At 38.8% G+C, this 144,179-nt stretch overlaps 2 protein-coding genes across 8 annotated transcripts; both read left to right on the top strand.

The window, feature by feature from the left end:
* The first annotated feature begins 14,498 nt into the window (after positions 1-14,498).
* On the top strand, positions 14,499-20,187 carry ccn2b (cellular communication network factor 2b). Of its 2 annotated transcripts, none has more exons than XM_079590494.1 (5): positions 14,499-14,820; positions 15,697-15,913; positions 16,098-16,361; positions 16,646-16,857; positions 18,562-20,187. In XM_079590494.1, the coding sequence occupies exons 1-5, from the start codon at positions 14,764-14,766 to the stop codon at positions 18,865-18,867; spliced, it is 1,056 nt and encodes a 351-aa protein (XP_079446620.1). In that variant the 5' UTR covers positions 14,499-14,763; the 3' UTR covers positions 18,868-20,187. The 2 variants fall into 2 exon arrangements, with proteins under 2 accessions (XP_079446620.1, XP_079446621.1); XM_079590495.1 differs by having other exon boundaries at positions 14,673-14,820; positions 16,098-16,349.
* Positions 20,188-36,612: 16,425 nt separating this feature from the next.
* epb41a (erythrocyte membrane protein band 4.1a) lies at positions 36,613-94,188 on the top strand. Of its 6 annotated transcripts, XM_079590497.1 has the most exons (21): positions 36,613-36,854; positions 52,589-52,989; positions 53,913-54,662; positions 55,626-55,730; positions 56,306-56,348; positions 56,445-56,520; positions 57,623-57,841; positions 58,124-58,211; positions 59,013-59,165; positions 60,007-60,104; positions 60,219-60,394; positions 63,662-63,900; positions 64,638-64,712; positions 64,983-65,021; positions 68,574-68,636; positions 73,207-73,377; positions 83,711-83,839; positions 87,077-87,175; positions 87,586-87,666; positions 87,996-88,112; positions 91,543-94,188. In XM_079590497.1, exons 2-20 carry the CDS (start codon positions 52,597-52,599, stop codon positions 88,092-88,094), a joined length of 3,096 nt encoding a protein of 1,031 aa, XP_079446623.1. In that variant the 5' UTR covers positions 36,613-36,854; positions 52,589-52,596; the 3' UTR covers positions 88,095-88,112; positions 91,543-94,188. The 6 variants fall into 6 exon arrangements, with proteins under 6 accessions (XP_079446623.1, XP_079446624.1, XP_079446625.1 ...); XM_079590498.1 differs by lacking the exons at positions 64,983-65,021; positions 68,574-68,636 and adding an exon at positions 68,766-68,813; XM_079590499.1 differs by lacking the exon at positions 68,574-68,636.
* The last annotated feature ends 49,991 nt before the right edge of the window (positions 94,189-144,179 follow it).

Genomic DNA, 144,179 nt, shown 5'->3' with positions numbered 1-144,179 from the left:
CCAATTATATCTACATGTACAGTATCTACTGATGTCTGGCAAACAGTTCCAGCACGCCCCATAATGATGTACTGTATTGGATTGAATAGATGGATTGAATCTCATTGCGAGTGAGATGTTCTGCTCTAGCATAATTTAGAGATGTAAAGGATCTAAAGGTAAGCCTTGAGGATAAAGGTAACCCTTGAGGAACCCCAATAAAAACCTTTTTATCTTTAAACTGCCATTTTGTCTAATAGTGCTAAAAAGGCAAATGCATATTTCAAACAAAGTTTTCAACTGTTTATTGTATTTCACAGCTCAGGAAGTCTTCACACTTTACATTATGCTAATACCCACTATAACACCCTTTTTCTACAGTGGTGATGCATTATAAATTGTAGTCAACAAAATCAAGCTTGCTTTCATTAACTTCCATAGAGAATGCTTAGGGCCTCTAAAACACATGCATGCTTTTCTATAAGGTAACTGTAAACTATCCCATTCCTACACAGAATTATAGATCCTCCATGTTTGTTTCTTTCATGATAGCAGTGCTGCAAAGGTTACCTGCTGAGGCTACCAAGAGGAACCAAGATGCCAGGTCGGATAAGGGCAAACACCTCATGTAATGGAGACCGCAGAGAGAGGTCAGAACCCATCCTCATATCTTTCTCTCTCCACACCAAAGGGGGCCAAAACGCTTCCGTTAGACCACTGGATGGATGCATGTGATTTGGGTTGACAAAGTTAACATGTCTCTGGTGGAGGGTGTTACATCCTCCTGACAGTGAAAATGTAGTGGAATGTTTCTTTTCAAGCTGTGTAGTGTGATTACCGGAAGATTCTCCTCATAGTTAATCGGAGTGGCATGGAGTTCACAGCTACAGCAGCTCTGCTGAATCACTGAGAACCAGGAAAAGACCACAGGGCTGCATCCCAGTTTGTATACTTATCCTCTGCACAAAGTAAACACTTTAAATAACAAATATTTCATTATAGTCAATGTTTTCCCATTGAATGTTTTCACTGGGAAGGGCTGAATAAAACATGAAAAGGATTAAAATTTATATTTTCCCTGTCTGCTGCCTTTAAATCATTAGTCACACAATATTTAAAGCTCGGGTACAATTTTGTTTCCTGGTGAACTGTAAAAGATCAACACACACTTGGAAAAAAACTTGGAAAACCTATTGAAGTCAGCCAATCAGATTCAGACTTTCACCTTTTTGAAATTGTTTTATAAGTGTTTTTATAAACTTCTGTGATCAGAACCGAAAGCTAAAGATGAGAGCAAGCATGTTGCACTCTTCCTTGTGGTCCTGTACCAGCCAAGAAACTACAATTGAGATTAATGGAAATGCTAACAGATAGCTTTGTCCATCTATTAGAACTCCTTGGGATTTACTACATGTCGTAAAATAGTGTATTGATACCATAAATCCCCTTTTTGCATACACTTTAGAACCTCCAAGTGTCTGTAAGTGAAGTGTAATGCAACATACAGTACAACTGCACTTGTATCACATATGTAGTGCTGCAGAAACCAAAAGCAGACATTTTATGTACCCATTAAATTGTGTCATTATTCTAGGATTTGGTGTACCAAAGGCTGGCAGTAAAGTTGTCCATATTGTGAAAGCACGCCACTCTGTATTCCGTAACAGTCGAGACAAGCAGATGGCAAAAGCTATTAAACCTGCGTACAACAGGTTTGACCACTACACTTTTTGGTGTTATGTTTTTCAGGCAGAAGCTGTTTGTGTTTGTTCATTAATGAGCATGCAAACAAAAAACAAGTGTAAGATCAGATGCTGATGTTGGGTGTTCAGGAGAGAATCTCACTATTTGTAATGTCCTAAGAATCAATTACATAATTCCATACATCTTCTAGATGTAAACACACTAATTTTATAATGCCTAGCCTGCTAAGATCACTAGGGAGAACAGAATATGTTTGTAATATTTGAGATGGTACAAGCTTATCCTAATTATGGAATTATGCATGTTATCAAATTTGTTGCTTGGAGCATTTAATTATCCCTTAACATCCGGGTAACTTGAAATGTTGTGTCCCATCCTGCTCTGAAACCGGTAGAAAACTATCACAGAGCAGCCACCAGTCACAGACACGACAGAGACTGAGAGTACAGTTAGCAACCTGTCCTGCAGCAACAGAGTCATGGCAACTCCACACTCACACAGCTTGAGGATATTTATGGCACTCCTTAGTTACGGTTCTGTTTTGAACTTATCATGACCATACCGGAGTATCCCGTTGTCAAAGCACAATCCCCATCCCACCACTCCGTAGGAGAGGAAAGAGACTACGGCGCGCTGCCTGCTGTTACATTCCTGCACCTCAAGTCCCCCAGCCCTGAGAAATAAAATTCCCATGAAAACAAGTGACCTTGTAGCACATAACAGCATGATAAGGCCTCTGTTTGCTGCAGATATCCGCACATTTTAGTGGGCCAAACGTTCACTATTATACAAGTGTGATATTCAAACATTGGTAAAAAGCTTTAACACACTGTAAAGCTGAAAGACATGTTCTGAGGTTTCGGTGTGATAAATATGTTTAACTAGCATTACATTGGAATAATTCTAAGTGTAAAAAGTGCATTCAGTAGTTTTGGTGCTAATTTAAAAAGTTTTACACATTAACCCTTTGATGCACAAGCTATGCAAACCCCTTCTAATGCACAACATGGGTCTACAAAGACCCGTATTCATTTCCTATGTTATTTCATGCATGGGTTAGCATTTTTTTTTTCATCTTTTGACATCACTTTATTTCAGCATTTAATATTCCATAATTTATGAATATTGAAAATATCTTGTTTTCAATTATCACAAATTCATATTTTAATATTTCCTAGGTTTTGTGTTAATACATCAAGTTTACACACATGGGTAAAACAAAAGAATAAGAAAACTTTTTGTAAAAATAACCAATTTCGCAGTTATTTAGATCAACACATTTACTGTAACACTTGAAATATGTTTATTGGCCACTTTGTCACACATAATACACAACACATATAACCGATTTCATAACACTGAAAAATAACTGTAGTGTAGTGCAACTGTAGTGAATTGTGGTGAATGTGACTGAATGAAAAAAAAACTGACAAAATAAAATCACACGGGTACAGTGCCATCTTAATTTGTCATCTCAGTGCTTACATGTCTCACAAATGACAACTACACGTTTGTGCTCCTTGCACATGGGCCTGGTTCACTCTTCGATTGGCCCTCCTGCTGATGTCCAGAGGGATGAAGCCAATCAGTATATATTATATGGGGATGATTAGGAGGCCATGATGATGGACAGAGGCCAATGGGCAAATTTGGCCAGGATGCTGGGATTAAACCCCTACTCTTTTTCCAAACGACATCCTGGGATTTTTTGGAGGTGCCCTCCAAGTGCCTCTTCATATGGGGGATGACAAGCTCCTCGACCATGCAGCTCCTTGATGAATAGCCGTCGTGCATTGGTCACATCAGCCATGTAATCAGGGTGTTGTGCAGTGAAGTTGGTGTAGGCATTGGGGGTGGCAACATCCAGCACATTGTAGTACTGGTTTCTGGTTTCTTTAACACTGTTATCATCCACTTTTTTTCATCATGCATGGCGCTCAGGAGGACAACAGCCTTTCCCTTCTTTGACACATAGCTTACCATGGTCATGTTACCATTGAATCCAAAATCTGAGCTATGCTTCTCCCTCAATTTGGATGGGTTCATCATGACAGGCGGTATGTCTGGCTTGTTCTGGGGAAGAGTCCACTGATAGACGTAAAGGGTGACCGTAAGCATTGATTTATGACAACAAATAAAAATAACGAAATATGGAGATACAAGGTTTCCGCCCGACAGCGACAATATATACTTGTACGTTATACTTATACGTTCTATTTCAACTTTTATTTTGAAATTAATAGAATATGTCAACAGCAAGCTAGCTAATAGTATTGGACATGTTTCTCTTTCTCACTAGTAATGGATTTCAAGGTCAAGGTAACCTTAGCCTAAACGTTCAAATTATATACAGTTGTCTTTCACAAAATATCAAATATTTACTGTGACAAAAAAAAATAAAAAATAAGACTTACATGCATGAAATATACAAAAGCAGCCGTGTTGAGTTGTGAAATGTGTGGCAGGTGAATAGTTTTCTGCAGTAAAAATGTTCCTACTATTTACAAATATCAAAGGTTCCTATATGGGTAATTTTTGACCCATGTGTGTAAAATTAATGTAGAAATACAAAAACTGTGTTTTTTATAAAGTAAGAAAGGAAAAATAAACATAATAATTTGTGGAAATCAAAAACAAGATATTTAATGAATACCTGGATTAATAAATTATAAAATACATTTATTTCAAAGACTCAGCATAGAAACACTCAGCCATGATTGAAATAACATAGGGAATTTAGACCCATGTTGTGCATTAGAAGGGTAGTGACACAAAAACGATGGATAATTTACGAAATATGGATTTGTAATGATCTAAAACAAGTTAATTGAGGAATACCTGGAATACTGAATGATGAAATTAATTGCTTGCAAAGACATTAGGGATGTCAATTTCCACATATTCCCATGATCGATCGTCATTTAAATTAACGATCAATTAATCGATGAATCGTTAGCCTTAATATTGCAATATATCCATGCTGCTGCAGTGGCATGGCCAACAGCAAGACAGGGTCTGCAAATCAAAACACTATGTTCCTCACCAAATGAATGAGAATGGTTATAATCTAAATAAAGGGCTAGTAGGATTGTAAAATGTTTCGATGTGATTGATCATTTAATTAAATTAATTATTTAATAATCAAATATAATGACTACTACTAATACAACGTGTCACCAACGCCGCCTCAGATGCCTGTGGACGTGCTCTCCCTGGAACAACACACTGAAGACGGCCCAATGCATTCACAACGATTTAATACAATAGTGTTCTCATGTTGTGTAATATGTCAGTCCCAAATTATTCATTGTTATTATTAGTTGTGCATTTCTGTTTGAGCTACGCGCGCTGAATGAATAGAATACCATTAAGCTGGAGCACTTAGTTTGCTAGCGCGCATATTTAACTCAAAGAAACACATCCTATATGAGATTAATCAGATATATTAAAAATAAACATAGTATTAAAAATAATTTCTGCACAAAATGATGCGAATGCACAAGTGAACTTGAAATAAGTTACGTGCCATTAATTCAAAATGACTCATGTTGTGGACGCGCTCTTCTTAGAGCAACTCAAATAATGCACAATGTTTTATTACAATATCGTTCTCTTTATAATGTTATGTAATATGACAGTCCTCCCAATAGCGTGCCTCAGCGTGACCGGTGTCTGAAGCACGTGTCAAAACACAACACCACATTGGCCTGGCGACTGCCTATAAAAGGTCGCCTGTAGTACACATTACCCTCTTCTTTGTCTTCAGGGATCGTTTGTTTTGTGATGTGTTGAAGGTGACTGTGGAATGTGGTGAAACATTTCAGGAAGTGTGTGCATACGTGTCAGTGCTCATGGAGGAAACCATATTCTGCCCGCATCCATCCATTTCAGCATGCAAATTATGTGAATGTGGAAGGGAAGCAGGTGCATGGATATGTGTCGATGCCCCCTGTGGAAGAGATGCTAGCGAGCTATCTGTTACATCTTGGTTGAATGGCAGAGCATACGCGGCAGCGGGTAAGGTTGGGGCTGCCCTGCACATGATGGCTGTGTTGCAGGCTTATCAGGCTGACCTGCTGAAGGACCTGGACCAGGTTCAAGATTTACCCCCTGAGGCAGGCAGTGGCTGAACTGCGCCACACTACAGCCTTGTCTCTCCGGGCCTGCAATCATACTGCTGCTGCGACTGGCAGATCGTTAGCGGCGATGGTGGCCATGGAGTGGCATGTCTGGGTGAACTTGTCCGACCTCGGGAAGAAAGAGAAAAAAATTATCCTCGATGTGCCGGTTTTTGCATTTGGAACGACTGTTGAGATAGTGGCTGGGAAGTTCAAGGAGGTGAAGGCAAGGTCTGCAGCCTCTAAGGGGCCTGACCCATCTGGGTCTGGGACCGTAGACAGGGTCAGAGGGTAACACCTGTTTCTCCCCAACCACTCTAACTGAAGTGGGGTGGGTATAATAGATTTTGGCACACACACTTACATCAGGCCCTGGGGCTGGACCGATGATGTTGTGGCTGTCTCATTTTTTTAATTAGTTCTTTCTAATAGGTTCAGCTCATGTGAGTGATCTATTTTCAACCCTCCTTGTCACACTGCTTGTGTTCTTAGCACAAGAGTATAGCTAGGCCTCCTCTCATTTAGAGATTCATCATGCTGAGGCGTCTGCTCTATTGAGCTGAGTCTAGATGGTATCACCAGATGTGTGTGGCTCTCTTTGAACTCCCTTGTTGGAAGCAAGATTTTTGAAAGGGGGGCGTTCAGGTGTTTGGGGTGTTCACGAGTTTAAGCGGAAGCATAAAAGGAGGAACGACGTCAGTTGAGATTGAGAGAGGAACAAGCCTGATTTTATGTTGTGTTTTGTTTCTGTTTTGTGTGGCCAGCAGTCGTCCACGAGGGGCTGCTGGCTTATTCTTTCATTTAGTATTTGTTTTGTTTTATGATGAAAGTCTTTAAATGTTCGCCGGTTCCCGCTTCCTTCTTCCCATAACAATGGACCTCGTTACATAGAGCTCCGACTAGCTAAACCCTAGCTAAACCCTGTTTAACTCTGACCATAATACTGCTCATCTGATCTCTACATACTAGACAGCCCTGAAGAGTTGTAAACCCTCAGTTAAATCTATTGATGCATGGTAAGAAGACTACTGAAAGTGTTAAGTACTGAAACACTGAAAGGTTGTTTTTTATGCACGGACTGGGATATTTTCTCTAGGGAGCCAAGCCTGGACAAATGCCACAGAAATGACCACAGATTACATACAATTCTGTGTTGACACTGTGATCCCAAAACAGAAAATAAAAGTCTACCCCAACAACAAACCTTAATATCATAAAGTAGGTGAAGGACTGTGTGGCAAGCAGGACGGGGCTAAGAGCCGTGAGAGAACTATGCGAGGCCTCGTCCGTGAGGGGCTAGGGCTATTACTTAGTTTTGTGTTTGTTTATTTTATAATTAAATTGTGAACGTTCGCCAGTTCCCGCCTCCTTCCCATAACAACATACCTTGTTACAGACTCTATTAACATTGGCATGTAAGACCAAAGATAACTTACAACTTAAAACTGTACAAAAGGAATTGAACCAGAGGCTTAAAAAGCAAGGGAACATCATAGGGAGTTGAGAGAGGAAAGGCTCCAAACTATGAACTCTAAAAAAACGATGGGACTCAATGAAAATAGCCACCGACATTAATACAAAAATGAAACAAATACAAAATGAACGTATAAGCCAGCAGCCCTTCGCGGACGACTGCTAGCCACATAAAACAGAAACCAAAACACAACATAAAATCAGGCCTGTTCCTCTCTCGGTCTCCACTGTCGTCGCTCCACCTTTATGTTTCCGCTCCTCCGTGAGAGATACGAGACCGGTGCGTCGCGCAGGTGTCGCTCATCAGTAATCACGCCACCGGCCTCATGCCGTCCTCCCACGGCCCTCAACCTCGCCCTGCTCGCCACATACCCCCATCGCCCCTCGCAGGCCGGAGGTACTCCCGAAACTGTGCTCCACTCCAACCGATCACGGTGGCCGCGGCACGTGGGGGTATGGACAGACGAGGCGAGAGAAAGGAGACGGAAGCATGGAGCAACAGAGAGGGGGAAAAAATGTCTTGGTCCGGTTCCCACAACGCGCTGTCATCTGGTCCTCCACCAGCTGGGCGATCTTCTCCGCGGTGCCTGGCAGTGGTGCTGGATAGCCCTCGGGTAACGGCTTGACACTCTTCTGCCACCTGGTGGACGGCGACGGCTCCTCCGGGTTCGGGCAGTCGGCAGGAGTCCCCTGTTCCCTGCTCCTCTCCATGAATGCGGACGACAGCAGGCTCTGGCCTCGGGCAAACGGTGGTGACTCCTCCGCTCCCTCATGGATGGAAGCCGCCCCTCCAGCACCCAGGCGGCTGGCAGCGAGCTCGACCGCCCCCCTGGCAACTTACTCCAGCGCACCGCCTCGAGCATCGATGGTGACGGAATCTGCCCACCATGTTCGATGGCACCGCGGATTCAGCGGTGAGGGCTCTTTGACAGCGTGTTTCTCCTTCTTCCCGGGTTCCGGCACCAGTGTAACAAGGTTCGTTGTTATGGGAAGGAGGAGGCGGGAACCGGCGAACATTCAACACTTTTACAGTAATACAAAAATAAAACAAATACAAAATGAACGTATAAGCCAGCAGCCCCTCACGGACGACTGCTGGTCACACAAAACAGAAACCAAAACACAACATAAAATCAGGCCTGTTCCTCTCTCGATCTCCACTGTCGTCACTCCTCCTTTATGCTTCTGCTCCTTTGTGAGAGATACGAGACCAGTGCGTCGCGCAGCTGTGGCTCATCAGTAATCACGACACCGGCCTCGTGCCGTCCTCCCACGGCTCTCGGCTATTTTTGTCTTCATTTATATGTAGTTAACAAGTTAACTGAAGTTCGGGAGCAAGGCCACGCCTCAACTAATCAGCTCGTTCCCCGTCTGTATATATACACCGAACCCACCTTCACCACACCGTTCGTCTCAGTTTCTCGACATGGATCCCGAGCTGCAGATCAACCCTTCTGACTCCGACGACGACTTATTCGGAATCGCTCCTCCGTCACAGAGGAGGTCTTCACAACAAACCCCAGGTAGCCAAAATCCACACCGGCTGCGTTCTGCCATAGAAATCCCTCAGCACCGCGGGCATTCACAACATAGTTCATCATCGAAGATTTCTCCAACCCCGACTCGATCCCAGGATCACTCTCCTCTGCAAACGAGAACTACCATCAACGATCGCCACAGGCACGGAAGCCGGCGCGATCGCTCTCCTCGTCAACAGCGTCATCATTCATCAAACCGCAGTCATTCTCAGCGCAATTACGCCACGTCTCCCAGACTAGAGACTAACATTAGGAATTGGACCGTAGCTCGCCTTCAGCGAGCTCTTAAGGATAAAGGCATCCACTTCAGCCGATCTGACCTCCTCCTCAAATCCTCATGGACATTCATCCCTTCATCCCATCATCCATTCCTCTACCCTTCCTTCTGGCATTAACAGCCCCACTGCTCCTGTTATTTCTGATTCTTCCCTACAAATTAACCCAAATCAAGTCCATCATGCAGCAAACCCAGGACTTCTACCTCTCAGCGGACCTTTTCAACCCCCTACTATTCCTTCCTTTTACCCAGCTAATCTATCACTTTTCCCCTCCCTTCCCTTCCCCACCCCTACCCCTCCCTTTCCCAACACCCTCACATCATGCCAATAAATACTAGCCCATATACCTTGGCCACAGCTGCACCGCCTCCTCGTCCAGCTTCATCAATTCACCGGCCCTCCCCGGTCTCTTCAGCCTCACGTCTTCAGATCCTATCAGGTAACTACACCGATCTAGCCCAGCTCCTCCAGCCATCCCTCATAAATTCCAGCCAGCCCAGAGAGCTGCAAACCAGTCTAGGCCTAATGCAGTTCAGCCATCCACTAAACTCTCATTCAAAAGACCTTACTCCCACCGAATTCACTTTAGCTTTCTCGATCTACAGAGATATAATTTGCTCTGTCTATCCCGATCGAAGAACAGAGCTAGACGATTACCTTTCAATCGTTTTAGACATGGCAGTGCGTTTTGGAGGAACAGGCTTCTACAACTATCACGTTCTTTTCGCCAACCAAGTAACAGGTCGGTTACAGCAGTTCAATCAGGGAACATACTGGGGCACTTGATGCAGAACTTTACTGTCGGATCTTCGCAGCACGCACCTCAATGTCCTGCCAACTATGCGGGGCACCCTCACATCCAGCCTCAGCATGCACCATCACACCATCTCAACCCTCCTCCTCACGCAAAACATCCGTTTTCAATAGATTATCCTCAGCAGCCCCACCTCCTCCTCTAATTCCCAAACCCCTCAACATACAACCCACAGCCAATGTTCCACTTCCCAAAGGCATCGACAAAAGAGGACGGCCGATCCTCTACCAAGGAGGCAGAATGGTATGCAACAACTTCAACGATCTCGGCTGCTCTCTTTCCAATTGCAGATTCCTACACACCTGCTCCTTCTGCGGAGGCGCTCACTCAAGAGCCTCTTGCCCCCACAACCCAACTGCTCTACCCGACTGACTATTAAAGTATCTCGGAACACCAGTCAAGGTAAAAGCATTAGCCACTGCCTTACTAGACCACCCCGACAGAGAGTTTGTAGATTGCCTTATCAGTGGATTAACAAAAGGCTTCCTCCCAGGCATAGAGATAATCCCGGACACGTCTCATCTCTCCCATAACCTCCAGTCCGCTCTCTCCGAACCAGACGTAGTTGACACATTAATAGCTAAAGAAATCCAAGAAGGATTCATGATAGGCCCATTTAAAGAACCTCCATTTTCTCCCTTTCGCATCAGCCCCATCGGAATCGCCACCAGGAAATATTCCGGGAAAAAGAGATTAATCATCGACCTGTCCTCCCCCCATGGCACACACATTCCCAGTATCAATAGCATCATTCCAGCCCCAGACTTCTCCATGAAATACGCTTCCATCGACCAAGCCATCACTCTCATCCGCAAGGCAGGCCATGGAGCATGGCTCTCCAAAGCAGACATCACCAGCGCTTTCAAAGTCATGCCCATTCACCCATAATTCTGGCGTTTCTTTGGAATATTCTGGAAAGGAGCTTATTATTTTTCAGTACGCCTCACTTCCGGCTGCAGAAGCAGCCCCAAGATCTTTGACTCCCTCTCGGAGGCCTTATGTTGGATTCTCATCAATAACCACAGGCTTCCCTACGTCCTCCACCTCCTCGATGACTTCCTCATCATCACACCTACATCCGCACCTCCACACTCAGGACTTTCTACCCTCGTTAAAATGTTTTCCGAACTAGGCGTACCCCTTTCAAAAGAGAAGACCTCAGGGCCATGCACCTCCATCGAGTTCTTAGGCATCACCCTAGACTCCATCTCCTTCCAAGCATCTCTACCTCCTGAGAAAATACAACGCATTTCATTGCTCCTATCGAACTATCTTCTAGCAGACAGGTGCACTAAGCAACAGCTGCTAGCCCTTCTTGGCCATCTTAACTACGCCATCAGAATAATTCCCCAGGGAAAATCTTTCCTTTCCAACCTACTGTCAAAAGCAGCAACAATCCCCTCTCTACACGACAAAGTCACATTGTACGAAGCCTGCAAAATGGAAATGCGGCTCTGGCAGCAATTTCTGTCTTCATGGAACGGCATATCCTTCTTTTATAACGACTATGTCACACAGCCAGAAGACATTCAGCTGTATACAGATGCAGCGCCTTCCACCGGATTCGGCGGCTACTACAGCGGCCGCTGGTTCGCTTCTGAATGGCCACCAGAATTCAGCTGTCTAATTCAGCAGCCAGACCTTCCCTCATCTGCACTTTACGAATGTACCCCGTCATCATAGCAGCCATCCTTTGGGGGCATGAATGGTCCAGACATTCCATACTCATCCACTCAGATAACTCGGCAGTAGTCGAAATCATAAACAAAGGCAGATCTCGTTCCCCGGCTATCATGCAATTAGTCCGCAGACTGACACTAATATCGGCTCAACACCAGTTTATCATCCGAGCTGCACACATCCCAGGATACCACAATAGCATAGCTGACTCATTGTCTCGTTTTTCTTTTCAGAAGTTCAGAATCTTGGCTCCAGAGTCAGACATCCATCCCATGCCAGTCCCACCGTTTTCAGCCACCATCTTCAATTAAATCCACAGCTGGAAGCCCTTTCATACGCTTCACAAGAAGCTATCCTCAACGGCCTCGCTCCGAGTACCCTCTCTGCTTACTCGACTGGTTGGAATTGTTTCAAGGCTTACCACTCCTTCTACCAACTCTCATTTCCTCTAATGAATGTTTGGTCCATCTGCAACTTCGTCACTCATGCCCATTCCTACCTAAATATCAGGGCATCCTCCATTCAGACTTACCTATCCGGAATCAACTTTATCTACAAACTCGCCACTGGTGACCAATGCCACTCCATTTCTCACTCCCACGTATCCATGCTCATCAGAGGTCTACGAAAACAAGAACCAGTCCTCCCCATTAAACGCTTGCCCTTAACTTCCGACCTCCTTAGCCAGTGCATCCACACATTACGTTCCGGCTACTTGAACCCTTCAATCGACAAAATACTAGAATGCATGTTCTTTCTCGCATTCTTCGGCTTCCTGAGATGCTCGGAATTTGCCCCGTCGACTTCAGCCTTCAATTCAGCCATTCATCCCAGCCTCTCAGACATTACCGCTCATACGCCAGATTCTCTGATATATACCCTAAAGAGAAGTAAAACCGACCAATTTGGTGAGTCATCTCCAATCTACATTTTTCGCCTCAACTCCTTCCTCAGTCCTTATGAGCCACTTTCTGAATACATTCTTTCCAGATACGCCAACCATTCATCTCCTCAAGAACCACTCTTCCTCGCAGAAAACAATAAAATGGCCACTAGATTCTGGTTTAGCAAACACTTCCGGAATATTCTCAGCACCTCCGGCATATCTCCCGAACACTACGCCATACATTCATTCCGGATCGGAGCAGCCACCACGGCCGCCAGTACGGGCATCTCTGACAAGACAATCAGAGTCCTAGGTCGCTGGTCATCCGAAGTATACCGCTTGTATATCCGTAATAATCTTAACGATCTCCGTCTATCCCAAGGCCGCATCGGCTCATCCAAACCTTTGGGGGTCTTTAAGTAACTCTGCTTACTACTACCGAGATGAAGCCCCCACTCTGAGTCTCCCTGGACAAGACTCCCTGATCAGCCAGACGGAGAACCATAACATTCTTTCCCCATCCCTTTCGACCCTTCTTCATTCCATAAAGCTAAATCTGTGTGGTTGTGGCGTGGTCCTTGCTAGTGAAATGTAGTTAACAAGTTAACTGAAGTTCGGGAGCAAGGCCACGCCTCAACTAATCAGCTCGTTCCCCGTCTGTATATATACACCGAACCCACCTTCACCACACCGTTCATCTCAGTTTCTCGACCCCACCCACCCCTCCCCTTCCAACTCATCCCATCCCATCCATCCCACTTACCCTCGACCCCAATCTCCCCCCCCCCCTCTCAATCTATAACATCCCCCATTTTTACTTCCACAGGCTGCATCCGGGGGTCTTTAAGTAACTCTGCTTACTACTACCGAGACGAAGCCCCCACTCTGAGTCTTTCCTGGACAAGACTCCCTGATCAGCCAGACGGAGAACCATAACATTCTTTCCCCATCCCTTTCGACCCTTCTTCATTCCATAAAGCTAAATCTGTGTGGTTGTGGCGTGGTCCTTGCTAGTGAAACATATTTTATATGTTATACATGGTCAATGCATATATTGCATTATATTGAAAAATATAAGCACTAGTTTTCCATATATGAAAATATATTGTGTAATATATCGCATTAACTGTTGCAGTATATTCCCATATATTTTTGTTCCGTAAGGGTAATGCTAGCTAAATAACTGCTGAATGCACCTTTAAACTTTACATTTAGAAATTCTGTCGTCATTTACTTAAAATACATCAGTGTTTGTTGTGCATGCAATAACAGTCAATGGTAGTCGTAGTACTGTTTGATTTGAACCCCAATAACATTCTAACACTACTTTCATTTTATAGAATTATATAATTTTTTTTCAAAATATCTTCTTTTGTGTTTCACAGAAGAAATAAATTAAGGTTTGGAATAACACGGAGAAACAAGAATAACATCAGAATATCACCAGATTTTGGAGTTGACACTTTTTCTTTAGAAATGTGAAAGTCTAGTTTGAACCACTTGCTGTTGCTGAACACATTGTGTCTATCTTCTCTGACTGACATGCTTCAGGAAATAGCTGCAATGCGGGAAAAATAAACAATTTCATTCTACCATGTTTCTTTCTCTGCACCTGACGGATTTCATGAGCTTGTTTTGTATTTCCACTAAACACACTGTCTCTGTGTAATTTTGTCCCAACAAACATTAAATTGAGGGCCGTGTCATATCCTGCCCTGCAGGCCTGCCTAACATGACATCATGTGGTGGGAAATATATATATATATATATATATATTTTTTACTGTTTAATGCAATACCGTTTGATGCCAGTCCAAACATGAAGCATGCACGCATCGTTCCACACATCACTTGTATGAGATCTAATCATTGTTGCATTACAACAGTATCTGATAAACATTATAATCTATCATCTGCCAAAACATCTTTAACCATCCTGTAGATTGGCCTGCATTAATTTTCCGATAAACAGCAGTCAAACTATGTGCAGAAACCAGACTTTTTCCCATGTGCACGCTCTGGAATCTTTGGTATGATTAATTGAAAGGCTGGTCGACAGCATCTCTTGCGTTTTCAAACATTATGGAAAACCATCTGGAATTGAAATATTTTCACCCCTCTGGGTCGCGTGGCATGGCTTGACTCCGGTGGGCTACACCCCATTCTGGTAGTATTTAAAGAGGGGCTCTCTGCTCTCCACTTCACAACAGTCCTGCAGTCTAACCGTGATCACAGACACCAGAGAACCAAAACAAACCCGTGGAGTGTGCTTCTGTTGGGAACTCTTTGAGGAAATGGCTGGAACAGTATTCACCAGATCATGCATCGTTCTCTGCTTGCTTATACATATGGTGAGTGAACACATCAATAATATATTCAAAGTAAAATTACCTGTATTGCTATAATCTTTATGCAAAATGTATATGAATTAGCTGATTTGATTATGTAAGTTAATTATGTATTATTTTACTATAATTTCAAATGACATAATGAGACACATAGGAATTAAATAATCAGTGTAGAAGTGTATGTTTGTGCTACTATCTGCAGAGTGAGGCGGTTAGTTGGGGATGTGTTTAACATCTTAACTATAGTTTTGGGTAATTGGTCTAATTAGGTTTCATCTAATGCATTATAATAAAGTTTCCCATGATAACATGTGAGGGGATTATGTAAGTCACTAACTGATTTGTTTTCACATGTGATGCTCAGAACAGTCTCAATGCAAACTGAATAATTTGAAGGAAAATATTCTGCATACTTTTAATGTAGAATATTTATACATACAAGCTGTATTTAATAAATATGCCTAATTTATTATTATTATTTACTATTTTATATTCAGTATTGCAGTCACTTTTTAAACCTGTCATATTTTTCTACACCTTTTATTATTTTAAACGTGCTTCACATGATGAAGTTATACTAGTGTAATTCCAAAACATCACTTCCCAAGTGACAAATCTACAATCTGTAATGCATTTTATCCCCCCATGTGGCCATCAAGAGTATTGCATATGGACTGTCTGATCTATTAATTTGTCCCAGGCAGACACATTTTAGAGTAAACTACATAGAGAAAACAAACCTCTTGCTCTGTGCAAGCTCTGGAATCTATGGTATGATAAAACTGTTATCACCACAGATTTATGAAATAAAGCTTCAATAAGGGATTGCTAAATCTGATGCAAGTTGAAACCCTAACATTGTGTCATTGTTCTATGCAGGCGATGTGTCAGGAATGCTCTCAGCCCTGTGACTGCCCAGCTGAGAGCCCTTTATGTCCTGTAGGCACCAGTCTAGTGCTGGACGGCTGCAGCTGCTGTAAAGTCTGTGCCCGACAGGCAGGAGAGCCCTGCTCTTTCCTGGAGCCATGCGACCATCATAAAGACCTGTATTGTGACTACGGTGTGCTCAGTGACACTGAGACAGGCATCTGTATGGGTGAGTATATGGGTGCAATGCTGTGTTTTGGAATGTAATTTAGGGATTACACATTTGTTATATAAAGAGGAGAGAGTTGAAATGAAAATCAATCTTTCTGCATGTATTGCACTACACTTTTTGTCCACAAGTGGGAGTCTGTCATTGTTATGAAGTTGTCTTATGTCTGTTGTATGTGTTGCAGCTCAAGAGGGTCAGACGTGCGACCTGGGCGGTGTGATTTACCGCAGCGGTGAGACGTTTCAGCCTAGCTGCAAACATCAATGTGTCTGCATGAATGGGGAGATTGGCTGCGTACCAACCTGTGCAAACAACATACGGCTGCCCTCTCCAGACTGTCCCTACCCACGACGTGTCCAAATCCCCGGCAAGTGCTGCGAGGAGTGGGTGTGCGACCAGATCCCACAAGAAGACACCTTCCAGTCAGCAATGGCTGGTAGGTCGATCGGCAAGTCAAATTTTCTTTCATTCTGCTTCACCATGTTGAAACAGCTGCTTCTTTATCAAATCTCCCAATCTCCCAAAAGCCCTTTCATTGGGCAGGGAGGAGAAGGGGACCACCTATGAATAAACAATAATGAAATATGGTCCTGGCGGGCCCTGTGAATTTCCACATTTCGGGGCTTTTTCCATAGCAACTTATTTTACTAGCCGCTCTGCATGACAATAATATGCTTTCCATTTTCATATAAGTTGGCACATGGATTTAACATACACTTTCTCTTCTTTCAGCATATAGAGAAATAACTGATCAGGGTGTCCAGTCTGAGAGCGCAAGGGACAACTGCATCGTTCAGACCACTGAATGGAGTGAATGCTCTGCAACTTGTGGCATGGGTGTGTCCTCTCGTGTAACCAATGACAATGAGCAATGCCAGCTGGAACGGCAGACCCGCATGTGCATGATCCGCCCCTGCCATGCAGAGCTGGAAAAGGACATAAAGGTAAGAAGGGTTGAGAGCACAATGTAAAGCTGAAAGTATACTTCCCTTGTCCATGTTCCACTCCGGACTGTTGACCCTCATGACCCTCATGAGACTCCGGACCCTCATGTTGTTCCAAACCCATAAGACCTTCGTTAATTTCCGGAACACAAATGAAGATATTTTTGATGAAATTCGAGAGCTTTCTGACCTCACATAGACTGCAACATAACCACCACTTTCAAGGCCCAGAAAGGTAGTAAAGACATCGTTGCAATAGTCCATGTGGCTACAGTGGTTTAACCTTAATTTTCTGAAGTGATGAGAATACTTTTTGTACACAAAAAAACTAAAAAAATTCTGTCGCTTCATAACATTAAGGTTGAACCACTGTAGTCACATGGACTATTTTCAGTATTGTGTGCAACGCAACTACTTTTTTGGGGTAAAAAGTAGTTTAACGCGCTACTACTGAAAATTTGGTAACGAAACGTAGGTCCTTTTTCAATTCGCCACAACGTTACTTTTTCCAGGGACAGATTTGACAGCAACACTGCCTTCTCTGCTGCGCACTGGCGCAATAGTCACAAGATCCACACGGTACGTGACCGAGGCTGGTAGCAGAGCAATCATGGCAAGCGAGAAGCATGCTAACTTTTGAGGGATGGAGGTATTTACTACCATTCAGATGCGAAAGAGAGCTCAGTTCAGTACTCACGCGATGCATAGCTGTCTATGTATATGGCTGCGCGCTTCGGGCATATACGCACAGAAAACCATACTACCGCGTCGTCACTCTTATTCAGATCTATCCATATGTCTGCTCTTCTCTTTCTCTCAGAGGTTTACATTTTTGATGCAGTTTTTCATACAGTTTTATGAGACATGCATCAAGCGCATGCCAACTTTAGTCACACCGGGTAGAGTAGCACGTCACGACTCATCTACCACGAACGCAGGCGGACATCAGTTCTGACTGGATCTCTTCCCAAATCGTCCCTAACTAAAATGTAAATAGATTTTCGTCATAGTTTTTGGTTTTTATTTAGTTATCGTCTCATTTTTTGTCTGTGAAACTTACAGGGGGTTACTAATTAAAGTAACGGATTTTTTTTTTTTAAGAAGTAACGAGTAACGAGCAAACACAACTTTTTAGTAACTTCCCCAACATCTTCCCCCGACTATTTTAAAGATGTCTTTACCTTTCTGGGGTAAGAAAGCTCTTGAATTTCATCAAACATATCTTCATTTGTATTCTGAATATGAACGAAGGTCTTACAGGTTTGGAACGACATGAGAGTGAGTAATTAATGACATAATTTTCCTTTTTGGGAGAACTAACCCTTTAAAGCTGAAACTATGAAGTCCTTGACATGATATGCAGGGGAAATTATATGCATACCGGTATTAAGAATTCACTGCCATGACTTATTCACTTGTTCACTTAGTCAAATCATGGCCATGACACACTAATATATTGTGAAAACAAATGAATACAAGTTGGCAGCAATTTACTTGCAATGTAATGTATGCAATGTAGGGAAAAATTCTTAATTCGTGGCCGTGATTTCGACATCACAACACGTCATGGGAGGGGCTCCATACGAAAAATACTTTATTTTGAATGTGATTGCATTCTCAAAAGTATTGCAAATCATGGTTCCTGAAGAAAATCTAAGCAATTTTGTTAATCAAAATAAACTAATTTCCTCTTTCCCATTACAGAGAGGGAAGAAGTGTGTGCGGACCCCAAAGAGCCAGCGCGGGATGCGTTTTGAGTTGTCTGGATGCCATAGTATCAGGCTGTATAAGCCAAAGTTTTGCGGGGTGTGTACAGACGGCCGCTGCTGCACACCTCATGCCACCGTCACAGCCGAGGTGGAGTTCCGCTGTCCTGAGGGCGACACTTTCAGGAAGAGGATGATGTTTATTAAGACCTGCTCCTGTCATCACGATTGCCCCCGTGAGAACGATATCTTCCTTGCCTCAAACTCACGGAGAATGATTGGGGACTATGATAATGACATGTGAGGAGCTGTCCAGTGTAACACACACACACACACACACACACATAATCAAGCACATGTGCACATGAGGCAGCTCCGTGTTTTACTGAACCCTGAATACTCACGCCCTGTGAGCATAGAAAACTAGAATGTTTGACATGAAGTGGGCATTGTTAATGGCCCCGCAAAACTTCTCTTCTCTTGTTTGTAATTTTTGATGCTCTGAAGTCATCTGGCTGTTTGACTGGTCATGCTACAGCAGACCTGAAGCACTGAGAACTTTGTTTTAATAGGATAGTTCACTCAAAAATGATAATTATGTCATCATTTACTCACCCTCATGTTGTTTCAAGCCTATGAGCTGGTTTCTTTTTCTTTTTGGGAACACAATAGGGGAGTTTTTTTTGTTGAAGAATCTTGATCCAGCTCTTTTCCATATGATAAAAAAATCATTGTGATCATCACATCTGTAAAACTCAGAAAAGGACCACAAAGAAATATAGGACATACAATTTTTAAAAAATATATATTCAACATATTCTTAAGTCATAACGTAGTTCCGCATTATGAATAGACAAATTTAAATCAGTAACAATTTGATCACTATAAACTGTTATTGTGTAGAGAAGGGGTGAATGAAGATTCTTTAAAAATTATTTTTGTTCACTGGGGGAAAATTACATAATTTGGGTTTGGAATACTGTGAGGTTTAATTTTTTAATGATTTGTATTATTATAATAATTTTGACTAATGATTATTTTTGGGTAAACGATTCCTTTAAGACATTGTGTACTAATGGAGTAGTTAATTTCAAAAACGTTTTCCTCAATACAGGAATAGATTGAAATGACAATAATGTAATCATACAATTGATATGTATTTTTTCTTTAATTTGTAAAATGTCATTGGGTCATCATTATTTACGATTATTTTTACCTTACAACAAGGAATGATATTTAACAACTGATGTAATAACTTTTAATGTTTGTATCTAATTGAACACAATCTGTCAAGTATGAATATCTAAAATGAGTCCCAAAGTATTCTGGGAAGAAAACATTCCAACAAAAGAGGCTCAGATAATGAGATACTGCCTATGTTGTTTACTGTTTATTTAATAGCAAATGAATGGAAAAGAATTGAACAATGACGAATACACCTTGTGTAAATAATGTAAGACCGTGTACAGATTGTACTAATTTATGTAACTGTCGTTTAACTCTTAAATGTAGTTTTGTACGTGTACTGTATTACTCTGTGTTCATTGTAATCACATGACAATGATACTAGCGAGTTATTTTCTGATGCACTTTTATTTTCCAATAAAGAAATTATATTTTTATATATACTCTGTGGATTATTGAAGTCACTTAATCCTATAACAAAAGGCAACTGCACATTTAATGTGATTAGGTAATTAATACAGTTATAGTATAGAGGTCTAAAGAGGTAAAAGTGGTTCACATGGCCCTGTCATCCAAGCTCACAATACCATCACTTTGTCCGTATTTACATGACTGCAGATGACCCAATTCCAATTTTTCCTCCTGTGTGGCACAGATCACATGACAAATCAGATTTGGGCATCAAGACCTGCAGTGTAAATGTTGGCGTAGTCTGACTCTTTCCTCATGTTCTTTGTTGTTATAAATTAACCTTAACATAATGTTAAAATAATGGTAAAGTTACCTGAATTGTTGGAAATAATATGTAGGCTAATATAAATATTCCTACAACTGATTTAAATTATTTTTTCTGATGTTTTTCACTAATATAAATCAGCAGTTAACACTAGATGAATAAGAATTATTGGGAATTATAAGCATTTCAATCAGACAATTGTAGGAATGGTTTTAGCAAGTGTGTGCAGGAAAAGAGAGATGGTGCTTGATTTATATTTCTGGCAGAGGCTCATGATGCTGCAGTTCGTTGTGTTATTGGGGTTGGCTCAAAGGCAGGCAGTTCATTCAGCTAATCTATAGATTGACTGTCTCTCTGCTACTGAGACAGTGGCTACCACAAACATTTGTTGTGTCACGGGTATGGTGCGGATGAAGACAGGCAGACGGGTACAATACTCCAAAACAAACTTTTACTAGAATAAACTTACAAAAAGCTGGTACAGGCTGAAGGGCAACACTCAAACACAGCAACACAAACATTGACCGACAACTGAAAGGTGAAAGACAGGAACTTAAATACACAGATGATAACGAGTGACGACAGGTGATGATGATGATTAACAATGACTAATTAACTAAACACAGGTGACAGAACTGAACTAATGATGATGAAGAAAACAGAAAGTCCATGATAAACGTGACATAACGCCCCCCTTCAACAAGGCGCGACCTCGCGCCGTAGAACAACAAAGGGGTGGGGGGGTGGGCGCCCTGGAGGCTGATGAAGGGGTGGCCGATCTGGAGCAGGAAGCCTCCAGGGCGGAGCAGGCCTTTCTGGCGGCCAGGGCGGAGCAGGACGTGCTGGTGGCCAGGGCGGAGCAGGACGTGCAGGCGGCCAGGGCGGAGCAGGACGTGCAGGCGGCCAGGGCGGAGCAGGCCTTTCTGGCGGCCAGGGCGGAGCAGGACGTGCTGGTGGCCAGGGCGGAGCAGGACGTGCAGGCGGCCAGGGTGGAGCAGGACGTGCAGGCGGCCAGGGCGGAGCAGGACGTGCAGGCGGCGTGGACCCTTCGGGCGGCCATGGCGGTGTGGACCCTTCGGGCGGCCATGGCGGTGTGGACCCGTCGGGCGGCCATGGCGGTGTGGACCCTTCGGGCGGCCATGGCGGTGTGGACCCTTCGGGCGGCCATGGGAACCATGTCGGAAGGGCCTCCACGATCCCCTCAGAGGACTTATTGCCCCCCCCCAAAATTTTCTTGGGGAGGTCAGCACTGGACAGGACCAGCGGCAAAGATGGGTCTGGACTGGACGGGACCAGCGGCGAAGAAGGCTCTGAGCTGACCGGGGCCAGCGGCGAAGGCGGTCCTGGGCTGGATGGGACCAGCGGCGAAGGTGGCTGTGGGCTGGATGGGACCAGCGGCGAAGGTGGCTCTGGGCTGGACGGGACCAGCGGCGAAGGCTCTGGGCTGGATGGGACCAGCGGCGAAGGTGGCTCTGGGCTGGACGGGACCAGCGGCGAAGGTGGCTCTGGGCTGGACGGGACCAGCGGCGAAGGTGGCTCTGGGCTGGACGGGACCAGCGGCGAAGGTGGCTCTGGGCTGGACGGGACCAGCGGCGAAGGTGGCTCTGGGCTGGACGGGACCAGCGGCGAAGGTGGCTCTGGGCTGGACGGGACCAGCGGCGAAGGTGGCTCTGGGCTGGACGGGACCAGCGGCGAAGGTGGCTCTGGGCTGGACGGGACCAGCGGCGAAGGTGGCTCTGGGCTGGACGGGACCAGCGGCGAAGGTTTCTCTGGGCTGGACGGGACCAGCGGTGCAGGAAGCTCTGGGCTGGACGGGACCAGCGGTGCAGGAAGCTCTGGGCTGGACGGGACCAGCGGTGCAGGAAGCTCTGGGCTGGACGGGACCAGCGGTGCAGGAAGCTCTGGGCTGGACGGGACCAGCGGTGCAGGAAGCTCTGGGCTGGACGGGACCAGCGGTGCAGGAAGCTCTGGGCTGGACGGGACCAGCGGTGCAGGAAGCTCTGGGCTGGACGGGACCAGCGGTGCAGGAAGCTCTGGGCTGGACGGGACCAGCGGTGCAGGAAGCTCTGGAGTTGGAGTGGGGCTGGTGGCATCATCGACGGTGAAGGATGATCCGTTATTCCATAATACCCACTCCACATAGGCAGCAAAGTTCTCCCGAGGCCCATCTCCGGGCAGGCGTGCTTTGGCCTCAGCGTTGAGGCCTGCCCGGAAGAACATACAGAGGCTGATATCATCATAATGTACCAAAGGTACCAAGTCCAAATACCTCTGTGTGTGGGCCTCGAGAGACTGATCCTCCTGGGAAAGGAGAAGGATCTGGACGGCTGGAAGATCCATACTGTCTGGGTCGGTCAATCTGTCACGGGTATGGTGCGGATGAAGACAGGCAGACGGGTACAATACTCCAAAACAAACTTTTACTAGAATAAACTTACAAAAAGCTGGTACAGGCTGAAGGGCAACACTCAAACACAGCAACACAAACATTGACCGACAACTGAAAGGTGAAAGACAGGAACTTAAATACACAGATGATAACGAGTGACGACAGGTGATGATGATGATTAACAATGACTAATTAACTAAACACAGGTGACAGAACTGAACTAATGATGATGAAGAAAACAGAAAGTCCATGATAAACGTGACATGTTGCTTTATCTGTCCTTTAAGAAAATAATAATGAAAAAAAAAATGGAGGTTATTATGAGACACTTACAATGTGAGTAAATGGGGCCATGTTTGGCCAAAACATAACAGTCACTACAGTAGTTATGCTCCAAATGGCGTACTGTAGCCTACACTATCCACTATGCACTATGTAGTCAACCAGTGTATGAGGAGTGAAGTGTCCATCATTCCACATTTCTTTTTTCCAGTTAATTAAATGCATCATTCTGGGTATCTGAAGTTTGCACTTTTTTCTTTTTTTTTCAGTGTGAACATCTATTTGTATTACAAAATGGCATCTGTAGTGCATCAATGACACACCTGTTTCAATAGACTTCTATTAAACTGGCTCATGATTAGGCTTCTTTTACAATGTTGTTTTGAATTTTTGAAGCTTGACAATTTTGGTTGTGCAGATTTTCAGTGGATGGACGAAATGACGAGAATATAACAAATTGCCTAAGCTATAGCATATCTTCATTTGCGAACAGAAGTTTTTGGAACAACATGCATGAGAGTGAATACATTTTGACAGAATTGTTACCTTTAACTGGTATGAACAATGTCACAATCCAAACAATTCTGAATGAATGAATAAAGGCTTCACTTTCATTATACTTTCATTCTTTCTTGTGATATTGTTGGAAATTTCACATACGTTAATTTCACAAAAATCCCTCCTAGTATAGCCTATCCAAAGGTTAAATGTCTTGATCAAGGGCTCAGTAAATGTATTAACCCTGCTGGGATTTGAATCTACAACCATTTTACCTGTCAGATGTTTAACCACTACATAACCCACACCGCAGGAAACGAGTCGTGATTTGAACATTAAGGGGGCATCACGAAAAGAGCTGTGTGACGCTCGCCTACGAAAGAGCACAGCGTCGACAAAAATATTATACTGGAAAACCACCGCACAGGGAGAAAGGACAGCGCCTTTTCTTTGCCTCAGGTAAACACTTACTGTCTCTGGGTTAGCCATTTGAGCCGGCTGGTCAGAATAATGAAGATAAATATCACTGACTAGTAGGCTATTGAGGACAGCATGTGCGACTGGCTATTTCTGAGGTGTAAAGTGTGAGAGGCTGATTGACAGACAATGTTGCTATAGTTACAGCGGTGACCGTTAGAGTGGTTCGCGCTGTCAGCTGGATCAGCGCGTGCATTAAATTTATCAAAATAAAACACTTCCAGCTGGATTTATTACGGAAACAGATAGAAATGATAATTCTGCTTCTTGTTAGCAAGGTTACTGTTACTACATTATGCTGCTGGGAGACCTGCAATTTCGAAGTCGTGCTAAATTGCTGTTGTCATTTTGTTTTATTTCGTAGCCTACCATGCACTTTCGGTTATCTCTGGCATGTGACTCTATTTCTATCCGTGTCAGTAGGCCTATTTGTAAATTATGTAATATGCATTATTATGGTGTTATTTATCGTACTGCAATGAAATGAGCAATATATCGGCCCTCTCCCCAAAATGTCGTGTGGATTTAAACGTGCTCAATGGAGGAGAAGAAGAAGAAGAAGAAAAAAAGTTGTTGTTCATTAGATTGATTTTGTTTTACAGCTGCTTTGGGCATTTGTACATGGATCTTCTGTTTATGACGAAAATCATTGGGTGAGGCAACCAAGAGTGTTTATGACATTAAAAGGTCACTGGACTTCCTGATTTTGTTTCCATAATGTGAATTATGATGCTATGCTATCATAAGATGTGGCTGGCAAAAGGTATTTGAAACAAAACCCCAAATCGCAATGGCACTAACTGGCTCACCAAGCCCTGCCCCTGACAATTGGGTTAAATTCAAGCTTTTACAGAACACACATCATGGATTGACTATACAATTATATAGTTAATGTTAGGCTAGGCTACATCACACAATATAGGGAACATACGGAGAACTGGAGAAGGTTGGACAAAATGTATGACAGTTTTTGCTTTGTGTTACAGCAGCTCAGTTCCAATCAAAAAGATACATTCACAGAGAAACACATAACAAATGTACAAAATGCTTGTGTTTGTTCAGGTTTTTCAAAATGTTTAATCAAAACGTGCAACAATTACATTTAGGGCTACAATTGACCGTTCGCAAAGACCTGCCCCCCTTAGTTACTGTCGCTATGTCCGACAAGCTATATGTATCTCAGTGAAAAATACATCGCGGAGCAGAGAGCACACTGACAACGCGCCGACAGACAGGACAGACCAGGTTACTTTTAGGTTACTTTTGATATTAAAGAAAGTCTCACCTTTCAAATTTGGTAATTTTTTAAAAGAAATTTAAACAATGCCGTTTTGTGGCTCTTTAATGTGTCTGACAGATAGCTCAGTTAAAGCTGCTCGTGAACCGATCATCTCTTCCCTCTAGTTAATTCATAGCATCAAATAAACATGAATGAACATAATAAGGAATGTTGTTTTAACCACGGAAAGGCAGGCTACACTCCGTTTTTCAAGTTCAAATCCTCCCATGTTAATCTACTAACTCTCCTGACTGCTTTGTCGGACAAAATGGCGGATGGCGAAGTATGATTGGTCAGATTACCTGTCAATCAAGCTCCCTGCGAAGGGTCAATTGCTTATCACTGGGGCAGTACCCTTTAAGGGACAACTTTGTTCCTCATGTACGATGTACCCTCAAAGTAATACTATGAACTTTTATGGGGAAGGCACAAAGATGCCCCTTTAAGGGTACTGCCCCAGTGACAAGCTATTGTGCTGCTAAAGGTACGTAGAAGGTAATATGATGGTAAGAGAGTGCAGGTAATATGTAATGTATTGAAGTGCAGGTGCATTGGGGTCTGGGCATCTACTAACCAGGGTTGTGGACTCGAGTCGCATGACTTGGACTTGACTTGGAATCGAGTCCCAAATATGATGACTTGCGACTCGAGTTGACATAATCAAAGATGACTTACGACTCGATAAATTAGTATACATTTAATTTACTACAGTAATTAACACTGAGACACTAATTTGTGCAAAAAGCACTAATGACTTGTTTAAGACTTGAAGCTTATAATCGTGGACTTGCAAATTGACTTGGACTTGCCTGTCTTGACTCGGGACTTGTCTGTCTTGACTCGAGACTTGAATGCAAAGACTCAAGACTTACTTGTGACTTTCAAAACAATGACTTGGTCCCACCTCTGCTAACCAGGAGGTTTATTATTTTCAAAGTAGAAATTGTATTGGGGTAAAACTGTTATTAAAGAGAGATGCTCAGGTGGGCATTGTTTCATAAATTGTGATATTTTAATGGGATTTTGGTGCTACAACAGATTTGAGAGTAAGCTTGAAAAAACAATGCATGCCTTATAGTGTTTTTAATGGTTGAATCAAGCATCACACGCACAGCATTGTTATTTATTTGTTATTTAGTCCAAAAATAGCTATGTTGTCTGCATATTTGAAGATGTTACTGAAATGTAATGGGATGTGAAGTGGTTTGTCTAGAGAAAAAAACAACTGAGATGAATATTAAGTTCTTAAGGCTGAATGCTGATTGTCATATTTCTATTTTTCAAGGTTTGTCATTGTAATCATATGGTTATTGTTCTGTCCTTTCATGTCTGATATTATACCCAGTCTTTCATTTTTTAGCAGTGGCGACTGGTGCTAAAAAAAGTTTTTTTGGGGGGAGGTGGGAGTTGGACTGAATGTAATTGTTAAATAACCATTTAACGTGTGAAATAATAATGTATCACTACTCCTTAGTTAAAAAATGGTACTACCACGAATCAGTGAATTTGAGTTTAATGTGGGTATATTTCCAGTAATAAATGAATCATTAAAAAATCTGTAATCATTTAAAAAAAATAATCAGCCATTTATATTAAAGTCCGCATGAACCGGAAGTTGCAAACGACTTTTCTCCAGTGTTGTGACGTATTTCCAAGTGAAACGGAATATTGAACAGAGGGTTTTACTTTAGCACTCCCCCTCTCCATCTCTCATAGCAGACTAACGGTTTGAGGGAGTGGTTAAGTGTTTTCAACCCAAGCCGTCAAACTGACGTCATCAGAAAAGGCTATATTAAACTTATTTTTTAGCATTTTGAAATAGCCTTCTTCTCTTGCTTGCTTCCCTATTGACTGGCCGCCACTGTTTAGCACATAATGCTATATGGGTTCATCTTGAAATTTTATGACAGTTTTCTGGTTCTTTGGTTCTAACACGTTTTTGGACAATTTAGCCATGCATAAACACATATGGATTGCATTGGACCAAGAGGCATTTATTTTACTAAATAAAATTATGAAAATTAAGTATGTAATCTATAAGGTACGAGAGGCTGTGCTGTATCGTGAATAAGTCACGGCTGAAGGGTGTTGTTAGGCACGATGTGAAGCGAATTTTTCCGCTGGGAAAAATAGTCCCATCCTGACTGTGAACAGCAACAGAAGTTACATTATAGGCGACAAAGATTGTCTTTATGAGTGAGTCCCCGGCATTAGTGACGGCCGCGGTGAAAAGTACAGTACTCTTAGGCCCAATCCCAATTCTACCCCTTACCCCTTCCCCCTTAATTTTCCCCTACCCCTCTGTTTTGCGCGTGCACGTGATTGGGATTGGGCCTTACTGGAATAGCATGCCCTTATGTGAGCTAATGCTTGAGGGTGAGTTTTCAATGGGGAAATTGCTAGTCACGGTAAAAAGATGCAACCCATTTTTATGTCGATTGCCCTCCAGTATTTCTAGTGGTGACATTGCTAAAACAATGTTAACACATCCCCTGTGAGGTTGGGTGATTTTATGGAAAGTGCGGTACAAGCATGGCCTATACGTTACCACGCTCCCTAAAGTTTTTAAGGGTTATTGCAACAAGAGATGGATTTATTTGCATTTTGTTATTTGCAACCTCTTCAGCTTTTAAGCTGCTAGTTGACGTGCGCCTTAAGCATAATTCCTTGCACTAAAATAACCAATCTATGGGTGTGCTTGGCAGCTAAGAACTTAGGTGGACTAAGTCGCGAGTAGTGCTCCACTCTGAATGGGTTCTAGTATACTCTCTTTTCACAGTAGAGCTTGGAAGTTGAGAGTTGAGATGGACTAAGTCGCAGAAAGCGGCCCACTCCCTCATTTGTCGCACTCAACAATTCATTACATTGGGGAGTAAAGTAGGGCTATGAAAATTGTTGACGCTTTTGTCTAACTTACTAGAAAAGAATATACTAATATAGGCCTATGCCTATTATATTAATTACAATCTGTTGAACGTAAGAGTGATTTTTTAGGACCTAAGTACTTATTTATATATAATTTCATATTTACTTCTATTGTCTTTAAATTATGGTAAATTAATTTATTCAATTCATTACATTTATATAGCGCCTTTCTGGACACTCAAAGCGCTTTACATAGAAGGGGGGAATCTCCTCAACCACCACCAATGTGCAGCATCCACCTGGATGATGCGACGGCAGCCATATTGCGCCAGAACGCCCACCACACACCAGCTTATTGGTGGAGAGGAGACAGTGATGAAGCTAATTAGTATATATAGGAGGATGATTAGAAGGCCATGATGGACAGAGGCCACTGGGCAATTTTGGCCAGGATGCCGGGGTTACACCCCTACTCTTTCGAAAGACATCCTGGGATTTTTAGTGACCACAGAGAGTCAGGACCTCGGTTTAACGTCTCATCCGAAGGACGGCGCTCTTTGTCAGTATAGTGTCCCCGTCACTACACTGGGGTGTTAGGACCCGCACAGACCACAGGGTGAGCGCCCCCTGCTGGCCACACTAACACCTCTTCCAGCAGCAACCTGGTTTTCTCAGGAGGTCTCCCATCCAAGTACTAACCAGGCTCAGCCCCGCTTAGCTTCAGTGGGAAACCAGTCTTGGGTTACAGGGTGATATGGCTGCTGAAATTGACAAGCATTTATGGTTAACTAAAATATACTTAAATTTTTATTGAAACTTGTACTGTACGAAACGTGTCTTTAAATAATATTATTTGTAATCACATTAGTGATGGTGAATTTGCAATTTAGTACATTTAAAATATTAACTTTATGTAATCTCAAATAACACACTCCAGTTAAAATTATAATCAAGTAGGCTACTTATATGTGCTAGTCAACACATCAAAAATGTATACTTTAAATCATGACTAAATATTATTTATATTATATTATTATTTATAAACATAATGGTTTAAAATAAACTTTAATACAATTTCACTTTGATATGATTAAAAACTGCACTTTTTAAAAGTGTGAATTGAAACAGTCAAAGTGGACAATTTTTAAGTTCACTTAAGTGCCTTTTATTTAATTCATACTTTGTAATTTGCAAGTACAGTTTTAAGATTTGAAGTACACTAGGCGAACATCCAAAGACTTTAATCATAAAATAAAACAAATACAAAATTAAAGTATAAGCCAGCAGCCCCTCACGGACGACTGCTGGCCACAGAAAACAGAAACAAAACACAACATAAAATCAGGCCTGTTCCTCTCTCAATCTCACTGTCGTCGCTTTTCCTTTTATGCTTCCGCTCCTCCGTGAGAGATACGAGACCGGTGCGTCGCGCATGTGTCGCTTATCAGTAATCACAATCACGCCACCGGCCTCGCGCCGTTCTCTCACGTCCCTCGACCTCGTCCTGCTCGCCACAGTGGGGTAAGCAAATTTATCCGTGCTGCTTTTAGTGGGCAGGAATTATTGGAACGTTGGAGTGGAAAAAGATGCACTGATGAATGATACACCACAAAAATCTTCAGCTTTTAGTTTTATTGTACATACAAAAAATTAAATAAAAAGGGGTAAATAGTGTCAAATGAATCTAAATGAATTCAAATTAAAAATTTTAGATAAACTTTCTAATTTTAATAAACTTAGAAACTAATAAACTTTACAGAAATAGGCCTAAATATAAAGTTAGCTTAAAAAGCATTTAGGCTACCTGCAAAAAAAAAAAAAAAAAACCTCAATAGAGTTTGAAATTCAGATTATGCTGTGGTATCACAACTGATATTGAGATTTGTGAAACCATGATATTGTTACTGTGAAGTAAAATTCATTCGTTCTAGATAGCAGAAAAGGGTTCCCACAGTTTTACATTCAGTACAATTTTTTTAATAGTGTTCACCACAAGTAATATACATTGTAACCAGAAATAAGTATATAAATGGCTGCCATTTTGCATATGTTTATTTGTAATTGCTAGAAAGAAAGAAAGAAAGAAAGAAAGAAAGAAAGAAAGAAAGAAAGAAAGAAAGAAAGAAAGAAAGAAAGAAAGAAAGAAAGAAAGAAAGAAAGAAAGAAGAAAGAAAGAAAGAAAGAAAGAAAAAAAGAAAGAAAGAAAGAGATGAGGCTAGGATTGAAAAGTCAGGCCTAGTTTCTTCATTCACTGTGACCTATACCTGCAGTGGATGGCCAATTTCACATTTTGTGTATTTTCTAAATACAAAATACTGTATTTGTATTTCAATACATTTTTTTCACACAGTATTTTGTGTTTTTATTTAAATATTTTTTTCCTCACAGTATTTTGTATTTTAAATAAATGTCCATGTATTTATGCCCATCTCTATCTGTGAGCAATATTGCAAACTATTGCACTTTGTCACCTGTACCAGAAAGTTAGTATTAACTCTCCCCTGTCTGTAAAAACAAAACAAACAAACAAAAAAAAAAAAAACATTGAAAACACAATGCCCAATAGACTTCCATTGTTTAAGGGTTCTGTCAACACATTTTGTTTTTCACAGTAAGGATTACTGTACCTTTTTTATTCTGATGAAAAGTAGTCTTTGGAACAGAGTTTAAGTTGAGTTATTTTTCTCTATAACTCTCTTATTATGTCATTCATATCATGCTCTTTTGGATCAAATCATGGTCTTCATTATCTTCTGGAAATATAATTTAGGGGAACAAGATAGGCCGTAGAGATGAGCAGCTAGCATCATGATAATGAAACATGAGCTTAATGTGAGTTTGGTTTCATTCTTGGAAACATTAAATATTGAACCTTATCATGAGTGATAAGATGAAGAAAAGGTATTTATAGAGAGCTAGCTCATATTTTCACTCTCTCTTCTCTCTTCTGTCTTCTATTTTTTCAGTCTTGAGTTGGAGAGAATGGACATTGGACATTGTTGGAAATTTAGGAAATTTTATAATAAACATAAATTTTTCAAGTTATGGCAAGTTCTACAAAAATCTTTGCAAGCGAAGTTGGTGTTGTATTTTCTTTTACATTCAGTAATTTTGTTCATTGTTCTTTATTTTTTTTAATGAAGGCATGTCAATTTCTACTGATTGTACTTAAACAAAAGTTTACTAAATACACTTTTATATCTGACTGTATATGTATTGCTGATACGTTTTCTTTTTGTCTCTCTTTTTTGTCTTTCGCATCCTGGATTGGATTATCCTTCACTGGCGGATGATTTTGCTGGAAATGACTCGGTGTGATTTGTGGTGAGTTTGTCATCCTTTATTTATATTGAGATTGGCAAAGCTCAGCAGAACAAAGACTGGTGATTCATTGTTTCAGGTCGCATCATGGTTCCCTCAATAAACTCCACATTTGCTCTCAAAGTAAATAAATTGCTTTTAAAGCAGGGCTATGCAGCTTTGGGAATTTCTTCGCTGTATTCTCGCTTTTTGCTCGCAGGTTTCTCTATAGAGCTCCCCCTACAGCTTCGGAATAGATATTTGACAACACTGTCGAAAAACTCGTTGGCGACTTTCAGATACCAGCGGCTAGATCAACGACAGATGGGACATTCTTTACAACGTCTTCTTCATTTGGGTTCGAACAGCGTGAGACAGCGCAATAATGACATAATTTTAGCAGATTTCTTTTTGCCGTAAAGCAATTAGTTACATCGCGAGACCTGATATCAGGCGATACTTCCTGACGCGGCAGCCGGCGGCCCGCCGGCCCAAAGTTGCAAGGGTGTTTTTTTTCGCTCATAGGCGATAGGGGGGTGCGAGACGACCACTATTCAACCCGAAAAAAGTAATATAACCATTCCAATGACTCCGGAGCTGTTCAGTTAAGGTAAAAAACCTGCATAGTTCACCTTTAAAACAAGGATTCAGAATGTACCGATATCAATCTCTCGCCTGAGACAGACAGATGACACTGTACTGACAATTAGATCAGTCTTATCTGTGCTGGCAGAGATGAGGCCTGAAACACAAAACCTCAGGCTGAAAAGGTTATCACGTCACTAAAAGCTTTTTACACTCTTCAGACACTGACAGATGATGGTAACCGGGAACAACTGATAGATAAAAAGAGTGCAATGAGATATTTTACTAGACACTGCTCAAGAAAAGGGCTTTGTACTTTCAGAAATTCTTATTCATTTCATTATTATTTCTTTTTTTAATTAAAATAAGGCATTAAAGATTAAACTACATTCCTATTTTGAATTTATGTTTTGCTTCATTGTGACACCTCACAGCAGGACTGAGGGTTTTATGATTGAGTCATCTATGCAAGTAATTACATACAAGAGATTCAACGTGTCAACTTTCAACTACCTTTGCAATGATCTTTTAGCATTTACTGTATATATATATATATATATATATATATATATATATATACAGTAAATGCTAAAAGATTATATATATATATATATATATATATATATATATATTATTCTTTAGAGCATTAGTGATATGATAAATCAGTGTATCAAGTACACACTAAGCTTTATTTTGAATGTGAATGTGTACTGCAGGTCATTAGGAAGCTATGCGCTATATGAATTTTTGAGTCATTTTATTTTATATGGTCATTTTATATTGACAGTGTATAATATATGCAGAATTTCTGTTTTGGAAAAACGGGAAATATTGCAACTATAGGGTGAAAATAGTTTTAATCCATAGCAATACATTTTTCTCTACATTTTCTAAGGTATGCATCTTTTATATCATGCAGGATAAATATATTTTATTTGCTTCATCTTGTAAAAAAAAAGATATTCAAAAAATGACATTAAAGTATTAGCTCCCATGTAGTTTTACATAATGGCAGCAGATGGCAGCAGAGAGTCTGATGGGGAAATGGAGGAACAGGTGGTCACTTGCTTGAGCTCTGGATTAACAACATGCAAACAGAAAGAAAAAAAAAACATCATCCCTGGAAGAAACAGTGGAACTCAAAAACACCCAGAGGAAGAGAACATGTTTTTATCACATCAGCCTTTGTGTGTGTGTGTGTGTGTGTGTGTGTGTGTGTGTGTGTGTGGTACGCAAATTTGAACAACATTTCCAAAAAACAACAACAAAAAAACACAAATTTATATATAGGCTAATTCATCCATAACAATATATGATGTGATAAAATATGTGATAAAATATATATTTTTTATTCAAAAATATTTATATATTTAATAATTATTTAATTTTAGATTTAATTTTTGTATGATGCCCAACTGTTAAACTTTATATTTTATTATTGTCTTACAACTATGACTTATCTTACCTCTGAGCAATGAAGTCATCGAGTCTAGAACTCTTGGAAAATATATTAGCCATTTTAACAACAACTGAGCTGACAATAGATACAAGTCAACATGCATTGTGTCACAGATTTACGGTCCCCATGTGGTAAAAATCAAGCTTTTAATGTTGTTTATATGTCTATGTGGTGTCTTTAATATGCTTTAAGACAAAACATGTGCAAATTCATCAGTCAACACCATTGCGGAATATTTTTCTCTTTAAAACAGCAATGAACCAAATACAGTCTCAAAAACGCGGTTTGAAATCGCTGGTGTTTCTGACTTCACAAACTACTTTGTAACCAATCACGTGCGAGTGATTGTCAACTAGTGGATCTCTGAGCTGGCGTGAGTGCGTGGAGCCGGGGCTAATTTGCATATTCACAGAACTGCGTATGCTAAACGAAGAGTTTAGAGTTACATTCGAGCTATTTTAAGGCATGAATATTTTTTCAAGGAAAAAAACACTTAAATATGTCATTTTGGTGATCAAAGATAAGTTTTAAGGGATAAAACTATTGACTGCAGGATGACTTTAAGAGAACATAATGCTTATAATATTATTATTAATAAATACACGTCCACATTTATTATTGTTATTTTTTAAATGAACAGTTATGATGCACATTACACAATTTACAATGCAAATAGGTCCAATCTTTGACATATGAAAACACAGGGACATTGTACATTAAATTGCCATCAATGCTTTTGTTGTGCGTACTCATTATATTTTTATTTTATTTCAACTTTCTGTATTTTCATGTTATTTATGATAGTTATTACAAAAGTGTTATCTTCATTATGTGTATAGGTAATGCTATGACTAAAGACCCTATATCTCTAATGGATTATTTGAAACACACCCAGTGTGTTCACAATTTTTGGCTGCACTAACGACCCCCAAAATCTCTTGGCCATATTGGTGTGAGCATGTCTGACATGACACCATTCGGTCTCCTATGGCCTGTCAGGTTAGAGATATTTGACTAATGCTGTGGTGGTTGACAGAGCAGTAATTAGGGGTTTCGTGCCCAGCTGGTGCCCACTATCACAGCTGTTAATGGAGAAGATCTGGGGGTGGGGAGGAGATGCAGAAGGTTCTAGAGGGACGGGGTGGGGTGGGGTGTGTGTGTGTGTGTGTCTCCTCTCTGTCGCGACCATCTCTGGGGACTTTGGCTGTCTGGTTGGTGCTGTCACTTTGTTTTAGCAGATGTATTGCAAAGCACCTGCCCTTTATATTATCCATGGGAACTTGAAGGGCCAATGCTCCTGATGTGGGAGTGGGAAACCACATTAGATAGTGACAGACAGAAATCCATAATTATCCATGAAACCAGCCACTGATAAAAGATCAAGTTTTGTTTTAAGAGCCAAAAAAAGGTTCAATGATGTCCTGCTACTGAATAGGTCCCTCTTAGATAAAAAAACAAAAACAATAATACATTAGTGACATTTTTTATTTTTATTTTATTTAATTTTATTATTATTCTTGGCTGAATGCTTACACAACAAATAGGCCTAAATGTGAACAAACAAATGTACATGCACTTTTTGTTTGTGCAGGGCGGCACCATCATGCATTATTTACTAGTAGTGATGGATGATGGCTTGTTTTGAGGGCAGAGGGAACACACCCAACCCTCCAGTCATGACTATTGTGTGGTTAGACAAAATGCTGAGATTTACAATCCTACGAAGACATTATATGTCCATTAATAGCAGGAAAAACCTTATATATCTGAATGTATCTGATCTACACCAGATATATATATTTTATTTTCTGAGATTTGTGGCACTAATTCATTTAATTTCTTTTGCTTATTAAAATAAATAAAAATAAAATATTATAAACACGCACACACACACACACACGCACACACACGCACACACACACACACACACACACACACACACACACACACACACACACACACACACACACACACACACACATACACACACGCACTTTGGCCACTATGTACTTACATTAAATTACTAGGTGTGCATGGTTACACTTACAGTTTACAGTGTCTTGTTGCATGTTACATATACAGTAGTCAACATTTGAAGTGGATCAAAACCTTTCATCAAAGTTATACATGAATTTTGAACAATACCCATAGTCTTAGGGCAACTTTGATGTACTTTTTTGATCCACTTCAAATATTGACTACTTTTACTTTAGTAATTAGTTTAAATTGTGTATATTTACATGCAACTAACGCTAAACCACACCCTCAGCCCAACCCTAACAAGTAAGTAGGCTACATGTAGTTCATTAATATTACTCAGTACTTAAATGTATACTTGCACTGTAACACACCTTAAAATAAAGTGTAACCGTGCACAGTCACACTTATGTTCATGTTGTAGGCCTATTGCAAGGCATTAATATTGCCAAATGCACCAAGAGACAATACTTCAGACTTTGAACTGAAAATGTCTGTTATTGTAATAACAGCTGGCACTGACTTCTCAGGTTCTGTCAAGAAGTAGTTTAAAAATAAAATAAGTTCAATGTAAAAACATGTAGCCTGTACACAATAACTGCATTGTAGGCTATCGAATGATCGAATTGTATCAAATTTAACTGAAATGTTAGTAGGCTACAAGTTAAAGACACATAAAAGTGAGACCAAATATTTACATTTTCAGTGGAAGAACAAGTTACTTTTACTATCACAAAACAGCAGAACCTATTATGTAAGTGTCTCAGAGATTAAAATCATCCAGATGAGTCAAAAAAAAAAAAAATCACCTGAAATTTGCAACGCATTTGATATGGGAGAGAAACAGTTATAACCTAAAAGCTGATCAAATGTTGTTCCTTTTTTAGTCAGTCATGCCTAATTTGGAAACAAAGTAGCAGCTGAAATTAAACAGTTACAAAACGAATCCAGTTGATCCCGTTTCTAAGTCTCCTTGGTTACGATGCTGCTCCTGCAGCCTTAGCGCCAGGGACCGAAGCTCAGTGATCTCACATCTGATTGGCTCATGTCTACCTCTGCTCGTCTCCCATTGGTCGCTTTTACAAATACGCTTGGCTCATTGCATAGATGGACCCCCCCTTTTACTAGAATCTATACAGCGTTTTAAAAAAAGGTTGGATAATTTTGTACATGGTTTTGCTTGTGTGATATCTGTGGAAAAGAGGTTTCAGGATATTTTGTAGTGGATTACTTCTACCCGTTGATGAATTAAGGGAAAGGTAAGAGGAGAATCTTGCTGCTGGATAATGTATTGTGTGATGCTCGCGAGGACGGGAATCTGTTGACATTTTTTTTTTCACATTCGGCGCCATTTTCAGACATTCCATTCACGCGCACCTGCTCACGCACTATGATTATCAATATCAAAGCATTTTGATCGACAGCTGTCAAAAAACTACAGACGTTTTAAAGTTATAGTCGATTGATGAGCGCTCTGATTTATTGTATTGTTTCGGTGCACTGTTGGTGGGCTGTCCGTATCTCACATATGTTGGAGAGTTTAAGACACGCATGGCAAAATGTTTTCATTTTTATGCGCTTTGAATTAGTATACAACAATGTACGTCAGGAAAAGGGTTCATTTCTGTGTATTTTATGTCCGTTCGGTCGTGTCGTGTCGTGGGAAATTGTCCCGTGAGGCTGTATCAGAATAAAGCGCATGCAGGTATATTTACTGTAAACAATATTATACTACTATGTCAGTGTTTATGGTTGTGCATAACGCGGTTAGACAATTAGATAATCTATCCTCAAATTAAAAGGCGCTCAAGTTTCTTTCTTTCTTTCTTTCTTTCTTTCTTTCTTTCTTTCTTTCTTTCTTTCTTTCTTTCTTTCTTTCTTTCTAAATTTTTTTTGTTGATTGAGTCAATATTATTGATATAATATGACAGAATAAACCTGGCTGCATTACAAACATTTTTTTTTTCACAGTTTCACTTTACACAGTGCATCATCAGCTGTGTAAAAGCGGCACAGCTGATATTATGATATTTAGAGGCCCTGCTGTGTGACACTGGATCTGTCATAATAACGGTCTTGAAGTCAACAAATCATATGCTGTGACTTCTGGATACTTTGCATTGCATTTCATTCAAACCCAGAGGCCCTGTTATTTTAATAGCTACCTTCACTTTATTGTTTCTGAGGCTTTAGCCTCAGCTTGTGCCCATTCAGAAATGTTATGCAATCAAACCCCATTTATAAATTGGATGTGCTGTAAGCCTTCCCATGTATTTGTATGAAGAAGAAAAAAAAGACAGAGATGTGTAATAAAAAGCGCCTTTTCCTTTTGATTGAACAATGTTCTCTCTGATGTGATTTTCTGAACGCGCGTGTTCTTTGCATGGTCTTTGTTATTGTTCTGCCATGCAGCAAAGGCACTCAGGAATATCTGTTTATAAGTGGATGTGAAGTAGGCACAGTTAGCCTATGGTTCCTTTTAAGGTCTTTCCTGACGTGTGTTCTTGATGGCCCAACAACTTCTGCATATAATGCATTTCAGTCCAGATGGTTGTTTAGCACACCAGGGTTCATCAGGGTGTGTGTGTTTTGCGCTGCTGGTTATGCTGAATTAGACATTCTTAGCAGAATTACATTATAAGTTATTATGTGTTCATTAGCCCATGCACACCTGTAGTGTTAATAGTTGAAGTGTTATTGTTTAGGGCCCTGGGTGTTATGCTTAATAAAAGTATAGCCGATTGTTCTGCTATGCTTTCCGTTTCTCATTGATCTGGGCTGTAGATGCAACCAATGGTCTCTACGATCGAAAGCTCACAATGTTTTTGTGAAACACAGCCCTATAAGTTGCAAACAACATTTTATTCCCCTAAATCCAGTTTCTTCGAACATTTTGAGTCATTTTCTTCTCTTCTGTTATGTTTAAAAAATATATTTCAGGTTCTTTTTTTTCCTGTCTTTCTGCTCTCCGTTGTGTCTTTCTGCTTGTAGGCTATGTCTGTTTTATTCTCACTGCCTCAAGTGACCGCCCTCATCCATTTTGTGTCCATGGAGATCAGGTGCACTGTGGCGGCCTGTGCGACCATGTGGTCATTGATTGGTTTGATTGTTCTGAGTACATCCTCCTGAGCCCCAGTGTGTTACGCCTCCCGTAAAGCCACTTACTTACCCTTCGGTGGTCCCAAGAGGAACCTCTCAATCTTGTTAATTTGGTCACATTTGGTCTGTCTATCTAGCCTGGCTCCGCCCTCCTACGTACTTCCGCTTAATTAAAATTTTCCTTCAGTACGTCATTTGGGTTTGCGGTATATTCGCGGGTTTTCTCCGGCCAATTTTTACCGGTTAAATCAGCAAACAGAGGGAGTGGCTGAGAACGTTGAGGTTGTGCGCTAGTTTGAGTTGTAGTTCAGTAATGGCGGTGGAGAAAGATGCAAGTGAAGCCATTCGGTCCGTTATGGCAACACTGCCCGAATATCCAGAAGTTGAGAGGAAGGAAAACCATGCTGTTTTCGTACCTTTAAATGGAAATGCGGTGCTGCTCCCCACCCCATTTTCCAGAAGAGTGCGGAGCGGAGTCTGTACAGCTCCTGCCTCCGATACTCTGCCAAAAATTAAGACATCTGTTTGGTTTTGATTATCATATCGTGGTCACGCTCACGTGACATTGCAGTTCTTCATCATCATGAAAGTTAATTATCTGTGTGCGTTTTAAAGCCATAACAGTTTAAACTTCTGACAGTTCACATCCAAAGCACACACACAGAAAGCTGTCTGTCAGATGGCGCGTCCTGAGTATTAAACTGATTTCTCGTCGGCGCCGAGTCCGCCGGCTAACCTCGTGGGCAAGTGCGTCGACACTCGACATGTAGCGCCGTTGTGCTTCAGGGCTCGTGGACCTTTCCCGATCCCGTCCCCCCTCACTTCCCGTTTAATTACCGTCCTATCCTAATAAAAGGCAAAAATAAATCATAAAAAAAAAAAAAAAAAAAAAAAAAAAACTGATTTCTCTTACACATCTTATTGCACTTAAACAGTCAAATACACACAAGGTTATGTCAAAAACACACAAAGTTCTTGTCTGTGAACTTACACAGCAGGGAAATAAAATCTCATCTGTATATTAGATCTGTGTATTAAAGTGAAAGCAGCGTAATATACAGTACCTACTGCTGTTATATGAACCAAACAACAAAAGAAAAACTGAAAATCACTCACTTTCCTGATTAAATTACTAGTAGCTTTAATAAGAATACATTTCTTACTTGAATGCTACTGTTAAATGATCTGGCGAGGAGATAAACTTGGCGGACTGTACAACTCACTAAGGGGAGGAGTTAAGCTAATAGGGCAGATTGTCACCAGTTGTGGGCGGGGCTTAGAGTAGGGGGAAATCTGGAACCGCTTGTTCGGAGAGACTGTTTATGATTTATGGGGATTATAAAAAAGGACTGGGTGGATTTTTACCATTTAGAGGCTGGTTGTTTACACACACTGTGGACACACATGTGTTCAAACACCTTAAAAGTGAATTTTGCATAATAGGTCCCCTGTAAGAAAATGTGAGTGGTGCTGCTTACCGGTAGGCTACTTATACAAAACTCAAAATGCTAGGTTGTTGGTTGTGAGGGTGTTGCTAGGTTGTTTTTAAAATGCCCTGCATGGTTCCTCCTGGTTACATAGGTTATGTACATAGGTTGCTGGTTATTATAAGTACATGCGCAATTATAATCAGTCTGCAGCGGGTTTTGTGTAGTAATGTAGAGCTACAGTCTTCATGTCAAAGTATTCACCTTATTCAGCTTAAGAACAGGCCATTGTAACTTGATTGTATCTCAGTCTCACCTGCTTCCATTTATTTTAAGTTTATTTTAGTTGTCTGTTATGCTGCTTTTACTGCATTTTGTTATTATTCCTATTCTCTGCCTATGGCGGCAAATTAATCGGAAGTGTCCACACAATCACAATCCTTTTTAAAATATATTTATTAAACATTTAAATATTTATAAAATATAAATATATTTGTATTTTCCAAAATATATTAATATTTAGCATTTACCTAAAATGTATTTTATGGTTGGAAATGCATTTGAATTGAAATATTTGAATATTTTAAATATATCCTCCTTATGCAGCACTGTTTACTACATGCATTATTAGCATATTTTAAATGTATTTTGGCCTGAAATAAATGACTGTAAGGGTCTACAGCCCTTTAAAGTATTTACAGCTCTTTCTTTCAGATCAATCACGCAGACACATTAGCCTATCTAGGTTTGTAAGTTTGACTTTATTTTATTTGTGCTGAAGCATTTATATGACATTTTAAAAAGACAAATTATTTAGTTTGTTCGACTGAAACCTAAAGTGTATGTAAATGTATTTAGGAAGTCAGCCTCCTAATAGCTTACTTACAGTCTCAGCATATTTAGCCTAAACGTAAAAAACAACCTTAAGCTTTAATTGGGCAAAAGATGATAGCCTATAGCCTACTGTCTCCATGTTTCTAATTTCTATAGCAATGTAAATCGGGTTTGCTCAGGCTAGAGTTTTCTGGGTCATTCACAGCTGGCTTCTGTCCTTGAGCCCAGGGTGAACAAAAACCGGGTATCTAAAGATGGAGACCAACACGACAGTGAGAGCAAGAATAACTGACAGTGAGATCCAGATGCTTGCTCCCCCTACATTAGGAGAGAGAGAGAGAGAGAGAGAGAGAGAGAGAGAGAGAGAGAGAGAGAGAGAGAGAGAGAGAGAGAGAGAGAGAGAGAGAGACAGAGAGACAGAGAGACAGAGAGAGAGATATTCTCTCTAATCCTGCACAGGACCCCGATTAATTTTAAAGCTGCTTTCCAGTCTTAAGCTCACTTTCTGCATCCAGTTACAAAAGCGCACCACACTTAGGCTTTCTACTACACTGTTTACTCTGTCTTTCAATTGTTTATTGGTCACTGTAGCCCCAAAGTGCCTCTGTTAGTGTGCCACCAGTGGTAGGTATATGAATAAAGAAAAGGCAATTATGAGATGATGCCTCCTGAGGAATACATTTTTGTTGCGTAATCTGATCTAGAGCCAAAATTGTTTGCATGGGCATTTTAAAAGAATAGTTCCTCTAAAATTTTAAATTATGCTCAGTTCACCCTCATGTCATTGCCAACCTCAAAGAAAGAAATGTCTAAACTTGTATTCTTTTTTCTTCATTGGTAAACAAAATCAGATGTTTTGGAGAATGTTCACATTGTTTTTTTCCACATAATGAAAGTGGATGGGGGCTGGAGTTGTCAAGCTACAAAAAAAGCAAAACTTTTTCACAATAATAATAATAATCTTAAGTCATACAATAGCTTTGCATTATTACACATATCATACAGTATAGCCTACCGTTACTGTGATATAGGCCTATGGTAAAAATACTCGTCTGTATTTTTGATTTTGGTCTTTAAACTCACCTCTGAACTGAAAGCGGCAGTTTTGTGCCACTGCAGGTGTGAATTGTGTGTATAAATGTAATGTCACACAGAGCTGTACATCTGCCTCTTGTGAGGTTCGCACTTCCCATTTTTATGCCCACTCAGCAGCTCCTGACCCTGCCAGCCAATCAAAAAAGCAGAATTCCAGTGCTGAAGCTGTTATTGCTGGGGATTTAACCTGAGATTTCCAGCACTCATCATATTCTCTCAGTCTCACACTCCCTTTCACAACAAGGACGATAATTATAATGAGAGTCAAAAATGATAGATTTTTTATTTCAATGAAATGAATGTACTATATTTTAGTTTAATAGTGTTTCTCATTTAATATTTTGTATTTTAGTATTAAAGTATTTAATAGTATTTTATGGTACTAAATTATATTTATGCTGTATTTATAATCCATTTATAAAAATTTAGAGCCTAGGGCCTATAGCCTATCTGAAAATACATTTTCCAACTTAAACTGTCGTATTTCATCACAGGAAAAATATATGTAGGCCTATATATTTTTTAGAATTCCTCAAATATGTGAAACCCCTTGTTCTGCTATTTTAACCTGTAATAAATATGTCATAAACACACGTTTAGGTTCAGCTTAAAAGCTGTGTCATAGGCTAGCATACATTTAGGAACACACACAGTTATCTAATGACAGTTGAGTGTTGCACAAAGTGCTGTGGTTTTATTAGACAGTCCCCCGGTTGCATTTTACTACTATTTGAGCAAATGCAGACAGAGTGACAAATCATTCATGAACGGCCATCACTAATACTCGCTGCCTCTTCATGTGATTTCGCTTTTCTGCATTGGTCGTCGAGCAATTTCTTCTACGCACAGATTAAAAGGTTATGGCACAATAAATTACTCGTTTTATTACTACCGCCACAGGAAAAACTGCACATTGCACCCAGTTTCAAAAAATAGTTTGGTTCGATACGATTCCAAATTTAGGGGGGCAGAGGGGGGGGGGGGGGGGCAAGCTTGTTGACATGTGGGCAACTACTTATTATTGACACACAGCATCAGTCAGCTGGCTTGAGTATGTTCACAAACTGAATATACATTTCTATAAAAATGTTAAAATGTTTGTTTTTGAAAGACAGATCTGTGTTTGCTGAAATGTTTCCAAATTAGATCTCCAAATAAAAGTGAGTAAAGTCTAGAAGTTTAATGTTGTTCTTTTTTAATTAATTACAGTGATGCTACACTATTGCATATCCACACATACTGTAGTTGGTGATTATTGAAACTTGTTATTGCTTTGTCAATCATCAGTGATAGGCGATACAGACTGATTATTCTGCCAATATTTGGCAGTTTTGAGATTATTGACATTGATCGAAAACTGTAACTGTGCTTAGTTGATTACTGTAACTCTAATGTGATAGTTATTGAAAATATATCAACTATCATCAAAAGGTTGAATAATATTGAGGTATATTTTATTTTAGCTAGAGCCCAACCCTTTCCTCTTCCAGAAAAGAGCAGCCCTAGCGTGAAGATAAAGATGTACAGATAAACAGTCATGATGTGTCAAATGAAATCTGATATTTGGTGCTTTTGAGAGTGATGATGATGAGGATTGCTTTGAGTCAATAAGTGTGTGTATTCCTCTAGGCTAGAGGTTGTCGGTCAGGTCAGAGGCGAAGGGTCTCGCATATGTCCACTTTTCACAGTCTCTGAGAGGCCAAAACACCCCACACACCATCTGTCACCGCTGCACCATCTGATGTGTGTGTGTGTGTGTGTGTGTGTGTGTGTGTGTGTGTGTGTGTGTGTGTGTGTGTGAAAGATAAGGATGATGGCCGCAGATGTGGTGTGGATGTTAGTGTTTCCTTCTGCATTTTGGTGTAGAAACTTTTTGTTTTTCAGTTAGAAATTGCTAGTAAATTTAAGAAATAATTACAAAGAAACAGCAAATAGCACATTGAATTAAACATGACATCTGTATTTATAGAAAGACTCAAATATAATACTCTAAAAATCTTTATTTAACAACTTTAATAACTTTCTTTTACAGTGTGGGATCTGAGTGCAGTGATCTGTAATACACTGCAAGTGTTGCAGTGAGATATAATTGAATGTGTGTGTGTGTGTGTGTGTGTTTCTGCACTTGATGTATAAGAGGATGATGGTGTGTGTGTGTGTGTGTGTGTGTGTGTGTGTGTCTGTGTGTTTAGGTGAAGTGTAAAGGGATGATGTTGTGCGTGGGCAGGCCTGTGTTGATTTTAAGGATGATGTTATGATGTGTGTGGATAATTTAGAGAGCTGTAATTAGATAAAGTTGTGTGTGTCCAATAGCAATAATAGGATAGAAGTGTGTTTTGGTTCACATGCTGCTCAGTGCTCACATGTGTATTTTTAAGAGTTATAAGTTATGTTATTTGCATGAGAGAGCTGTGTTGTGGTGATGGATGGCAGATGCAGCAGGAAGATGGATAAGTGTGTGTGTGTGTGTGTGTGTGTGCATTATGGGGAAAAAATGCCCTAATTTTTTGGTCCCCATGAGGAAAACAGCTTATAAGTAATACAGAATGATGCTTTTTGAAAATTGAAAAGTCTTCTGTGAGGGGGAAGTCTTCTGGTTAAGGGATATAATATACAATTTGTACAGTATAAATAAACATCATTATGGAAAGTCCCCATAAAACGTGAAAACCCAACGTGTGTGTATGTGTGTGTGTGTGTGTGTGTGTGTGTGTGTGTGTGTGTGTGCGTGTGAGAGAGGGGGGGGAGGGGGAGAGAATGTTAAAGAATGGATTAGTGTCAGTGCAGTGGTGTTAGTGGCCAAAGGAACCAAACAAAAGAGCTACGGAGAGAGAGAGAGAGAGAGAGAGAGAGAGAGAGAGAGAGAGAGAGAGAGAGTTTGTATAATGGACTATTATTAACATTAATTATTTGATAAAACATTTATTTAAATATGTTAAATATTTATATTATTATATATTTTATTATAATAAAAAACTGTGGAGTGGAGTATAGTTAGTATATTTAATACTTTTAGGCTATTTACGTATTAAATTTGAATTAAAATACGAAAATATTTATTTGTAAAAATAATTTTTTACTAGTAACATGTAGCCTATTTATTTATTTTGGTCATTCATTCTTCATTAATATATTTTATTTATTATTACATACCACATTATGTCTACCGATACCTTATTTGAACTTTGGCTTTTCTTTTCCTGATTGTTGATTTATTTTATTTTTTTCATTCACTCCTGATAAACTCAGCGTTGGTGTTGTCGTCTGATGTTCAGTGAGGGTTCAGGACTTCAGCGTGTCTAATGCGTCTCTGTCTCAGTTCAGTGTGTTTGTTTCTGTCATTGTTGTCTCAGTAAATCTATGCCGTCACGCCCACGGCCCCTCCTTCCTCCACCCCGCACATTAATAGCGGCCGTACAAAAGCATTGTAACACAAATGCATGAAGACAGGCTTCATATTGGCGGTGAACAGGATATTAGGGGTGTGACAGGGCCTGTAGAAAGGATGACGTTGATTTGGGGGAGATATTGGACGGCCTGCGGGAAAACGAGCAGTGTGTGTTTGTTTGCTGTTATGTCACTGGAAGCTTCCAGACATCCACACACCCTGCTCACCTGTTCCTTCAGGCCATGAAAATGAGATGGCTTCTGTAGAATTATACCTCTTTCCACGGACACAGCGCGGAATACAAGACAGTATAGGTCGTAAAATGGGCTCTGCACCTGCTGGTCTCAAATCAGGAACTGACGCAAAATAAAACTAGATCACTACCATCATTATTAACTAAGTTATTTACACTGCAAGCACCCGATGTGGAGCGTTGCAACACACATTCAACTGACAGACACCCTATTGCTATTAGCCCTATTATACCCCTATTATACCCACCATATTATAATTAGTTACACACAGGCTGCAACCGAATTCTCATACTTCCCTATAGTAGGCAAAAATACATAAAACAGTAGAATAGTGCCCGTATGACCTACCACTTCCGGTGAGATTCTGAAATGCATATCCAATGGACACTTTCGAGGAATTGGTCACATAACTTTGGTAGGTCACATAACAATGTTGACATGATGAATGTTGTAGGCCTATAGAGAATACATTCACACATTCAACATAGCATAGAACATAGCCTACTTTTTAACAGTCATACTTATTTAAAAGAAGTAGGCCTACCTAGAATGTGTGTGATTTCGTTTTTTGTTTTGTTTATTGATTTACATAACACTTTATACAACACAGATTGTTTCAAAGCAGCATCACATTAATAAACAAGAAAATAACAGTGTTAATGTTGTAAAATGCATAAATTAAGTTTATTTTTTGCTGTAAAGCAGCTCTACAGAAAACATTTCATAATTCAGCTAAATTTAGTTCAGGGTTTAAATTCAGTTCAGTAACTGTCAATGTTGCAAAGTTCATCAATCATGAAATATGTTCAATTCAGCTGTAAGCAGCTCTACAGAAGACAATAGTGTCAGTATTCAGCTCAAGTCAGTTCAATGTTGATTTAATTCAGTTCAATAAGTGTCGGTGTTTTAAAGTGTCATTATCCAGCTCAATTCAGTTCAAATTTTGTTCTCACCCGATAGTGTCAGTGCAGTTAAATTGATACTACTGAATATTAACTGGTCAAAAATATGTTTTCAAAACTCGTAAACACATAATCAGGTTTGTTTGTGGGCAGGTTGCTGTACTCTGTGTGTCATCATTTGGCCCCCAGGTCAGTGGAAACGTGGGTCGGTTCTAAAGGAGTTTCGCAGATCCCCTAGCAGAGCACTAAGTGTGTGCATTTTGCTGTAGGGTCATTATCCATCTATACTTGGACAGATTTGAGGAGGGAAGATTTGTGAGAATCTTTGTTTGGAATTCACTGTAAGACATGTATTTTTTTTGTATTTGTTTTGCTTGCATTTGTGCAGCTGGATGGTTCAGTAGTTTAGCAGCTGGTGGGTGTCTGTAGTTTAGTTGTTGATGGCTTTAAGTAGGCTAGATAAAATGAGAAGTTCAGAAGTTCACTTCCTGTTTGGGTTCATTTCAGGATGGGAGGTGTAACAGTTTGCATTTGGCAATCAGACACCTGCACTCTCTTAATAGGGAGTATTTCATTGTGTAGTCAGAATGAATGTTTCTCAAGTGAAGAGACTGAAGGAACACACAAAAACATGTAGTTTTTTCATAGAACCTGACCCTCACAAACCTCAAAACCTGATTCACACACATTTAGTTCCTTGACTTTATTTTTATGTTGATTTCTTGAGAATAAAGTACCAGTAAATGAAATCTGCTGTAAAAGAGAGGTTAAATGCATCTTATTGCCAGATTAGTTTATTAAATACTCAGACAAACACACACAGCTATTCTGCATGAATGGGACTGTCTCCTTAAGTCCACTGTGCTTGCTGTCTGTCCTCTAGAGACAGCTTGTGGTTGAACTTGAACCCTCATAATGAGGCTTTGTAATTATTTTGCTAATGAATGGGAAAGAATGAGGACTGAATGGCAGACCTGTGTGTGTGAATGTGTGTGGACAAAATGATTCAATAGGAAGCTATTTGAGTGCCTGTGCTCTATTAATTGTTATCACTATTAAAGTCAGCAAAACTAAAATAAAAACAGCCTTTTTTTATAATGTGGTGGAACCCAAATTTCAGACCTTATTGTAAAAAAGACCCAAATTTCAATGCAATACTACACCAGAGGGAGATTTTTTCTTCTTTTACAGGAGGGGGATAGAGAACAAAGAAGAGAGATGCATGGTCCGGGCAGAGGATGGAATGGATTATGTTGAGTTGGGAATTGGTGAGAGGAATAACATCCTCGAGTCGTGTTTAAGGTTTCTTATGCTGAGCACTCAGGCAGTTTAGTCTGAAACTTAATGGGACAGCAGTACAGTGAAAGTGCTTGTTTGGTGAGATCATGTCTTTTTTTAGACTCAGCAATTCTCCTTTGATGTAACTCAGGTGCAGCTGGTTTCCAGCAGCCATTTGACCAGCTTGTTGTGGTTGTCCAGGTCTAAGCTGTACGTGCACAGAGGTCACAGGCAGCAGCACAATATAGGCCTATACTCTGAGATCTTTGAATAATATTACCGTTGTTACATTGTGTTCAGCTGCACACCGATTACATTAAGCTCAAGTATAGTTTTGGCCGTCCGTTTTCCGTGACGATCCGCGCACTGTCTGCATGAAGTAATATTCGTCATCAGGAGGGTCCGCGAACGTCCACGCACACTGTCTGCTGCATGCAGTCTGATTTTTGTCAGAGATGGTCTTATTATTGGAAGAGATACGAGGGTCCGTGGCTCTCCCATTGGAAAAAGCACAACAACTAACTTGTATCACGTGTGTCTTGATAGATAACCAATCACATTACAGCCTTGACAAGTTGTTGTCATTGAATTTCATTCAGAGTTGTGCGGTTGTTTCCGGATACCACATAAATGAATGAAGCCAGAGCCCGTCTACGGAGAGCCTGGCCACTCCCTATTAAGTCCTATTGTACCGAATTTTGGTTGTAGTTCCACCAGAGTTCCAATGGGTGCGATCGCCCGAGTGCAAAATGAATGGGAGTCTATGGAGCTAGACGGCTAAAATTTGTCTGGCATCGTGACCGCGCATACAACAATGCATGTGCGAGTGACCATAGCGCTTTGAAAACAAAATCCACTAGATAGATAGTGTGCAAGCGCCGAACACGTCTTTCCGCACTCATGGCCAAAGGAGTATACAAGGCTTCCGCGCTCAACTGTGAAAACCAAAGTGAAAAGCGAGTGTGTATTCAAAAGCTAATCCCCCCCCCCCCCCCCCCCCCCCGCAAAATTTTGCAGGCAAATAAGGTACATTCGCCTTTGGCTAAGCCACGCCCTAGAATGTAGATTGACCAATCACAGCGCAGCCAAGAACGAGCTCCCACAGAGGGTCCGACAGTTTTTCACAGCGCTCCATTGACTTCAACGCAGGAGGCTCATATTTTTGGTCTCGGCAGGCTATTACGTCGTCGTTTTATAAAAAATATGGTTAAACGTTGTGCCTGGGGCATTTGTAACACAGATACGCGTTTCCCAGAGAGGTTGGAGGGGGTGTCCGTTTTTTCCCCTTCCCAAAACCGAAGTTAAATACTGACAAGTGTCGTCTTTGGATTAAACTGTGTGGACGTCCTCAGTCAGCAAAACCCCTCAAGATCAACAAGCTCACCTTTGCTCTAAGATACATTTACCTTTTAACCTTACTGTGTGTGAAGTTAACTAGTTAGACAGTTTTATGCTGTTTAGGTTATGATTTCGGTTCTCTGCCCTTATTGTTGATACGCTAGCACACGCTGCTAATAAATACAACTTTATACTCGCGTAGTCCGTTTGCTTTGTAAATAATAACGATTATAGAAGTGAATAGAGACCTACCCAGCTTTGTATGAACAGTGTTTCTCCTGATATTGTTAGTCACAGTCTCCGTCTCCATTAGGATATGCGGTGGTTCATTTTTTGACTGTGACCGTTATGCTTTTGCCTGTATTTGGATGCCTTGTTGCTGCTTGCGTTTCACCGTATGTCTTGAATAAAGCCTTCAAACGCATACTGCAGACACTTTTGCCTACTTCTATCGGACACTTTATTTGCTGCTTTATAAAAGTTTGATAAAATTCCAGCAGGAAGAGCCGTCACAGCATAAGCCATGTTGATACCAAACCAGAGCCCAGATGAAGTTGTCGGAGGTAGCAACAGTAACTAAGGGGGGCGGGGCTTAGCCAAAGGTGAATTGTCATTAGAATTTTACTGATATGAAGCACTCCACACATAAGTCACTTTCAAACCAAGTAGCTTTCTGTTGGTCATTGTTGTAAATTTTCTTGACCAACTTGAACCTGATGCAAAATCTCCATTGGGAAGTCTTTTGTCCTCACGTAAAATTCCCAATCTCATGGGTTCTATTGAAATGACTGACTGATGACACTGCATCATTTGTTAAAGTGGTGTTGAAGAACATTTCACCAGAGAACTGGGAAACATGTTGTGTGACATGACATTTGACATGAGTGAACGTGAGTGGCGCAATGCACCAAACACAGCTAAACCCATTATAATCAGTGATATTGTCTACACTGAACGTGGTGCAGGATGGCGAGTGGACAATAAACTGATGCCCCTTCTATTTCTGACGTATTCCATGTACTTGTGCAGCTTCTGACAATAGCGCAACTTCTGAACGTTTTGACATGTTCAGACAGCCTCAAACTGTTGTGGTGTGGTGCGGCACGGAACAAATTCAAAGAGTGTAAGCGTTGAGCTCCCAATTAATAAATAAAGAGGATAGTTCACCCAAATATGAAAATCCTTTCACCATTTACTCACCCGCAAGTTGTTTCCAAACCTGTATGAATTTATTTCTTCTTCTGAACATACATATGATATTTTGAAGAATGTCGGTAACCAAACAGTTCATGGGCCCCATTGACTTCCATAGTATTTTTCCCCCCCAATACTGTGATGTCACCTTAGTAAATCCGCTGTTGTCTTGGCAACCCAGGTCAAGCTTCATCAGGTTTTGTAACAGCTTCCTTAGACCATCACCCATAATGTTTTAGTGTGTAAATCTTCTGTGATGTCATTAGGTCTGGGGTTTGCTGGCTCACGTAACACCTTGGATGTCTAAAGTGGTTCATGTGCGCTCATTGGATTAGATTTAACACTGAAAGTGTGATCTTGTCATAATTGGATATGGCTTCACTGATTAGGCCTATTTCAAAATAGACCGATGCATTCTAAAAGAGCACATAAGATTTACTTCGTCATGTGTTGGCTGTGTACAAGTGTGTGAAAGAGTGTGAGAGGTCCATTCAGTTGTGTGGCAGTTCTTAGCTCGTCTTTCACAGAATCTCTCTTCCACCCATGAGTGAAAAAATCGATTCACTTCAGGGATTATGATTCTTCCTTGAACGATTCTGCTTAATTCACAACTATTTTGAATCAAATTTATGTTTTTTATTCTAAAAAAAGTATTAAAGTTTAGTTTATTACGTTAATTTTAAAAAAAAATAATTTAATAGGATAGTTCACCCAAAGATGAAAAGTCTCATAATAATCTCCCCATTTACTTAGTTTTTTTCGTCTGTGCATTACAAAACAAGACATTCTAGACATGCAATTACAATGAATGAGGACTGAAGCTTTTAGGCTCGCTTCACCATAACACAGAACACCATAAAGTATCATAATAGTTGTCCATACTGAACGCTCCTCGTCCATTTTACAGTTTTAGTTAAATGATAGCTTTGTTGGTTTGAAAGAACATTCCATAATGTAAATTATCCACTGATATTCTTTCTGTCCAGTGGATTATTAACCACCTTGACTCAATTATTGAATCAGTTCTCATGAACATATCATTTAATAATCCGATGATCTGATTCTTTGAATTGCTCATTAATCGGATTCGGACATCAATACATCTCTGATGAACTGTCATGAACATGCCAAGGAAAGAACCTGATTTACCATGTGGGCAATTGGGCACATGGCCAGGTGGCACCATGTCCTGAAGAGTGTACAATTGTGGCCACGATTTGGCCATCTGAGACAAATTTAACAAATCCTAAAAGATTCCTCTGATCTTAGGCCAATAGCTGTAGTCTTTGATTGCTAGTTTGACATGTTGACAGACAGCTGGTTAATTAATGACCCTTGAGATCAAATTTGACCTCCAATGAAATTCTGCCAGTGTCAGAAGTTTTGAGGTACAGTCCTGCAGTGTGAGTTCTCTTACAACAACCATCAAAACCAATAGGAGCACAGAACCTGATGATGCAATTAGTGCAACAACAACAGACTACCACTCGTTCCATACACATAGTCTTCATTTTTTCCCACATTTTTCTTTTTGTTTGTTAGCTACCATTTCAATCCCGCATGTTGCAGCTCACCGTCACAGAACGGGTCACGGATTGATGATGTAAAACTACGGACGAGCCTTCTGTTTTTAATGAATGACGTTAAAGACAACTGAGATCCCACAGTGTGACATGTCTTACTGCGTGGACCATGTTTGTACTGTCTGACAAGCAACAATCGTAAAGGACTAAGACTAGGCTATTGAAAATTGTACAGTGTGCACCCGGCTTTAGAAATGCTTAGAATGTATTGACCAAAAATGTAACAATGATTTTATAGTATTGTGTTTGCACATTCCTCATCATTAAAAATATCCTCCTTTTCCACAATTAGTGTGGTTTTAGTGTATAAGGGCACTGAGCTTTGCCATTTCTCTGATCTGGGACAGCCTTGCACATTTACTTCCTGTCACGTGTAGGAAGGTAAGCGCAAGGTATTGGGACTGGCCCATACTGTGAAAATCCACTGGAAATAGTACATGAAATAGTATGCTATAACATCCGGACACTTTTAAAATTTTCACTCTCCAATCTTAATCTCATTATATTTAAGATGAATATTATTTGAATTTGTATGCAGTCAGCAATTATAAAATGCTATAAATTCGATACGTAACTTTAACTGAAAGTTTTCTTCCTCCAGTGACTGCCATGACGACAGACGAGGCGGAGAGCGTTCAGAAGAAACAGGTGGTTGAGCAGCAGCAGGAAGAAGAGGACCCCACTGCACAGGAGCCAGGCCCTACTGATACAGCTCAGGATACTCCCTCCGGCACCTCGGCGCCCCCTGGGGGCTCGGAGGAGGAACAGCAGCTAAAGCCGCGACAGCGCACCTCCGCTGGCCGTGGCCTCTCCCGCCTCTTCTCCTCCTTCCTGAAGCGCCGTTCACAGTGCTCCGAGGGCGAGGGGGTGGAGACGGAGAGGGCCAGAGAGAAGGATAACCAGGAAGAACCCAAAGCTCCTATAGCGGACCCCGAGCCAGAACTGCGTATAGAGGGCGATGTTGCTCTAGACCAGCACTCAATTAGCAGTGGTGAAAACCAGGTGAGAAAAAAGAATATATTGCTTTTGTGAAGAAATAGCCATTATTTTATGAATGCTGCCTATCTGTCATTTTCAACATGTTTGCCATTAACATTCTATGGTCTTAAGTTAACAAACAGTGATGCCTAATCCTGGCTTAATCTAAGACCTGTCTGTGAAACCAGTTCTTTCTAAGATTTTCTAAGACTCTCTCTAAGATTTTTTAAGCAAAAAGTATGAGTAACACGTATCCTACTGGTATGTGGGATTAACAACATGTCAGATATGACCTCAGGATGACAACTGGATGTTCAAACTGTTCGCATGTAGAAAGGGATGTCTGTCCAAAGGCTAACTGGACTGTGGAGCTTCACACATCTGACATTCACACGTTTGTGTTAAGGTCAAAGGTCGCATGTTAAAACCTTCTCTGTGCAGCTCTCATCGGTTCCGGCAGCACTAAAAGCTTTCTGAGAGGCTGTTCATACTGAACAGGCACTGCTAACTGCTGTCAACATGCCTCAGCTTTTTCCTCTCCGCTAGCTTTTTATTATTTATTCTGCTCTCTTTTCGCTTGAATAGAGACATTAAACCACGTGTTATGGTTGCAAAGATTTTACAGTTAAAGTCACAATGCTTTAAGTAGCTTTATCGGCTATATGTATCACTTGTTGGATGTTGAGATTTGGGATTTGCTTGCACACAAAAGTAGAAAAAAGGGCTTTTAGTTTCGGTTTGTTTACACACAAAAAACTGTTCCTGGAAAACAAGTTTGTTTATGGTTTAAAATGTTGGACCAGTTTCTTAAAGGGAGGTTCAATTCCATCTGTGGAACTGAAAGAAACTGAAATAATAATTTTGTATGAAACCCTGGGTCTAGACATTGTTGATTGTGTATTATCTAAGCTTTGGTTTTTAACACATTTAATTCTGTCTTTCTACAGCAAATCGTAGCAGATCAGAAGGAAGACGCCGAGCTGGAGTCAGGCAAAGGAGAAAAGGGGGAGAAGGGGGAGAAAAAGGAGAAGAAGGTCAAGAAGGAAAAGGAGAAGAAGGAGAAAGCAGACAAGGAGAAGCCAGAGAAGAAGGAGAAGCCAGATAAGAAGGAGAAGCAGGAGAAGAAGGAAAAGCTGGAGAAGGAGAAGCTAGAGAAGGAGAAGCTAGAGAAAGAGAAGCTAGAGAAGGAGAAGCTAGAGAAGGAGAAGCAAGAGAAAGAGAAGAAGGAGAAGCTAGAGAAAGAGAAGCTAGAGAAAGAGAAGCTAGAGAAGGAGAAGCTAGAGAAGAAGGAGAAGCTAGAGAAGAAGGAGAAGAAGGAGAAGCTAGAGAAGAAGAAGGCGGAGAAGAAAGAGAAAGCAGAGAAGAAAGAGAAGGAGAAAAAAGAGAAGGAGAAGAAAAATGAGGACAAGGCCAAAGGAGAGGAGGGAGAGAAAGACAAGGAGTGTGAGAAGGAAAAAGAGAAAGTAGAGGAAGAGCCAAAGCCGGAAGATGCAGGTGCGGCAGAAACAGAACTAATAGAGGAAGGAGAAAAAGAGGAAGAGAAAGAGGAGGAGGAAGAGGAGGAGGAGAACGCAGTGGAGGAGGAAGAGGAAGAGGAGGAGGAGGAGGGGAAGAAGCAGAAAGCATCTCGCCGCCCCAGGATCATGCACTGCAAAGTCAAGTTGCTGGATGATACCCTCTTTGAGTGTGAACTGGAAGTAAGCGACATACACACACGAAGTACACAACCGCCGCTTTTGTTGCTTATCGAGTGCGTGTATCATTGTCTAGTCCCGGGAGAGTGACTCTGAAACTCAAGCATTGCTCAAGGGCTTTTACTTCCTTTGCTAATTGACTCTCAGACTACCAAGAGACTGTTTCTGCTGATGTGACACTTTGGCCTGCTTTTGTTGCCATCGTACTGTGTGGCTCTTAAAAACCGACTGAGCTGACTCGATGTCTACCGAGAAAGCATTCTAAGCGAAACAGAACATCCTTATTAAAAGCAACTTGACCTGCAAGTCTCGCTTTACATCCACAGCTATTTCTGACGTTAGCATGTAGCGAGCTAAGCTAACAATTCGATTTCATGACCCACACAAGAGTCTATCAGAATCGATCCTTATTTTTAATGTTGTAACTTGAATGTGTCGAGTCTTCAGGTCTCAAGCCCTTCCAGTTATTTTAGATGTAACAAAAATGTGTTATGCTGCTTAATATAGTTAACTGTTATCATATTATTTAAATTATTACCGTAATCATAAACACACTGGTTAGTAGCGCAAATTACTTTAACATTTACAGCATTATGTTATTCTTCCAGCTTTTTGTTGAGTCTCCACACATTCAAAGAAAATAGGTTACTTCCGGCATTGAAAAATAAGGTGGATACAAACTTTCAAAGGCAACTATTTATGTAGTACTACATTATATGCTTCAAAAATAGTAAGTGAAACAGTCAGCATAATTCAACAACATTTCAAACAGAAATGTGCTACATTCTTGTCACATGACCTCCTTTCTTTGTAAGTGATCTATTTATCTTGTAAAAATATCTTAACCTTTAGCAGTCCCATAATAGTAAAGAATAAAAAAATCATATGCTTTAAAAACATAAGTCTGCTTAAAACACTAAAATAGTATTATGTTGTTATGATTTAACTACATTTCTTTGTTTCCAGAAACATGCCAAAGGCCAGGATCTGTTTGCAAAGGTGTGTGACCACTTGAACCTGTTAGAGAAGGACTATTACGGTCTGGCCATATGGGAGACACCAACCATAAAGGTACCTCAATCTGTTGGCACTTACACTTACATTCTTTTAATATTTACGGCTATTTTTTTTTTTTTGACAGAATGTTTTCTTCAGGTTTAATTTAACTTTTGAAATGTTAATTCTATCATATATATATTTAAATGATTGTGGGATTGTTAAATGGGCGTGCACCTGAGACCCGTCTCTCTGTAGGCAAGGGCGTGGTGAGCTGGTACCTGCTTACATCACACAGTACCACAACATCCAATAGGAAAATTCAACTGCTGTAGCCACCGTTCAACCTGAAGAGGGCAGCACCAGACGTTTTTACACCATATATTGTAGAATTAAAACACTTTATACCCAAATGTCAACAAATGTACTTGAATCAATGAACAGCACTAATAAAGCCCCAGTCTTACAGATCATTAACTAAAAAAAGTTGTTTTAGGGTTTAGTTACCCTTTAAAGAGCTTGAGCATTTAAAACGGCAAATTACTCAAATGCAGAACTTGCTTACGATTACAGAATGTTTGGCGGGGAAGCTGATATAGTTGTTGTAGTTATCTTAGTTATCTTTAGTTAAAGCTTCCTTTTTCTTTCAGACATGGCTGGACTTTACCAAGGAGATCAGACGGCAAGTACAAGGTGAGTAACCAGCTCGTTGTTCTATGTTATAATTATCAGAAAGTCAGTCTCTATTTTCTGTTGTTGCTATTTTAAATCATGTTTACATATATCTAGGCATCAACTATGATTTCACATTCAATGTGAAGTTCTACCCACCTGATCCTGCCCAGCTATCAGAAGACATCACCAGGTGAACAGCACTTTCTTTATTCTATATATAATGTGCAGACACACCACGGCCTCTCTGGAGTTCTGGCCAGGCGATTTGACTTTTTTATTGACCTTTGCATTCACCCATCTTTTTCCTCTGTCTTTCCTTAACGTTTCTCTTGCCTAGTAATGTCTATAATTATAGCCGTATATAAATAAAATCGGTTTGGCGATATGGCTTAGTGCGATCATTAAATCACAAAGGCTGCAATCTAATAAAATATATGCGCTGCGGCCGCAGTGCCGGTCCTAGACTTCTGGGGCCCCTAAACAAAACATTGTGAGGGGCCCCTGTCAGTGGATTCAGAAAAACACCAAAATGTCAATAGCAGTGAGCGATTCTCCTGTTTTCCTATGTTGTTTGTTTAACCTTAAATGACAGAGACAGCAGCAGGTTTATTATTATATTATTATTATATTGTCTAATATAATATATTGACAACTGACTGTTTATGTTCACTTAAGACAGAACTGACTGTGTTTAAATGAAAACTCTCCAAGACGGGCATTTTAACACAAATTGTATTTGTCCGTTTAAGCACACGCCCAAACCCAAAGTTAAATTGTCAAATCGTTAGGCCAGAGCTCCAGAGACACTGTGATGTGTGAGTGGACAGTCTGCATATATATACTGTATACACATATACTATATGTATGTGAATTGAATTGGAACCACAATAATAATACAATTCTAAAATTCCATCTCTACTTATATCCAATTCCAGCCATATAGGACAGTAATTTGTCTCTCTCTATTCCTCTCTCTCTCTCGCTTGCTCACTCACTAATTTTAAAACTAATCTCTGATACTTGCCAGATTAAATCATTAATAAAATGGAAAGCCTCCTGCTGTTTCGTAACAAGTGAGCATGCAATTCTCTAGCCAGTTTCATTATCACACTCGTAAATTACAAAACCCCATTCACCCTGAATAATCAAAGCGGCACACTGACGTCACTTTACTGTTGTTGTCACGGTACCAGTTTTTGACTCTTGTTTTTTACATTCTGCTACGAAAACTTATTCTGGCATATAATGTCTTTGAGTTTTTGAGCTTAAATGAAATGACTTGCACTGCGCAGGTACTACTTGTGTTTGCAGCTGCGGAAGGACATCAAGAACGGCCGTCTGCCCTGCTCTTTCGTGACCCTGGCCCTGCTGGGCTCTTACGCCCTGCAGTCTGAGTTGGGTGAATACGACCCTGAGGTTCACGCCAGTGACTATGCCAAGGAGCTCCAGCTGATCCCAGGACAGACCAGAGAGCTTGAGGAGAAAGTCATGGAGCTTCACCGCACATACAGGTGATCATGACTGTTTCTTGTTGGTGGGGTGATGATTATGATTTATTTACGTATATACTTATGATGAATGGATGTTTGGGAAACTTTTGATAGGGCAGGGAAATTAAAAGCACATTTACTAGAGGTCAAGATTAAAATATATGTTTTTGCGCTTTTTGCACATTTCGTTATTAAGTGAATGTTATGATCGTGAGTACAATTAGATAAGAATTTAATGTGTTGCAATTTCAAATATACTGTCTAGTTTGCAGGATATATGTAGCATGGTTTTTCCCCCTACAGATCTATGAGTCCGGCTCAGGCTGATATGATGTTCCTGGAGAATGCCAAAAAACTGGCCATGTATGGGCTTGATCTCCACCAGGCAAAGGTACAGTGGATTGACAGAAGGCAGTTTCCACGAATGGGATACGAAGAATAAGGGTTTAAAATATTTAACCTTCGGATAATGTTTGTCATACTAAATATTAAATGAGTTGTTTTATTCTCTTTCCTTCTTTATATGTTTGCAACACAGTTTGAAAACCAGGATTTTATTTTCTATCAACAAATTTGAAATAAACACCTATAATAAAATTAAATTAAAAAAACAATTAAATAAAATCTTTAACATTTTAAAATAAATTAAATGCAAAAATATTATATGCCAGCATTATTTAAATGAAGTTGGTTTTGTAGTTATTGATACATTTACATTTATTTGATCATTTGTTTTTTTGCAATAACTTTGGTTGTTGATTGGGTTACAATAACAATAATAGTAATAATAATGCATACATTTACAAGCCTCCATTTACTGCAGCGTGCTGTGACTTAAAATACATTCAATCACATGTCTCAGTTAGACAATGTGACTTTCCCCAGAATTGATTAAACCACCTGCTTTATGAGAAATCATCAATCTGAGCTGTCATAAAAAACGTCCTTCATATCACAGGAGTGCTTGTGATAAAAACATTGCATGTCCTGCCACTGCTCAGATTTAGTAGCTGAAACCAGGTCAATCTGTTTGCATCAAGTCTTGGATTTAAATAAATGATAGAATTCACTTTTTTAAAAGTGAAGTAGGGGCGCCTCCTAGTGGTAGAGCTTTGTAAAGTGCAAAATGCTTGTTTACACTGGGTTTCACTATCTCAAATCTTATCTCAAAACTGTTTTCTCTTTCTGTCAGGATCTGGATGGGGTGGATATAATGTTGGGGGTTTGCTCCAGTGGCCTGATGGTGTATAAGGACAAGTTGAGGATCAATCGATTCCCCTGGCCAAAAGTTCTCAAAGTCTCCTACAAACGCAGCAGTTTCTTCATCAAGATACGGCCATCTGATGTATGTGTACACATACCTAAAAATACTGAATTTATTCAAGACATTTTTTTCCCTGGAACATAAAGAGCTAAGTCTGAAATTACCTATATTGTAAAGATGATTATTAAGACACAATATAAAAACATTTTTAGGATATGTCAAGGTGGAACATAATTTTATCAAAAATAATATTTAAAGTTCACCCAGAAATGAAAGGAAGCTGTCATTGTTCCCTCTCATATTATTTCCAAACATACATCTTTCACTCTAATGTAACTGTCAGATGACACATGGCTACATTAGACATGCTTTGTCTAGTTTGGCGTCACAAGATGCGAGGAATCAATTATGTTTGACATCATATTACTCAGACGTAGCATTTTTACAGCAAAGTAAATTCTTTGGAATAAAATTAAATATAAGATGTAATCAGTATCGTATCAAATTTTTTATATATATATATATATATATAAAAAACAGTTTGACAGTTCCTAATTTTTTTTCTTTTCTTAAACCATTCTTTTATAATATTATCCAGATACTGATGTTTGAAATGTAAAATTAATTATATTTATTCACAGTCTAATGTTTAATACAACATACACAATTTTTTTTATTGTTCATTTTGTTTATAATGTTTAGTTGAATAGTTGTCTATTTTTCAGTCAGCATAATTAAATTCTAAAAATGAAACTACATAAAATCAAAGAGGCTCACATATACTCTATATCTATTTTGTTAATTTCATAATAATATTTATTAACTATTGGTGATTTTTCTGTTCATGACAATCACCTGTATGTGCAGTTATACTTTGTTGCAATGCATTTTCTTTTTAACACTTTTTAAAAACATTTTTTAGCTGGAACATTACGAAAGCGCCATTGGCTTTAAACTGCCCAACTACAAGGCTGCCAAAAAACTGTGGAAAGTATGTGTGGAGCATCACACATTCTTCAGGTATAAATATCAAGCAATGCGTCACAACATGTATTCACATCTTAGTGACTTTGTTTTTAGAAATTGATTCGAGTCCACATACTTTATGAAGAGATGTAAACTCTTCTGTCCCAGGTTGACATCCACAGAGGCGGCCACTACTCCCAGGAAGTTCCTGGCTCTGGGATCAAAGTTCCGCTACAGCGGGCGTACTCAGGCTCAGACCCGTCAAGCCAGCTCCATGATTGACAGACCTGCCCCCCATTTCCAGCGCTCTGCCAGTAAGAGGGCATCCCGCAGCTTAGATGGAGGTGTGTAACCATCTATGAAATTATTTTTCTCTTCCATTTACTGTATTCAGCTCTGATTGCCTATGGGTAGAGCAAGTTATATTGAAAATAGAGGCAAACTGATTGGCAAACTTTGTTGGATTCTAGTCAATCACTGCTAGTCACCTCAGGGAGTTAGACATCAAAAGTCATACTTGCTTTTGCTCTGCTTGAGATCTCATTTGCTCTTTCATTCTCTCTCCTTCTTTTAACCTCTCTCCATTTCTCTAATGTACTTCCCTTGGGAAGGTTCAGACTCCTTATGTAAGTTGTTCTGCAAGCAATCTGTTTTTATTTGAGCTGTGAGCAGAAGTCGTTTGTCTCTGCTGGCTTTACACTGAAGGACAGATCAGTTCTGCATTCAGGCTACTCTCTCTGTGTCCACAGCAAACAAACCCACTAACAGTCATATGTTGGACAGCTTTTCTCAGTCATGTTGTCAATTGTATATAAATGAAATATGTGATTAAACTGTCAAATCCATTTCACACTCTTGCTGCCACATACGATACTGTACCTCCATTTGGCCACATTCCAAAACTACATATCATACTTCATGAAAAAACAAAAACACAATGCATACTCTAAAAAAAGAAGGAAACTTTAGCATAATTTCAAAAAGAGTACTAATTATGGAGAAAAAAAGACTTTAAAAGTACTTTATTTTAAAATACTTTAAAAGAGTATATTTAAGTGTGACATGAATGTTTTTGCAATTAAATGAAAATGTATTACAGTTAAATTTTTTATAGTATTACATACATGAAATTAGCTGAACTTTAGAGTGCTTTTTGACCCGCCTAAGAACATGTTTATATGTCATTTTATAATTACTTGCATTGCCTTTGAAATAGGGTTCAAGTCTACTGTTTAATGTACTTACAAGCATTTATGGTAAACTAAACATGTTCAATTGGCGTTTGTCAGGTCATGGAATGTCTGAGAAGGGACATACCATAATCTAGTGATTGTAGGTGTTAGTCAGCATCTGTCGTGCTGGTGAATTGGCCTTTAAATGGATAATTTACCCCCAAAATCTTTTTCCAAAAGTTTCTTTCTTCTGCTGAACACAAAAGAAGATATTTTGAAGAATGTTGGTAACCAGACTGTTGACGGTAGTAGTCATTGACTTACATCGTAGGAAAAAAACTATGACTATGGAAGTCAATGGTTACCGTCAGCTGTCTGGTTACCAACATTCTTAAAAATATCTTCTTTTGTGTTCAGCAGAAGTGTTCTGGCCAAATGTTTTTTTTTTTTTTTTTAGTACTACAAAGTTTTTAGAAGTATTTTGTCTGTTAAATGTATTATATTTACATTAATTAAAAATTTTTTTCAATAGGGTATGGAGTATTCATTTTATCAACATGCTAAAATCAGACTTCATTGGAATCTTCTGGTCTTAAATCTCTATGGAGAGTGTTCCAAATCAGTCTCTTGAGGTTGTATTTTGATTAAAGCAGCTGGCTGTGTAGATGGTGACAGCTCACTAGAGATTGGAACAGAGCCACATGTCTCTGAGGTAAAGTGAAGGTGTTTTCTTGTGGTATAAATAAACTGTGGTTGCTTAAGGCAGTGCAGGTGAACTCACTGTGGGAGAAAAATCACAGCAGTGGTGTGATCCAGAAAAGCAACCCTAGTTAACCCACTGATAATTTAATTATTCATCCTTAGGTAGAATACGGACACAGACTTAATTACTTTCTGCATCCATCAGAGATGCACATCGTTGGTTATTTAATACATAACAATTCCATGAAGTGAATCTTACATAGTCTTTTAAAGATTTCAGTTGTTGCAATTCGCAAATGACCCTCCCTGAAATACTTATAAAAGAAATAGCAAGACAGAATGATTGCTGTTTTGATTAGTAGTTTGATTAACAAGTTGGTTCCTGAAAATTTTAAATGAAGGTAAGTTTGGTATTGTTTATTCTTGTGGATAACAACTCCAAGCATGTACCTGTGAAGACAATAAAGGCTATGCAGAGTGAGATTTCGAGTTCCTGAAGCAATTGTTTATGTTGCAGTTTGATTGTCAGGTCAAGCTTTGCCCAGAGAATGTCTCATAGGCCGACAGGAGCTTGATCAACTCAAAAGAAGTGAGAGGAAATTTTTTTTGAATGAAACACTGCAGGATGATTGGTTTGTGCTCCTTGGCTGCACTCTTTCAGAAACCTATTTTTCCTGAGGTGGAACTTTATTCCCTCAGCTTGTTCTTCTTTCCTCCTAAAGTTCCTACTCTTATGAAAAACAACATCTGTCACTGTGTTTACATGATTTTGAAGATTGCTTCATATTTGAGATGACTCAAGACTATTTTAACTTGCCCAAAAACAGCATGCTGTGTGTATATATATATATATATATATACACATACATACATAGGCTACATACAATTAAGTGTACTTAAAGAGAGTCCACTTTCATGTCTACGTGTCTTAACACATTTTTTAAAAGTGCACTTTGTAATTAAAAACTTTTTTACATTTATATTAAGTACTTTTTAAAAAAATATTTTGCTGTGCTTTAAAGAAGTACACTTATTTTAATGTGTTGACTGACATAGTAAATCACATATAAAGTACTTCATTAACTGTAGCGTGTTATTCAATATTAAATTTAAAGTTCATATAGTAAATTGTACAAATGGTATATTAAATGGTACTAAATGCAACTTCATTACAAATATATTTAAAAACTTAACATACCTGTACAAGTTTCAATAGAAATGGCTTTAAAGTGTTTTCTGTGTATTTGTAAATTCGGCAGTACACTTGAACCATTTCAAAGACAACAGAATAATGAAATAAATATGTACTTAATTCCTACTTACGTTGGCTAAAAAACACTCTAAAGTTCATCTGGTGGCATTTATTATAAATATAAACTATAATATATATGTTTTTTTTTTTTAAAAGTCAAAAAACATTACATTCAGTTTTCACTTATAGTATATTAATTCAAGGGGTATTATTTCCATAATAAGTACTCTTTTAAAAGTATGCTAAAGTGTACTCCTTTTTCAGACTATTAATTTAGGTTTATCGCAATTATCACAATAAGAATGTGTATTACTGCTTGTGTGTCTATGTTTCTCATCAGAGGTGCACAGCAAACACCTAAACTGGTTTTATGCAGACAAAACTCAAACAATTGTCACTATGTTAAAGTGAACTTATTTATTTTTGGTCCATGACTTAAGTGTAACATACAAAACTCCTCTGTCCCATACATTTCTCTCTGACAGCCATGGTTTCGACCCCAGATAAGAATGCTCGTCCCGTCAGTGCTCCCATTATGTCTCCCATCTCCCCGGGTGATGTGGCTCCTTCCCCAGTGGCGTCTGCCGCCCGCACTGACCGTAAAGAGACGTCCACGCCCACGGGCCGTCTACGCTCCTCTGAGAGGAAGAGTGAGGTGAAGACCCATGTGACAGATGGCTCCAAAACACACAGCACTAAAGCAGAGGGCACACCTGAAATCAAGGTATGGCACACACACAAATATATACAATAGTTTTTCAATATAGAATGAATGGAAATTTATTTTAAATCATAATTAATTAAATTAAATAATATTTTTTTATTTGAACAAAATCATATTTTGTTTTAGATCATTTTAGTGCCCCCCATTTTATGTTTAAGTATAGATGAAGGCCTATAATACTTAGGGCGTTTTCAGACCTGTAGATCATTTGCTTTGTTTTCCGAAACAGGGTCTTAATTTGTCACAATGCTGCATTTTCTTCTTGGTTCGGTTCGCTTTCACAAGGCAACATTTCAAAGCGTACCAAAATGTGTTTATGCAAGTCACATGTGAGTAAAGCTTTCTTACATCAACCGAACCACCCCAGAGTTTGTTTGCAATTGAGTCGAGACCACCTCGTTCAGGCGAACTCGGAGCAATTGTTTTGGTACGGATCTAAGCACTTTGCTGTGTTCATATATGCCTAAACGAGGGAGAAAGTGCACCAGGTTCCTAAACAAATGCTCCAAATGAGCCAGGTGTGAAAACGCCCCCCACTAATTGTTGGAGTAAGTGATCGGAATGCAAGCCTAAAAGTTCCTATAAGAAGCCGCAAGGCCTTTTCATAACTAGAATGATTGCAGTTCCAATTAGAAAGAAAAAGCATCTTTATTTGAGACCACACATGTAAGATGGACATGATGTTTAGGTCTATTTGAGACCGCAAGAGTATGCATACTCTCTCTGTGCTGCTACAGACGGTAGCCCGGCGAGAACGGCGGCACCGTGATGCCCCGGTGGTGACGGCCACCAATGGGGAGAGAAAGAGCCAGGTTTGTGCTCATGATTTCAGCCAATCACTAAGGCTGTTATAATATACATTAAAAATAAATACAATTGAAAGCAATTTATTAAATTGTTAAAATATTTGTGCATGCTGACAATATTATAGTATCATACTATTAAGACATAAATTAATAGCTGTAAGAAAATCATAACCATCGTGAATCTTGTTTTTTTGATGCAGTAAGTGAGTAGCAAAGAGGTAACTTGTTTTGTAGACACTTACATACTCTCTTCCTTCCCCTCTGGGGTCTAAACAGTCGCCACGGGCGGACACTGAGATGGTGCGCATGAGGAAGGTCAGAGCTCGTTCCATACAGTTATCACAGCATGAGGACGATGCCATTGTACTCATCATCTCCTCACTGCCCATGTTTTACAACAAAAATATAATTTATTCTTTATTCTCATCTGCTTTGGCTGTATCTTGCTTGCACTTGTATGAGTTAGGCTGTACCAGACAGCACTGTAGCTGTCAGATACATACCTATTCAGGCTGCACCAGTGAATCAGTGCATACTGAGGTTTACAGAATGAGTGAAGTACGGATGAACATTATGACATTTACATTGTTATTGTGGCATTTACTCTAGCATGCATTGTCTGTTGCACTATCTTTTACATGGATGCAGACCAAAACTTTGGTTTTTAGGAAAGCCAAACTGTGTTCCCCTGCTGCAAACCTGAGTTACTCCAACTTTAACTCCAACTGATAAATAATATTTTAAATAAACACTTTTATATATGTTTATACTTTTAATTCATTAACATTTTTGGAGAAGCAATTTAAAGCATATTTTAAGGAATGTTTAAAACAACCTAAGCTCTATCAGCAGAAACATGTTAATGTATAACAAAACTGAAGAACAAAATCAGTGAGATTTATACACTACCAGTCAGAGGTTTGGACATACCTATTTTCCTGAAAAACCTATGCCCTGGATGATGCCAGCAAGTATATATTGAAAAAAGAATAGGGCCAAGCACTGAACCCTGAGGTACCCTGGCGATACCCGAAGATTTTACCTATAAGGAATAAGTGTCATGAAACCCCCCTGTTAAAGCACTGGTCGTTGACTCTTCAGATTTGAAAGACTCAAGAAATGGGTGTGTAAAGCTGTGGAAAAGTGGGAGTGTAGAGGATGGGAAGTAGGGAGACAACCAATAAAACACAGACCTACACGCTCATTATACCGACAAATGATTATTGATACATGAGCTGAGAAAAAACAACCAAACAACAGAGTTGGGTGCTCAATGGTGTATTTTAAAATGATAACCCTATGACAACAAACTCACACAATTCTACTACTAACAACTATCATGTTAACTATAAACTATCATGAACGTAGTGGCTCCAAAAAACAAACAAACAAAAAAACATCTCCAAAAATGTGTTTTAGGGTTTCATGACCCTTTAAACAAGCAGAGATTCATGTGATTCTAAAGTTGGAGTGGATAGAAAAGAGGAAGTGGCTGACACAAATGAGAAGAGATTATCATTAAGATGCTCTGTCCACCTGCAAGGCTTCATTTAATGATAGTAAGTCTGAATATGTTGAATGTTCGCTTTGAAATCAAGTCAGTCAAGTTAAATCCTTACTGGTTGCCGCCGTCTAGCAGCTTGTTCTGTGAGAAAAAAAGAGAACCAACTTGCTCAAGTGTTTTTCACCATGAATGGAAAAAGACAGAATTTAATGTTAGTTACACAAGCCTTTTTGAATGTGGTGGGAAAAGTTCCAGTGCCTAGTGATACGTTTATGATGCATGTGAGTGTTGTGGGGTGGGAGAGATGCTGTGTAAAAGATGGGAGAGAAAAGGATCATTGGTAGGATGGTTGGAGAGGGGAACTTTAGAGACCTCTGCCTCCATAAGAGGAGAGTAGAGATTTGCATGCGAGTCGTGGGTGTTTGTTTAGTTTTTTTGTGTGTATGTTGAGAATTGGCTGCTGCTGATTGTTACTTGATCTGTGAAAAATTGGCAAAGTTGTTAACCATTATGGAGGATGTGGGAGGGAAGAGGTGAATGCCTCCTCAGTTTGCAAGTATCTGAAGTACTGTTGATCTTGTTGTGTATGGATGCTTTTGCAGTGGCAACATTGGCAGAATAAGATGACTGCAAAGCAATGGATCTCTGACTATTATGCATAGGCTCTCTAAAGATGTGGTCTCACCTGACAGCACGTGCAGTGTGTCATTCTCAAAACCAGAAGCCCAAAGGCCTAGACTAAATATGACTGGCTACATTTTATACAGAACCTACTCTAGAAAAAGCTGTAACATACAATACATTTGATATTTTTAAGACCACCAGGACTCATATGTGTGACTCTAAATTTTATCCTCAATTATTCAAACTCATAATTCAAACTCAATAATTCAAATTTAATAATTGTTGTTTATGAATTACGATTTCTGTGTGAAAACCACACAAGTTTTAGTCAGCAGAATTTTTTTCTTTCTTGACTGCAATGAATAGCGTACTAGCCTAGAAGTGAAAGAACAGATAAGATTTAGAAAGGTTGTTAAAGTGGAACATATAGCATTATTTACATTTATTTAATCCTAACCATACTTTTAAAAAGAGTGCTTATTGCAGAAAGAATATGCTTAAAATAGTATCTGAATATTAAAAGAGAATATCTTTTAACCCACTGGGAATTAAGTACATCTTTACATGTAATTTAAAACAAACTAAAATATACTTTAATGTAATTTCTATTGAAACATGCATGTCTTGTATTAAAATATATTTGTAATTACTTTTATTATATATTCTATTATAATGTTGAAGCAATTTATAATTTAGTACATTTTAAATATATTAACTTTAAATGTTATATTGAATAACATACTAAAGTTAAAATTATATTCAATACTTTATATGTGATTTAATGTGTTTGTAAACACATTCAGATACGTATACTTCTTTAAAGCACAAAACAGGATTAACACAGTAAAAAATAAAAGTTTTACTTTAAAGTACATTTTAAATTATTTCAGAGCACATTTTTAAAAATGTTACCTAACTCTTTCCACAAGATACCAGCCACCACCAGCATTTATTAAAATTTTCACAAAAAAATCATTATGTTGTATGAATATCGGATATCTGCAGGGAAAGAGTTTAGTGTGTGGTTAATAAACATGAACTTAGTCATGAAAGTGTACTCTCTAAGTACTCTTAAATGTGATTGAATTAATATTATATCATGCAAGTAGTTCTTATTTTAAATATAGTTTTAAGATTTTAAAGTACACTACAAGTGCACATTCAAAACAATTAAGTACACTTCTTTTTCACAATAAATAAATACAAATGTGGTCACCTATGTCCAAACTGTTGACTGGTAGTGTGCTTTTATATACTCTTGTCTAGCTAATCATGTGGTTATAGACATTAGACAATACTCACTAATATTCATCTTATTACCAAGATTATCCAAAACATTTTCAAGACAAGAATTACACTGGTTGTGTTACAGTTGCTGGATCAGAGTGGTCAGGATGCGCAATCAAATGTAGCATTGATTTAAAAACACCAGAGAGTTGCAAAGTGAATAGCGTTTCACAAATGATGGCAAAGTGGAGTTTATTTTAAACTCATTACACTTTCATAACTTTACCCCTAGCACAATTATTCCTGACCTTGCAGTCCCCCCTGACCTTTGACCTCTCCCCCCTGTCTAGCTGCTGTGGTTCATCCATATTTGATTTGTCTCCATCCCTCCACATCCCTACACACTGAATGCAACTGCAGTTCAAATCTTTAAAAAAAATACCCAAGAATCATTTCATGATTTTCTCTACGTTCAACCACTGCCAACTTTTCCCCCCCCCTGTTCTTCACAGAAAAGAGCTAAGAAAATTGAGGGTGAAACTATTTATATCAAACATAGCAATTTAATGTTGGAGGTTTGTATTGAAACTCTGGAAATGTCTTGTTTTTGCCGCTGCATGTCTCACTGCATGATGTTCTGTTTCATCCTTGTTTCTTTCTTCATTCTTCTCACCGCACACTCTCTTTTGTGTTTTGTTTTGAAGCTTAACCCTAAAGGCTTGGCATGCACTATTTACCTCACTAACTGTAATGCAAGTACTCGCTTCTATTTCTTCTTCTTTTTTTAGCACTATTTCATTAAATATATGATTGGGAATTTTTATTAAATTTTAAATGTATTTACTTTTTTTCTTCAGTTCATAATTTAATGCAAAATTGATCTGATACAAAAATGTAGCAAGTAGTTGTTGTTTTTAAATCTCTGATATGCATCTTTAGATGCATTTTATTTCATGTAGCAGTAGACTCTATGCTTATTCTGTTCCAGCTTCTCTAAATATTTCTAATGGGCTTTTCACACTTTAAATGAATAAACTATGTATAACCCATCTTGTTTCCTGTTTACATGCTTCATACTTTACCCTGGATTATTAAATTAATCCTGCATGGTCAGATTTTGAGATTTCACACTAGGTTTAGCCTGCAGGCTAGCCTGCGAATTGACGTCATGGCTAAACAGTTCAATACTAATGATTGAAAAAGAACAGCATGTGTACAGAACTATCCAACTGTGGAATTGTCACCACATACATATGCTAATGTACATAAATGCCAATACAGTTTCTTCATCACTAATTAATGATTTATGTCACGGTTATTTTTATTGGTTTGCCTAGTAGTTCTAATGGCCTGGACACTGAAACTAAACCCAGTGACTGAGCTAAGCACATGGATATTTAATCCAATTCTGAATTTCATGGCTTAAAAATGGTCTTTAGTCTGGGTTAAAAACAAATGTTGACCCAGGGTTAAACAGTGCGACAAGCCCATAAATATTCTGAAAAAGTGTACTGTTTAGCCAGATATACAGTATAATCATTGTCTGTTCATTTAGCTACTAATTCATGTTTTTATTTATTTATTTGTTATCAGATCACATGGTATATTACTGATTTGCAGTGCTCTATTATACAGATTATACAGCCTGTCCCAGTCATATATTTACATACTACAATAAGCTACAAAAGCTGTTTGTTACTGTTGTCCTTGTGAGGTCTGATGAGTCTGATAATGATTCTGACAACAAGGTGGATTTTGTGACATTAACCCCTTCAGCCACACCATGACCTCTTCTCTAACCCCGTGACCTCTGTATCTAACCAAACATCCTGTGTAACACTGTCTCCATCTCATATATTATACTATTATTATAATTAAGTGTTAAGATTGCAGTTGGTGTTTGAGCCAAGCACTGTTTTGCACTTTGCTTTGTTTCTTAAAACAACTGATTAACAGACATGTGTCAAATCTATCATATGCTGCATTGAATTGTGACAGCATATGATTCATTTAGTACGCCATAGGCCCATAGCTTTAGAATGGAATATAGACCAGTTTGTAAAACAGCATTTTTAGAGATAAGAACCCAGCATTTGACCCATGTCTGAACTCAAGCTTTGTTCACACTGGAGCTTGAACAGCTAATGTTAAAACCAATGAAGTGCTTACATGATTACCACCTCATCTACCTTTTAGAGAAGAGTTTAATAATGAAATAACATCAGAAATTAGATATTTTACAAACTAAAGTGAGCTGCCTGCCAGACTAGCTTTTAAGGCATCATAAGCAATCCAGGAAATGTACATAATAGTGCCACACAACATAATTTGTATTTATTATTTTAATATGTTAGCACGTTGCTAAGCTACAGTATTTAAATACATGTTCAAAATTGATTTGATATATTTTCTGTAAATGATAGACATTCAATATTAACTTACATTTCTGCCAAAAAGGTTTCTTTGGAGACAGAATAACAATTGCTGACTATTGCCAAAAGTATATTTAATTTTACATGTATGCTCGACTATGTGTTCAGTGCATGTGATGTAAATTTTATCATTGGCATAGTACAGTATGCTTGCAGCTAGATTTTTCTAACCGTGCATACCGGTACTCTGTACGCTCAGCTCACACATGCACATTTTGTCCACAAGGTGGAACAACAAACTACTGGAGATGAAATAATAATAGTTCTTGAGTGCTTGTGTGAGGGGTTTAAGAGATACACGCAACTCTTTAGCAAATACATTTTTATCGCTCATCAAAATTGGTCAAATACTCGACAAAACCTAAACTTTCTAGTCCTCATGTGTCGAATGCCTGTGTTCATGCATGCTATCAAATGAAGTATACCTTGAAAGATTGTGCTTTCGTCTACTATACATATGCTAGCATTCTTGTCCAAACCAAGTGTACTCTAGGCCTATTTTGTGGAACACTTACGATACTTTAAAATATTGTCTAGGTTGTCAGCTCACAAGATTTAAGAACAGAACCATTTGCTAAATATAAATAGCAGTTTCAAACTACTAGCCTGCAAACTTAAATTTGACACACTGTAATGCAGTACTTAGCTTTTTTTAGGTTGTTACCCAAAATGTATTCAAAATATATATTCCTAAAACATGTTTGCTTTGCTTATTTTCACGTAGCAACTGTCTGCCTGAAGTCAGTGAATGTAGATGATGAGGTCTGGTTTCTCATGAGAGTGTTTCACTCTTGCAGATCTTCTGTTGGGCACTGAGACACAGATCAGTTCTCTCCATTTTATTTCCAAAGTCTCACCTGTCTACCACAATTAAATGAATAAAGATCAGCTGAGATTTTAGACCGTCTGTCTCTCTCTCGATCTCATTAATCACAGTTTGCCTGTACACACATGAATCGTTGAGCAGTCACAAAGACTCCTCTCTGAAATGAATATTCATAGCATAGCTGATTACCCGATGCCACTGAGAGGAGATGATGGGTGACAAATCAAGCTGCGGGTGGTGAGAAAAAGGGGAAAATGCATTTAGAAGACAGTGAAAGTGGAAGAGAAGATTACTGTGTCTTGGTGGCCCATGGGCGATCTGTAGAATGGCTTTGTGTGTGACATTCGCTTGACTGAAAACCGATGTGACTAGGGATGGGGATCATAACAAATGTAATGATTTTGGTTCCTTAGTGACTCATGCAAAATAACGATTCAGTGAGTGAATTGGTTGAATTGAGTTCAAACCCATGAGTTCAAGACTTATTATTTTTTTGTCTGATTAATTAAAAATAACTGCTTCAGTCATTCACACCTACACACTGTACATGTGTTGTTGTAAACAATCAGTGAAAAGGCTCGCTCTATGAACGCAATTTAAGAAAGTGTCACCATATGACGACGTTAATCTACTCACCGTTCAAACATCGAATATTAAAAGGAAATTTATAAGTGTAAAAGCATCAACAAGGTACTTTCAACTGACCAAATAACCCCCAAAGCGCGAGTTTTTGGTTAAATATTACTGTAATATATCTGTAACTTATGTTGCCTTAATCAAAAATGTTCATTAACCTCAGCATTACGTGTTACTATTTCAAAATGATTTCCGTCATTTTGACAGACTATAAATTGCATTTATCTGTGAAAACAAACCTGGAAAGAGACGTGAGGATTTGATGAGAATAACGAGAGAGATTATTTGCGCATTCCAGTGAATTATTTATGGAATATATCGTAAAATAAAATCGGGAAACAGACCATAAATGCGCAGTATATGTTGTCCTTTTTCATACTTTTACAGTGGATTGCAAAGGGAAAAATGATCATGAAATGATCATGAGGAAAAGAAAGCAGCGACTGAAAAGAGCTCTTGCCGTAGATTGTCATGTCACGTTAAAATACCAAGTGTATGTTATTCTCATGATGCCTGAAAATAAACCATGAAGGGAAATTGACAGCTCATCCAGTCAAACTAACAGATAAGCTTTATTTGTTTGGCAAACTTATGATTTGAAATTATTAGTTTCAGCCTTTTTGAATGGAAGTTCCCCAAACCGGAAGTGCCACGCATAATTCAAAACGCAGTGAGATCGTCAGGAATAAGGTGGATAGTGGAAAAAGGTTCTTTAGATTATTTAAAAGAAACATGGTTCTCTTAAGAACTGTTTACTGAAAGATTTGTTGAGGAACCAAAAAATATTTCCTCTATGGCATCTCTGCCTTTTGGATGAACAAAAAAACAACAACTTTGGAAACCTTTCTTTTTAAGAGTGATGCACAGTCTTTCCCATCATCGATTCAGACTACAAGCTCACAACCCACCCCAGATGGAATCTGTGGAGATTTAAGAATCGCTAACGGAACCAAACATCTTCAAATTAACCAGTGCCAGTGTATTGATAAAAATACTTGATTCCCAACCCTAGATGTGACATCCCTTGAGTTTAGAGTAAAACAGTGATTTATGTAAGATCATTAAACTAATGAGACATCTTCATTGTGTTATTTATCTCTCTTAATCTGTCCTTCATCTTCCTGTGTTCTTTCTTTTTTTCCTCAATTTTGCTATCGGTTCCTAAATTTCTCTTCTTCTATCCTCTTGCGCTTTTTCTTTTGACCTTTTTGGTATACTTTCTTTCCGCCTGGACCTCTATTTCTCTCTCAGGATGTGGAAAAGACACAGACAGAAATCATGCGCCATCACACGAGTATCAGCGAGCTCAAGCGAAGCTTCATGGAGTCGGTGCCCGAGCCACGGCAGAGCGAGTGGGACAAGCGTCTGTCCACCCACTCGCCCTTCCGCACCGCCAGCTTCAATGGCCAGCTACAGCCTGACGTGAGTACTGGGGTTACGCACGGGGTTAAAGGTTACACTTCATTGTAGGATTTAGAGTCTTTGTATGCCTTGCTTGAAGATAAGATTGAAAAAGCCTGTGCTTGAAGATAGATTTGCATTCATGCATTGCATTTTCAGACTGGGTTGGAAATTTGATGACCAAAATGCTTTTTTCCCCTCATATACATTCCATATCTATAAATAGACTGACTGCTAAGACATTTTTGGGAGTCAGGTTATCAGAGTGCCAAAAAGTTGCGTTGACAAGGTTTAGGGTTAATGCAATGAGCACTTTTGAGGAAAAACTTTTTTCCAAACTTTGCCAGTTTAGTGACATCAAATCTTAGAGATGTACTTGGTCACTGGTGAGTAAACTAGGCATCCATGAGCAGAATTATATATTCAGCTTTCTGTTCTGAGTTATCTCTGTGAAATTATTATTTTATTTTTTTCACACATTTTTCAACCATTTCTTCAGTGCTGCCTATTTTGGGAGACTGCAATACCATTATTTGCATTCTCTGTATATTCTTCATCTATTCTATCTATCATCTACTTATTTTTTTATATTCCCCCTTAATGGCAAACCATATAAACCTTAATGGTTGGTTACCTTTATTTTTCAGTCAGACTGTCTCTTCCTGTGCAAAGTAAACAAGACTTTATGCCACTAGTCAAAAAGATGCACTGAATAATGTGCTAGGTGGAACTTTACGTGCTATAACAGTCTAAGTATGATGCAGTCGCTATGATGCACATTGTGCAACCCTGAAAGCACATTTTTTTTATGTGACAGGCAGTAAATTAGACAAGTTCAGAACTTGGAACTGAATGCATATTCTGCCAGCCTGTTAAAATCATTCTGAATCATTAGACGAACACCTCATGCTAATGAAGCTCAACTTTCTTTCTTCTATGGAACACAAAGGAGAATTGATCTTACGACTGAAAAAGAACTGCTCAAAATTGCTGCACTGATAAGCCTTGTAGTTATCTGCCATTTTGTCTGTCAAACTTACTGAACTGTCTATGACATACAAACCTCTTTTTTTTTGGCAGTTTCCCAACATTATCAGTGCTCGACATTAACGCTTATCCAAGAAAATTATATTTTTTGAAGATGCAACATGCAAGTGTAAGAGTTTGCCAACCGGACGGGGCCTGATTAAAATGTCAATAACAACAACAACAACAAAAACTAGGGAAGCTCCACCAAAAATCTTTGTGCGAGTATGATTCTGATTTTATTACATTCAGTGTGAACGACTATAGATAAATGGATAATGTATTGATGGTAACAAGGTCACGGGTGTTGAGACTTGTGCAGCCTATCTGTGTGTGAGAGACACTTTTATTGTGAGAAAAATTACATTTAATTGCGCAATAGCACACATAAGAAACTCACAGAAACGTAATATCAAATGATATACAGTTTAACAGATATACTGTTAAAAGTTTGGAAACCGTTTTTATATTATAATTTTTTTATTGTTTAAATATTAAGCAGCACAACTATTTTCAACATCGATAATAATAATAAGAAATGTTTCCATTAAATCAGCATGATTTCGGAAGAATTCGAAAGAAATTCAGCCTTGTCATCACAGGAATAAATTACATTTTAAATATTAAAATAGAAAACAGTTAACTTACTTTTATACTTTTAATTTGTAATAATATTTCACAATATTACAATTTTTACTGTATTTTTTATTAAATAAATGGTGAGCATAAGATACTTTTTTGACAGTTACTTTAGTTAAGCAACCTCACACAATCAAGTTTTTCGAATCAGCACAATTGCAAATGTGACATCGATTTTTTTTTTTATTATTATTTTTTTTTACAAAAGTTCAATAAGCAAGTAAGTAATAATAACTTGGCTTACATTTTAGACACAATATTGACTGTTTTTGCTTTATTTTGCCTACGAAAATAGGTCCAAACAAAGCCACAGCAGAACAGTTGCCGTATCTGAGCAACAGTGGCGTTTCGTTACTGAATGATTCAGCTTTTTTGAGCAAATTGGGTGAGTCAATAATTCAATGACCCATTCATAATAACAGTCACTTGCTTCATTCCTGAATAAATCAGCCGTTTGAACAAATTGGTTAAATTAATGACTTGCCACCACCTACTGGCAGTTTAGTTTCATATTTAAAAGTATCATTGCAATTTTCCTAATACCGGTACGCAGAGGTGGACAAAGTACACAACTTCCTTACTTGAGTAAAAGTACGGATACTGCTGGTCAAATATTACTCCGTTACAAGTAAAAGTTGCAAAGACCGATTTTTACTTAAGTAAAAGTACAGAAGTACTCATTTTTAAAAGTACTTAAGTATAAAAGTAATTGTCAATGCATTGTTTTATTATTGTTGCATTGTTGCATGTAATAGCCAATTTACAGTACAATATGTCTCTGAATCTATGCCTGCCTACCCTCATATCAATATCACATGTATTTCTAGAACAGTTCCAGTCGTGGGATTGAATAAGTGCACTCAATAACGTCCACAATGGTTTCGGACACCCAAATGGCTGTTCCCAGTTTTTTTACTTTTAGTATGAATATGTTAGACTTACTGTTATCTATAAGCTAGTGTGCTCCAAAACAATGACAAAATTCGCATTTAGAAGATCAAACCCAACGTTGCAAATTAAAATCATGTTAATGTCAGAATCCAGTGTCAGATTGACGTTAATCTCCAACGTTGGACAGACGTTGTATTGTGGTTGAAAATCGGTTGACTTCAGAAACCAACATCAGTCGAGTTCTGACGCCAACCAGACTTTCATTTACAACCAAAATGCGACCCCTGCAACCAAAATAATAATAATTCATTACATTTATATAGCGCCTTTCTGGACACTCAAAGTGCTTTACATAGAAGGGGGGAATCTCCTCAACCACCACCAATGTGCAGCATCCACCTGGATGATGCGACGGCAGCCATATTGCGCCAGAACGCCCACCACACACCAGCTTATTGGTGGAGAGGAGACAGTGATGAAGCCAATTAGTATATGAGGATGATTAGCAGACCGTGATGGACAAAGGCCACTGGGCAAATTTGGCCAGGATGCCGGGGTTACACCCCTACTCTTTCGAAAGACATCCTGGGATTTTTAGTGACCACAGAGAGTCAGGACCTCGGTTTAACGTCTCATCCAAAGGACGGCACTCATTGTCAGTATAGTGTCCCCGTCACTACACTGGGGCGTTAGGACCCGCACAGACCACAGGGTGAGCGCCCCCTGCTGGCCACACTAACACCTCTTCCAGCAGCAACCTGGTTTTCTCAGGAGGTCTCCCATCCAAGTACTAACCAGGCTCAGCCCTGCTTAGCTTCAGTGGGAAACCAGTCTTGGGTTACAGGGTGATATGGCTGCTGAAAATAATCCCTGACGTTACTACTTTCTACTCAAGGACCTTGACAGAAATGTAGTGGAGTAAAAAGTACGATATTTGTCTTTCAAATGTACTGAAGTTAAAGTAAAAGTTTCCAGAAAAAATAATACTCAAGTAAAGTACAGATACTCAAAAAGTGTACTTAAGTACAGTACTTAAATAAATGTACTTTGTTACTGTCCACCTCTGCCGGTACGTATTTTATCTTTGTATATTCATATTAATTTTTAAACATAAATTACTTATGCAGTTGTTATTTTGCAGTGTAAATGCATTTATTAAATAGTTAGAACAGTGATGAGAATATTGCTTCAGAATAAATTACATTAACGCCACAAAAACAAAAAACAAACAGATAAGGAACTTTTTTTACTTAGAAAAGTGAATGACAGATTGATTTATCCGAAGGACAAGCACATAACAAGGCTTAACGTCAATTGTTATGGTACATGTTATTACCTATCCAATGGAGTTTTCTCGTTTGGTTTTGTTCTTGAAATCTCGAAATATACAAGAGTTGGATCAGACTCTGCAGTATGCCACATGAACGTCCAAAAGGGAAATAGTCCAAAAAAAAACATCAAACATCTCTATGTTTGCAGAAAAGAATAGTAGGACAGTATCATGGACGAATAATCAATTTTAAACAGCGCTTGTCGTTCTTTATGGCATTGACCTTAGTTTATTTTAAACTTCAGTGATTTGTTTTCTCCATTAAATACAAAGACTGCATATAAGCTAACTTTATTCTGAGAAAAACACAAAGAACAATTATTTAGCCCTGTTTGCTTAGGAAAAATGTGCAACGGATGCTTTCTGCACGTGTTAATGTCCATGTTTATGACATGTATTGTCTGACTTCTTGGGGTAGATTTCCCCTTGTAGTTTCATTATTTTCTCAACTTCTACTGTTATATTTACGGTAGTGTTTCAGCATAACAACCTGATACAAAAGCTTGTGCTTTGTTTTTTTGCATGATGATGAATTGCATTTGAAGTAATTTATTCCATGTCATCAGGTACATCAGTGAGTGAGCTGATTCGCAATGTCATTTTGTTTGGTGGATAGATTACCCAGTGAGTGTGGTTAAGTCATCGCTGTTGTAAGGTTAATTATGCTGGTTGCTCTTTTCCATGCAATTATACCTCGTGCGAACTGAGGTTTTCAAACTATAAAAGGACGCAAACGCAACAACAAGTAGTCCATCCGATTTGTGCTATATTTCGAGTTTTCTTAAGTCGTACAATTTGGTCTTCTATTCTTCTAATATCTACTTTTGTGTTTCACAGAAAAAAATAGGAAGTCATAGGTTTCGAATAACGCTAAGTAAATGGTGATTTATTTTGCCGAACTGATTCTTTAACATGATAAATTATGCGGAATTATACTAAAAATAAACTCTCAGTGTGTGTGTGTGTGTGTGTGTGTGTGTGTGTGTGTGTGTGTGTGTGTGTGTGTGTGTGTGTGTGTGGGCATGTGTGCATAGGTGAAGATGCCTCCTCTCCTACCCATTCACTGTGTAGCGGGAGGTATATCAGAGGTAAACGTACTCTCATGACTTATGTAGATAAAGAACAACACAAGCAGAAGCATAAATGGCCGCTGGACGCTATGGTCATGACCCAGTCAGAGTAGGAGAACTCCTCTCTCTCTGAATCTGCTCACTGCCCGCGGCTTTTATAAACCCCCAAAGCCACACCCCTTTATACTACTGCTGCTGCTCTCTGAATGGCTACTGACGGCTTTCCTCTGCTTTGATCTGCCAATCGCATGGCTGGATTACACTGCATAAATAAGCTGCATGAGTCTATTAGTTCATTGACAACCAAAGTAGGTATAAAAGGAGAACGTAGTAAAAAAGCAATAGGAAGAGCAAACAATAAGAAACTGATGCCTCCTCCTCTTCATTTCATTGTCTTTTCCCCCCTTTTTTCCTCTTGTTGTCCATCCTTTCCTTCCCGTTGTAAACTCTCCTCCATCTCTCCTCGCAAAGTCTTGTCCTGGATCACAGTCCTGTCCTCCTCCACTTTCATCCATAGCTTCATCTCCACCTCGATCCTCCTCCTCTCCAAAAACAGGAGTGTCTAGAAATGCTCAGAGAGGGGCACATCCACGCCCCTCCTCTGCTGAGGCTTATTACATCATGTACCAGTCTCAGACCTGAACACAATACACTGCCACATGACCCACTCCTCCATTCTCTCAAATTATCTCAAGACAGTGTGCTCTTCTAGTTAAGTTGTTACATTTTAATACAACTATTTAGTATATTTTATACTTATCCATAGTTGTCTAAAACACTTGTCTAAAATTGATCTTCTCTGTGTTTAAGCGTTAGCACTTGAGATGGGAATTGTAAAGAACTGAACGGTTCTGATTTCTTAATCATTCAATTTGTGATTCCTTTAGAAATTTTATGGAATCATTCTCCATAATTGGCCTTAAATATATATTAAGCAAAAATATTAAACGGTTTAAATATTAAAAAGTAGGGTTTATTACAATAAAACTCTGTAAAAAATACAATAAAACACAAGACGCAAGTGCATGGCATGAATTAACATCCACGTCTCGGTTTATTTTAAGATTTAGATGAAAAAGTAATGACTTAAGGGTTCAGTTATTAAGTCAACAATTGTTCTGTGATGCGTTTCCCAAAAGTATTGTTAGCCAACTATGGTCGCATACCATAGCAACTATTCCGTCGTTACCAATATAGTTCAATGATTTAGTGTTTCCCGAAACTGCAGTTTCAACAAACATTTATAAACTTGTGAGGTTGAAACTATAGGCTTCAATAGATCATGCTCTTGAGTGAAAAAAGCAAGCTAACATTCAGGGCAATCTATATATTTCATTACATATGCAAATTTCATTCTATCTCATTTAGTTTGTCAAGAGGAAAAATTGTCTTTAAAGAGTGCGCATGTGCTCTAGTATTATGTACGTTTTATCATGTTCGATATAAATTGAATAAGAAACAGTTCTTGATTCCCAACCTTAGTTAGCAATGAATGTTCTTTGCGGATATAGTAAACTGTGATCTAGCCAATGACAGAGTAGTTCTGTGACACATCCATTCCACTGATCTGAGCGTCTAAGGGTCTCACTTAGTGGTCCAACCCACCCAAACCCTGCTGGTTTTTATGGTGTTTTTCTGTCAGTGATGGATATTTGCACTGCCAAAATAATGTCTGCTGCCAATCCTCATGTTAATCAGATGTCCACCACGCCATAAACACCATAAAACCCTCAAGGCCTTTGCTTCAATCCATCTGGCCTGCTTAAAACACTCTGGTCAGATGCCGAGCCCGGACCCATCAAACCTACCCAGAAATCAGTACTACCCCCATCAATCTCTTCCCATGTCTCTCCCCATTCCCCATGTCTGTTCATTGTTCTGTGTCTCTCTTGGTGTCCGGTTGCCCTGCGCAGAGATGGAAGTGTGCAGCAGGCACGTGGAAGCAACAGCAGGTAAGGGTCAGGTGGGTGTCCGTGCCAGGAGGGCTGCCGCTACTGCAACATATGGAGGAGGATGAAGATGATGATGACCATAATGAAGAAAAAGACATTGAGGCTCAGGAACATGCCGGCCAAGTCTCCATAGCCGTGTCAACAGTGGAAGAGAGCCGTGCTGCCGGGGTCTGCCAGCTGTACCCAGTGGTACTGCATCGCCCTCCAGTCTCCTTCCTGTTGAGCAGCCTTCTGGTCTTGACGCTGATGCTTTTGTGGCTTGTCTTCATTTGAGAGAAAGTGGAAGAAAATAAATAGTTATCAGGGAGGCAGCAGAGCTGAGCTTTTCTGGATTATGAGACAATGGGGGAGAGAGGACAAGTTCATTCCTGTTTTTCTGTTTGTTCCTCTTGGAATCTTAAATGATTTCACCACTTCACAATGGATGCTGCTGACAGCTTATCATTTTAAACTATTTATGTACTGTGACACAAAATCCCTGGATGCAAGAGCACTATGTTTCCTTAATATGGTGTAAATATCCTCTTAATATTTCTCTGGCTTTTAAGATGACCTTAAAATAACCATTCAATTTCAGTCAAATTACTTTTGTCTGATTTATTGGTGTTTACAAGGTGAGTATGAATTGAAATGAGACTGTTCTTATTCTTCTTAATTTCTGCAATTAATTAATCTTAAAACATTTACCACACAGACTAAAATGTTGTCTTGAAGATAATTTCAGGTTTAAGTGTTGTTTTTGTTCCCATTGACCGTCCTAAACTTTCCTTCGAAAGTTTGTTTTCCAGTTAAAGTCTACCTGATAGTGTTGATGTCATCATAGTATTTGCATATTATGTTGTGAGTGGTCTTTTTTATGCATTTATTTGCATACTGATTTGTGTTTGGTCTTTCAATTATGCACAACGAAATCCTAAAACCTAAGCTTACCAGAAACTTTAACACCATTATTTTACTGCCTAAATGAACACTGCTAATTTCTTCAGTAAATGCAGTTGCATCTTTTTTTTGTTCTTGAAAAATTCATTTTTTCATCTTTTTTTTTTTTGCTCCTTTTGAGGTAGTTTTCTTTACCATGTTATTATCTGTATTCCCAAAAAACTGCTACTATACTTCATATGATCCTCTTAAGAAGACAGAAAAATATATATCCAAGATTCCAAATATTCATAATCCATTTTTCCTCTAATTAAGTATAATTAAGAGTATATATGGATTATAAGAGTGGTATATAATCCAATGAAAACGGCTTATGAAGATGTTACCCCTTTTTAAAAATCTCTTTTGCAACAGATTTTGCGGTTCATGATGGTACGGATAATCCAAAACATTTCCCCCCAAAAATGCATAATTAGATTTAGACTAATTAGAGTTCCCTTTCAAAGTGGAACTCTACGCTGCGTCAGCAGTTGACGCTATGGGAGCGCTTTGCGTGAGCCCGTGTCCAAAGCACGCATCGATATGGTCAATTTTGGTCAAGCGAGGGGTGTCTCCAAACGCAGTCGTGGAGCTCCACCGCACCACAGACCTCAACCTGCATTCCACCAAGCAAGTGGCCCCTGCCACAGAGCGGCATGTGTGGCTAAACCTCTTAAGGACTGAAGGAGTAAGAGAGATTTGCCCTCCTTGATGCCTCGCTTTCGCCTTCCGGACTTTTTGGCACCACTGTAGAAATGGAGGTCCAAAAGTTCAGCGAGGCGAAGGTTATGTGGCAGTGGCATTTGAAAAGTACATCCCCCGTAGCGGTCAGTGTCCTTCAGTCCCCTCTTTTGATCCTGTAGCCAAGCCCAGTTGGCGGCAGGTTCAGAAGGCGAGTGCTTCACCTCCAAGGAGTGAGGGCTCGAAGCGGCCACCTCGCTGGAAGCCGAAAAAGGATCTCAGGGAGGTCATTACGGCTAAGAAGTAGTTGAAGCCATGAGATTCCATCCCCCTACACACACCTCTTTTTTCTTTTCCTTTACCTTTTCTTTTTCCTCCCCTACCCTTTCTCTAAGGGGTGTTGGGGTTCAATAGGTCGTTCAGTATTTGCTTACTAAGTAAAGAAAAAAAAAGGAATATATACAGTACTTCTTTTGTTTCTTGCTCCTAATGATAGAGTACTTTGTGTGACTTATGTTTGGCCCCTTTTAAATTCGCTAATAACTGTGAAAGGAGACTTGCAGACCTAATGTGATTTGTCACACCGAGCTGTTCTTTAAGCACCACATGGTGAGCCCTCGAATTTGACACGGCGTTCATTTCCCATCGTTATCTGTCAACCTGATGTCGCCTTTATTGGATGAAAACAGTATTTGACTTACAATGTGCCAAATGTTTCTAAATCAAAAGCTTTTTTGGCGGAGTGCCTATAGATAAAATATTAAAAAGCAAAACTAAAGTAATTTGTGATGGTTTTGAAATGCATAATCTGCATATCTGAGCTGAGAATTATGGGTAATAGGGAGTGGTGGGCTAGGAGTGATGATGGCTTCATTCAGGTTCTCTCAGTCAATAGGATGTGTATGTAGTTTTGGAATAAACACTCCTCAACCTAATAGAGAAGCTCTCTGATAGATGTTGCTGTCCATGGGGCTCTGCTCCATGGGGATACCTTTCTGTGCAGCATCATTTCATTCCAACTGGGATAATTGCCATTGTCAAACATCGTTGTCAATTATTTTCCTTGTAATTTATGTTAATATACTTATTGTATACCATCTTTTTGTGGCTAAACATCCCAAAGATGCTAAAAACTGTGTTCCTGAATTTCTTTACTGCTGTTGTTTACATTAGTAAAGCAAGTGCTTAAATGGTCAAATTCACTCTCCTAGCAACAAACCTGTTCATATTTTGAAATACATTAATTCCGTTCAACACAAGCTCTCTGACTATCTCCAGATTACTGGCATGTTACAATGATTGGTTGCAATGCTCAACCTCTTAAAAAAAAAAAAAAAAACATACCGGGAGTAGACTTAAATGGAATATTGAAATTGTAAATCCGATATATTTGATTAATTGGGCAGCACTAATTGTAACATATTTATCTGTAGTATTAACTCAGTTTAGTGCCAATTTTATACCACTTACATTTAAGAAATACAATCAGTGTGCCATATTGAAAGTTTTTAGATTAGTTTACCACTCTACTTCACATAAAATAACGTTATTTAATTGGAAAGGTTGATAGGGTAACTATGAAATATGTATGACTGCATTTTCTGCCTGTTCTATATATATATATATATATATTTTTTTTACTATTCAAAGTTCCACCAGACTGCATTTTTTCTTGTCTAGTAGCTTTTTTATATATAGTCAGCACAGAATATCAATCTTACAGTATGAAGACTTGACCAAAGGTTCCAGATGGTGTTCGGTAATTGGTGGTGTGTGGAGGTGAAGTTAATGTAGTGAGAAAAGCAATTCTCTACTCACTCTCTACTGTGTCTTGACCCCTTTCACAGTCTCCCGTGGTGAAGACAAAAACGATTACTATTTCTGATGTCACCAACTCCCTTCGCAGTGAAATCACCACCAAGGACATCCCGATAGTCCACACAGAGACCAAGACCATCACCTATGAGTCTGCACAGGTGAGTGGAGTCACATTTTTGTTTGTTCTAGGTTTAATCTTTTCCTGTGCCAGTATTTGTTTGAATTTGTCACAAATGTAATGAACTTAACAATGGGTTGCAAACTACTATCAGCATCAATCAATACATATTGGTATCCACGCCGCACAGTATTAGAGATTTTGTTACTAATAGGCATTGGTCAATGTTGGATATTTAATTTACCAATATTTGACTTTGGTAGTTTTGCATATATTGGCACACATCTGTATTCAGAACAGAACATATTGCTGTTCAGAACCTCTTATTCTGTGCTGTAAGTATTCAGTTTTTGTTGTAATCTATTGCAGCGCTGTCACTGCCAGTGTGCATTTCTGAGTGAGTTATCTATTAGTTGTACAGTATCTCTCTCAGCTGTACTACCTAACCAGAAGCTAGTTTTTCAAAGAACGTCTAACCAGCATCACAATGAAGGTTTATTTGATCTCTTTCAAAAAACCTTTCATCCATCTTTCATAACGTATATATTATAATGCCTGAATTCACTTCTTGCATATACATCTTACACTGTAAAAAATAAAACATAGATTTCATTTAAATTTAATTAATTAAAATGAGGCAACAGATTACAAGCAATATTATTAATTAAATTTTACAAATTAGAATTGAGTAATAATTAATCAAATTAATTCCTTAAATGGTAACCATTTAAAATGAGTAAAATTTACAAAATATATGTTATTGCCAACATTGAAGACACCTGATGTTAACAAGCAGAATCACTAAAGGAGAAAACCATAATTAAAGTCACCATTATGGAGATGAGTGTGTGTTTTAGTTGGGCTCTTGACCCTTAAAATAATAACTTTAAGTTTTGTGTGGCTGCTGTACATGAGTTATAACAGCCAGATGAACAAAAAGAAATGTTGATCTGATGGTGTTGGTTGTGTTTCATAATTTCACAATCATTTGACTTGAATCACTGATCTCATGTAGAGTCCAATTTATGAGTTAAATTTATTTTATTAATTCTAGCTGCATAATATTATTATCCTTTTCAATGGAACCCAAATGATCAAATTAATAATAATAAAAAATATATCTGTTTTTTTTTTAGGCGCACACAGACATCAATATTTAGCGTATGAATCTCAGCAATGGTGACAACCTCTGAGCTCATTATTTATTCATGCAGCAATACATGATGGGAGCCATGAATGAGTTGTGATTGGTACAAACCAGAATGCACTGCAACATGCTTTATAAATGTCACCATTGTTGAGATGCACAGGCTGATTCATGATGTCTGTTTGTTTGTTTTTTGTACAAGAGAAACTTTTTAGAAATTATTTGAATTACATTGTAAAAGATAAAAATATTATGGTGTACAAGGCCAGTACTTCTATAGTTAATAAAGTTAACTTAAGTCACAAATTGTACTCCATTTGAGTTCAGTGATTCAGGTCAAATGATTGTGAAATAATGATTATGTTAAAACACAACCAACATCATCAGATCACCGTTTGTTCATCTGGCTGTTATAACTCACGTACAGCAGCCAAACAAAAGCTTAAAGTTAATAATTTAAGGGTGAAGAGCCCAACTAAAACACACACTCATCTCCATAATGGTGACTTTAATTATGGTTTTCTCTTTCAGTGATTCTGCTTGTTAACATCAGGTGTCTTCAATGTTGGCAATAACATATATTTTGTAAAATTTACTCATTTTAAATGGTTAACATTTAAGGAATTAATTTGATTAATTATTACTCAATTCTAATTTGTAAAATTTAATTAATAATATTGCTTGTAATCTGTTGCCTCATTTTAATTAATTAAATTTAAATTAAATCTATGTTTTATTTTTTACAGTGTAACATTTAAGGAATTAATTTGATTAATTATTACTCAATTCTAATTTGTTAAATTTAATTAATAATATTGCTTGTAATCTGTTGCCTCATTTTTATTAATTAAATATAAATAACATCTATGTTTTATTTTTTACAGTGTAACATTTAAGGAATTAATTTGATTAATTATTACTCAATTCTAATTTGTAAAATTTAATTAATAATATTGCTTGTAATCTGTTGCCTCATTTTAATTAATTAAATATAAATGAAATCTATGTTTTATTTTTTACAGTGTACTGGTTGCATTTTATTTTACAGTATGTGCACTTACAGTGTACTTACCCAAGAAATTACTCAGTAAGGTAACTACATGAGTAATGGTTAGGTTTAAATGTAGGTTCAGGGTTAGTACTTAGTTATTACTCTGTTATTGTAATTACGGTACTAAAATAAGTACATAGTTTGTGCATGCAGAACAGGACTGAAATAAAATAAAGCGCTACCAATCCACTGTCACGGCCGGGAGTTTGCAGGAAGGCAGATGAAGACCAAGCATTAAGTTCCAAAACAAAGTTTAATAATATAATCCCTCAACGCAGGCGAACAGTCTATAGCAACACTCACTTGACGTAATCATAATAGATTTGAGACCGGACAAAGAGTTAAGAAAAGGGTACAACTAATAAATCAAACGAGATAATTAATCAAACACAGCTGAACAAAACAAACTCAAAATAGTGTTGTCATAGAAACAAAGGAGGTGCTGGAAAACGAACAAAAGAAGATAGAAAACTAGTAAATACAAACTAAGTCCATGATATAACTAAACAAACTGAACATAAGATAACATGACATTCACGTTTAGCATTTCTACTCTCATTTAAAACTATTTATTCAAACCAAATTATTCAAATTTATAATATTCATGGTCATATTAGCTACTATATTACTATAAAAACTACTATTTTAAAACCACTTATTGGCTTTCTATATAACAATACATTTCTGATTATTTTAGCAGAGTCGCAATACTTTTGTTTTCTCGTAACACTTTTGCATTCTCGCGCAAAACATGTACCCCTGATAAACTTAGCATTCTCAGAGCGAACACAAAACTGGTGATTGAAATCATTTGAGATGGGAGGAAAAGCTGTTTCAATGCTTCTGCGAGAAAATGCAAAGGTTTTGCTAGCACACGCAAAGTTGTGCCAACACTTTTGCTACAGAACACAAAAGTTTCCATTAAAATATAATTTCCCCTCCCGTCTCTTGTATTTTTCATCACCATGTCCCCTATGGGGCTCTATAGTTTTAGGAAATAGCTGTGTGAATAAACAATAAAAAAATTAAAGATATAATAGATGAGTATTCTAACCACATGTGTGTTTGTTTGCTAATAGCCTAATGCACTGTCAGAGAAAGAGTGTGGGATGCTGTTGAGTGCTCAGACCATCACCTCAGAGACTGTGAGCACCACCACCACAACCCAGATCACCAAGGTACCTGCTTTTCACATCAAATTATGCCTAAACTTGCAATGTATCGGAAAGTCCTATATCATCTGCTGCTTAAATAACTAATTTAAGTTAAAATATCTAAACACAACATAAAACTCATTTAAATTATCAAAATGATAAGATTGCTGCAAAACATAAAGAAAACTTTACAAAATCCAAGTTACAAGTGATTTGCATGTGCTGGATAATAAGTTAGGTCACTGTTCACAATGGTGCCATAAGGCTGCGTACATGAGATAAAGCCATTGTTAATTACAATTTATATCACCATTTTACAGTATCCTTCCATTTTGCAAGTTAGTCAAAAATTGCCGTAGTGCACAGATGAGATATTTTCTTCACTGTGTTTCTGGCTCTCTCATTCTCTCGTTCTCTTCCCTTTCTCTGCTCAGACGGTGAAAGGCGGGATCTCAGAGACCCGTATCGAGAAGAGAATCGTGATCACTGGAGACACTGAGATTGACCATGATAAGGTGAAATGGACATGCAGTTAATAACCATGTCGGCTACATAGTAGATGCAAAATATTTTTTAAAGACATTCTCATTGTAGAGAGCTTTTTAATTGGACAAAAATTTGTAGATGGCCCTAAGAAGGAGATTTTTTCCTGAAAAAACAAAAACAAAATGCATATATCAGTTTTGATGGTTCTGATAACCTCAATGCTAAGCTAACATGCATTAATTAAAAGCCACAAAATTATATTTTGATTTCATGGGGCCTTTAAATGTATCACATGAACAACTGCTACATGTTTTTAGCCTTGCAGTTTGGTATAAATACTGTCCTCTCTGCTCACCAGGCTCTTGCTCAGGCTATAAAGGAAGCAAAGGAGCAGCACCCTGACATGTCTGTCACTAAAGTGGTGGTGCATCAGGAAACAGAGATCACCCCTGAGTAACTCCTGTATGAGACATAGGTTAGTATCTACATGCACAAGCACAACCTGTGATTATAAGACCGGGTTCGGTATCCTTAGTCACATGATTACAGCAAGAGAGAATCATATATGCATTTAATTTACTTTTTGTACATTAGAAATATTGAAGTGATCTGCATGCCAAATGACATCTTGCAGTAATGCTTCTCCGTCGTCACTCAGCATGTTTTATTCAGTTCTGATCTTTATAGGAAGCTTAAAGAAATTAAATGAGCAGAGTGAAAAGAGCTGCTTTTTGAGCTGTAAGTTGCAGTTTTGTAAAGGAGGAAAACATGAGCATTATGATCGATTTAACTATTTAAAAAAATGCTGAAGTATATGAAAAGTTATTGTGTTATTTTTTATCCTTCATTCATTACTGATTTTTGATTTTGCAATGCTGATGAAAGCTGTTAAAAGAAGACTGCTGTGAATAAGCAATTCAGTGACAGGATAAGAGATTGTAGTGAATCTACAAAATAAGATATGCCGCAGGCATGCACAGGTTTTGAAGTTGTGAAGATCTTGTGGCTGAATTGCTTAAATCTTCTGCATTCTAGTTAGAGCTTCTTTTATTTATATGCCTGACAGAAAAAAAAATACAGTTCTGGATTTCTTGCTTTATTAAAAGTGCAAAAACGTCTTGGGTTATGTATGTACACTGCATCAGTTGTGGACGCTTTGGGGACACGTCCCGCGGAACCCTGGTGTCGGAAGCACGTGTGAAATCACGCCAATCTTATTAAACATTGAACGTCAGTGCGTATAAAAGGTTCAAATGCGAGACGACTCCCGCTTTCCCTTTTTACAGAAAATGTGACTTTAAACCTATACTGTTACACATGCATGCAGCACAGAAAACAGCAGCGTTGTTCATCCCAAATTTGATCCCAACAACACAATTTGTCTCGCGCTTGAATGGTTTACAATCACTTTTTCTGGCAGTGCGCTTTGGATGTGTGCGCAGCACGGAAAACAGCACGCGAGTTGTCTCGCGCTTTAATGGATCCAGGCAGATTCCTGCTGCCGTCTCTATAATAACACTAATCAAACAACAAAAGACAAAGAGAAAATTCACTCTTTCCTGACTGAATACCTTTTGTAGCTATATTTATAATGTACATTTTATTTATAAAGTAGTGTTATTTTACATTTGATTAGTTTCTGAACCTGAATTCCTGAAAATCTTAAAACACTGTTTATTTCAATCATATATTTGGTCAGTTGTATTTATTTGTTGCGATTGCTAATTTTTTATTTGTTCTTTTTTAATTACTGAGTGTTTACTTGTCTTTAATAATGCTTGAAATTTATATTAGGCTAGTTGTTTTTGCCATGGTATTTTTAAACCGTAGGCAAAAGTTCATTGTGTAGGTGTTTTTAGCCTATTGATTTTTGTTTATGATATTCAGCTACAATGAAATGTTTTGCTATAAGACATCAAATCTTATGTGAACGATATCTAATTGGAATTGAAATTAGGAATTGATAAGATTCGTAATCGTTGAAGTTTAAACAATACACAACCCTATTCCTTACCACATTTTTTTTATAAGTTGTTTAATAATTTTAATGGCACTCCTGCTGCCAACCTAATATGTTGGAAGAGGGACAACAACAGTGGGGACTAAAGTCACAACCAATAAGATTAGCGTGATTTCACATGTGACACCTGGTTCCGCAAGAGCGTCCCCATAGCGTCAGCAACTGACGCAGTGTTGAGTTCTTTTGCCAGAAAAATAATTTCAGTCTGTGATTTCAAGAGAACACTCTAGAAAAAAGATCACCAATCATTGTTTTAGGATATACATTCCAAATTGATGATTTTGTCCCATAACATGCTTCCCCTTTCAATGTTGCATGTACTCAATGTTTCAAGCAAAGCATTACTGCTGTACAAATACATTATTATGTCATCGCTCACTCAGCCGCCTAGGTCTCTTAGCTTGATGGGTTTATGGGATGTATTTAAATCTCCCCTTCTATGGGCAACAAAGCCATACCATCTCCAGTGCTACTTTAAACCCATTACAGCATTTCTGAGATTTTTGTCTTCCAAAAACAGTGTAGAAATGGCAGAATACTGCAAGCTTACCACAACAAACAAAGCAAAAATTCCCTTAACAAGATGGTAACGATGGAAACCCTCCACAGCACACACCTCATACAAACAGAAAGCAGTCCGTAGGATCGAGAATAAGACACAGACGGGTAAACTGTATGATTTACTGTTATCATTAATGCGCTCTAATAAAAACCTCAGTCCCTTGGACAGCACTGTTATACTGCCGTATGTATAGCTGTTATCCATGCTTGTAGCGGGGTTGGTGGCATTCAGGATTTTAAATTCCAGTTCAGCTCCAGAATTTTAATGGAGGTAGTTGCATGATGCAGAATTGAATTAGATGATGATAATAATATAATTTTTGGAATATTAGATGATACATAATATTAATTAGATGACATTAGATGATATTAATAGTCAGTTCTTAATGCCACCTTGCCATGACTATGACCATGGACTATGATGACAATGAAAACAATGTTATTTTAGTATTATTTATATACTATATTAACTGATATTTGACTGCTTTTATTTTTATATTTTCAGTTTTCATTTAAATTTTACTTTAAGTTTTAGTTATTCGTGTGCTATGGTCATTTTTATTAGGATTTTTAATATTTGTATTTAGCTTTAATTTATATTTCTTTTAGTATTTGTTTTAGTAATTTTAGTACTTCAACTTTTTTCTCTGATATTTATATTTTATTTTATTCCAGCTTTTTATCTTTATTTTATTTGTAGTACTGATAAAGACTTACATCAGAATACCAGAATCACTGCAATATTTTTTTAAAAAGTCAAACATCAAAAAATAATCAACAGAATATTTGGAGTTTTGACTACAGCCTGTGTTAATACACAACAGATCAAAAGTAAAATTAGTTTCTTAGTTTAATCCTTTTTAGTCCATAGTTTTGAGACATACAGTATTTGTAATGAAAAACTAGTCCAAGAACTCTCAGAGTTAGGTCTGTAAATGTGGGACTTTTAGTCTGTTTGTGTGAGGTATTGGGCATCTGGTGCTGTTTAACCAGCTGTCAGGGTGGTATGTATACAGTCACAGAACTCCCAGAGGATACTGGTTAATGCTGCCCTGCTAGTTTGTTCCCCAGTGCCCTGTTTTGTGCGTGCAGAGACCCAGTTCACCCCATTCGCCCCGTCAGTGTTTACTTAACTTTCTCTCAGCCAGAGAGTGCTTCAGTCTTCATATTTACCATCCACCATTATTTCTGTCAGTCAGGTCTGCATTCCCAGTTTTCGTCACTGACTCTGTGACCCCTTTTGGGATGTGTTTACTTTTTGCCTGACCAGAAATGTTCTTTCTCGCATGATTGTTGATCACTCTTTGATCTCACATCAACACAGGGTGAAAAAAACGGGACCAGTCAGGTTTATGAATGTGAAAAAACAACGCAAGAGCCCTCACATCCAGCCCCTCCCCATCAAACCACTATGCCCACCAAGTTCCCCCCACGGAAAACACTTCCTGTAGCAGCACATGTCCCATCCAGCCATTGCCGTCTGTGACCGCCATATTCCAGACCCTGAACATCTGTCAGATCTCAAGCATCTTGTACTGCGAAACTGAGCATCTACAACTACTCCTGTCTAGCGTCCAAAAGCAGAATTCAAAGCAAAGATTCATCCAATTCCCAACATCTTGGACAGATTTTTCCAAAAAAACCTGCCTGACCTCCACCTCGTTCAAGACATTCCATGATGGACTGAACCATGTTACAAAATAGTTTTGTAAAACAGTGGCAAAAGAACATCTTTTTATCTGTAATTCATACAATATTTTTAGGGTGGATTCCAAAGGGATGGTTTACATAATAACAACTGGGCGGTGGGAATTTAAAGGACAATTTTCTAAAGTGTCAATTTGTATTTTTTTTTTTGTATCTTAATTTAATTATTTTTGCAATTGGTTGATTATACATCTGATTATGTTGTTACAGGCATTTTCTGTTGTTGTTCAGACAGGGCAAAGGAGCATCTGTTATAATGTGAAACACTTGTTAAAGGGGAAGTTCACCCAAAAATATATATATTTGTATTCTTTTCAACACAAAACAAGACATTTTTAAGAATATTCATGTTGCTCTTTTCCAAGTCTCAATGTTATTCCAACAACCCAATGTTGTACCAAGCTGGTATGACTTTCTTTCTTCTGTGGAACACAAAAGAAGATATTTTGAGAATGTATATCTATACAACGTAAGTCGATAGTCACCAGAACTGTTTGATCACCAAACTTCTTTAAAACGTGTTCTTTTGCGATCCATAGGAGAAAAAAAGTCATAGAGGTTTGGGATTACATGAGGTTGAGTAAATGATGACAGAAATGTGATTTTTGAGTGAACTATGCCATTAAGTCATTTTCATTCACTTGCATTCGAATGTGAAAGGGTTTAACATCAATAATGTCTCGCAACTAAAAATGAATGCATCCGTTTATTCATGGAAATATGATTTTGAGTACTGCAGAGGAGCGGAATGTTTTCAATGGTTAAATTTTATTTAAATTCCTCACACCTTTTATGATGCCCAATTCACTTTTATTGCATGGAAAAGAGCATCATGACCATTCTTCTAAACTTCTGAATTTCGCAGAAGAAAGAAAGTCATACAGGTTTGGGAAAACATGATGATAGAATTTAAATTTTTGGGTAAACTTTTCTTAATTCAGAACTCCATCCTGTTGTAAAGTCCCATATTTTATGTTCCTCTTAAATGTGAAGGTATTATTTTGTTCTTGGTGTAAAAATAATGTGTTAATTTTATTCAAAATGCTGGAGCAAATTCAGATGTTTTCTTGTGTTTAAAAGTTACGTTACTTTGCATATTTGTTAAGGCTTGTATAAATTTTCTTTTGTTTCATTGGTAATGTCATCCTGTGTCATCATGGATTTGGGGTCCAATGAATATGGGGTAGGGTATTGTAGTGAAACTACATTCTATGATATTTCTATTTATTTTCATCAGTTTTGTTTTCTTGTTTGTGTGTGTATTTTGCATTTTAGATGCCCTGCTCTCTTAAATGCAGCTTTGACGGTTTTTTGTTTTTGTTTTGTATTAGATCCAGAATCCCAAACACCAGCTCCTGCCAGTTTTAAAATGGGATTTGCAGGGATAATTCTATTCATTTTCAGTATATTTCTACTTTTCTACTAGAGGGGGCAGTATGTTCTTACCCATGAGTCTATAGCAGATCTGCAAAGCCTTCAAAATGAGCATCCACACACAACCTGAAGTGGTTTTTAGATGAATTGGAATTGATTAGTCAGGAATGGAGTTAATTTGCAACTACGGTAATTAAATGTGCCAAACATGAATCTGAAAGCGATCAGACAGATCTTACAGCGAATTAAAATGTGTTTCCGTCATTCATTGAGACATTCAATTGTAAAGACTGACAATTCTGGTGCAGTAATTCAACTTTAGAAAATCGAAGTGGGAATTTTGTGGATTTTATATTGTGCATCAACACTGCCGGTGGCATAAGGGCTCCTGTGGTAAAGCATACTGCCCCGCGTCAAGCTGACAAGTCCAGTATGTCCACTTTTTAAATGTCTATTTTCAAATGTTACGCTTTTATAATAGTTTAAATAGTATCCTGTACAGAGACCAAGGTGTTGTAGTTCGTTCGGTGTGTTGTTCTCTTCATTGTGGCACTCCTTTCCTATGCTAGTCTGGGGTGAAGAAAAGAAAAGAATCATCATACGTTTGTCCTCAGCGGTTCTTTTTCTTCTCATCACACATTTGTTTTTTTGTTTGTTTTTTTGCCATCACTGAAAAAAAGACAAATGTACAATATAGCACCATGGACTAAATAAACTCCCAACATAGACACATTCTTCACATGGTTTCATGAGTTTTTGTTATTCACAACCTCCTTTACTGTCTCCTTGTGTGTTTCTTAATACATGTTCCAGGTCTTCTTATGAGTGTTTACTCAGTACATGTTATTACATTTGTAATATTTCATTAAAATGAAACTACTTCCTTTTCAGTTGACATCAGTCTCTTTTTAAACTCTTCGCCTCCAACCAACACCCATTTTTCAATATTCAATCAATAGATACAAAGTCCTGCACAACTTTTTACCCTTTAGCACTCTGTTTCACATGAAAACATGTCATGTTACAGAAGTAAATGGGATGTAAATGTGATGTAAATTAAATTTCATGGTGATCAAGTCTCTAATAACTCAGACTCTAGATAACCATTTTATAATTCAACTCAACATAGTAACCCAGAAATCACTTCACACAGCAGAAGAACTGCTCGACACAGTCCTTATGTTACAGGCGCACAGATGTATATGTGCGAAACAGGCCTAACTCTTCAAACAAGCACTGCATTTTATTACCAGTGTTTAGCTTGATGAAAGCACTGGTGCAGTTAATGACTTTGACTGCAGTGGATTACCTCAAAACCCTGGATACAGGTAGTGTGAAGTGTGAACACAGAATGACACGACAGAATCCAGAATAAAACAAGATTCACCAGAAAGGTTATAGACGAATTTAGCTGGATATGACAGCATTAAAACAGAGAGGAATGTTGCAGATTATCTTGTCTTTGCTTCATACTCTTGCATCATGCACTAAAGTTCAGTTGCATAAAAATGGGCAGCACTAAAATATGTGGCTGTTGAATTCATTTATTACACTGCATTTGGGGTTCTACTCGCCATAAAATATCTAATGTTTACAATTTTAGAATTAAATTCAATAAAAATATGCAAAATAGTTTCCGCCTAATACCATAAACAATAAAAGTATCATAATAGTCATACAGTTATTTTGCAGTTTCTGGCTGTCTATGTAAAGCAACTATTATTTGGAGCCTTAGTTGTTAATTGTGGACCCTACGGCAATTCAAATAATATGCATCTTTAAATAATAAATTAGATTTAGTGCATATCAAATCAGCAGTGTTGAAAATAATATCCCAAAAGAGTAGCAGTGATACAAATAGCAAAAAATAAATAAAAATGCTGAAGTCTGAGAATACTTCTCATTTGGTTGGTCTATGAGCTGACCAACTCAACAGGTACAACTGTTTGAGTAATATTTAACATTGAATAATATTGAATTACCTACGAATAATTGTGTCAGCATATTAACTTCAGTAAAATGTGAACCTGAAAAATGAACATGAATGTCTTTGTATTCCCATTATTTGGTTTTAGAGTTTCAGACCCTATTGTACTTTCATATCACCAATGAAGTACTACTTTATAGTGCATATTATGAATGCAAAGTGGAACACAACTTTAATGTCTCATGTTCTTTGATATCAGCTTATTCCACTTGAGATTATCCTCTTCGTATCATGTATGCTGATGGTGCACGCTCACATATTTATGTTCTGATCATGTCTGCCTTGTTGGCACATTTCTCTTCAGTCTGTCAGAAGGTATCAGGCCGGAATATTTAAGAGCTTTAGAAAGGCTCCATTCCTGTAACTCGTGAGCTGAAATCAGTTGGAATTATCCAGGCAATTAGTTTTTCCTGGAGCTGTTATTTATGGGAATACTCTGAATGTTTTAAATGTTTAATCTCTGGCTGCCAATTAGCATTTGTCTAAAGGTCAGCGAGAGGGCAACAACCTCACCCATTGTATCATTAATGTGTTTGTTCAACCAGCCAATAGGGTCTGAGGCTGTCTTACTCTTGAACATCAGAAATGTACATTTTTCTTTAAGGTGTGGTTCTTTCCACAGTCAGTTTGAGGCCAGGGACCTCTCATTTATTAAACACGAGTAGGATCAGATTTGATCCCAAATTCCATGGATTTCATCCTACAGTACGTCAAAAGCCCACAACTGATGTTCTTATGCGTACACTAACTGTAGAGTGGTCATATCCGTAAAATAATCTTATATCGTATCTTAAAATGCAAAGGTAAAGACAATCACAATATGCATTAACATAACTGAATTTATACTGAAAAAAATGCTTTTCTTACTTACGTATTTTTGTCTTGTTTGCAGTCCATATATTTACAAATTCTTAAATCAATACATTTACAAGTATGACATAAGATATTATGTCTTGTTTTCTGAAAAAAAAGTGGGTATTTGCTTAAATTAAAACAAGCAAGATTATATGAATGGGGTAAGAAAATAAGCTTGTTTCTATTTGAATTTTAAAATATTTTGACTGGAAACAACACAAAGATACTAAGTAAGTGTATTTACTGTCAAACTAGGATGAAGAACTTTGTTAAAAAGGTATGTTCTCTTAAGTATGCATGTTTGGCATATTTAAACTTCGTGGGGTCCTGAGCAACTGCCATTGGGATGAATAGAACAGGAATACTATGGAATTGTCTTTGAGAGGCTAAACATCTGGATTTTGGGTATTTATACAACGGCTTGTTAGAGGAATGTCCAAGTTCCTGCTTTGTTTGTACACAGAATGTTTAAAATTTTAGCGTGTGCCATTCATTGCAGTGATTAATAATGCAAGGAAATAAGGTAAGCTTCCAGTGTTAGCCACAAAATGAGGCCAGCACACGATCTTGAATTCATATTCATTGTACACTGAGTTAAATGATTATTATATATTAGCAGCATCTGGTCTGCCATATGTGAATCTGCCCTTAAGGTGCGATATTCAAGGGTTCATGAGAGGACTATAAAAAAAGATAACTCCATTTTTTCTGCTTTAACTTTAGGTTATTTCACAATTAAATGAAAACTGCATGCACCTTTAAATTCCTGTTAATGTCAAAATTGCCTTCGTGAAAATAGTGGAGTGGGAGATGGACGTTGATATTTCTCCATGCCGAAAAACTATATGAACAAGAGGTCTTCTGTCCTCTTTAACAGTTTAATAGTCTTTTGGTTTTCCCTGTCTTTGCATGTTATGATTTGGATCCTAAATACCTCAAGAAAAGAATCAGAAGCCAAAGGAAACCTCTCTGTTCTAGATTTAAAACATCTTGTCTGAGATAAATCATGGACTATTTATAAAAACAAATTACAAAAAAAAAGATTAAAAAAAAGACAGAGGAAATTCTCTTGCTTTTTCCCATTTTTAGAAACTAACTGTGTGTAAAATACAATTGTACTGAAATGCTAACAAAAGGGACTGGTTTTCTTATTGTCTTCATCTTTAAACATTAAACATTTTTTTTTTTTCTGGGGGTGTAAGTCAGTCCTGCCCTAAAGCTAGAGAACGGCGTGTGCTCAGCCATGCTTACATAAATACTTCTCTTTGCTTTGCTTCAACTCAATTATTTATAATACAAATTTGAGTATGTTTGACTCTTAAAACAAGGAAACCATTTCTACTTTTCCACTAATGAAGACTTTCCATTGATCTTTTGAATTGAAAGTCTTTTAACGTAGCTGTGAGATAAAAGCTTCTTCCAGTCCAGAAAATTTTTTTATTGAAAATAAGCTGCAAAAACTGTTTGCATTGGAGCCTTAAAGGTATTATAATATCACCCATTAATACAATGCATAAAGTCAAGAGAGGGGTAGAAAATGGTCATTAAAAGTAGAAAATTAATGTTTTGAGTGCCAAAAAAACATAACATAACACTATAAGTGGACCTCAGAAAAAAAATATATATATCATGACCCTTTAAGCATAGAGACACTGCATAAATAGTAAAATTCAGACAATTAGAAACCAAGTCACTTTTCTCAATTCATTCTTAAGAAAATAGTTATCAGATTAGGGTTCTAAGGCTTCTAATAACCTTTACTTTCAGAACATGAGACCAGTGCAGGCGAAAATAAGCTTAAACTTCAACACAAAGAACCATATCATCTAAACATCTAAATTAAATTAAACTATTGATGTTGTTAAAGAACTATAATTTGGTAACGTTTAGGGTCCAATTCTCACTATGAACAAGTTGCTTATTAGCTTGCATATTACTAGGATATTGACTGTTTATTAGTACTTATAAAGCACATATTAATTCCTTATTCTGCATGACCATATTCTACTTCCCTTAATCATACCCAATAACTAAACTTAAAAACTACCTTACTGTTAGGCTCGCCCAATCGGCCCAACAATGGTTTCCAATAGAGCGGGTGAAGGTTTCCTGCGCGTTCTGTGTTTTTAAATTCCAATTAAACTTTTTTCTCACTCCATCATGACCTCAAAATTCGGTTAGAATTCCAATTGATTATTGACCATTTGTATAATAGTTTATCTAGACACTTGATTATTCTATTTAACTCTTTACTCTTATTGCCATTCATTCGGTTACCAATTTCGCTCATGGTTTCGCGCAGGCTGTTTAATGCAGCCCACGATCACAAACTCATAAGTCTTGGTCACTGGGCAGAGGCAATTGACTGTTTAGGGCTGCTTCCATGCTTGCTTTCTCTAAAAGTATTTTGTTTATTACCCATAGATCTGTATATACTTGAATTAAAGTAACACTCTCTCTAGTCAGAGGTCATGACCACAGATATAAGCCGACCAACATTACTTTCTCTGATAGTAGATTTGGTTTTGTCATGCCATGGTTTCCCATGTACTCTGTTGCCCTTTATTAGAAACTCTAAAATCTCAGTTGCCGTACCTCCCTGTCTTCCCATTAAAACTGAACTTTAGTCCTTTTAGTCTAGTCATTAATTTCAGTAAGTCAGAATAAAATTTAAATGTACCAATTTGTTATTTGTCAGGTAAATGTGTCATGCCAATTACATAATCAATTCAAAGGTAATCAAAACAAAACATCAAATCCTCTGAAATAAAGAGTAAAATATTCATGCCTGACCTCAGAAAAATACATAATGCTCAGAGTCTGGAGGACACGCAGCTTGCCGAGCCTTTTTCTGCATTTCTTTAAAGTATCATGAAACCCCAAAACATATTTTTTGAGATGTGAACATATATGTACAGGTTGCACATCACTGAAAACACTAAAAACACTCATAAATGTTATCAATTGGAAATTGGACAATTTTGCGTTTTCCCGAGAAATTTTGTTCTTCCGGGTTGAAAAGTCGAGACAACGTCACAGAATGTGAGATATGCGCACCCCTTCGGAGTGTGTGACTGGCTGTAGGCACGATTCTACGTCAGCTGGCCCCGAGCTAAACTCTGCATTTATCCATGAGAAAGAGCTTGATCAATCCAATCACTGCGCTGTATTACGAATGATATCGTATTACAGCAGAGAATTAAAAAACATGTTTAGCAACTCTCGCTACGTGGATCATGTCGTTCATATTTCAAGCTATTGATGCAGCTGTGGATTTTTCCTTCGAGGTCATATTTTTATATTCATGTGTCTGTATAATGAGTGTGTTGCAGGTCTGTTTTTTATTGGTTGTTTTCTCCGCTCTTCCCACCCTCTACACTCCGACTTTTCCACAGCTTTACACGTCTATTTTTTGAGACTTTTTCCAACTCGGAGGTGTGAACGACCAGGCTAAAATGGGGGGTTTCGTGACACTTTTTCACACAGACCAAGACAAAACATCCCCCAATGTGGAGTATACTGCAAACTTACAATATTAATTTCCATTGACCTAGGTAGTTTACACCTTTTGGGACCTTATTGTAAAGTGTTACTGCATTGGAACATTTTTCATTTTAAGGCTTTTAAGTATTTGAAGATTTATTTGCTTTTTTATTTTCACTTTTTCCTCCTATTCAATTTGTACAGTCAATGAAAGGGAAGCTTTAATTTATCCCTCTTGACGATGAAGGAATAACGGAATGTTTTATTGAGGTGCTTATGAGTGTATGTATGCCATATGATTTATTTTGTTGTGGTCTCAATGACATGTAAGTGGCCCCTGGGTCTCACCAGCCAACAGAAACAATTTAACAGACAGTAATGATATACTCATCATATGCTGACAGACCCTCTCAAGAGCTCAGGTGACTGCACTGCATCTCTCTCTCTCTCTCTCTCTCTCTCTCTCTCTCTCTCTCTCTCTCTCTCTCTCTCTCTCTCTCTCTCTCTCTCTCTCTCTCTCTCTCTCTCTCTCTCTCTCCCTCTCTCCCTCTCTCTCTCTCTCTCTCTCTCTCACACACACACACACACACACACAGTATAATTAGATGTGTCTAAGTGACTAATCATAAATACAGGAGTAAAAGTGGTGTATAGGAGAACGGCAGACTTTATTGATCCAAAAGGAGAAATTCAGATGCAAAATGACCAACATCAAAATAAAAAAACACCGTTTCATACTTGTAGAAAATGTAATCAGGCTGGATACAAGCCAATAAGAGATGTCTAAAATGTCACATTTGGACAGACTGCATAGATACTAAACTCACAGAATCACACATCCAAATTATATGCATCCTCAACCCTCTGTATGCTAACTTCTTTACCATAATTTATCATAATAAACCAAATGAACTAGAATTTATCAAATCTTCTAATACTTTGCAAGATAGAGAATAATCGAGAAATAACCAATTCTCTAGAATGAATCCAAAATTCCAATGCTGCATAAAAATAAAGGATCATTGAAGACGAGCCAATTCACTAGAACTTGTTTTATTACAGTTTTTCTGAATTACTAAAACACTAAACCCCATGCTCTGATCCAAATTCTCAATAGTCTAAACAAATTTGTCGAATAAATCACTCTTTCTGTAAATTATTAAACAAGTTGAAACACTGTTTGCAAATCTCATGCACTCTTTTTTCAAAACTCTAAACACATTCTCACTCACTAAAACACATTTTGGACTGTGTTGCACTTATGTTTCAAAATGCTAAACACAGGTAGGCGAAAGTTAAACACAACTGCAACACAGTTGTCAACGTTTACACACAACGGCTCAAAATTGTTCACACTTATTTCTAATGATGTGACCAAACCAACAATACATAATACGAGTCAGTTCAGAGTCCCAAAATGTACTCAAAATGTTGCGCTGAATGTTTATACCAACAATGGATGGATATAATATAAGACCTCATCCACACTACTGCGTTTTAGTTTAGAAACAGAGAATTAAAACGAATACAATCTCCGTCCACACCAGCGTTTTAGCTGCATATTAGAATGGATCTCCGTCCACATTAAAACGACTGAAACCCGGATCACGTGACCTTTCACCAACACTGGGCATGCGCGTGCCGGTGTAAACAGGCGCATGTAGGCAGTTGTAGCATTGGAAAATGCAGAATTTATTTGCACAACAGCTGCTAGCAAAGACAAGTCAGTAACGCTTGTAATATGTTATCCATGTTGCAGTCACTAACGTTACGTAGTCCAGGCTGTTTTTGTATGTTTTCTTCCTGGGGACGGGTCATGTGATGGGTGGCTGACGAATCAGGGAAGGATACGCCATGACTGATGACATCCAATCATAGAGCCGAGCATGAGCCTCAGCGTCATCATTTCTAAAGTCCTCCGTTTTGACCGTCTTCACTAAAACGCTCTCCGGAGATTCAAAACGCAAAACGGGGTCGGCAGCGTTTCTAAACTTCTCCGTTTTAGGTCTTCGTTTTTGCTGTTGTAGTCTGGACGGGAGGTGCAAACGTAGCAAAAGGTCTCCGTTTCTAAACGAAACAGAGTAGTGTGGATGAGTAAGAGGAGGTGAACAAGCAGGAAGAGGATGAGGACGAGGAAGAGTAAGATGTGGAGAATATTGTCAAGGCTGGATATGGCTTTAGGGGTTTTTCCATTGCTTGCAGAGATGAGATTGTCTGTGATGTGGAGAAACTCCTCCGGCCGGACCAACATGAAGACATGATGCTGAAGCAGACTGAATCTCTCTCACTGACCTTGATTTTGCAGTTGCACAACTCTTCTGAGTGTACTTTACTGTAACATGCTTTTCATTTAGAGTTTTTTACTGTAACCTTTTTGGCTTTTGCAGTTGGGTCACTGTATTTTCACAGTATGCAAGTGGTGAATATACAGACATTCGATAGGCCCTACTATTCAATATTCAGTACAATACTTGTGGATACAGTATACAATAGCTACAATTTATTCACCTTACTACTGTAAGTTGTCATTACTATACTTTTTTACGTAATTGCTAAATCTGTTTACTTAGTTATAATATTCATTTTTTCTTTAACTGCATGCTTTGGATTCTGTGTTCTCCATTTTTTTATGTAGTGTCTAATGAATGATCTGTAGTGTTTATAATTTTGACTCACTGTGTGTATAATCTGAGAGCATTGTTTGATTTTGAGCACAGATAAAATGGTTTTGAGGCAAATAATTGATTTTGCCAGAAGAGTCAAAGGTTCTGTGCATGTGGTTTGAAAATATGGTTCCCTTTCGTAGTCACTACGAGTTACGTCGTGACGACGAATTGGGTTTCGCTTAGAAAGCCTGTCAACTTCGATAATATAAAACGAGCCAATGGCAAGGAAATGCCATGGGTCTGTGGAATTTGCATAGCGTAACTCCGCCCCACCCCGTGGGTATATTAGGAAATATGCTGGCAACATGCAGTTATGGTTTCGCTTCGGAGCCAAGAGCATTCTTCACTCCACAAGCCATTCTGAGATCATCTCTCTTCACTCTTCGAGACAAGCTACTCTACAGGTGTTGGTGTGACGGTGAATTCCAGCGAGTTTCACATTGCCTGCCGATCTGTGCAGTGGTCTGCCAGTCGTGTGTTTCTCCCTGGGTGCTTCAGCACTGCCGTTGAGTTTAATCCTTTCTAAAAGAGCTGCACGCGGCGCGTCTTTTTAAAGACAGCTTGCCCGTGTATTCTGGGTGTGGTACACAGATTAATTATGCTGATGGGCACGAACGCTACCTGGCGTGTTTGGGCTTAAGTCACGCTCAGGCAGCATTCGTGGATGCGTCATGTTCTCATTGCGGGAACAAGACCATCGCAATGTTGCGATCGAGACTCAATCACCTCCTTAGAGGTAGAGTCCCCTCTGCCACACCCCAATATATTCTCTCTACGAGAGGGGATACTTTGGCTGGTGGCCAGGGTGATCTGAGGCTGCTGTTGTGGAACAAACCCGACGAATTATCCTCGGGCCACACACCCCTCTTCCACATTCGGCTCCCCGGCAGATGAAATCATATCTATCGCCGCATCACAAGGTGGACTTGAGATGAAGACTCGGCTGTGCTGCCTCCTTCGGGGGTGCCAGCATTGCCCGAGTCTGATCCAGAACTGACTGCCATGTTTTCCTGGGCAGCTGCGAGCATCGGGCTTGTGTGGAACCCTCCGCCATGTCCCGATCACTCAAGGCTTGATGATTGGTTTTTGGGGATGGCGCGTGCTGACACCCGCCTCCAATTCCTTTCTTCCCAGAAATGCATGAGGAGGTCATGAGGTCGTGGAAGTCTCCCTTGACTTCCCACGACTGCTCAGCGGCAGTCAAATGGTACACTGGGGTTCCACCCGTGGAGTGTTCTGTGGCAACACAACTGTGTACCCACAGTGCCTTCACCTGGCGTGGCGACCCTAAGCACCCTCCAAAGCCTGTAGGTTTTTGTCTACTCTGGTGGCAAAGACCTATAGAGCTGCGGGGCAGGCTGCCGCCTTACTCCATGCTATGGCCATCCATCAGGTCTACCAGGCCAGGGTGCTCACTGACATGTACGGGGTAGGGCTGATCCAGTGCTCTTGGAAGAGCTACGTGTCACCACCGACTTCACTCTACGGGCGACGAAGGTGATCGAACGCTCCCTGGGTCAGGTGATGTCCACATTAGAGGTCTTCACGGGTCCAAAAATTCTTACCCGAACCGGAAGGGACCCGTAATTTGCTACACCGAACCGACCCGGACCCGACTATTATTTCAAAAGCTGGACCCGGACCCGTGCAGACCCGATAAATGCCTAACAAGACCCTACCTGGACCCGTCGATTATTTTTGTAAGCTGGACCCGAAACTGCCGGGAAGACACAGACCCGACTGGACCCGATTGTCACATTTTCCACCTTAAACTGCTATTATACAAGTCAATAAACCTGTTGCGAAAAATTACAACTTTTTGTCTTACCTAATTTAAGGAGCCGTAGCAGCGTAAAGTTAGTAGTCTCTCCATCCTTTCCTTGTAACGTTAACGTTACGTTACCTGACTGGCTGTGATGCATTACAATCCTTCGGCTCCGACAAGAAAGTTATCCATGTTATTCCTCTCGTTATTCCACCAAATCCAAGCTTAATCCTTGTTATTTCAGCTTCAAAAGTCCACATGATGTCACGGACTCACGGTGACGGATGACAAATTAAACGAGTTAGCTGCTAACTCGCACAATAACTTTTGGCTGTTTGCCTTTTTGAACTATAATAACGATTGCTTGTTCAGTGCCATGGCCGCTGCGCTGACGTTATTTATCATCTCCGTGCTCTCTGCTCTGCATCATCGAGTCTGAATCTGACCACTAAAACTTTAAGATTGAACAAAACGATTAATTGACATTGTAAAATCTAAAGCGCGGTTTGGCTGTCCCTCACTGAAGCTCTGCCTCTGGTAACTGGTTGCCATAGAAACATGACACGCGCTTGACTGCAAATGCGCGCTAGCTGGATGGATCAACCTAAAATATGCTTTTTAACGCAATTTATTTTGAGTGTCAAAGTAAACATTCATGTGACAGTTCACCTCAGATTATGTTACTGATTTAAAATATATTAAATATGAGTGTGACAAGACGCATTTTTGAGATTTGATGACTCGCACGGGTATTACACACAATGTTAAACAGACCCGGGACCCGAAGTAATAGATTCGACCCGACCCGGACCCGGCTGATCATTTAAAATATAGACCCGAACCCGTACGGGTCCCGGGTCGGGTCCCGGGTCAACGGGTTCACCTGAAGACCTCTAGTCCACATGCGTGGTCCAGGAAAGACACCTCTGACTTAGCCTGGTTGATATGCGCAAGGCTGAGCGAACCTGCTTCCTCAACTCCCCCATATCCCAGGCTGGCCTCTTCGGTGGCGCGGTCGAGGACTCTGCCCAACAGTTCTCGGCAGTCCAGAAGCAGACTGATGGGATCAAATGTTCTGACCCTGCAGCCAGCTGCTGCCACCCAGCCACCGGCTCAGACACCTCAGTCCGCTCGCCACCGAGGGCCCCTCCTGCGACTTCCGCCCTTCCCGCCCAGCCCTAGTAGCAGCCTTCTCCCAGGCCGCGCTGTGGAAGTGGTCGCAGGAAGGAGCCCCAGCCCGTACCAGCCCCGCAGCCTGCCGAACGTCAGGCGATGCAACGCTCCAGTTATGGGCAGCTCAGAGATGGATTGCAGTCCTTCCACTCCTTCCCCCGGTGGAGGGCCGGGGGAGAACCTCTTCTTCCAAAGAACTGAGTCCCCAGAGGGCGCGGACGGCAGTGTGTGCCCCGCTTACGATCCTTCCCTGGTCTCCTCTGTACGGACACGGCTAATGACCGTGCCCCCACGCCTGGACGCTACGCCTCCCTTGTCCGGGCCTGTCATTACACCTCGCTGGGCGACACCTGTGCCAGTGTCCTCTCATGTACTCGCCCCCAGGGGCCGGTAATAGGACCCGCTTGGTGGCTTCGCTTGCTGCGCCATTCCACTCCACGGACTGGATACGTGCGCTATTCACTCAGATGAGTTCTTCTCCAAAGACCCTGAGTTCCTCCTACACTCATGATGCCGTCACCAGAGTGTTGCCCAGTTGCTCAGCCCTCGTGATTGGCTAGGTGTTCCATGGGCATGGTTCCCCCATGGGCGACCCCCATGTGTGTATTTCCACTGTAAGCCTCTCCGAGCATGTATCTTTCCCTTGACAAGCCACCTTACCACCCCTGGGGTTGAAACATTCCACCCTGCGGGCTGGATACCCCAGTGTTCTCCATATGCAGCCCTGTCTCGGCTCATGTGGTATTCTGTAAGTCCTCCCTTCGGGCAGGCATTGTGTTGCATATTTCCACTGAGATATGCTTCCCAGTGTACCTTGCTATTCCTGTGTTAGGTAGGACTCCTTTGTCCGTGCTAGTCTCACGACAGGGAGCTCAGATTTACCCAGGGTACTGGAAGACAGCCGAGGTGGCGTTATTAGACTGGGAACCCCACTCGTCGTCACGACTTAACTCGTAGTGACTACGAAATGGAACGTCTCGGTTACGTATGTAACCCTTGTTCCCTGAGAAGGGAACGGAGATGTTACGTCTTCCTGCCACTTCCGCTGTACCGCTGCAACGCCTGAGTTCAGTCTCGGCTCCTCAGCGAGAAAACATAACTGCATGTTGCCAGCGTACTTCCTAATATACCCACGAGGTGGGGCGGGGTTACGGTATGCAAATTCCGCAGACCCATGGCATGTCGTTGCTATTGGCTCGTTTTATATTCTTGAAGTTGACAGGCTTTCTAAGCGAAACCCCATTCGTCGTCACGGCGTAACGTCTCCGTTCCCTACTAAGGGAACGAGGGTTACGTAACCGAGACGTTTTGTGTTTAAGGTTTTGAGAAAGTGAGTGATGGTTTCAAGAAATGTGTTTTAGCAATTCAGAAAAACTGTAACAATGTTCGGGAGGAGCACATTCAAATAATCTACCCAATCAGCGTGAGACGAGGCTTATAGAGCCAACTTACATCTGTTCCTCAACAGTTTCTCCAGCATCCCTTCTCCACGCCAATTCTTCACTCTTGATTATTCCGATCCCAGCCAGAGATGGGGAAGTACTCTGGGTTCGGGCCAAATTCCTCCTCCTCTGACAACATGCCAAATATGCATATTCCATACCATATCTGATTATGAGTCTGAACTGGTGAATATAAATGCATAATTGACTATCTGATTTACTAAAATAAGTTGGACCTTAAAGGCAGGGTAGACTATTTGTTTCAGTTAAAAAAAAATGTTTTTTTATTATGGTTGAAAGTATCTTTACATCTTGATAGCAATCACTAAGTTAGGTAATCTAAATGTATTCAAATGTATATATCTCGTCTGTGGAAGGCATAGGATCATAACATGTTGGTCCAATCAATGTCCTACCTGCCTGTCAGCGTATGTATTTCCATACCTCCGCGCACCCTGCTCGCGCAGACATCACACGTCATCAGCGCGTTTAATGCTATGAGTTAGACAGACATCAGTCACAGAGCACCGCAGTCGAAACAGCAGCCGTAGCTCCTCCTGAACCAAAACAACTATATGCGTCCATGTAATAACTACTGTAATCTGGAAGGATGGAAACCTGTGACATTATACTCCGAGCGGTTCATGACTAATTTATTTGTTTCAATGGCAACACTATCAAAGACTAAATTAATCTGCAGCAGTTAAGGATGAACTGATTCACTAGAATGAATTAGACTTTCCAGCACTACATATGAGACGGAGGGCCCTATTTTAACGATCTGAAACGCAAGTGTCAAAGCGCAAGTAACTTTGTGGGCGGATCCCGGCGCTGTTGCTATTTTCCCGGCGGGATAAATGACTCTTGCGCCTGGCGCAAATCTAAAAGGGGTTGGTCTGAAGTAGCTTCATTATTCATAGGTGTGGTTTGGGCGTAACGTGAAATAAACCAATCAGAGCGTCATCTCACATTCCCTTTAAGAGTAAGCGTGCTTGTTCCATGGCGGATTGCTATTATAACGGCGGATTTGCCGAGGAGAGCGACGTTCTCGTCAGGACCGTAAAACACAGAGAAGTGACATTGTATGGGGATGGGAGAAACCCACCCAAATTAGCTTCGGTTAAACAGGCGTATAATTTGGGTAAATATGTGTAGCCTAATCTAGATTTTTATTTTATTTTAATCTAGATAGATCTTTGTCACATCTTCACGGGCACAACAACGATTTCCCTCGTGTGTTAATATTTTTCCTTGTAATAATGTATGATTTGCAAAAATGAAAACTGCGTCTGTTTATAATTATAAGAGAATCAAAGTGGATGCGCGTTAACACGCTACATTATGGCAGAGCACGCGCCCTTAAAATACCATATCACTAACGCGCAACGCGCCACTGTCTTTAGACTGTTTTTTTCCTGGCCATTGGCGCAATTGCTTTCTAAAACTGGAAAATAGCACCAGGGGAGTTTTGCGCCGGAACACGCCTCCTCTTTGCGCTGAACCGCCCCCGCCCCCGCGAGCGCAAGTTTCCTAATTTCCTAATTTACCGACGTGCGTCTGTGGAGGGAAAAGTACGCTGTGCGCGGGTGCAGAATAGGAATGATACATGCGTCGGTGTTCAAAGTCAATTGCGCTGGGTGCAAGATAGGGCCCAGAGAGAGCGAGAGGATATTTTAGGAGAGAACGACAGAAAGACTCAGCAAAAAAGGAGCAACTTGAGCATTACTACTCCAGTATCAAATCTTTCCACCTTGTGTATACCGTACCGATGTTTGCGGTAATTTTTTTCACATTTTCTGCTTCTTTGGCAGTACAGGTACTGATTCTCTTGTTGTTTCCGCTGGTAAAGTATGATAATAAGTGTGTTTTATTGTCTAATCTTTGCTCTTCACATCACCAAACACCACTCCTTGCGTAACCACAGAGGTGACCGACAATGAGCATTTAGTGAAATACTATGGATTATCCCTTAGCTTGTACTGTTTAGGGCAACTGCAGTGCCTGACCCAGACGGCTGGTCTCGTCTTTCTCTTGTGGTACTTTGATGGCACACATGACACAGTGTGTGACATGTATGACATGGCATGGCTGCAGCGCTGATCAAAGTGGGACAAACTTTTTAACCAGAATGCATTGCGTTTGTCAGGCACCGATCAGTCTGTGCGGCACCGCATTAAGTTAAACTCAATTAATAAACCATTCAGAACATGAACTAAGGAATGTGACAGGATCACATTAGAGGAACAGGGAATCACATGGCAAGAAATAGGAAACATATGACTATAACTAAATTTCAAAATAATAAACATAGACAAAGCCTAAACAGATGTGACAGTGTGTAAATAAATCAAGTGAGTGTTGTTACTTCCCAACAATGCTAGTGACACTGTTTGGCCCATGAAGAAAGTGTCCTTGTACAATGTCAGTTACTCCTCACTGTGAGAGCCTGAAGCAGTAACGTGGGCAGACGACACATGAGGAGACATTATTCTGTTTGATGGCAACCAACAGCACTGTAGAGAAATAAACCAGTGTGTGGAGGTGGTGTCTTACAAAGTCATTTCAGGTTTAATTTTTAAAAAGCTACAAAAATAAAGGAACTATCCATCGTTATACAAGCATCTGTTCCAAAACCTGGTGAACTGCCTACCTATAGACAGTATTTTTAGGTACACTCCTGACATTTGTGGGTATAGGACATAGACATTAGACAACAAGACAGCTCAGGTTTTGCAATAGAGCTTGACAACACTCACCTAAGTATAAAGAATAAAGATTTCCAATTCCATTACTGAACCTCAACTTGTTTGCCTCACACTGAACTCACTGGAATCTGTTCAATTTGGCTGGAATGATGAAGAGGAGCAGAAATGCCATCTTTCTCTCAGTCTCCCACTACCTGCAGCCTGGGCCCTTGATACACAGTGCTGCATATTTAAGCTCACAGCTCCAATATCAGTCATGCAATGCTGTTTTTAGTTATTTTTTCTTTAAACCTATTAGACACATAATCTTTCTTTCTTTCTTTCTTTCTTTCTTTTAATAAATCCATGTTCAGTTTTATTATGCAGGCTAGTGGTCAAGGGCAAATTTTGATGTGGATTCACATTAAGGGAGTGTAAATAATTTTGGTTTGGTTTATATTTGTTTTGTGCATTGATTAACTTGGTAACACTTTATTTGAATGTGTCCTTGTTGCACATTACATTTAGTTACTGTAGTAATTGCTATATATACTGCATATTTACCCGGAACTAACCCCAAAACAAACTCTATTCCTAACCATATAGTAAGTACATGTAGTTCATTAATATTACTCAGTACTTAAATGTACACTGTAACATGGACAACTGTAAAATAAAGTGTAACCATTAACTCTAATATCTTTAGTAATAGGAAGCTGAAACATATTTGTTATAACATAACATAACATAAGTCGCACGGGTATATTTGTGTCAATAGCCAACAAAACACTGTATGGGTCAACAACACTGTAAAGTTGGCAAAACTCAAAACATTTAAGGCAATCAATTGCCTCAATTTTTTTAAGTTATGAAATTCAAAGTTTAAGTAAGCAGAACTAGCATATTTTTATTTTGTACTTATACATTTTAATTGTTCTTAACTTGAAATGTTTGAGTACACTAATTCATACAATTAACTTAAAACTGTCATGCAATCGCAATGTGAACACTTTTATTAGTATAAATTTAGCTAGCTTTAACCACCTAATCTGCTAATATACTAATTTGTTAACATATTAGCGATTTACTATTTCGATTTACCGATTGGTATAATTTTCTGTACAGCATCATGGGTAATGTAGTTTTCACTAGGAATTCTGCTGTTAAATATGTTTATTTAAAAACATAATAAGCTGAAATAACGTGGTCTGACGGCTTCAACAGAAGGAAACACCATGGATTAACAACCTAGTGTACAGTGTGCTTTAGTTGGACTCTTGACCATTGACCTTTGAACATTAGTTTTTCTTTGGCTGCGGTAGCTGTGTCTTTAAAATACATTTGCTATGGCAAAAAAGCTGAAAGAATACAGGATCAGATGATTATGGCTGTTAGATAACGGTCTCAAACATCACATAGTGGCCCAATTCACTGATCTCATTTGTTGTCTAATGTTATTATTAATGATTTAAATTTTTAATTTTGGTGATACTGTTATTTTACAGAATTACATTTTTCAGATATTTGCCATTTAGAAAATATGACTGATTTTAAAAGACTTTATACCAAGAACATTTTGAATTTCCAGATCAGCCAGACACACACACAGATATCAAGAATCGGAGTATGAATCTCAACAATGGTGACAATCATAAGTTTTATGCTGCAATGCATGTTGGGTACCAGCATAGTAAAAAAAAAATCAGCCATGACTCCCAGCATGCATTGCAGCATGAATAAATGATCCATCTGAATTGTCTGGTTATTTTCTTTAAATTTGTACTTTTTGCTTTTATTTTTGCTGTTGATTTTGTGTTGACTTTTAGAAGCGTATGATGTTCAAATTTTATGTTTTTCTTTTTTGTTGATTGTCACCATTGTTGAGATTCATTGGCTGATTCTTGATGTCTGTGTGTGTCTAACTGAAACCATAGTTCAACATTTTTTAATGAATGATGAGTTTAAAAATCCCTCACAACCGATTGCGTAGCAGTGCTTGGTCTTTTGCTGTAGTTTCACAGTGTAGTAATGCTAAATTAAGTTGTATTGATAAAGACATTTTTGATAAGTGATTAGAAACTAATTGAGATCAGTGAGACAAACATTATGTGATGACATAATAACATAACCAGCAACACTTGATATCGTTTTTGTTGGCTTTGCTTCTCCACAACAAATGTGTCTTATACATACACAGTTAAAGCAGCCAAATAAAAACTAATGTTAAAGTCAAGGGTCAGGAGCCCAACTAAAGCATACACTGATCCCCATAATGGTAATGTCAAATGAAACAAAACAACATCTAAACTTCTGTTAATTCTCAATAGGAATTTCAGTAGACGTATGAAAAAATGAATTAAGTCAATCTGGTAAATAATAAGTGAAGCTGGTAATGCTATTTTCTAGAGTTGTTTAATCCTTCTCTGCTGAGATCTTCAGAGATTTAATGTCTTCTGTGGCTGAAGTAAGATGTAGTTCTTGTGTTTCGCTTTTGTATCTTCTTGTTGTTCCTCTGTCCTTGTCAGGTGTTCATCACTAATGCTCAATCATCAGTTAATTAATCACTGAATTATATAATTAACTTCAACACTGCTTCAGTGTTACTCTAACACCCTGTAGTGTGGACATACAAGTGTTCATTTAAAACTGAAGATTTTGCAGTGGGGTTTAAAGGGTTAAATGTGTCAATAAAAAAAACAGAGTGAAGTGTAATTTAACGGTAATCAACTGTAAATTAATTTACGGCATAAAACTGTAGAAAAACAGCATTTTACTGGCACCCCAGCTGCCAGTAGATTACCGTAAAATCAAGGAAAAACAGCAATATTCTGTAAAATTTAACAGTCAGATTTACTATACAAAAGAAGTTAATTTCACTGAAATATTAGTAAAAGTTCATAGAAAAAAGTTATGCGAAGTCAATAACTGATAAAGAGAGTAAATATTCAACTGAAGTGTTTTATGTGTTTTGCACAAGATGATACAGGAGAGATATTTTAGTTTAATTCATTAGTTTTGTGGGTCACCATTGTGCTGGAGAGTAGAGCCTGTGCTTCAGTCAAAGATGAGCAGAGTAACACTGATGTTATACTGCCCGTTGCTTTATTTAAATGCAGTAACTATAGTTGCTGATGCAGTGACAATCTCGTTGATAAATACTTTAGCACATACATGTGTGCTACTGTTCGCTAAATGCGAATTGCAAAGATTCTAGTTAATGTCATGTTTGTAATTCATTCACGATTACACATTAGATGTTTGCAGTATTATAATAAGAGATATTCATTTTCAGTGGACTCTAAGTTCACAGTACTATCAGTAAATACTCGTTTTTAAACTTGAACTGTTTAAAGCAATCGGTTTCCTAAATGTTACGAGTTACCTTCCATTGTATTTTTACAGTAACATACTGTAAAAAAGAGAGCTGTATAATAACGGTAAAGGGCTGTAAATTAACAGTACTTTGCTGGCACCCCAGCTACCAGTAAATTACTGTTATTTTACAGCGCAATTTTTTACAGTGAAGAACTAGAAACATCGATGATACGCTGCATGTTGCTTTATTTAACAGGGTGTAGTTGCTGGTCAAGTGGAAATATTATCTATGTACTTAAGTTTTTTAATGGTTTCTAATGAAAGTTCATAATAACTCTTTGCTTGTGTATTTAATGCATTATACATTTTAGTAAATACATTTAAATGACAGTTGGTCAATTTAAGGCAGTCGGTTTCTGCAAGTGAAAATGGTTTTAACTCGAGTTTTAATTTAGTGCATTTTACAGTAACAACCTGTATATTACAGTAAAATACTGTAGATTACAGTAAAGAACTGTACAATTAACAGTAAATTACTGACAACAGTGTTGCCAGTATTTTACTGTAAAAAAAACCAGTAAGGTCTAACAGTGTTCTGCTGGACTGAAGCACAGGCTCTACTCTTCAGGACAATGGTGACCCAAAAACTACATTTTACAGTAACAGTGTTGCCAGTATAAAGCTGTTTTATAACTTACAGTTTATCACTGTTAAAATACATTTCGTGGGTGTGTCTTTTTTATCTTACACTGTTAACCCTTTCAACCCCACAGGAAAATCCACACTACAAAGAGTAAAAAGTAACATTGACGCAGTGTTGCAGTGAGATCATTAAGTGAATATGTAAGTGATTGTTGAGCATTAGTGATGAACACCTGCTGTTAACAAGCAGAATCACTGAAGGAAAGAGGAACACAAGAACAGAAAATAGAGAAACACAAGAACTACAACTGACTTCCAGCCATTACACATTATTACACGTATTATTAACCAGTAGGACTTTATTTCTGTCATACATCTACAGAAGTAGTTATTGAGATGTTTAATTGAAAATGTTACCATTATAGAGATCAGTGTTTGCTTTAGTTGGGTTGCTGATGCTAAAACATTAGTTTTTCTCTTGCTGCTTGAGCTGTGTTTTTGCCAGTCACACTTGTGCACACACACACAGTTTGTGAATGATTGTGGTTATATTCACTATCATGACAGAATCGTCATATAGCCTGCTCATTTGCTAAGAAGTTAATTCTCACTCATTCTGATTTTAATTCTCAATCAAAAGTGTTACATTACCATCACTGTGAAACAACAGCAAAGATGACTAATTTATTTTTAACACAAGTATATCCAAAAATAACAGAGCTACACTGTCATGCAGAAACACAGAGATATCACAAATTAAAACATGCATCTCAACAATGGTGAAAATATATATATTTTTTATTATTATTCATGCAGCAGAGCATGCTGGGAGTTTTATACTATCCTGGAACCCAGCATGCATTGCGACATGAAACTTTTGATCGTCACCATTGTTGAGATTCATACGCTGATTGTTGTTGTCTGTGTGTGCCAGAGTCAAGCAGGAGTTAATAAAAATTTAATGCACTATATGATTTCAATATTCTTCAGTTGACCTGATTACAGAAATATTGATGGATTTTATGTTGTAATTTACCACCCGTAAATTCATAGCTCACATGCAAAAAAGAGCAGAAACTCACTCATGGATGATTATGACATCATCACAAAACCAAAAACACCTGATCAACTTCCTCTTGACGTTTTATTGCCGTAACAAATGTGCTTTATAAACTCACTGTCACAGCAGCCAGAGAGAAATGGAATAACCTTTTAAGTCAAGGTACAAGAGACCAACTAAAGCAAATACTGATCTCCATAATGGTGACAACAAACTTTATTATTAACTAAATCCCTGTTCATTCTCAACAATAACTTTTGTACATGTGTGAAATAAATAATGTTAAACTGGTTTGTAAACTGGTTTCACACTCAGTGTGGCTGGAAGTCAGTTGTAGTTCTTGTGTTTCTCTTTGTTCTGTTCTTGTTTCTCTGTCCTCCAGTGATTCTGCTTATCAGGTGTTCATCAGTGTCTCAATTCACTCACTTCTTTTCATTCAAGTGGACTATACTAGTGAACTAATGTGGGGAATAGTGAATGAGGGTATATGGTGTGATTGGGAAAACGGCCTCTGAGTGTCGAATTTGAGCGCTGGAATATTCACAGTATATTCCTGTAGGTATATTCCTGTATATTACTGTTTTAATGGAAAATGGTATGATATTGTAAGAATTTGGTCTTTTTCTACAGTAAGGGCTAACAGTGTGCTTATTTCTACAAACAAAAGTAGCCTATATTAGATTCAATTTGTTGATCAGAAATAGGCTAATAATACCTGACTACGTTATCTATTTACGTAGATATTCTCTAATATATACAAGTTATTACACTAATGGATATGGAAATATTGCCTATCTGTTGTAAATATGCGATAATTACGGTAGGCTACTAATGACATTATTATTTATAAATGTATAATTAAACTTATTTAAATGTACAGTTGGGTGTTGTTTTGTTTTTAAAAGATATCCTAATACAATACATGCATTAATCTCTCAATTGGGTATTTATCATTAAAGATATAGACTTTGGAATCTAGCGGTCAAAATGACCGCTTGTGGCAGTTCTAGTATGGAATTCTGGCACTTCTAGTGTTAAAGGTTTAAAAGTTATCATTCAAAATAAATTTCCCTATGGAGAACATGAATGGAGTTTTTACTTCCGGAACCCGACTGTGGCACAGTGTGTAACTCTCCTCGGTTTTCATTGTCAATTGCGCTCGTTCCTGTTGCGTGTCCTCAAACTGGCAACCCGCGTGTGCGTCGAGTTTGAGGAGGAGGGGACGGGGGAAACAATGATCTCCGATATTTTGAATTTGGACTGCAGTGCCTATTTCAACCACCAGCTGCCATTCTTACAGACTGCACCTTTAACGATTACGAGGGCACATGATTAAAAAAAGAAGATGTGCACAGATAAATAATTTATATAAAAAAAAATACTGCAATATTGCATAAAAAATATTTTCTGATTTCATGACTTTAAACTTTTATTTTAATATTGAAGTGTTTCTGTGGAGTTATGTGGGTGGAGATTCTATGTGGGCCTAGCCATTTATTAGACGTCAAGTAGTTTGTTACATTTAATACATTCTGCTTGAAATGTGAGGAGGCATTTTGCTTATGTAATGTACTCTGTCCTCTGAATGTAAAATTCCTGTAGTCTTCTGTATCACCGCTAATGACTGACATTTACATTATGTAAATGTGACTTTTGTGACGAATAAAGATGTTTTAGTTCACGTTTTAGTAGCTCAAGTTTTACTAGCAACCTTGCAGGTGCTGGTTTGAGAAGTGCTAGCTTTGCACTTGCATATTCCAGTACCGTAACATTTAGGCCACTGGGTAACAACCACTGAATTACAATTTGCTAAAATATGTTAAGAAGAGGCCTGTGTGAATTTCTTCATTCATCTAAACATTTATTTATAGCAATGTTATAACAGTAGCACAATGCTAATTATCTGATACTGTATAATTACACTATAAGTAATTTCTAAAGCCTTATGATATTATAACTTTTAACTTTTGTTTTATTTGTTTATCATTGTTTGCTAATCCAAGCATGACTTTTACAATTGCATTCTCTAAAGGTTGAACTTATTAAACTCATCTAGCACTGTTTGTGCCATGGACAATAATACCTCAATTGATACAGCTAGTTCTATATAAGTGTGCTATCACTTTTCTAAGTGATAAATTATTTATTGACTTTGAGTGCACTGTGTCTCTAGATATAAATGTGTCATTATATTAGAATACGGTTGTTAATGTTTTATGAAAGCAAATGTTTTATGATCTCTCTACAAGCAATGTCTCACACTTTAAACTAAATGGATGAGTATATAATAATAATAAAATTAACATTATCAAAATACATACTCAGTGACTGAGACAGATTTGTATTATTATTATGGAATGCCCTTGTTCGTTCCTATTTGCTTCAATTGATTTTCAAGATCTGATGTAAATTATCCATTGTCACTTTCCTTGTGGCTGTTAAAGTCACGCACAATGATATTCAAACCAAAATGAAACCCTTTTAAAAGTATACAACGCAGATCATCAGTACCTATAAGATTTTCATTGTCATTGGACACACAGTTTGTAGTTCCATCCGTGATGTTGCAGAAATAGAAACCATTCCAAAAATAGAATCCCTTGTCACACATCACATTTCACCTTCACAGCTGGTTAGGCCAAAACTCTGATTAACATGGAAAAGATACCTTTTATCATGTGAAGCGGCATCACATAGCATCGGATTAGGATCCAGTGATTTTGTCATGTTTGGTGTTATTTTAGGTCCTTTGTTTTGCATCATGTAAAATAACACCCTTTAACTGTAGAGAAGGGTCTTGAGCTTATTCCTTTATCACAACCTTTCTATAACATCGTAATGGAGCTGTACCAGACATCCAGCAGTGGTGAAGGACACACAGACAGCTCAGAGTCATTGCAATCTGGTTAAGGTGCTTTTCATGAAGGGCTTTGTGGTGCCATTACTCAATAGGCTCAGTGGGTCTTGATCTGCCTCACTGCCTGAGGTGACTTCTCCTAAAGCACCACTGACTCTTGGCACATAAAGATGACATCACAGACCTCATCACTTGAGTCCCATGTGTGTCATTAACCTCTCTCCAGACATGTGACTTCTAATGTACTGTATTTTTCTAGAGACACAAATTTTATTACAACAGTGGAATAACATTGGGGTGCAACTGTGGCCTGTGGGCGGAAGTGCACTGAGGCTGCCAGCATTGTTTCCAGGTTTGACAGATCACCATCATTAACACTGATGTAACTGTGCACTGACATAGCAAAGTCAAGATTACAGTTTAGTGTAGTCATATGCTGGCTCTACAGTAGCTGCACATACAGTATACACTCTTAAAAATAAAGGTTCTTTATTGGCATCTATGGTTTCATGAAGAACCTTTAACTTCCCTGGAAACTTTCCATCACACAAAAGATTCTTTAAGTTCACACTTACAAATAAGTCAGATAGAGTAAATGGTATGCATATTTGGCATGCTGTCCGGAGAGGGCTCAGCTCTGTATTTGGCCTGGACCCAGAGTACTCTCCCCTGCATTCCTAGCTGTGGTAGGAACAAGCCCAGAGTAAGGATTCGGGGTAGTGGGATGCTGAAAACTGCGAGGAATGTAGGTGAGCCGACTGTGTATAGTATACCTCCTCTCATGCTGATTGGATAGATGTGTTGATTGCTGATGACATGTTGATTGGATAGAACGCACGTGCTCCTCCCAAACTTTGTTAATTAAACATCTTTTAGATTAAAGGGTTCATATGATGCCATTTCTTGTTTTCCTTTTTCTTTAGTGTGTTATGTGTCAGGGTTCTGTACCCTTCGATTCTTTTGTGACAGAGCTCTGACACTCCTGGGCTTGTCTCATCTTTGTCTGAGTGCGCGGTTTCGAGCGTGCATATGCGGGGCATGGTGTTTGAATCCCGGCATGTCGGTCTCGTTTGGTTTCGGTTCTGTGTCGGGATTTAGACATCCATGCTCCGCGTGTTTGTTTTCTGTCTTGTCACGTGAGCGTGTGATTTCAAGTTCGCTTGAGCCGTACGCTCTTCCGTCTGCGTTTGTGGTTGTGTCCTGTGTAGCACGCGGTTCGTGTTTACATTGACCGCGTGCTTTCATGTCATGTTTTGTCTTGTGCTGTGAAGCACACAGCTTGTGTTCTACACTGGCTGTGTGCTTTCATGTTGTCATGTTTTGTGTGAACACGTGGCTTATGAGTGCTTTCATTAGTTGCGTGTTTATGTCTCGTTTTGTGTAAGCACATGGCTTGTCATGTGCTTCCTTGTGCCATGTGCTCTCCTGTCAATTGTCTAACCCTGCCCACCTTGTTACCTGATTATTGATTAATTTGCCCCACCTGTCTCCCTCATTACCTGCTTTGTTTGCTCTCCCTATTTATTCTCCCTGTGTTTGCAGTCCTGGTCTGTTTCAGTGTCATTTGTACATGAAATGTTATCTATCTATCTATCTATCTATCTATCTATCTATCTATCTATCTATCTATCTATCTATCTGTCAGTCAGTCAGTCAGTCAGTCAGTCAGTCAGTCAGTCAGTCAGTCAGTCAGTCAGTCAGTCAGTCAGTCAGTCAGTCAGTCAGTCAGTCAGTCAGTCAGTCAGTCAGTCCAGTCCAGTCCAGTCCAGTCCAGTCCAGTCCAGTCATCTTGAGTCATGTTTTCCCCCTTGGGATAGTTTTTGTTTGTTTTTTGCTTTATTTTTGATTAATAAAAAACCCATCTGCCTGCAATTGAGTCCTTGTCCATCTCCCCAACCCCCACTCCTGACAGTTATGTAGCTGTTTGTGCATGAATAAAATCTGTAGAGTTACAAAGCTCAAAGTCTCATACCCATAGGTAAAATTTCAGGCTCAGCCATGCCTTCCTAAAACGATTTGTTCAAACATGCCCCCACAAATCTACATCAGTATTTGGGGGCAGAGTTTCGTAACACCGCCCAAATGTATATGCAAAGAAAGAAGGCATAACTTTTATTCTCACTGTAATATTGTTGCCGCCGGCACCGTCATGTTGTGGAGACGCTGTGTTTAATGTTTCGAAAGCCAAACTACTTTGTTTGTGGCTTTCCAAAAGAGGACACAATTAGGAAACAGTGGTTAAGCTTTATTTAAAACACTGTTCCAAAACAGTACAACCAAAATAATCGACTGTGTGCTGCGCAATTTTCGGAGGACTGTTTCCAGAACCTGCGAGAGTACAATGCCGGCTGTGCACAAGGGCTGATTCTAAAAAGTGGGGCAATTCCATCTTTGCCAGTCTGGCGCTTCCGACTCACAGACACAGCCTGTAAGTATGTTTTTATATTTTACGAATTTTCTTCTGACTATTCAAACACGAGTTTTGAGCAGTATAGAGTATCGCTTGTTTGTCGTTTCTATGATCTCAAATGTAGACATAATTTTATGTTTAGTGTTTTCTCCCACGTAGCGCGATGCGAAAAAATACAGTGTAAGTCATTATAATCAGTAATCATGTCCACAATGATATACAACCTTACCAATCTGATACATCCTGGTCCAGTCGCGCTGTTGATCTATCAGCTTGGTCATCTGCATTCTCCGGATCAGATTTGCGATCGAATTAATACGGTAGTACCTGTCATTATTGCTTTGGGAGCTGACGTTCCAAATATGGTAAGGGACGTGACATTTCCGGGCTAATCACAATGCACTGGACCGCACTTCAGGACGATGAATTTTGTAAAAATGCGTTTCAGAAAGGTGGGGCATAGAGGAGCAATAATAATGTACAGTATGTGTAAAATAATTACTCTTTTTTAACCTAAAACCACGTAAACACATTGCATTAAACCAAATACACAAATAATGTTATTTTTGGAACCATCATATGACCCCTTTAACAAAAATTTCTTCACGCCAAGAACAAAAAGAGTTCTTTATAGAACTGTTCACTGAAAGGTTATTTGGGGAACCCAAAATGGTTCTTTAATGGCATCACTTTTGGAACCTGTAATTTCCTACATTGGCATTAATAAAAATAAAAAAAAAAAAAAGGTTATAGCAAGTGTAACAGTAACAAGTATAATTATGTCAGGGTGCGGGTTAAGGGTTTAGACGAGGACTCAATTGTCCAGTGTTTTTTATTTTATTTTATTCTTTTAATAAATATAAACATAAAAAAATAAAGTAAAAATAAAAACTACCCCCTGGGGGAAAAAACCACGACTGACAACTGGACTGGACTGAGCAGAGCAGAGCAGGACAGCACAGGAACGGAACGGGCAAGACACACTGGCAACACACAACGGGAAACATTAGACAACGAATTGGCACAGGACTGCAAACTCAAGGAGAAATATAGCTCAAAGCAGCCATTATCGGGGCCAAGCGCAAAGAAGATGATAAGACATGCCAACATGGCTGGGAGTGTCAGACCAACTGCAGCAAGGAGCAATTAAAGACACTTAAAGATGAATTTAAGCAAAATGGCTGAAAAATCATGTACATTAACTAAAAATGTGATTTAATGGATTATCACTTACAAAATTGATGTGATGTGGTCAGAATGAGGTGACAATGAAAAACCTTAAAGGTTGTATCAGCGATTTCAGGCCCAAAAATAAATGATCACATTCATCTAATCTTTCCTAACGATCCGCCCCAGAAGTAGGCCGTCAAAAAAATGCGTCTAGGCAGCCTCCCAACAAACACATTTAGCCTACATTGTGGCAACGTCTCTGGCACGTTGCATTTCTGCTATGGCAACGTCTCTTTCTACGTGCTTGCAACATTGTAACAACGTATAATTGTAAGACGCGACAGGGCTGTAGCAACGTTGTTACGCGACATTCAGCAACTGAGAGACGACTTTCTGACCATTTTTTTATATGCTGATTGATAGATATAGATGGGATATCCCCATTTAGCATTTTAGATAATTATATACTTTTTAAATATTGTTTATCCTTATTAATATTTAATGGCGCTATCAGTAAATTAGCCTAATTATAATCAACACCTGCAAGTGTACACTTTGAAACTTTATTAAAACTGCATATGGTAATCAAATTGCACTTCCAAAAGTCATACATTTGTGAAAAAAAGAAAAAAAAGAAATAAACGAATATACAAATTTATTTTAAGCATAATAAATAAAACATAAAAATCAAAGGCAGATCAGAACATTTAATGAACAAAACCGGGTTCTGTGTGGCAGACACGACAGTAGTCGAAAAGACAGACGGTGGACTGGAACGAAGACAGATGATCAGGTAAGGATGGTCAGGTAAGTAGGAGAGTGAGTCTTGTGTGTCTTGGGCTGCATCTGAAACCGCGTAGGCCTACATCCCTACTATATAGTAGGGAAAAAGAAGTAGGCGAGCGAATAGTATGTCCGAATCCTTAGTATCCATAAAAGAGTAGGCGAGAATTACCTGGGTGATGTACTAATTCTCACGAGATTCGGACGTGCGTAAACTAATAGTGCGTCCGAATATGCCTACTTTCCTATATAGTTGGAGAAAACAGTACGTGAAAGGAGTAGTATGTCCGAAACATCAGTACTCATAAAAGAGTTGGCGAGAGGTTCCCGGATGGCTTACTGCTTCTGCCCAGATTCTGAAGAGCTCGTGGATGGATACTAGGCTTGTTTGAGATGAGCAAAATCTGCGCAGAACCGATCACCGGTGATCACCGCGAGATGCATGCCGGTTAGAAATGGTCTTAAGATATATGGTGTAAATCCAATTTAGATCTAAATTCATTTTTGTAGGATTCTGAAGTTTCTGCAGACTGGTATATCATCATCACTGAGGATGAGGAGCCCAGAGCTAATTCCTGGAAATGGTGCCATGGATGAGACCCTCCATCACTCCACCGGCCCTTATTGCCAGTACAGGCTCTCTGTATGAGGTGATGAGAGAGACTCAGGCAAAGATAGCCTCATGTCCCTTTCCCAATCCATGATCGGATACCAGTCTGACTGCAGCAATGAGAGACATGATGGACAGCAGAGACAGGAGAAGGTGGGAACGCTGGTCAGCTGATTCATCAGAATAAAGCTGAGGAATGAGAGCCGCTGTGTTGAGATGGCAGCAGGATGTGGGGTTTTGCGCCTGCAAATATGTGATTGTTAGAACAAGAAGTATGAATAAAGCTTTGTTTCATGTGTTGTTGACTTGTATATATTTATTTATTGTGGTGGTTACTTTTTTAATCTTTTACTCATTTATTCATGTTTCTTATTGTTGTCAGTAAATCAAATATCATTAATTTAATTAAATCATGGATTAATTCATTGCTTGACTGAAAATCGAGATGTGTTCACTGCATTTATCTAGTGTGTATTCATGCATAGCTCTGTCATAAGACAAAACAAATTACATTTTGCTTGTTTTACAAAAATATATATATTTTCAGTATAAAAAAAGTAATATTAAGTATTGGTCAGCATTTATCATTATTATTGTGCATAAGTGTTGGGGTAGGCTAACAATGCAATTCATTTTGGGGTAATCTTAATTTTTAAGGGGTATGCTTACATTTTCCCAGAATAAAATCAACAGTTTTCTCCAAAGGCGAGATCTTCGCGCAGCTGCCAATCTCCTTTGTACAGACATTACAAATGATGAGTAAAACCATTCTAGGTAGGGCTGTCGAGTTACTGATGTTATGAGGTGTTGGTGCACCTGTCGCTCATATAATTTTGTTATTGCAGAACTTATAGTTACATAAAGATCAGGGAAATATACCATGGTTCTATCTTTCAACAATGAACAATCATAATGAAAAAAAAAACAAATAGAAAACAAATAGCATGAGTTTGCTTACATCACAATATAAGATTATACATGCAGGAAAAAAAAAAGCACAATGACGAGGTTAAAGTCGTTTGCAACCGGAAGTTGCAAACGACTTTTCTCAAGTGTTGTGACGCATTTCCGAGTGAAACGGAATATTGAACAGAGGGCAGGGTTTTACTTTAGCGCTCCTCCTCTCCATCTCTCACCCATAGCAGAGTAACGGTTTGAGGGGAGTGGTTAAGCGATTACCCAACCCAAGCCGTCAAGCCTCTGTCATCAGAAAAAGAACCATTCCAGACCTAGAAGTAACTTTTCAGACTTTGATTAAAGATAACTTCGGCAAACAATTTTTTTCTGTGTATTAACTTGCACGGATTAATTCTTCACCACAAGACTAGTAATATCCGCTAACAAAGTAAATAGGGTAAATTTTGATTTCATGCCGACTTTTAATATCTTTGAATAATTCATCATAATACATAAAGAAAATGCATTTTTTGTTTGCTATTTATTTGCCTGAGGGATAAACCGAGGGTAAATTCAACAAGAAAAAGTGGAAAACAATGGAGATTTTAGTGACTTTTGCTTGTGGGCAAACATTCTTGCAAATAAAATGAAGAAATGTAACAACATATTCAAGAGATGGTGATTTGGGGTTTTTGTAATAAAAAATATTTAAGAATAAAACTGGGGGTTAAAAATATAAGAACTTAAAATAAATCAACCCATAATTTACTGGTTATACTACAATCACAAATTAAATGGGCAGCTGTTTCTTCAAGACCACAAAATGAGCAAGTTTCGTCAATATCAAGATATTTACAGATAGATGAATAAACCTGACGCTCATATCTTTTAGTTGTTGCACTCGTCGTAGGTCACATGATAACGTCAACAAGGCGGATTATGTATGGCTCGCATTCATACTTAACGAGATCAGGCTATAAAGTTTTAGTGCTCGTTAAGTAAGTACTAATTGAAATTAAGTATCTACTCAGTGATGCGGTTTCGGACGCAACCATGGTGTAGACGAGATCAGACGGTGACCTGAAGGGAAAGTGGCTGTTAAGAAGGGAGCTGGTGATGAGGTGCAGGTGTGATGACTCAGTAATCAGGGGAGAGTGAACGAGTGGGCGGAGTGTGCAGATCTGGTGGAGCTGTGACAGACAGGGGACGTTGCACTGGTTAAAATGGCTTATTTCTCTGGATTTAAGCATGGTTGGAAACATTTGGGATAATGTAACAAGTCAACAAAATATATAACATTGTACATTGGTTTTTGGATATTTTAATCCAAAAATCTTACATATTTTGCCTTTAACATTAACAAAGAATAATAAATATAACATATTGCTTGTTAATTATAGTTAGTTAATTAATTACTAACTAATGAGGCCTTATTCTGACTTGTTACCATTGTAATTTGTTAACATACATTACATACATGTAGGTAATCATACATAAACAATGAACAACTTTTTTTGCAGCACTTATTATCTAGGTGTGTAATTGTCTTAAGATTTAAAGAAAAAATTTGAGTAATTGTCTATTTTGTTAGTAATGCATGTTTGTGGTGTTTTTCAGGACCCCAGATGCTTCTGATCTTGGCATCCAGATGTTCACAAACGTATCCTGAAAGGTTTAAAAAAATGATTCATGGTGTTGGTTCCTATGAAGCACCACTCCGCTAGTTTGTATTCACAGCAACACATATTGTCTGACAGCCACACATAGTCCTGTGCGTACATGTGGGTGTGTTTGTGTGACGTTTGTGACCCAGACGGTCCCTAAACCATCATGTCGCATCTGTTGCTAAAGACATCCAGATATGTGCATGCACCATGCTGAATACCCAGAAAGCTGTGCAGGAAAAGCAGCCAAGTCCAGAAAGTCTGTAAGGGCCTCATATTCCAAACTCTATTTTCAGAGTGTTTGTTTTTGTATTTATGATTGTGTTGACTTTTGTTTATGAGTGTTTGTTTGGGTTTTGTCTGATTTTTCTTTGGTCTTTATTTGGATATTAGAGCATATATGTAATTGTTTGAATGTGTGTATGTGCATATGCACCTCACCCCCTCCCTGCGCATTTCCGCTGCGCTTCCTGTACACATTGGCAGTGTTCTGCAGCAGATTGTTAGTATTATCGTCCACGCAGACCTTCGCCAACAGTAGTGGCGTTTATTTTTATCTCAGCTCTCTCTCCTTCTTCTCATTCCAAACCTTTTTCTGCTTTGTATGCTATTTCGTTTCTTACTGATTGCATCATGCGGCTATAGGCAGGGGGTGAATTTACTGAACAGTTGCGCCAATTTTCTGCATGGTTTTTAGAGCAAAACTTATTCACTAACCATCAACACTCCAGTATAACAAGGCGCTATGAATGCTGGTATAAAGCTGAGCCATAAGTATTTAAATCACGTCTTTGTCATAATTTCCAGAATAAACACAGCTAATTATTGAAAATAGTTGTGTTATCTTTCTGTAGATGTTTCTGGCAACATTTACTCTTCCCATGATGATCACCTGAGAAATGCATTACAAACATTATATATCCATCATATATCCAGAAAAAAAAAATCATGTTTCTAAAGCTTTACAACAATGTTGTACATTTCAGCATATGTGACCGGTCACGGAAAGTAGGGACATAAGTCGGTTCTGGGGCATTTTGAGTTATTCACATATTCTGAAAGTGTAGTCTCCAAGCTTTCCAACGATGTGTAACACATGGAAATCTGATAATATTTGGAGAAGTTGTGGCCATTTGAAGGTAGGCACTCAAAAAAATTAAAAGTGGAGAAATCTGCCTCTAAAGATTGAGCAGTTCTCACCTCTCTCTGCTGCTGGGAGTGACAATAGGGCTCATTTACATCTCATTTAGATAAGCCATACCCCCTGTAAAGCTCCCCCTGTAAAGCTGTAAAGCACATGTTGTTTTATTAACATTAAATGGATAGTTCTCCCCAAATGTTTAATTGTCATCATTTACTCTCTCAAGTTGTTTTAAACCTGAATAAGTTTCTTTATTCTGTTGAAGTTATTTGGAAGAATGTGGGTAACCAAACAGTTGATGTTCCCCAGTGACTTCTATATTTATTTCCTATGGTAGTCAATGGGGACCAGCAACTGTCTGGTTACCCACATTCTTCCAAATATCTTATTTTGTGTTCAGCACAAGAAAAAAATAAATACAGGTTTGGAACAACATTAGAGTGAGTAAAGAATGACAAAATGTTTATTTTTGGGTGAACAATCCCTTTAAGGACAAGCGGCTGCATGTTTACTATTAGGGCTACTGTCTCTTTAAGATCTGAAAGCAGGTCTAATATGTACGCATAATATGACATGCAGATTTCTCTCAATTTTCTCGGTTTGCTTTCAGTTTAGACATAACCAACTTTCTTTATGTAAACCTTGAGTGTATTTGACAGTATTAGCTCAAAAAGACTCGAAAGATAACTTAGTCCAGTATCCAGGCGCTGTTAGACAGGCTTTTAGTGCATGTGCGCGTCGGCTGTTTGCGCGCAGAAAAGCGCATTAGAACATCGCTTCAGCAGCGAATGTCATGTTTAACCGGCAAGGCTTTAAAGCACATGCAAATAATGAACTTTTGAGAACTGCAGTGTCCTGTTCCTCTGCGTAAACATTTAATGTGAGTATTTGTCGCGTTGTACACTGGGCTGTTGAGACGCAGACTGCTACAAAAGCACGCAGCAGCTTGCTTGCAGCAAGGATCACAGCGAAACTTTGAACTATATCAATGCGATATGGTCTAATTCCATATCCCATTAAAAAAATATATCGATATATTTTTTATATCGATATTATATCGCCCAGTCCTACCACGCTGTTCCCTTGGAGGGCGGGGGCAATAACAAAAGAAACAAAAGCCGGCTTATCCAGTATGGAAATACACACAGACAATGACACGCCCCTACTGCGAGCTATAATCTCACAAAACAAGCCGATTTCAACCTAAAAATGTACGATTTTAAATATACCAATATTTATATCTAAAACATGGAGAGGCTTCTTCGTGATCTCAACTAACAGATTCGGCAAAAAAGCGAAAATCACCAGTTTTGAAAAAAAAGCTTCTTTCTCATTTTGCTCAAAAGTTGTGCTGCCGACTTGTATCCCTACTTTCCGTGACGGGTCACATATATGGGAAAGCAATGTGGGAGACAGGACAGGATATGACCTGAAGCAATGTGTGAGAGAGAGAGGGGGGGATGGGATCAGAAAGTATACCATGAGCTGGGACTTGGGGGACTACCACAAACTCGGGTCACCCGAATTGCAACCATGTCGTGTCGTAGCACTACTGGATCAGACACAAAAATGTATGTTTAATATTGCAGGCAAACACCAACAAATTCTTGTGAGATCTGGTACAATATGCCAGACCACGGTAGTCAGCTGCATGCTGAATTTCACACAATAACAAATCTACTGACAAGTATCAGCCATTTGTGATTATGTGGATAAAACCTGTTTTTGGCACTCACAAACATTCCAACTCTTTTTCTCTGCTCAGCATTGCTCATATTGTTGGAAATTACATTGTCTATAGGCTAGTCTGAGATTTAAAGTGAAGCTATTGTGGATTAGTGAAGTGACTCTTCTGATGTGATTTGTGCAGGACTTCAAGTTTGCCTAATGTCACCTGAACCGAAACATTAGCTTACATACATAGTTCATGAACCTAAACAAGTTCCCCAAGGTAAATTAACCAATACATGAGTCCATCATTTAACAGCTGTTGTTCCTTTATAAAAGCGTTCACACTTGCAATCCATATAAATCTGATTTGTGTTCTGAATCAGCAATATGTTCACTAGCCGTCAGCGCTCTGCTGTCTCCTGACTCAGAAAATCTCTAGTGGGCTGAAAATTACAGTGTGCCACATTCCTTTGATTAGCAGTAGCTGCAGGTTAAGCAGAACCAACTGAGATTTAACCAGACAGCAGATTTAGCTTTTCTCTTTCTGCTACAATTTGTCATACAGCTTAAAGCCCTTCAAAAAGTCTTCAAACTATATCAAAATGGTATGGTGGTTGATGCTCTCCCAAAAAAAACAGAGCTGTATGTATGTAAAAGAGTGATGGTGCTATGGAATAGGAGGTGGTGAGATGTAGTGGTTAAAGCTAAGGTTTGGTAACTGGAAAAATGGTAGATCGATCCCTGCAAGAAGCCATAAAACATTCCCATTGTGCCCTTAAGTAAGGCACTTAACTGTAGGTTGATCCAGGGGGATTATCTCTGTAAACAGGTCAGATGTTTAGTGGCGACATTGCGTGAAAGTCATGCAGTCCAATTCTACCAGCCCTGGTTGTGGATGGATTAAATGTATTTGGATTTACTAACAAGTCATCACATTTGGCACTTGTGTTCGTCATTGAGCTCATGGTGAGAGTTCATTAGGGATTATATGGAATGAGAATTCCATAATGTGCATAGACCAGTCTCTAGAATTGACGGGACGATGCAGCTAGATGATAATGATGATAATCCTTTCAAGACACACTCATTAGTCTTTTAGTCTATCAGCCAGAACCACAATCACATCTAGGCAGGAAATAATTTCAAGGGAATCCATTAGCTTGTCCTGTGGGTTCACTTGGCTTGTCAAGGATCATGTAACCATATTATTGAGGACTTTTTCTATCAAAATATCCAATTTGATCTCCATTGCTAATTACAAGAAAGTCCATTTGGGCTACAGGAAATGTTATTGAAACATCAAAACAGGTACCAACAAAACAACAAACATGTGACCAATGCCATTGCTTTTTACCACTATAATCCAGGGCTAAAGCTCCCCGTCTGTCTCTTTGGCGCAATTTAATGCGGCATGTTTTGCTGACGAAAGGTTGGTGATTTGAGCCTTTTTTCAGTGTCATGCCACCATATAACACAGAATTTTCTTTCTGTTCTCTATGGGTGAAATTAAAAATCATCTTTAATAGGGTGGTATCATAAATGATCAATCAGGTGGTGTCAACTAATGCTGGCCACACATTACAAGATATCCGGGCGATTTTGGACCGATTTCTCCCCTTCCAACAATCCTATAGGTAAAGTCACGATTATCTTGATGGTTCTATATATTACCTTATCCGATTTTCCTTTGGTGTGAGGTGTGTTAAGAGTGCCTGAATCTGCTCTGAGGAACGTACAGTATGAGTCGCCTGATCTCGAATCGTAAATATTCAACAAGTGTGGGGGGAACCCGAGGACAAACACATGTGCACAATCAGGAGACTATCACGTGAAACAAAACAATTCCCAATCAGAAAAGAGCTGATGTAAGACTCACCTCCAGCTCACGCTGTAACATGTAAAATCCATGTTCATTCCTTCTCCACGACTTCATATAAATATTTATATTTTTTTCCCCCTCAAATTGTCTGTAAAAAGCAGTCCACACACCATGCGCCATTTTTTTTTGCCGGTCGGCTGCCATGTTTGTTTACTTTAAAGTCACGTTTGACGTGATCGCTTTTTTTCTTGCTTTTTGTCCTTTAATAGACATTAATGTACTGTGACAAAGAGTTGTAGCCATAGAATGGCAGAATCCTGTCACTTACATGAAACGCACAGAAATTAGCAAACAAAAACGATCCAACTATCCAATCATTTCCTGATGGGCAAAAATCAAATCCTGCCAACTGCTTTTCAAGTGGCATAGTGGTTAAAGATCTGGGATAGTGACCAATAAATTAAAATAAAGTGCATGTGTTGATCCTTGAGCGAACACTATCGCGCTCTTTAAAGGGTCATGAAACCCCCCTCTTTCTTCTCAAGTCTAGCTCACAATCTTTTTGAAAAATGCAACTTGGGCGTGGATGGCTGTGAGAATAAGGGAGGGGAGTGGATGTGGTTTGGCACGGCAGGGGAGAGGGGAGGGGGGATAACTGTCATCGGCCAGTGACCCATGCATATCGACTGACTAAAAATCAGTGGTAAAACGTGAGGAAATGCTGGATTTTTTATAGCTGGCAAAGTTAATGGCTGAATGCCCTGCTACATATATTAGCCTACAGTAATCGTAATTCTATTCAAAACATATGAATGTACATGTATAATTATAATGTCATTATTATATATATTTGTTTATATACACACTAAAAATGCATAAGCCTATATTTAAAAATAATAAATTTTCCGCTTAAAAAAAACCTGTTCCGTACATAGCCTTAATCTACGCGCCCCCCTGAACCCCATAATAAAGATGGACAGTGACATCGAAATTTGGCAAATAAAACGGTCAGGGTTACATTTCAGACACACACACACACACACACACACACACACACACACACACACACACACACACACACCTGCTCTGAGGGATAGAAAAGTCATCGGTACCGCATCACTCGCAAGACGCAACCTGCATTGGTGAACAAGGCGGAAGTCCACCATTCTCCAGTTCTCAAAGCTCTCTCGATAAAAATGCTTGCTACACACACACATAGTTAGGGCCCAAGCACCGATGGTGTGAGGACCCTCTTGGAATTGCTCTGTTTATTGATAGATGTGTTTAGATGTGTCCGTGGTTGATGGCCAACCAACCGCCCGGAGCCAGAGTCTAGCCCTGGCAGCATCGCATATGCAACGCACTGGAACTTTTGCACCACGAAAACAAATACTCGCGTCCTGTGATTGCCTCTCTCACCTATTACGCGATATCACAGTTTGACATGTCTGTCGTTGGAAAGATCCACGTGGTCTCATGAATAATTAAGAGACAGTGTCTTCTCATAGGATATGAAAACTCAGTCTCATTAATAATTATGAGACACCGATGAGTCATCAAAGCACTACAAGTGCTCTGCACGATGAAGATTTTAAACCCGGAAGACGAAAATAGCGGAAAAAAACTAAGATTAAATCATTTTCCCCCTACTATTAAATCTAACAGATACTAATATTGTCTTCAATGGTGTTCAACACACATACCTCTGTTAAAATCTCAGAAAATTTGGTTCAGGGTTTCATGACCCTTTAACTAGATGCCTTAGGTTACTCAAGGGATGGTTGCCTCCGTAATACCATAGTGTTAGTTGCTTTGGATACAAGCAGTACAAAACAGTTTGTTTTCTCCTTCAGTTGAGTTTGTGGCAAATCCTTTTATAGTGCTTGTATATTGTTGTCTTTCAATGCATTTGATAATTTATACTCATATAAAGGTGAACTGAAATTACATTAATTACAAGATTATTAGTTAAAACATTTCAAAATGCACCTAGACTATTTTTCCAGTCCTGAAATTTTGTCATTGAGGATTTCTATAAAATATTATGCAAAAAAACTTGTCTCGTCTCGTCCTCGTGAACCCAATCCCGTGTCTCGTCCCGTGAGATGAGTGTCTCGTCACACCCCTACTTCTTACGGTCTTTTCCCCTGGGCTCTTAAGCAGAGCGTTTTTTACCAGTATATTCAATAGTGCATTTCTCCTCTCATGACTTGCATGCTGGGACAGCATATGAGCTAGAACTGCTGATACATTAATGAGTAATCTCTTTCGGCCGGTGAGGAGAGATGCTCGATCTGTCCTGTCGAGACCTAAACACATGACCTCATGTGTTTAATCCAAATACTTTCATCAGTTCCTTAAAAGGGTTGATGTTTTTTTTTCTGCTCAGTAGTACTGGCACATGATTTCACTGTATAATTAATGGAATCTTCTCTAGAGCGACTCTTAGTTGCCAAATGCAAAGTGATTCTCTGTGTTACTGTCATGAGGACTCCATCAGTGGTTAATGAGCGGGTGGAGATACACAAGACCTTGAACCAGGCCTTCCAGCTCAAAAAACAAAAACACAAATGCAGTGACCCACACAATGTCTAACAAGTTCAGTTGATTGCACTCAAGGAGGGACCTAAGCTGAGTTGCTTCAGAAAATGTAAACAAAAAATCTAGTAAATATTGTGGCTGTGTTGTTACCTATAAAACTATTATTTTAATAAGAGGAAATGTCTGTTTGAAGCTGTGAATTCTCAGGGATGACTGATGGTTTCAGACAGTTGTGTGTAGCCTATGTGTTCATAGTAACAGTCACTTAGCGCTTTCAGCTTCTGTTCAACAGCAGTCTCTGCTGAATTTGGCTTTTTTTCACCTTGCGACGCAGGGTGAGTCAGTGATTCTCTGGAGGGGAACTGAGCCTGTCTTCCGCCATTTACGGCTTTGAGCTTCAGAACTCTGGTGATAAATGCCAAACTCAGCTCAGTTATGCAGGATTGTGGGATGGGATGATGTCAGACAGCAATACCTGAAGAAGTATTATGAGTTATATAAAACTTACCTCTGCAGTTTCCAGGACAATAAAGAGTTTCTACTGTTTCTACTGAGCGATACTGTTTTTCAATTTCCACATACTTCACAAGCTACAACATTTTACCTTAATCTTCCTTACAAACCTAGAGCAACCATGCATGTAAAGTCAACCTATTAATATATTATATAGCGCTGCCATGACTGGACATTTTAACAGGGAACTTTGTTTTAAAGCCACCACACTCAAAAGCTGTTGTGTAGGATGTTTATTAAGCAGCAGATGTTATAGCAGTGTGGGGTAACCATACTCATTATCTCTCCCCCTATGACCACTAAAAGATGCCCTAAATACATCCATTGCACTCTATAGGAACTACCAAATACACACATCCCTGCACCTTCTGTTTTCTTTCTTATAATTTCAGTCTGCATCTTGGACTAACATATCCAATGCTGTTCCATCTTCTTTTTGATCGCATCATCTGTGTCTTCATAAAATCAGTTATCATGGCAGAGCAAACAGAATTGACATGACTGGGCAGACTTAAGAATGTGTTGTCTTTTCAGTATATAGGGCTAAGTCATTATCTCCGGAGGCAAGGGAAGCAGTGAAAATATGGATGAGAAAACAAAAACAAAATATGAGATCAAATACCGTAGTTTGTGAAGAACAAATAGTTCATTTTTGGGGCAGCATGGTGCCTCAGTGGGTAACACTGTCGCCTCACAACAAGAAGGTCACTGAGTCTTGGCTGAGTCAGGAGGCCAATCAAATTCAAAGTGAATGTGTGAGTCGATTATACATAGTATGTGTGGTTAGACAAATCAGGATGTGCACACACAGTACATACTCTAAGATAATAAAGAAATGTTTGTCACATGCATTGTATGCATTCTCTAGAGTACATGCAAAAAAAAAAGTATACATTGGGCTTAACACACTCAAAAAGCATTACATTTATAAACATCAAATGGAGTATGAAATTCCATTCGACTAAAAACTACAGTAAATGCGACTTTACCTAATTTCAGAAGTCAACCACCTGCCTCTCGTGAGTTGTATGAACATGGAAAACCTTTATTTGTTGGGATAACCTTGGGATAACATTATCTTGCAAGTTACAGCAATTTGCATCTTTAAGCTTGCTGGCTTGAGTTACATAAGATCTCCTTTAGCAATATGCTGATACAAACAGCCTGAATTCTGTGAGTCAGTTTACTGGCTCTACAAAGCACTTTATCAGTCCCTCAGGGCCATTTATGAGAAATAACTTCTAATAATTTTGACAATTCTGGATGTTAGAGCATATTTATGTATGTCCACAGGTGCAATGAGATTAAATATTAAGCCCATATATAAGTTTATCACACAGCCCCTTATGGTTTAGAGCGTATTATATATATATATCCTATAGTAGGCCTTTATATGATATATATATGCATGTACATGTATATATATGACAACTTGCAGCTTTACTATTGTGCTAGAGGAGCAGAATGGGTAAATAAATTATAGGTTAAATCTTGTTTGATCCCGGGGGCCCATGTCACTGCATACTTTGTAAGTCTTCCTTATTTAATACAACTGATTCGGTATTCAAAAGGATTTATATTCTTAAGGATTACAAATTCACTCGCTCCAGCAACATTTTTGCTTTTAAATGTTGTGCAGGATTCATCAGTGCATGTTATTCCAAAGACAAAAAAATCTTCCTGCACTCCCCGTCCTTCACAATATTCGAACAGGGCAAGTACGTCACTCCCCCTTGCAGTTATTGCATCATCGTGGTCACTTTATTTTCCTTGTTTTAATATTTTATTTTCAGGTTTATTTAAAACAAACTGATACCACACCCACCGCATCTGCCCCCACTCACACAGCCACACTTGGTTTCCCACTATTAAACCCTTTGAGAAAAACAACCAGTTTGCATTGGATTTTCCCTGCAATTAGTATGTGAATACTGAGGAAAAACATGCCTGCCATGAAGTTTAAAACAATTTACGAGTTCAAGATTTATTTATTATTTTAGTTTAGAATTTAGGGAGTATTCATTCAAACACTGCCATAATAAACCCAATAGGATTGCTATTGAGTACTGTGAGTGTACGAATGTGAAAATGTCTTCATATGAATGTGTTGCATTTATTTGCTGGCAGGTTCTGTGGGTTATCTGGAACTCTGCCATACATATTGCTTACAGGAAGTAAAGTCTAGGATATTTTTTTTCCTTCTCTGTGTGTGATTTCCTGTTGTGTCATGCCTCCGTGGAAATAAGCTGAGTCCCAGCTCAGCTGAGCAATTATGTCTCATGTCAAATTTGCATTGCAGTAAATTCAGAAATACGCCATCAACAAAGTGCTTGCACATGAACATGTTTGCCCTTCTGTTTTGGACCCACAAAACAAACGCTGCATGAATGCAGAATGTCACTGATATTTTGCCCGAGGACAGGGCTTGAAATGTGCCAGTGTGGAAGTGCCATGGGGAGCTCTGACTTTGCATCAACAAAATCTTCCCCAACATGAGTAAGGGGGGTGAGAGGGCTGATGGGAAGGCTTATCTGGCCTCTTACTGAGTGCACAGACGTTTCAACTTCACATGACTGGGAAAAGAAGTGGAGTGTAGTGAAAGCCAGATGATAGTTCTTAGCCTTTTGTGTGTAAAACAGCTTCTAGAAGGAAAAGCTGGGAAGGATTGTACAATTATGCACACAAGAATCAAGCTATAGACTGTTTTCAAAGAAATGGTGCTCTTACACAGACAAGCAAGACAAGAGAATGAAGCACAGTGTAGTAAATTACCTCAAAAGGGAAATATGAATAATTAATAATAACTCATATAAACAAACACATACACGCAATCTTGCATACATGGGGGAAATGAAAAGTGAAAGTGAATGAAACCGGAAACAGAAACAGGGAAGGGAGCTATGGAAAATAGTAATTTAACCATCTGAGCAGAACCATCAGTTTCTTAGTTTAAAGCACCTTGTTAACAATGGGTCTACCACTTATACTAAACCTCTGTTTAGTTAGTTAATTGTGTGATATTTGCAATGCCCTTAGCAGTTGAACGAGCATCTGGATATGCAGTTTCAGGAGACAGTCCTGATGGTTCAGCAGTTCAATGAAGTGAAGTTGCAATTCTTCAGGGTTGAGTGAAGGATGTTGAAATTTCAGTGATAGTCTGACTCTGTTACTGTTGGGAGAGTCCGCTCTCCCGACCAGGGAGGTTGCACATGGCTTGATGTGTTGAGGCATCCTGAACCAAGTGAGGTCCCACACGAACAGCATACAGAAGACACACAGAAGACAGGGAGGGGAACTGTGCAGGTGCTCTTTAATTTCCACAGAGGTTAGGTTTGACTTGACCAATAAAAAAGGTGCACATTTCAAGCGGGAAAAGTACATTTATTTGGAAGCTGACTCATTTGCATGATTGGAGTAAGCTGGCAGTTTGTGTCCCTTTATGTCCCTAACCCTTTAGTATTCTAAAAAGCATATAATGCATGCTATAATGATATAATATACACTAATGTGGAGGGCGTCACACAATGATTAATTTGATAGGAAGCATGATACCAATAATGTTACTGTATCTAGGTTCAATCAGGTATGCCTAAAACAAAATGCAATGCAAGAAAAAAGGTCATTTGCAAAATACAATGTCCTGGGGATATGCATGTTAATTTAACAGTTTTTATATAAATTAATGAAGAAAATTCTTTACGGGCTTTATGTGTCTTTTTTATGGTCTTTGCTTTCGCATGTGACCAACTTCCACATTCTTTTCAGATGATTTGTCATTGCTTGACATGGTAACCAGAGGCATTGTCCTCCATCTCAGAGTAAACTGCCATTCTGTGGTCATCCACAACCTTTACACACAGTTTGTTTGTTGGGTAAAGAGTTTTAAGAATTATTTCTTAAATGTAATATTAATAATTGTGTGTCTGATTTGTCTTAGTTGTTACAACAGAGACTGTTTTATTTCAGGAGTGGAACATCGCAACACAAACATTCTACACCAAAAATGATTGTTTCTTCTCAGCACAGAATTAACCCATGTCATCCAAAAATGTGTCCTGGAACGTCTGGTGTAAGATGTCCATTCGTGTCTCTGTGCTGTTTTACTTGTGAACATTTCTTTGATGCTTGTAACTTTGAGGAAACATTCATATCATAATGGGAAACCTTTGTGGAATCAGCTCCTCACATTTTCTGAAGATTATGCGAGTGCTCTTTGTGCATGCTAAGCTTGCCAGGTCGCAACAAGAAAGGCCTGCCAAAATAGCTCTTTTGCTCTGCCCACCTCCATGAAGCACTGCGAATGACTTAATCGAGTTGGCCTCTCAAAATTCGTAAGTTTTTAGTATTTAGTAGCAGTGTACAAGTAGCAGTGCAATATGGCTGTATACAGCTTAACAAGTGTGATATTGCGTTTATACAACAGTTCTACAGCACAAGGGAGTAAATAAATAAACAACAACGGAGTGTCTTAAAAAGAACTCTTTGGTGCAGAACTACTTCCCCCATGGATTTAAATCTCAAATTGACAGTTTGACAGTTGAGCCCAAGCCTCCGTACTAATTCTAAAACGTCACTTTAGAACTAGTAACGAAGGAGCGTTGAGTTTCATTGCAGCTTACTGTATTATGTAGAGTTGAGTAGAGTAGAGTTTGCCCGTTTGGTATACCCCAAATTAATTACCCCTCATGTTTAAACCATCTACATAAGAGCCAGCAAATTCCCGAAGGACTGGCCGAGATGACGCTGTTCTCTATACAGTATATGGCCGCTGACGGCCTGGAGCTGGCATCTGCAAAAGCATCTAAACAGGTTGTAAAATAGGCACTATATTGAATGAGACTCTGAATATATTGAATGGGACTATATTGAATTGGACTCTGAATATATGGAATGGGACTCTGAATATATTGAATTGGACTGAATATATTGAATGAAACTCTGAATATATTGAATCGGACTGAACATATTGAATGAAACTCTGAATATATTGAATCGGACTGAACATATTGAATGAAACTCTGAGTACATGGAATGGGACTCTGAATATATTGAATGGGACTATATTGAATTGGACTCTGAATATATGGAATGGGACTCTGAATATATTGAATCGGACTGAACATATTGAATGAAACTCTGAATATATTGAATCGGACTGAACATATTGAATGAAACTCTGAGTACATGCACTGTAAAACCTAACAGTAATATGTACTAAATCAAATTGAGTTCACTGCACTCAAATATTATTGAAACTTGAATGACTGAAATTGAACTCAAACTGAATGAGTTATAGAACATTTCTATATCCCAGAATGATAATTGAATAATAATTGTATAGTTAAGTGATGATTGAGGATTAGTGATAAACACCTGCTGTTAACAAGCCGAATCACTGAAGGAAAGAGAAACACAAGAACTACAACTGACTTCCAGCCACATCCTTAGATGAAATCAACTGAAGATAAAAGAGGAGGATTACACCAGTACACAAACAGCATTACCAGCTTCACTTATTATTAACCAGTTTGAATTATTATTATTATACAGTTATTATTATAATTAACAGAGGTTTAGATGTTGATGATTTGTTTCGTTTAAGGTCACCATGATGGAGATCAGCGTTTGCTTTAGTTGGGCTCTTGACCCTTGACTTTTTCCACATAAGGTTTTCTTTGGCTGCTATATTGTGTGTTTATATAACACATTTATAATGGTACAAAAGTCATGGAAAATTGTTGATTGTGTATAAATGGTTGAGGACTGATGATGACAATAGATCATTTTGTGACTTGATTCACTGATCTTATTCAGAGTCTAATCCCTGATAAAAAGGGCAACATATTAATCATTTTTTTTCAAAACTGTGTTTCAACAGCATAAGCGCCAGCAATTCTATGTTCATCAGACAATATGAATAATATTACAAAATGAATGTGCACAAAAAGTTTCACAAAAAATGTATTGTATTTCAAAGACTCACACAGACATCAAGATTCAGCATATGAACCTCAACAATGGTGACCATTAAAAACTATTCATGTTGCAATGCATGCTGGGTACTAGCATAATATAAAATGTATCCATTGCTCCCAGCACACATTGCGGCATGAATATTTTTTTATTGGTCACCGTTGTTGAGATTCATATGCTCATTCTTGATGTCTGTGTAAGTCAGTATGAAACCATAGAGGTTTTAAAAATCATATTGTCACTTCAATGGACCTTACAGTAAAATCAGAGTTCTGTTATAACAAACAATACAAGTAACATATCACCTGTTTACACAGAGATTAGGCTCTGGAAAAGATCAGAAAATCAAGTCATTAAATGTTGATTTGCATCATCTAAACGCAATAACATGTTTTTATTTTCTTTTGGCTTATGTGCCATAACAAATGTGTTATATAAACACTCAGTTACAGCAGCCAGAAGAAAATCTGGTGTTATAAAGTCAAGGGTCAAGAGCCCAACTAAAGCAAACACTGACCACTAGCATGGTGTCTTTAAATGAAACTCAATAAATCATCATCATCTAAACCTCTGTTCATTCTCAATAACAACTTCTGTAGATGCATGACAAAAGTAAAACTGGTTAGTAATTAGTGAAGCTGCTAATGTTGTTTGTGTAGTGGTTTGACAGGTGACCTCAGCGTTACGTTGGACAGACTGAACATGAATTTCCAGACTGAAAAGCCACGTAAAGTGTCTCTTTGCCCACAGATTTAATTGGATAATCATGGGTCATAATCCTCTTCTGCTGAGAACTTGAGAGATTTAAACATATTTGATCTTAAGTTGATTTCATCTAAGGCTGTGGTTGGAAGTCAGTTGTAGTTATTGTGTTTCTTTTTCCTTCAGTGATTCTGCTTGTTAACAGCAGGTGTTCATAATTAATGCTCACTAATCGCTTAATTCATCAATTAATTAATCACTTAATTTCTTGACTGCAATGTATACTTTTATTTAACTCAACTGAGATAAGTTCAGAGTACTCATAACTATTGTTTTTTATAAACTTAATTAAATTGAGGTAATAAGTTTCCTCAAATGTAATGAGTTAGCTTAACTCATTGGATTTGAGTTTGTATATGATATTGCGAGCTAGCAGGAACTGCAAGTGCTGAGTTCATTTAAAGTTAGTCTTTTCAATTTTTTTACTCAATATAGTGAGGTTTCAGCTATATAAAGTATTTAAATGCAGTGTAAAGTTTAATTGCGTATTAAAAAATATCATTGTTTAGTGGACTCGATTAAAATAAGTTCAGAGTACTCATAACTATTGTTTTTTGTTAACTTAATTAAATTGAGGTAATAAGTTTCCTCAAATTAAATGAGTTAGCTTAACTTGTTGGGTTTTACAGTGTGGAATGGGACTCTGAATATATTGAATTGGACTGAACATATTGAATGAAACTCTGAGTACATGGAATGGGACTCTAAATATATTGAATTGGACTCTGAATATATGGAATGGGACTAGCAAAGTAGCAGCAATCCTAAGTAATGATGAGCTACAGTAATGCATGTACTGGAAAAAAATACTGGTAACCGTATTCAGTATAGTTCTACTAATGAAGAAATTAATTCACTATTTCATTGCGGAAGACTGAATGCCGTGAACCTCACATGCCTGGGAGTTCCTGCTTATCAGGCAAACATCAATACAGAAAGAATCATGCCTTCCACCTCACAGAAGCACCCATAGAAGCACCATTCTACAAGCACTCCAAATGTGCATTCCATGCTCTTGTATATCAGCTTCTACGCGGAGTGCTATTTCAGCCAACATCTCCCTAAGAGATTAATAAATTAATTTGATGCATAATGTTTTCAGCAACATTTCGATTACTCATAAGCATTTAGAATGTTGCAATAATGAAAATATGATCCTCAAGATGATGGGATGTAGACTCCAAATTGTCTGTGTTGTTTGGAGTATGACCAGCTGTTGCAAAAAAGTTTTCTAGTTCAACAAAGGATTGAAAAATTTCAGGGAATGCCATTTTTAAAGTCATGGAATTCAGAAGTCATGGAACATCACTCTGATAACAAGGATATAACTAGCTATACATTATTCATTAAGTACTGTCAAATTTGCCCTTTCATTATATATATTCAGAGTTTCATTCCATATATTCACACTTTACTCTCAAGTTTCATTCTATATATAGTATTTAGAGTTTCATTCCATATATTCACTCTCATTCTCTATATTCAAGTTTCATTCCATATATTCACACTTTCATTCCATATACAGTATGCAAAGTTTCATTTCATTTATTCAGAGCTGCATTCCATATATTCAAGTTTCATTCCATATACTATAAATACAATAATTTCCTGAATGACATGCTATAACATATATATATATACTGTTATCAATGCTTCATGGGATTGTAGTTAAGCCATTAAGTACACCGTCTTGTACCTTTGTATTTTTGTCTAATTTTTAAATACTTGTTTGCTTCAAATCAAAGTTTGTAATGTCATGATTCACCTTGTGGCTGGTTGGCTTGGTTCATGGCTAATAACACTATAATGAAGACTTCTTTTAAATCCCTATCGTAAAAAAAAAATTTTTATGTAAAAAATACTTCTGGAACCAACGTTGCTGAAAAAAGGGGGCGGCCATTGTTGCACGGTATTGCCGTTTGCTGGGAGAAATGCTGCCTGTCTAGAACGCATAAAGACAAAGAGGAGTGATACAAACGGTGTCATCGTGCTGATACTGGTGGAATATTGCACGGTGCTGATCAACTCTTAGCCAATTAGATTCGAAGACGAAAAGTAACTATTGTATAAATGTATATGGAATGAAAGAATGTACTGCATGCTTATTGTGCCTATTGAGCATTATCTATTTCACAAGTCCATATGTTATTCTTACAAAAAACTATGCATCTAATTTATAATATGTCAAGAGCTGTATTTTTGACCACACAAGTTTGCGATGCTGCCAGTGTTCATTTTAACTACAGTATGTTTTTGGGAAACATTTAATCATTGAACTATGTTGATAACGACAGAACTTACAGCCATAGTTGGATTACAATGCTTTTGGGAAACACACCCCTGGGTGGTTGATCATTGCTAGGATGTTCTTATTAGTTGCAAGGGTGTTGTGATTGTTTGCAAGATGTATGCTTACTGGCCCAAGTCAAAGGTGGCAATTTTCCACAAGAGTCATTCCGCAAGATATTCTGGTCTCTAGATACGGTGTCACGGTTGGCTGTAGTCATATGCCCATGAAGACGAGGAATCATTGAACAGTCTTTAATAGGAAATTCCAGCCCGATCTCATCCCAAGGCGTCATATACTGACGCTTTTGACATATCGTCTACATCCAACGCACATGGCACCCTTTAGCGTCAATGTGAGACGCAGATAGATATGGGCCAGAAGGCGCCTCCTAGCGGTCTAAACCTAACCCTGACCTAAACCCAACCCTGACCTAAACCCAACCATAACTGAACAAAGCTCTGTGCGTGTCATATTGACGCTAAAGGGTGCCATGTGCGTTGGATGTAGACGAAATGTCATTCACGAGTTCACACTTACGAATGATCAGAGAGTAAAGGTTTATGCGTATTTGGCGTGCTGTCCGGGGGGAGGACTCCGAGCTCGGAAATTGGGCCCGAACCCAGAGTACTCCCCCCGTCTCTGGTTAGGAAGATAGCCATGCAAGTGTGAGGAGATGGGGTGGTGGAGGGATGCTGAAAACTGTCGAGGAATAAGGGTGAGTTGACTGTGAATATTTATAGGCTTTACTCATGCTGATTGAGTGGATCTGTTGATTACTGATTGATGACAGCTGGTTGGAGTTACTTGATTGCTTGATCATTAGAACGTGTTCCTCCCGAACCTTGTTAATAAAACATCATAAAGTGTCAGTATATGACGCCCTAGGATGAGAATGCGTTGGAAATTCACAGGTCTACAAAGGAGACAGAAACACAAACAACTTAACTCGCATGACAAACAATGCTAAACAAAACCTAACTGAAACTGAGGGCTTAAATAGACTGAGAACTGAGGCGCTGATTAACAAGACACACCTGAACAGAACTAACACAATCCATTAGAAACCATGGAGACAAACTGACAGGCGACAGAGAATGACAGGACTAATTAACAACTTAGGGTATGTTTACACGACAACAATATGCTTAAAACGGAAACGTTTTTCCTTTGAGTTTTCCATGTACAGACGACACATTTGTCAAAACAATCCCCATTCACATGGATCCGGGAAAAAACGACTAAAATATATGTATTCTGCTGCCAGGCCATTAGAAGGCGATGAAACACCTAATACGCATGTGCATGACATCAAATCGCTGTTGTAATGTAAACGAACGGCCAAAACGCATAAAAAGTTTTACGTTTTTTGTGTTCGACATCAGCTGCGGCTGGATGTAACCGATCGGCTAGAGATGACGCTGGGAGGAGCTGAAAACGGAGACGTGAAGTCGGACACTTTCTGTTTCCCTTAGTGACTGCTCATGTAGTGTTTGCTTATTTTACCACAGATGAAGTGAAATAAATGCAATATTTGCCAAATACACAGATGTTTCAGAGACATTTTTATTCAATACTTTAATACAGCGTCTGTTTGAACAAGAATAAAGTTCTACATAAGCCTATACTATCAATGAAGTGGGGTCTATGTCTTTTTTATCAGTTTTATTTTGATAAACATGACACAATATACCATTGCGACTACATAAAAATGTATTTTACTGTTTTAAAAAACAGGCATTAGTGGAACTGAAGGTGTGAGAATAAACACACAACACACGTGATCGTTGTCATGTGGTGAAACCGACCAATCGTGAAACAGCTGTGTCGTCATCTGAGCTCGTGCAGCCGCTCTGGAGAAGGTACACAGAATGAATCAGCCGGCTGCTCTCGAATCGCTCTCACGCTACTTGATGCCATATGTCGCGTGGCGTCTGTGCTGCCTCAAGTCAGACAACATTTCTAACCGGCATGCACTGCTTCAAGTCAGCCACCAATGGCTCTCCTTTTAAGGCCCTGTCCACACGAACACAGGTGTTTTCAAAACCGCATCTTTTTCTATGCGGTTTGGCTGTTCGTCCACATGCAAACGCAGTATCAGGTCACTGAAACCGAACCTTTTTGAAAACTCGCCAGGATTTTCAGAAACTCGGTTGCAGTGTAGTCATTTAGCCGGGGAAACAGGAGATTTTGGCTTGTGACGTCAGAGTGCGCGCTGTTATCTTTTTGTTTGACGTCAGATTGTGCGCCGCTATCTCCCTTGTTTACATGAGGCGAGTCTGTGCAATGGCGGACATAGCCAAAATATTGCTGCTAATAAATGTGCTAACGGGGCTTATAACATGTAAACAGATACATGCACAGTTTTCTTATTATATTGCAGAACAGATGCATCAGAATGCAAGTCACTGCTTATGACAACACCGGTAATAACCTTTTAATCAAGCTTCTGATTGGCCAACATGACTTTACGGGTTGTTTAAATCTATCATCCTAAAATGAGGAATAGTTACTGATCCTTGTGTGGCGGGTGGTTGCAGTATTGAGACAAGCTCAAGTGATTTATTAATAAAGAGATCCGACTACGCCACCCTGGGAGCTACCCCAGGGAAAATACTCAAAATACTGAGTCAAGCACACAGGTTCGGTTCCCTCGTAAAGGTAGACAAAAGACGTGAGTATAGTACAAAATATAAACTTTTATTAGTAC

The sequence above is a fragment of the Phoxinus phoxinus genome (genome assembly GCF_949152265.1).
Source record: "Phoxinus phoxinus genome assembly, chromosome: 19".
Lineage (NCBI taxonomy): Eukaryota > Metazoa > Chordata > Actinopteri > Cypriniformes > Leuciscidae > Phoxinus > Phoxinus phoxinus.
Note: the sequence above shows the minus strand (reverse complement) of the source record. Positions and strands in the feature narration are given on the sequence as shown.

Coding starts and splice junctions, on each gene's coding strand:
- ccn2b (XM_079590494.1), top strand. CDS start 14,764: ATGGCTGGAACAGTATTCACCAGATCATGCATCGTTCTCTGCTTGCTT. Junction 14,821..15,696: donor TCTGCTTGCTTATACATATG/GTGAGTGAACAC, acceptor TGTTCTATGCAG/GCGATGTGTCAGGAATGCTC. Junction 15,914..16,097: donor TGAGACAGGCATCTGTATGG/GTGAGTATATGG, acceptor TATGTGTTGCAG/CTCAAGAGGGTCAGACGTGC.
- epb41a (XM_079590497.1), top strand. CDS start 52,597: ATGACGACAGACGAGGCGGAGAGCGTTCAGAAGAAACAGGTGGTTGAG. Junction 64,713..64,982: donor ATGGGGAGAGAAAGAGCCAG/GTTTGTGCTCAT, acceptor GGGTCTAAACAG/TCGCCACGGGCGGACACTGA. Junction 73,378..83,710: donor ATGGCCAGCTACAGCCTGAC/GTGAGTACTGGG, acceptor CCCCTTTCACAG/TCTCCCGTGGTGAAGACAAA.